The sequence below is a fragment of the Polypterus senegalus genome, chromosome 9, assembly GCF_016835505.1.
Source record: "Polypterus senegalus isolate Bchr_013 chromosome 9, ASM1683550v1, whole genome shotgun sequence".
Taxonomy (NCBI): domain Eukaryota; kingdom Metazoa; phylum Chordata; class Cladistia; order Polypteriformes; family Polypteridae; genus Polypterus; species Polypterus senegalus.
Window position 1 is genome coordinate 125,969,803 of NC_053162.1, and position 109,581 is coordinate 126,079,383.

At 38.4% G+C, this 109,581-nt stretch overlaps 3 protein-coding genes across 5 annotated transcripts; 1 reads left to right on the plus strand and 2 right to left on the minus strand.

Annotated features, from left to right (window-relative positions):
- Positions 1-26,168: 26,168 nt before the first annotated feature.
- Positions 26,169-39,763, minus strand: LOC120535741 (gig2-like protein DreN). Of its 2 annotated transcripts, none has more exons than XM_039763772.1 (2): positions 39,541-39,763; positions 26,169-27,114 (listed from the first exon to the last, which is right to left on the minus strand). In XM_039763772.1, the coding sequence occupies exon 2, from the start codon at positions 27,106-27,108 to the stop codon at positions 26,455-26,457; it is 654 nt and encodes a 217-aa protein (XP_039619706.1). In that variant the 5' UTR covers positions 27,109-27,114; positions 39,541-39,763; the 3' UTR covers positions 26,169-26,454. The 2 variants fall into 2 exon arrangements, with proteins under 2 accessions (XP_039619706.1, XP_039619705.1); XM_039763771.1 differs by having other exon boundaries at positions 39,532-39,763.
- A 2,808-nt stretch (positions 39,764-42,571) lies between these two features.
- LOC120535740 (calcium-dependent serine proteinase-like) lies at positions 42,572-54,405 on the minus strand. The gene is made up of 7 exons (XM_039763770.1): positions 54,097-54,405; positions 53,227-53,440; positions 49,052-49,220; positions 45,757-45,879; positions 45,227-45,358; positions 43,576-43,650; positions 42,572-43,486 (listed from the first exon to the last, which is right to left on the minus strand). The coding sequence occupies exons 1-7, from the start codon at positions 54,213-54,215 to the stop codon at positions 42,720-42,722; spliced, it is 1,599 nt and encodes a 532-aa protein (XP_039619704.1). The 5' UTR covers positions 54,216-54,405; the 3' UTR covers positions 42,572-42,719.
- A 124-nt stretch (positions 54,406-54,529) lies between these two features.
- On the plus strand, positions 54,530-90,904 carry LOC120535737 (complement C1s subcomponent-like). 2 transcript variants are annotated; one of them, XM_039763764.1, is made up of 12 exons: positions 54,530-54,609; positions 54,809-55,022; positions 62,094-62,271; positions 65,555-65,671; positions 65,777-65,958; positions 68,693-68,843; positions 68,928-69,050; positions 69,760-69,878; positions 78,567-78,645; positions 80,852-80,989; positions 83,893-83,967; positions 90,069-90,904. In XM_039763764.1, exons 1-12 carry the CDS (start codon positions 54,602-54,604, stop codon positions 90,806-90,808), a joined length of 2,124 nt encoding a protein of 707 aa, XP_039619698.1. In that variant the 5' UTR covers positions 54,530-54,601; the 3' UTR covers positions 90,809-90,904. The 2 variants fall into 2 exon arrangements, with proteins under 2 accessions (XP_039619698.1, XP_039619699.1); XM_039763765.1 differs by lacking the exons at positions 68,693-68,843; positions 68,928-69,050; positions 69,760-69,878.
- The last annotated feature ends 18,677 nt before the right edge of the window (positions 90,905-109,581 follow it).

Here is a 109,581-nt window from a genome sequence, read left to right on the forward strand (position 1 = left end):
TCCAACCTCAACGTTCAATGCATCTGTCACTCCTAACACAGACCTCATCACTGTCACACTTCCCTTGTACACATCCTGTACAACTCTTATATACTTCTCTGCCACTTCCAGCTTCCTCATGCAATACCACAAATCCTCTCACACCCTGTCATATGCTTTCACCAAGTCTACAAAGACGCACTGCAACTCCTTCTGGCCTTCTCTATACTTCTCCATCAACACCCTCAGGGCAAACATTGCATCTGTGGGCCTTCTCTAAACTTCTCCATCAACATCCTCAGAGCAAAAATTGCATCTGTGGTGCTCTTTCCTGACATTAAACCATACTGCTGCTCACTAATCATTGCTTACCATCTTAACCTAGCTTCCACTACTTTTTTCCATAACTTCAAGCTGTGGCTCATCAATTTTATCCCCTGTAGTTCTTAAAAATCTGTACCAGTACACCAAGATACCAAATAAACAACCTGGTTAAAAACTCCACTGCCATCTCTCCTAAACACCTCCACATTTCCACAGGTATGTCATCTGGACTAACAGCCTTTCCATTCTTAATCTTTTTCTCAGCTGTCCTTACTACGTCCTTCCTAATCTGTTGCACTTCCTGATTCACTATCGCCATATCACCCAACCTTCTCTCTCTCTTTCTCTTCATTCATCAGTCTCTCAAAGTTCTCTTTCCATCTGCTCAACACACCCTTCTCTCTTGAGAGCACGTTTTATTATCCTTTATCACCCTAAACTGCTGCACATTGTTCCTTTTCTCCCTCATTAGTGTCCAACCTCTCATACAACTCATCATGCCAATATTCAACCTCTCATACAACTCATCATGCCAACATTCAAAGTTCCTACCCTCAATTCCACTCTCTTTATGTTCCTCCTCTCCTCCTGCCTCTGGACACGTCTCCCCCCTCTTATTTCTCCTTATTCTGCCAACAGTAGCCCAATTCTGTCAGCATCCTGTTGGTTAACAGTAGTGGTGGCGGCCATTGCTTACCTAGGCCTCAATCGGTCCAGTATGGAAATCTGTATTGTTGTTGTCCACATGTTGATGCCCTTCCTGACGTAACTCTCCCCAATTATCTGGGCTTGGGACCAGCACAAAGAAACACACTGATTTGTACATCCCCTGTGGCTGGGTTAGGGCCACTGCTATTTTTTATTTATATAAATGACTTAGATTTACAGTATAAGCAAAAAGCTGGTTAAGTTTGCAGATGTTACTTTGCTAGGTGGATCAGCACATAATTTGGAATCCATTAAATCATTACAGAATAAATTGAAAAGCATACAGGCTTGGGCACATATAATTTAATGTCAGTAAATGTAAAGTATTACACATAGGAAGTAAAAATGTTAGGGTTGAATACACAATGGGAGGTCTGAAAATCGAGAATACGCCTAATGAGAAAGATTTAGAGTCATAGTGTACTTTACACTATCAACTTTCTGACAGTGTTCAGAAGCCATTAAGAAGGCAAACAGAATATTAGGTTATATAGCACCAATGTGTGGAGTACAAGTAAGTCCAGGGAGGTTGCACTGAAACTTTATAATGCACTGGTGAGGCCTCATCTGGGGTACCATGTGTAGTTTTGGTCTCCAGGGTACAAAAAGGACATAGCAGTGCTAGAAAAGGTTCAGAGAAAAGTGACTAGGCCGATTCCAGGGCTAAAGGTGTTGAATTATGTAGAAAGATTAAAAGAGCTGAGCATTTTCAGTTTAAGCAAAAGAAGATTAGGAGGTGACATGCTTGAAGTGTTTAAAATTATGAAGGGATCAAGATCAAGACTGTTATTTTAAAATGAGTTCATTAAGAACACGGGGCACAGTTGGAAACTTATTAAGAGTAAATTTCACACAAACATTAGGAAGTTTTTCTTTACACAGAGAACCATAGACACTTGGAATAATCTACCAAGTAGTGTGGTAGACAGTAAGACTTTAGGAACTTTCAAAATTAGACTTGATGTTTTCTAGAAGAATAAAGTGGATAGGACTGGCAAGCTTACTCATTACTTTGTCTGTTATACCATGCTAAAGAAAATCTAGTCCGCTCTTTCTTACAATACTATCACAGTTAAATGAAGTTTAATGTTATCAATCAATGCATACTCTCATTAGTGCTCACACCACAATATCTTGTAGGGGTTTTAACTATGGACTTACACTTCGCCATTCCAAAACCTTGATCCTTTCTTTTATTCTTTCACATAGATTTGTTTGTGTATTTAGAATCATTATCCTTTTGCACGGTCCAATTTCAGGCAAGCATTAGCTGTCAGACAAATGGTCTTAAGATTTTTCTCAACAATTCACTGGTATAAAGAAGAATTCAGGTGGGCAGAGTGATTGCTAGACTAATAAGCCCTGTTGCTGTAAAACAGTCCAACCCAGCCACATGGGATGCAAAAACCAGTGTGTTTCTTTGTGCTGGTCCCATGAGGAGGGTTACGTCAGGAAGGGCATCTGGTGTAAAATTTTGCCAAATCAATATGCGGACAACAAAACAAATTTCCATACCGGATCAGTCAAGCCCTAGGTTAACAACGACCGCCACCAGTACTGTTAGCCAACAGGGTGCTGGCGGAAATTGGGCTACCGTTGGCTGAAGAAGGAGAAGAAGAGGGGGGAGACGTGTCCGGAGGCAGAAGGAGAGGAGGAAAGTAAAGACAGTGGAACTGAGGGTAGGAACTTTGAATGTTCGCAGTATGACTGGTAAGGAGAGAGTTAGCAGATACGATGGAGAGAAGGAAGGATGATATATTGTGCGTGCAAGAGACTAAATGGAAGGGAGTAAGGCCAGGTGGATCAGGAGTGGATTCAAATTGTTCTATCATGGTGTGGATGGGAGGAGAAATGAGTAAAGGTTATTCTGAAGGAACAGTATGTCAAGAGTGTTTTGGAGGTGAAAAGAGTGTCAGACAGAGTAATGATTATGAAGCTGGAAATTGGAGGTGTGATGATGAATGTTGTTTAGTGCATATGCACCTCAAGTTGGATGAGAAAGAAGATCTTTGGAGTGAGTTGGATGAAGTGATGAACAGTGTACCCAAGGGACATAAAGTGGTGATTGGAGTGGATTTCGATGGGCATGTGGGTAAAGGGAACAGTGGAGACAAGGAGGTGATGGGTAGGTATGGTGTCAAGGAGAGGAATGAAGAAGGTCAGAGGACAGTGGATTTTGCCAAAAGGATGGAAATGGCTGTGGTGAATACGTATTTTAAGAAGAGGGAGGAACATAGGGTTACGTACAAGAATGGAGGAAGATGCACACAGGTAGATTACATCCTTTGCAGAAGAGTTTAATCTGAAGGAGACTGAAGACTGCAAAGTGGTGGAAGGGGAAAGTGTGGTTAAGCAGCATAGGATGGTGGTCTGTAGGATGACGTTGGAGATCAAGAAGAGGAAGAAGTGAGGGCAGAGCCAAGGATCAAATGGTGGAAGTTGAAAAGAAGACTGCAAGGTTGAGTTTAGGGAGGAGGTGAGACAGGCACTGGGTGGCAGTGAAGAGTTACCAGACAGCTGGGAAACTACAGCAGATGTAGTAAGGGTGACAGCAAGAAGGGTGCTTGGCATGACATCTGGAAAGAGGAAGGAGGAAAAAGAAACCTGGTGGTGGAATGAGGAAATACAGGAGAGTATACAGAGGAAGAGGATGGCAAAGAAGAATTGGGATAGACAGAGAGATGCAGAAAGTAGACAAGAGTACAAGAAGATAAGGCAAGGTGAAGAGAGGTGGCGAAGGCTAAAGAAAAGGCATATGATGAGTTGTATGACAGGTTGGACACTAAGGAGGGAGAAAAGGACCTGTACCGATTGGCTAGAGAGAGGGACCGAGCTTGGAAAGATATGCAGCAGGTTAGGGTGATAAAGGATAAAGATGGAAACATACTCATAAGCAAGGAGAGTGTGTTGAGCAGATGGAAAGAGTACTTTGAGAGGCTGATGAATGAAGAGAATGAGAGAGAGAAGAGGTTGGATGATGTGGAGATAGTGAATCAGGAAGTGCAACGGATTAGCAAGGAGGAAGTAAGGACAGCTATGAAGAGGATGAAAAATGGAAAGGCCGTTGGTCCAGATGACATACCTGTGGAAGCATGGAGGTGTTTAGGAGAGATGGCAGTGGAGTTTTCAACCAGATTGTTTAATGGAATCTTCGAAAGTGAGTGTATGCCTGAGGAGTGGAGAAGAAGTGTACTGGTGCTGATATTTAAGAATAAGGGGGATGTGTAGGACAGCAGAAACTACAGGGGAATAAAACTGATAAGCCACAGCATGGAGTTATGGGAAAGAGTAGTGGAAGCTAGGTTAAGAAGTGAGGTGATGATTAGTGAGCAGCAGTACGGTTTCATGCCAGGAAAGAGCACCACAGATGCAATTTTTGCTCTAAGGATGTTGACAGAGAAGTTTAGAAAAGGCCAGTGCATCTTTGTGGACCTGGAGAAAGCATATAACAGGGTGCCTCGAGAGGAGCTGTGGTATTGTACAGTGTATAAGGAAGTCTAGAGTGGCAGAGAAGTAGTAACCCCCAGTGCTTCCAGCACCAATACCCCAAAGTCCAGGCCTCACAGTCCGATTGCCTTTCTCCTGGCCGCCTCCAGTCCTCTCTCCAGCTCCGTCCTTCTTCCACCCGACTTCCGCTACTGAATGAAGGGAGGCGGCCCCTTATATAGGAACCCGGATGGGCTCCAGCTGCTTCCCGGCATTCCTCCGCAGACACGCCCCAGTGTGGCGGAAGTGCCGGCTGCGCACCCGGAAGCCCTCCGGGTGTCCCCTGTCTTCTTCCCCCCAGCACTTCCGCCACACCAGGAAGTGCTGGGCTCCAGGTTTCTTCAGGCATTGGGGCGCCGCCTGGCGGTGGCCACGGGCCCCTACAGGGTTGGGCTTCCAAGCCCTCTACAGTACAGAGTAATGGGGATTGTGGAAGAGAGGTGAAAAAGAGAGTGCATGTAGGGAGGAATGGGTGGAGAAGAGTGTCAGGAGTATTTTGTGACAGACGGGTATCAGTAAGAGTGAAAGGGAAGGTCTACAGGACGGTAGTGAGACCAGCTATGTTATATGGGTTGGAGACGGTGGCACTGACCAGAAAGCAGGAGACAGAGCTGGAGGTGGCAGAGTTAAACATGCTAAGATTTGCATTGGGCGTGACAAGGATGAACAGGATTCGAAATTAGTACATTAGAGGGTCAGCTCAAGTTGGACGGTTGGAAGACAAAGTCAGAGAAGCGGGATTGCAATAGTTTGGACATGTGCAGAGCAGAGATGCTGGGTATATTGGGAGAATGATGCTGATAGGGCTGCCAGGGAAGAGGAAAAGAGGAAGGCCTAAGCGAAGGTTTATGGATGTGGTGAGAGAGGATATGTAGGTGATGGATGTAACAGAACAAGATGCAGAGGACAGAAAGATATGGAAGAAGATGATCCCCCTAACGAAGAAGAAGAAGAGCTGTAAAGCAATGCCAAACCATCACTCCTCCACCTTTGTGTAGGGCTATTATAAGAGTCTTGTGCTGGTATGCCAAGTTTGTTATTACATCCATGTGGCATTGTGTTTGACAGACAAGCAAATCTAATATAAAATGTTTATCAAAAGGACAATGTGCCAGACATCTTATGAGTTCATTCAGATGTAGTTTTGCAAATCTAAGTCAATGTTCTGTGTTATGTTTAGAAATAGATACATTTTCTCTGGACTAATTTTCTTTGAAAGCAATACGTGTTGTTTCTTTTTAAGATTACAGTCATAAACTGTGGCATTTACCATGTTGATAGATCTCTGCATTTTTCTTTTGGATTCTTTGATTTCTCAGGACACTGTTCAGGATGAGCTTTGGGTGAATTTGCTAAAATGTCCATTCTTTCAGAAGATTGGCTGTTCTTTTGAATGCTTTCCATTTGTAATTTTTACTTCAGATTGGTTGGAAATTGTCTTTTACTTAAACCTTTTCAGACTTAGAAACAGTAAAATTTGAGTCTGAGACATCAATGAAGATGTCTTTTCTCCTTATCTTGGTGCTACTTCAAACCCTACTGTAGCAGGCCAAACTTTCAATGGTTATGCTTTTACAGAATTCTGTTACTGCACTTAATTGGCATCATATTGCTTTACTTCCATTCTTAACTGATACCCAGTAGGCATGTACTTTTTCTTTCACACGAGTTCTGTATGATCGTTATTCAATAATATACATACCAAATGCATTCTGTGTATGTTGTGTGTCATCCGAGGTTAGGCTTATAGGACATTAACAAAGTGTTATATCTGAAAAAGTGTGCCTTTCAATGGCGAGCTTCTAATCCAGAACTGGTCAATACATACAGTAGGGCTGATTTAACTGGTTTGTGAACTTGAACCCCGGACAGACATGGACACCAATTGTCCCAAAATACACACGTTTATTGTCTTTTCCAATTCCTACACACAACACAGTGTATTAATCACCACAATACACAGTTCTTTTCGTCGTCTTCTTCTCTTTCATTCTGCCTCCTCCACTCCTCTCCTGCAAGCTCCATCCTCTTCCACCTGACTCCAGCTTTCGAAAGGAGTAAGGTGGCCTTCTTTATGCTGCACCTGGAAGTGCTCCAGGTGTCTCCCGGGTGTGGCGGAAGTGCTACATATGAACTCAGTTCCTCCTCTGGCAGTACCACGGGCATGGCGGAAGTGCTTCATGCCCAGACTCTGGAGATGTCCAGGCGCCCCTTGGCCACGATGTAAACCAAGGGGGCTGCCCTCTTGTGTCCCGGGGGAGGTACTGCTGGTCATATGCCCCTTCCCCCGGTCTTCTTTTCAAAAGGGCGTCCCAGCCAGGCAAGATCCCCAGCCATCCATCACATGGTTCAATATTCTGCTCCCCACAACGTTTAACCTATCTCCACCAAAATGTGTACAGATATCCTATTTTTCATTACAAACATTTTGTTGGCTCTGCCTTCCTTGCCAGCACTTGGTACCCATGCTAGTACATGTGAAAACATTCTTTTTCCATTAATACAAAATATTTTTGCTTCTTTTTAGTGGATACCATATAATGTTCTGTAATGTCTTTATATTCAGTAGCTTCAGTAAACCTTTTGATATATATCAAGTATCTCTACTTTTCAGTTTGTCACTCTACCTATAACTAACCTATAACTTCATTTTCAAGTTCATGTCACTTTCCCTTTCCTTGCTTTTGCTCAGTTTTTGTATCTGTTTCTTCATAATTGTGTTTCATTACTAACATAGTTTATTACTGCTATATTTCATTCCTTGCTGTTCTTGCATTTTTTTCACTCTCCACTGCATCTCTTTAACGCCTAATGTTGTATCACCCTGATTGTACAATTTTAAGTCAAAACTCTGAGTTAAACTCTAAAGTTCTGCCTAAGACTGAGGAGATTAGAAGGCTTAACGCATGGCTCAAATCATAGTGCAGAGTAGAAGGGTATAGGCTTATGGGGCATTGGGATTCCTTTTGGAACAGATGGAACCTGTTCTGACCAGATGGGTCACATCTGAACCAGAGGGGCACCGATGTATTGGGGAAGTGTATGAGAAGGTTAATCAAGGATTGTTTAAACTAGGGAATGGGGGGCAGGGAGTTTAGGACAGGCTAGGTTTAGAACTATATGTGGAGGATAAAACAACGGTGTAGAAATTAAAATGAGTAATAATGTACATTCTGACCCAACATTTAAATGTGGAAGGAGTAACACATTAAAAATAGCTTGCCTTAATGCTTGAAGTATCAAAATAAGGCAAGTGAGTTGGAGCTGTATGTAGCAGAGCATAATTATGATATTATAGCAATAACAGAAACTTGGTTGAATAACAAAGATAGAAATGAGTGTAACAGAGAGGGTCACACATTTTGAGGAAGGATAGACAGAACAGAAAAGGAGGTGTAGCTGCTGATTATGTCAAAGAGAATTTAAATGAAAGCCCTCTTCAGTTGGACAACGAGCACCACCTTAGTGAGGACATATGGCTTCGACCAGAAAGCATTAGGGAAAGAGGCCTTTAGGAGTGTGTTATAGACCACCCATTGCAGCCAGTAATTTCAACACACATCTTTTTAGTAATATTAAAAAGGCAAGTTTACAGGGGGGATATTATAGTCATGGAAAGTCAAGTGAACAACAAAATGTACACTGAAATATAAGAATTGGTTTAGGAAAAATACTGAGATTGTCAGTAAATAAAGAATGTACCAGAAGAAAGATTGATTTAATATACAAAATGTACTGAAGGATGACTAAGAAATCAGCAGATGTCCAATAAACTAGAATGGACAGTTGTTATATGCACAGAAATTTCAAGGGTGGCTCATCTCAAAAGATATAAGAAGAACCAGAATATAATATAATATACTTTTATTTTATAAAAATCATTTGGGTGTAAACCAATGAACCAATCAGAGTAAAATGTATGCATTGATTGACACTATATGTAAATTTAACAGTTTATAAAATGAACCTCTATCCTTTGTTTCTCTGACCATTCTGACCATACTGTAACGGACTGCATCTGAAGAATGCTCCCTCCAAGGTATTTTGCTGAGGAGTAATTAAAAGATACAATGAACAGCTTTTCTCCTGCCTGATTACTGAATTGTCCTGTTAGAAGATGTTTCTTTCTTTAATAAGATGTTAAATTTCAACCACACTTGTTCCTACTGACCTTCATTCCTCTCCTCTCTACAGCATATCTCCACCTCTCCAGAGTCTCCTCAACCTGCTCCCTACTCTTGTTACAGATCACAATGTCATCAGCAAACATACAGTATAGTCCACAGGGACTCCTGTCCAATCTCCTCTGCAAACTTGTCCATTACCATTGCAAATAAGAAAGGACTGAAAGCCAATCCCTGATGTAATCCAACCTCAACGTTCAATGCATCTGTCACTCCTAACACAGACCTCATCACTGTCACACTTCCCTTGTACACATCCTTTACAACTCTTACATACTTCTCTGCCACTTCCAGCTTCCTCATGCAATACCACAAATCCTCTCACACCCTGTCATATGCTTTCACCAAGTCTACAAAGACGCACTGCAACTCCTTCTGGCCTTCTCTATACTTCTCCATCAACACCCTCAGGGCAAACATTGCATCTGTGGGCCTTCTCTAAACTTCTCCATCAACATCCTCAGAGCAAAATTGCATCTGTGGTGCTCTTTCCTGACATTAAACCATACTGCTGCTCACTAATCATTGCTTACCATCTTAACCTAGCTTCCACTACTTTTTTCCATAACTTCAAGCTGTGGCTCATCAATTTTATCCCCCTGTAGTTCTTAAAAATCTGTACCAGTACACCAAGATACCAAATAAACAACCTGGTTAAAAACTCCACTGCCATCTCTCCTAAACACCTCCACATTTCCACAGGTATGTCATCTGGACTAACAGCCTTTCCATTCTTAATCTTTTTCTCAGCTGTCCTTACTACGTCCTTCCTAATCTGTTGCACTTCCTGATTCACTATCGCCATATCACCCAACCTTCTCTCTCTCTTTCTCTTCATTCATCAGTCTCTCAAAGTTCTCTTTCCATCTGCTCAACACACCCTTCTCTCTTGAGAGCACGTTTTATTATCCTTTATCACCCTAAACTGCTGCACATTGTTCATTTTCTCCCTCATTAGTGTCCAACCTCTCATACAACTCATCATGCCAATATTCAACCTCTCATACAACTCATCATGCCAACATTCAAAGTTCCTACCCTCAATTCCACTCTCTTTATGTTCCTCCTCTCCTCCTGCCTCTGGACACGTCTCCCCCCTCTTATTTCTCCTTATTCTGCCAACAGTAGCCCAATTCTGTCAGCATCCTGTTGGTTAACAGTAGTGGTGGCGGCCATTGCTTACCTAGGCCTCAATCGGTCCAGTATGGAAATCTGTATTGTTGTTGTCCACATGTTGATGCCCTTCCTGACGTAACTCTCCCCAATTATCCGGGCTTGGGACCAGCACAAAGAAACACACTGATTTGTACATCCCCTGTGGCTGGGTTAGGGCCACTGCTATTTTTTATTTATATAAATGACTTAGATTTACAGTATAAGCAAAAAGCTGGTTAAGTTTGCAGATGTTACTTTGCTAGGTGGATCAGCACATAATTTGGAATCCATTAAATCATTACAGAATAAATTGAAAAGCATACAGGCTTGGGCACATATAATTTAATGTCAGTAAATGTAAAGTATTACACATAGGAAGTAAAAATGTTAGGGTTGAATACACAATGGGAGGTCTGAAAATCGAGAATACGCCTAATGAGAAAGATTTAGAGTCATAGTGTACTTTACACTATCAACTTTCTGACAGTGTTCAGAAGCCATTAAGAAGACAAACAGAATATTAGGTTATATAGCACCAATGTGTGGAGTACAAGTAAGTCCAGGGAGGTTGCACTGAAACTTTATAATGCACTGGTGAGGCCTCATCTGGGGTACCATGTGTAGTTTTGGTCTCCAGGGTACAAAAAGGACATAGCAGTGCTAGAAAAGGTTCAGAGAAAAGTGACTAGGCCGATTCCAGGGCTAAAGGTGTTGAATTATGTAGAAAGATTAAAAGAGCTGAGCATTTTCAGTTTAAGCAAAAGAAGATTAGGAGGTGACATGCTTGAAGTGTTTAAAATTATGAAGGATCAAGATCAAGACTGTTATTTTAAAATGAGTTCATTAAGAACACGGGGCACAGTTGGAAACTTATTAAGAGTAAATTTCACACAAACATTAGGAAGTTTTTCTTTACACAGAGAACCATAGACACTTGGAATAATCTACCAAGTAGTGTGGTAGACAGTAAGACTTTAGGAACTTTCAAAATTAGACTTGATGTTTTCTAGAAGAATAAAGTGGATAGGACTGGCAAGCTTTGTTGGGCTGAATGGCCTGTTCTCTTCTAGATTGTTCTAATGTTCTAAAGTAAGAAGACACCACTTATCTTCTCAGGTGTCATAGCAATAAGCCAGAAAACAACATAAGTTTCTCCAGTAATCACGGCTTTTAAAATACCAGTGTTTCTGAGGATGTGCTGCCTCCTTATACCCGTTTATTGGTTAATCTTGAAACAGTGAAGACTTCATTTTCCTCTGCTGTTAATAGATTCCAGAGTATCTTGCTGCCTTCAGTATCTTAAGATTTTGTTAAGTATACCAAAAAAAAACAGTAGCTTATAGAACTAACCATAAGAAGTAGTAACTGAATTTACTGGTATTTTTCATTACTTTGTCTGTTATACCATGCTAAAGAAAATCTAGTCCGCTCTTTCTTACAATACTATCACAGTTAAATGAAGTTTAATGTTATCAATCAATGCATACTCTCATTAGTGCTCACACCACAATATCTTGTAGGGGTTTTAACTATGGACTTACACTTCGCCATTCCAAAACCTTGATCCTTTCTTTTATTCTTTCACATAGATTTGTTTGTGTATTTAGAATCATTATCCTTTTGCACGGTCCAATTTCAGGCAAGCATTAGCTGTCAGACAAATGGTCTTAAGATTTTTCTCAACAATTCACTGGTATAAAGAAGAATTCAGGTGGGCAGAGTGATTGCTAGACTAATAAGCCCTGTTGCTGTAAAACAGTCCAACCCAGCCACATGGGATGCAAAAACCAGTGTGTTTCTTTGTGCTGGTCCCATGAGGAGGGTTACGTCAGGAAGGGCATCTGGTGTAAAATTTTGCCAAATCAATATGCGGACAACAAAACAAATTTCCATACCGGATCAGTCAAGCCCTAGGTTAACAACGACCGCCACCAGTACTGTTAGCCAACAGGGTGCTGGCGGAAATTGGGCTACCGTTGGCTGAAGAAGGAGAAGAAGAGGGGGGAGACGTGTCCGGAGGCAGAAGGAGAGGAGGAAAGTAAAGACAGTGGAACTGAGGGTAGGAACTTTGAATGTTGGCAGTATGACTGGTAAGGGGAGAGAGTTAGCAGATATGATGGAGAGAAGGAAGGTTGATATATTGTGCGTGCAAGAGACTAAATGGAGGGGAAGTAAGGCCAGGTGGATCAGAAGTGGATTCAAATTGTTCTATCATGGTGTGGATGGGAGAAGAAATAGAGTAAAGGTTATTCTGAAAGAACAGTATGTCAAGAGTGTTTTGGAGGTGAAAAGAGTGTCAGACAGAGTAATGATTATGAAGCTGGAAATGGAGATGTGATGATGAATGTTGTTTAGTGCATATGCACCTCAAGTTGGATGAGAAAGAAGATCTTTGGAGTGAGTTGGATGAAGTGATGAACAGTGTACCCAAGGGACATAAAGTGGTGATTGGAGTGGATTTCGATGGGCATGTGGGTAAAGGGAACAGTGGAGACAAGGAGGTGATGGGTAGGTATGGTGTCAAGGAGAGGAATGAAGAAGGTCAGAGGATAGTGGATTTTGCCAAAAGGATGGACATGGCTGTGGTGAATACGTATTTTAAGAAGAGGGAGGAACATAGGGTTACGTACAAGAGTGGAGGAAGATGCACACAGGTAGATTACATCCTATGCAGAAGAGTTAATCTGAAGGAGATTGAAGACTGCAAAGTGGTGGCAGGGGAAAGTGTAGTTAAGCAGCATAGGATGGTGGTCTGTAGGATGACGTTGGAGATCAAGAAGAGGAAGAAGTGAGGGCAGAGCCAAGGATCAAATGGTGGAAGTTGAAAAAGGAAGACTGCAAGGTTGAGTTTAGGGAGGAGGTGAGACAGGCACTGGGTGGCAGTGAAGAGTTACCAGACAGCTGGGAAACTACAGCAGATGTAGTAAGGGTGACAGCAAGAAGGGTGCTTGGCATGACATCTGGAAAGAGGAAGGAGGAAAAGAAACCTGGTGGGGGAATGAGGAAATACAGGAGAGTATACAGAGGAAGAGGATGGCAAAGAAGAATTGGGATAGACAGAGAGATGCAGAAAGTAGACAAGAGTACAAGAAAATAAGGCGCAAGGTTGAAGAGACAGGTGGCGAAGGCTAAAGAAAAGGCATATGATGAGTTGTATGAGAGGTTGGACACTAAGGAGGGAGAAAAGGACCTGTACCGATTGGCTAGAGAGAGGGACCGAGCTGGGAAAGATGTGCAGCAGGTTAGGGTGATAAAGGATAAAGATGGAAACATACTCACAAGCAAGGAGAGTGTGTTGAGCAGATGGAAAGAGTACTTTGAGAGGCTGATGAATGAAGAGAATGAGAGAGAGAAGAGGTTGGATGATGTGGAGATAGTGAATCAGGAAGTGCAACGGATTAGCAAGGAGGAAGTAAGGATAGCTATGGAGAGGATGAAAATGGAAAGGCCCTTGGTCCAGATGACATACCTGTGGAAGCATGGAGGTGTTTAGGAGAGATGGCAGTGGAGTTTTCAACCAGATTGTTTAATGGAATCTTCGAAAGTGAGAGGATGCCTGAGGAGTGGAGAAGAAGTGTACTGATGCTGATATTTAAGAATAAGGGGGATGTGCAGGACTGCAGTAACTACAGGGGAATAAAATTGATGAGCCACAGCATGGAGTTATGGGAAAGAGTAGTGGAAGCTAGGTTAAGAAGTGAGGTGATGATTAGTGAGCAGCAGTATGGTTTCATGCCAGGAAAGAGCACCACAGATGCAATTTTTGCTCTAAGGATGTTGACAGAGAAGTTTAGAAAAGGCCAGTGCATCTTTGTGGACCTGGAGAAAGCATATAACAGGGTGCCTCGAGAGGAGCTGTGGTATTGTACAGTGTATGAGGAAGTCTAGAGTGGCAGAGAAGTAGTAACCCCCAGTGCTTCCAGCACCAATACCCCAAAGTCCAGGCCTCACAGTCCGATTGCCTTTCTCCTGGCCGCCTCCAGTCCTCTCTCCAGCTCCGTCCTTCTTCCACCCGACTTCCGCTACTGAATGAAGGGAGGCGCCCCTTATATAGGAACCGGATGGGCTCCAGCTGCTTCCCGGCATTCCTCCGCAGACACGCCCCAGTGTGGCGGAAGTGCCGGCTGCGCACCCGGAAGCCCTCCGGGTGTCCCCTGTCTTCTTCCCCCCAGCACTTCCGCCACACCAGGAAGTGCTGGGCTCCAGGTTTCTTCAGGCATTGGGGCGCCGCCTGGCGGTGGCCACGGGCCCCTACAGGGTTGGGCTTCCAAGCCCTCTACAGTACAGAGTAATGGGGATTGTGGAAGAGAGGTGAAAAAGAGAGTGCATGTAGGGAGGAATGGGTGGAGAAGAGTGTCAGGAGTATTTTGTGACAGACGGGTATCAGTAAGAGTGAAAGGGAAGGTCTACAGGACGGTAGTGAGACCAGCTATGTTATATGGGTTGGAGACGGTGGCACTGACCAGAAAGCAGGAGACAGAGCTGGAGGTGGCAGAGTTAAACATGCTAAGATTTGCATTGGGCGTGACAAGGATGAACAGGATTCGAAATTAGTACATTAGAGGGTCAGCTCAAGTTGGACGGTTGGAAGACAAAGTCAGAGAAGCGGGATTGCAATAGTTTGGACATGTGCAGAGCAGAGATGCTGGGTATATTGGGAGAATGATGCTGATAGGGCTGCCAGGGAAGAGGAAAAGAGGAAGGCCTAAGCGAAGGTTTATGGATGTGGTGAGAGAGGATATGTAGGTGATGGATGTAACAGAACAAGATGCAGAGGACAGAAAGATATGGAAGAAGATGATCCCCCTAACGAAGAAGAAGAAGAGCTGTAAAGCAATGCCAAACCATCACTCCTCCACCTTTGTGTAGGGCTATTATAAGAGTCTTGTGCTGGTATGCCAAGTTTGTTATTACATCCATGTGGCATTGTGTTTGACAGACAAGCAAATCTAATATAAAAATGTTTATCAAAAGGACAATGTGCCAGACATCTTATGAGTTCATTCAGATGTAGTTTTGCAAATCTAAGTCAATGTTCTGTGTTATGTTTAGAAATAGATACATTTTCTCTGGACTAATTTTCTTTGAAAGCAATACGTGTTGTTTCTTTTAAGATTACAGTCATAAACTGTGGCATTTACCATGTTGATAGATCTCTGCATTTTTCTTTTGGATTCTTTGATTTCTCAGGACACTGTTCAGGATGAGCTTTGGGTGAATTTGCTAAAATGTCCATTCTTTCAGAAGATTGGCTGTTCTTTTGAATGCTTTCCATTTGTAATTTTTTACTTCAGATTGGTTGGAAATTGTCTTTTACTTAAACCTTTTCAGACTTAGAAACAGTAAAATTTGAGTCTGAGACATCAATGAAGATGTCTTTTCTCCTTATCTTGGTGCTACTTCAAACCCTACTGTAGCAGGCCAAACTTTCAATGGTTATGCTTTTACAGAATTCTGTTACTGCACTTAATTGGCATCATATTGCTTTACTTCCATTCTTAACTGATACCCAGTAGGCATGTACTTTTTCTTTCACACGAGTTCTGTATGATCGTTATTCAATAATATACATACCAAATGCATTCTGTGTATGTTGTGTGTCATCCGAGGTTAGGCTTATAGGACATTAACAAAGTGTTATATCTGAAAAAGTGTGCCTTTCAATGGCCGAGCTTCTAATCCAGAACTGGTCAATACATACAGTAGGGCTGATTTAACTGGTTTGTGAACTTGAACCCCGGACAGACATGGACACCAATTGTCCCAAAATACACACGTTTATTGTCTTTTCCAATTCCTACACACAACACAGTGTATTAATCACCACAATACACAGTTCTTGTCGTCTTCTTCTCTTTCATTCTGCCTCCTCCACTCCTCTCCTGCAAGCTCCATCCTCTTCCACCTGACTCCAGCTTTCGAAAGGAGTAAGGTGGCCTTCTTTATGCTGCACCTGGAAGTGCTCCAGGTGTCTCCCGGGTGAGGCGGAAGTGCTACATATGAACTCAGTTCCTCCTCTGGCAGTACCACCGGGCATGGCGGAAGTGCTTCATGCCCAGACTCTGGAGATGTCCAGGCGCCCCTTGGCCACGATGTAAACCAAGGGGGCTGCCCTCTTGTGTCCCGGGGGAGGTACTGCTGGTCATATGCCCCTTCCCCCGGTCTTCTTTTCAAAAGGGCGTCCCAGCCAGGCAAGATCCCCAGCCATCCATCACATGGTTCAATATTCTGCTCCCCACAACGTTTAACCTATCTCCACCAAAATGTGTACAGATATCCTATTTTTCATTACAAACATTTTTGTTGGCTCTGCCTTCCTTGCCAGCACTTGGTACCCATGCTAGTACATGTGAAAACATTCTTTTTCCATTAATACAAAATATTTTTGCTTCTTTTTAGTGGATACCATATAATGTTCTGTAATGTCTTTATATTCAGTAGCTTCAGTAAACCTTTTGATATATATCAAGTATCTCTACTTTTCAGTTTGTCACTCTACCTATAACTAACCTATAACTTCATTTTCAAGTTCATGTCACTTTCCCTTTCCTTGCTTTTGCTCAGTTTTTGTATCTGTTTCTTCATAATTGTGTTTCATTACTAACATAGTTTATTACTGCTATATTTCATTCCTTGCTGTTCTTGCATTTTTTTCACTCTCCACTGCATCTCTTTAACGCCTAATGTTGTATCACCCTGATTGTACAATTTTAAGTCAAAAACTCTGAGTTAAACTCTAAAGTTCTGCCTAAGACTGAGGAGATTAGAAGGCTTAACGCATGGCTCAAATCATAGTGCAGAGTAGAAGGGTATAGGCTTATGGGGCATTGGGATTCCTTTTGGAACAGATGGAACCTGTTCTGACCAGATGGGTCACATCTGAACCAGAGGGGCACCGATGTATTGGGGAAGTGTATGAGAAGGTTAATCAAGGATTGTTTAAACTAGGGAATGGGGGGCAGGGAGTTTAGGACAGGCTAGGTTTAGAACTATATGTGGAGGATAAAACAACGGTGTAGAAATTAAAATGAGTAATAATGTACATTCTGACCCAACATTTAAATGTGGAAGGAGTAACACATTAAAAATAGCTTGCCTTAATGCTTGAAGTATCAAAAATAAGGCAAGTGAGTTGGAGCTGTATGTAGCAGAGCATAATTATGATATTATAGCAATAACAGAAACTTGGTTGAATAACAAAGATAGAAATGAGTGTAACAGAGAGGGTCACACATTTTGAGGAAGGATAGACAGAACAGAAAAGGAGGTGTAGCTGCTGATTATGTCAAAGAGAATTTAAATGAAAGCCCTCTTCAGTTGGACAACGAGCACCACCTTAGTGAGGACATATGGCTTCGACCAGAAAGCATTAGGGAAAGAGGCCTTTTAGGAGTGTGTTATAGACCACCCATTGCAGCCAGTAATTTCAACACACATCTTTTTAGTAATATTAAAAAGGCAAGTTTACAGGGGGGATATTATAGTCATGGAAAGTCAAGTGAACAACAAAATGTACACTGAAATATAAGAATTGGTTTAGGAAAAATACTGAGATTGTCAGTAAATAAAGAATGTACCAGAAGAAAGATTGATTTAATATACAAAATGTACTGAAGGATGACTAAGAAATCAGCAGATGTCCAATAAACTAGAATGGACAGTTGTTATATGCACAGAAATTTCAAGGGTGGCTCATCTCAAAAGATATAAGAAGAACCAGAATATAATATAATATACTTTTATTTTATAAAAATCATTTGGGTGTAAACCAATGAACCAATCAGAGTAAAATGTATGCATTGATTGACACTATATGTAAATTTAACAGTTTATAAAATGAACCTCTATCCTTTGTTTCTCTGACCATTCTGACCATACTGTAACGGACTGCATCTGAAGAATGCTCCCTCCAAGGTATTTTGCTGAGGAGTAATTAAAAGATACAATGAACAGCTTTTCTCCTGCCTGATTACTGAATTGTCCTGTTAGAAGATGTTTCTTTCTTTAATAAGATGTTAAATTTCAACCACACTTGTTCCTACTGACCTTCATTCCTCTCCTCTCTACAGCATATCTCCACCTCTCCAGAGTCTCCTCAACCTGCTCCCTACTCTTGTTACAGATCACAATGTCATCAGCAAACATACAGTATAGTCCACAGGGACTCCTGTCCAATCTCCTCTGCAAACTTGTCCATTACCATTGCAAATAAGAAAGGACTGAAAGCCAATCCCTGATGTAATCCAACCTCAACGTTCAATGCATCTGTCACTCCTAACACAGACCTCATCACTGTCACACTTCCCTTGTACACATCCTGTACAACTCTTATATACTTCTCTGCCACTTCCAGCTTCCTCATGCAATACCACAAATCCTCTCACACCCTGTCATATGCTTTCACCAAGTCTACAAAGACGCACTGCAACTCCTTCTGGCCTTCTCTATACTTCTCCATCAACACCCTCAGGGCAAACATTGCATCTGTGGGCCTTCTCTAAACTTCTCCATCAACATCCTCAGAGCAAAAATTGCATCTGTGGTGCTCTTTCCTGACATTAAACCATACTGCTGCTCACTAATCATTGCTTACCATCTTAACCTAGCTTCCACTACTTTTTTCCATAACTTCAAGCTGTGGCTCATCAATTTTATCCCCCTGTAGTTCTTAAAAATCTGTACCAGTACACCAAGATACCAAATAAACAACCTGGTTAAAAACTCCACTGCCATCTCTCCTAAACACCTCCACATTTCCACAGGTATGTCATCTGGACTAACAGCCTTTCCATTCTTAATCTTTTTCTCAGCTGTCCTTACTACGTCCTTCCTAATCTGTTGCACTTCCTGATTCACTATCGCCATATCACCCAACCTTCTCTCTCTCTTTCTCTTCATTCATCAGTCTCTCAAAGTTCTCTTTCCATCTGCTCAACACACCCTTCTCTCTTGAGAGCACGTTTTATTATCCTTTATCACCCTAAACTGCTGCACATTGTTCCTTTTCTCCCTCATTAGTGTCCAACCTCTCATACAACTCATCATGCCAATATTCAACCTCTCATACAACTCATCATGCCAACATTCAAAGTTCCTACCCTCAATTCCACTCTCTTTATGTTCCTCCTCTCCTCCTGCCTCTGGACACGTCTCCCCCCTCTTATTTCTCCTTATTCTGCCAACAGTAGCCCAATTCTGTCAGCATCCTGTTGGTTAACAGTAGTGGTGGCGGCCATTGCTTACCTAGGCCTCAATCGGTCCAGTATGGAAATCTGTATTGTTGTTGTCCACATGTTGATGCCCTTCCTGACGTAACTCTCCCCAATTATCCGGGCTTGGGACCAGCACAAAGAAACACACTGATTTGTACATCCCCTGTGGCTGGGTTAGGGCCACTGCTATTTTTTATTTATATAAATGACTTAGATTTACAGTATAAGCAAAAAGCTGGTTAAGTTTGCAGATGTTACTTTGCTAGGTGGATCAGCACATAATTTGGAATCCATTAAATCATTACAGAATAAATTGAAAAGCATACAGGCTTGGGCACATATAATTTAATGTCAGTAAATGTAAAGTATTACACATAGGAAGTAAAAATGTTAGGGTTGAATACACAATGGGAGGTCTGAAAATCGAGAATACGCCTAATGAGAAAGATTTAGAGTCATAGTGTACTTTACACTATCAACTTTCTGACAGTGTTCAGAAGCCATTAAGAAGGCAAACAGAATATTAGGTTATATAGCACCAATGTGTGGAGTACAAGTAAGTCCAGGGAGGTTGCACTGAAACTTTATAATGCACTGGTGAGGCCTCATCTGGGGTACCATGTGTAGTTTTGGTCTCCAGGGTACAAAAAGGACATAGCAGTGCTAGAAAAGGTTCAGAGAAAAGTGACTAGGCCGATTCCAGGGCTAAAGGTGTTGAATTATGTAGAAAGATTAAAAGAGCTGAGCATTTTCAGTTTAAGCAAAAGAAGATTAGGAGGTGACATGCTTGAAGTGTTTAAAATTATGAAGGGATCAAGATCAAGACTGTTATTTTAAAATGAGTTCATTAAGAACACGGGGCACAGTTGGAAACTTATTAAGAGTAAATTTCACACAAACATTAGGAAGTTTTTCTTTACACAGAGAACCATAGACACTTGGAATAATCTACCAAGTAGTGTGGTAGACAGTAAGACTTTAGGAACTTTCAAAATTAGACTTGATGTTTTCTAGAAGAATAAAGTGGATAGGACTGGCAAGCTTTGTTGGGCTGAATGGCCTGTTCTCTTCTAGATTGTTCTAATGTTCTAAAGTAAGAAGACACCACTTATCTTCTCAGGTGTCATAGCAATAAGCCAGAAAACAACATAAGTTTCTCCAGTAATCACGGCTTTTAAAATACCAGTGTTTCTGAGGATGTGCTGCCTCCTTATACCCGTTTATTGGTTAATCTTGAAACAGTGAAGACTTCATTTTCCTCTGCTGTTAATAGATTCCAGAGTATCTTGCTGCCTTCAGTATCTTAAGATTTTGTTAAGTATACCAAAAAAAAACAGTAGCTTATAGAACTAACCATAAGAAGTAGTAACTGAATTTACTGGTATTTTTCATTACTTTGTCTGTTATACCATGCTAAAGAAAATCTAGTCCGCTCTTTCTTACAATACTATCACAGTTAAATGAAGTTTAATGTTATCAATCAATGCATACTCTCATTAGTGCTCACACCACAATATCTTGTAGGGGTTTTAACTATGGACTTACACTTCGCCATTCCAAAACCTTGATCCTTTCTTTTATTCTTTCACATAGATTTGTTTGTGTATTTAGAATCATTATCCTTTTGCACGGTCCAATTTCAGGCAAGCATTAGCTGTCAGACAAATGGTCTTAAGATTTTTCTCAACAATTCACTGGTATAAAGAAGAATTCAGGTGGGCAGAGTGATTGCTAGACTAATAAGCCCTGTTGCTGTAAAACAGTCCAACCCAGCCACATGGGATGCAAAAACCAGTGTGTTTCTTTGTGCTGGTCCCATGAGGAGGGTTACGTCAGGAAGGGCATCTGGTGTAAAATTTTGCCAAATCAATATGCGGACAACAAAACAAATTTTCATACCGGATCAGTCAAGCCCTAGGTTAACAACGACCGCCACCAGTACTGTTAGCCAACAGGGTGCTGGCGGAAATTGGGCTACCGTTGGCTGAAGAAGGAGAAGAAGAGGGGGGAGACGTGTCCGGAGGCAGAAGGAGAGGAGGAAAGTAAAGACAGTGGAACTGAGGGTAGGAACTTTGAATGTTGGCAGTATGACTGGTAAATGGAGAGAGTTAGCAGGTATGATGGAGAGAAGGAAGGCTGATATATTGTGCGTGCAAGAGACTAAATGGAGGGGAAGTAAGGCCAGGTGGATCAGAAGTGGATTCAAATTGTTCTATCATGGTGTGGATGGGAGAAGAAATAGAGTAAAGGTTATTCTGAAAGAACAGTATGTCAAGGGTGTTTTGGAGGTGAAAAGAGTGTCAGACAGAGTAATGATTATGAAGCTGTAAACTGGAGGTGTGATGATGAATGTTGTTTAGTGCATATGCACCTCAAGTTGGATGAGAAAGAAGATCTTTGGAGTGAGTTGGATGAAGTGATGAACAGTGTACCCAAGGGACATAAAGTGGTGATTGGAGTGGATTTCGATGGGCATGTGGGTAAAGGGAACAGTGGAGACAAGGAGGTGATGGGTAGGTATGGTGTCAAGGAGAGGAATGAAGAAGGTCAGAGGACAGTGGATTTTGCCAAAAGGATGGAAATGGCTGTGGTGAATACGTATTTTAAGAAGAGGGAGGAACATAGGGTTACGTACAAGAATGGAGGAAGATGCACACAGGTAGATTACATCCTTTGCAGAAGAGTTTAATCTGAAGGAGACTGAAGACTGCAAAGTGGTGGAAGGGGAAAGTGTGGTTAAGCAGCATAGGATGGTGGTCTGTAGGATGACGTTGGAGATCAAGAAGAGGAAGAAAGTGAGGGCAGAGCCAAGGATCAAATGGTGGAAGTTGAAAAAGAAAGACTGCAAGGTTGAGTTTAGGGAGGAGGTGAGACAGGCACTGGGTGGCAGTGAAGAGTTTCCAGACAGCTGGGAAACTACAGCAGCAGATGTAGTAAGGGTGACAGCAAGAAGGGTGCTTGTCATGACATCTGGAAAGAGGAAAGAGGAAAAAGAAACCTGGTGGGGGAATGAGGAAATACAGGAGAGTATACAGAGGAAGAGGATGGCAAAGAAGAATTGGGATAGACAGAGAGATGCAGAAAGTAGACAAGAGTACAAGAAAATAAGGCGCAAGGTTGAAGAGACAGGTGGCGAAGGCTAAAGAAAAGGCATATGATGAGTTGTATGACAGGTTGGACACTAAGGAGGGAGAAAAGGACCTGTACCGATTGGCTAGAGAGAGGGACCGAGCTTGGAAAGATATGCAGCAGGTTAGGGTGATAAAGGATAAAGATGGAAACATACTCATAAGCAAGGAGAGTGTGTTGAGCAGATGGAAAGAGTACTTTTGAGAGGCTGATGAATGAAGAGAATGAGAGAGAGAAGAGGTTGGATGATGTGGAGATAGCGAATCGGGAAGTGCAACGGATTAGCAAGGAGGAAGTAAGGACAGCTATGAAGAGGATGAAAATGGAAAGGCCGTTGGTCCAGATGACATACCTGTGGAAGCATGGAGGTGTTTAGGAGAGATGGCAGTGGAGTTTTCAACCAGATTGTTTAATGGAATCTTCGAAAGTGAGTGTATGCCTGAGGAGTGGAGAAGAAGTGTACTGGTGCTGATATTTAAGAATAAGGGGGATGTGTAGGACAGCAGAAACTACAGGGGAATAAAACTGATAAGCCACAGCATGGAGTTATGGGAAAGAGTAGTGGAAGCTAGGTTAAGAAGTGAGGTGATGATTAGTGAGCAGCAGTATGGTTTCATGCCAGGAAAGAGCACCACAGATGCAATTTTTGCTCAAAGGATGTTGACAGAGAAGTTTAGAAAAGGCCAGTGCATCTTTGTGGACCTGGAGAAAGCATATAACAGGGTGCCTCGAGAGGAGCTGTGGTATTGTACAGTGTATGAGGAAGTCTAGAGTGGCAGAGAAGTAGTAACCCCCAGTGCTTCCAGCACCAATACCCCAAAGTCCAGGCCTCACAGTCCGATTGCCTTTCTCCTGGCCGCCTCCAGTCCTCTCTCCAGCTCCGTCCTTCTTCCACCCGACTTCCGCTACTGAATGAAGGGAGGCGGCCCTTATATAGGAACCGGATGGGCTCCAGCTGCTTCCGGCATTCCTCCGCAGACACGCCCCAGTGTGGCGGAAGTGCCGGCTGCGCACCCGGAAGCCCTCCGGGTGTCCCCTGTCTTCTTCCCCCCAGCACTTCCGCCACACCAGGAAGTGCTGGGCTCCAGGTTTCTTCAGGCATTGGGGCGCCGCCTGGCGGTGGCCACGGGCCCCTACAGGGTTGGGCTTCCAAGCCCTCTACAGTACAGAGTAATGGGGATTGTGGAAGAGAGGTGAAAAGAGAGTGCATGTAGGGAGGAATGGGTGGAGAAGAGTGTCAGGAGTATTTTGTGACAGACGGGTATCAGTAAGAGTGAAAGGGAAGGTCTACAGGACGGTAGTGAGACCAGCTATGTTATATGGGTTGGAGACGGTGGCACTGACCAGAAAGCAGGAGACAGAGCTGGAGGTGGCAGAGTTAAACATGCTAAGATTTGCATTGGGCGTGACAAGGATGAACAGGATTCGAAATTAGTACATTAGAGGGTCAGCTCAAGTTGGACGGTTGGAAGACAAAGTCAGAGAAGCGGGATTGCAATAGTTTGGACATGTGCAGAGCAGAGATGCTGGGTATATTGGGAGAATGATGCTGATAGGGCTGCCAGGGAAGAGGAAAAGAGGAAGGCCTAAGCGAAGGTTTATGGATGTGGTGAGAGAGGATATGTAGGTGATGGATGTAACAGAACAAGATGCAGAGGACAGAAAGATATGGAAGAAGATGATCCCCCTAACGAAGAAGAAGAAGAGCTGTAAAGCAATGCCAAACCATCACTCCTCCACCTTTGTGTAGGGCTATTATAAGAGTCTTGTGCTGGTATGCCAAGTTTGTTATTACATCCATGTGGCATTGTGTTTGACAGACAAGCAAATCTAATATAAAAATGTTTATCAAAAGGACAATGTGCCAGACATCTTATGAGTTCATTCAGATGTAGTTTTGCAAATCTAAGTCAATGTTCTGTGTTATGTTTAGAAATAGATACATTTTCTCTGGACTAATTTTCTTTGAAAGCAATACGTGTTGTTTCTTTTAAGATTACAGTCATAAACTGTGGCATTTACCATGTTGATAGATCTCTGCATTTTCTTTTGGATTCTTTGATTTCTCAGGACACTGTTCAGGATGAGCTTTGGGTGAATTTGCTAAAATGTCCATTCTTTCAGAAGATTGGCTGTTCTTTTGAATGCTTTCCATTTGTAATTTTTACTTCAGATTGGTTGGAAATTGTCTTTTACTTAAACCTTTTCAGACTTAGAAACAGTAAAATTTGAGTCTGAGACATCAATGAAGATGTCTTTTCTCCTTATCTTGGTGCTACTTCAAACCCTACTGTAGCAGGCCAAACTTTCAATGGTTATGCTTTTACAGAATTCTGTTACTGCACTTAATTGGCATCATATTGCTTTACTTCCATTCTTAACTGATACCCAGTAGGCATGTACTTTTTCTTTCACACGAGTTCTGTATGATCGTTATTCAATAATATACATACCAAATGCATTCTGTGTATGTTGTGTGTCATCCGAGGTTAGGCTTATAGGACATTAACAAAGTGTTATATCTGAAAAAGTGTGCCTTTCAATGGCCGAGCTTCTAATCCAGAACTGGTCAGTACATACAGTAGGGCTGATTTAACTGGTTTGTGAACTTGAACCCCGGACAGACATGGACACCAATTGTCCCAAAATACACACGTTTATTGTCTTTTCCAATTCCTACACACAACACAGTGTATTAATCACCACAATACACAGTTCTTTTCGTCGTCTTCTTCTCTTTCATTCTGCCTCCTCCACTCCTCTCCTGCAAGCTCCATCCTCTTCCACCTGACTCCAGCTTTCGAAAGGAGTAAGGTGGCCTTCTTTATGCTGCACCTGGAAGTGCTCCAGGTGTCTCCCGGGTGTGGCGGAAGTGCTACATATGAACTCAGTTCCTCCTCTGGCAGTACCACCGGGCATGGCGGAAGTGCTTCATGCCCAGACTCTGGAGATGTCCAGGCGCCCCTTGGCCACGATGTAAACCAAGGGGGCTGCCCTCTTGTGTCCCGGGGGAGGTACTGCTGGTCATATGCCCCTTCCCCCGGTCTTCTTTTCAAAAGGGCGTCCCAGCCAGGCAAGATCCCCAGCCATCCATCACATGGTTCAATATTCTGCTCCCCACAACGTTTAACCTATCTCCACCAAAATGTGTACAGATATCCTATTTTTCATTACAAACATTTTTGTTGGCTCTGCCTTCCTTGCCAGCACTTGGTACCCATGCTAGTACATGTGAAAACATTCTTTTTCCATTAATACAAAATATTTTTGCTTCTTTTTAGTGGATACCATATAATGTTCTGTAATGTCTTTATATTCAGTAGCTTCAGTAAACCTTTTGATATATATCAAGTATCTCTACTTTTCAGTTTGTCACTCTACCTATAACTAACCTATAACTTCATTTTCAAGTTCATGTCACTTTCCCTTTCCTTGCTTTTGCTCAGTTTTTGTATCTGTTTCTTCATAATTGTGTTTCATTACTAACATAGTTTATTACTGCTATATTTCATTCCTTGCTGTTCTTGCATTTTTTTCACTCTCCACTGCATCTCTTTAACGCCTAATGTTGTATCACCCTGATGCCCTGGCCGGCATCTGTGCAATAAAGAAACTGTACCATCCTGATCTCTGCTACAATCTTTGAGTCAGTAATTGCTTAATCTCCTTGTTTGATGCTTCTCAGTAAATGTGCTTCTTCCAGTCTTCAGTCCTTATTACCACACACTGCTATTTGTCATTGATTGTTTTTCACTCTGTTTTCTGTGCCATGTCTCTGCACTTTCAACATACGATCACTGGTACTGTATATATAAATTATCATACGCCGCTATTTTCATATGTTGTTTCCACTCTGTTACTGTCATGTTCTGTTTCTACAATGTCAATGCAATATCATGTCTTCTGCACCACTCATTCTCTGTGTCATGCATTTATGGGACATACAGTATATAGATTATTCATGCCATTATTCAAAATGCAACATTCAGTCTGACATCATACCACATCATCATTTATTGTTATTTACTCATATTCGTCTTACTGCCCATAGGCATTAACTGTCTTTTGTAAAGTATACATGCCAGATTACATGATGTTGGAATAAGACAATTTAACAAACACATGAAAAAGAAAAACAAATTGAGAAATCATCAAGGTTCTCCATTTTTCACTTTACATACAGTAAGTGGCTGCATGAATGAAAACTGAGGTATTTTGACTGCTCATAATTTAATAATTTCTAAAGAAAACTCAGTATACTTAGGTCCCAGTAATCTCTAATTCTCATTTGGTTTGATTTCAGATTTCTCCTTGCACTTATGTTTAACCAAGAAAGGGCATATTGTTTTCTTGCAGCCCCAGCACTGTATGGTTTCATGGTCACACACAGGCCACCCACATGCGATACATTTATTTTGACTGCTACTCCCTTTATCCAGTTTGGCCTTAGGCTGTGCCCTGATCAGTTCTTTAAGTTTCTTCCCAAATGATGTATCAGTGCAATGTGCAATGCCCACTACAACTAGTCTATCTGGGTCCCATACACAGTCTTCCTCTAATCCTGTAACAGTAGGGGGCATCCAGGCAGTATCATAGCCTTGCTGGTGCCAGGTAGTAGCCATATTAAAGTTGTGCTGATCAATCTTCTTGACTTTTCCAACTCTTACTCTTAGCTGAAACACCACTCTGTCATTGCTGCTACATGCTAGAGGATAATTCATTGCCTTCATGATATTCCGGCTACAGTATACTCCAGCTCCCAGACTACCTCCAGAGGATGGATGAAAGCCTGATGTAATGATGGCTTCAGCATTGTTTTTATGTGTACCATGGAACATAGTGTATCTATGCCCCTTCCTAGGATGCTGTCCAGGCTTTAGGAGTCTTCGTCCCTCAGTATGAGTTTCCCAACCAAAGAAGTGAATAGACATGATTGCCTTGGAAATAAATAAATAAACAAATAAATAAATAAATAACACATTTAATTCATAAACTAAAGCAGCAGATCATGCTCAGTCTACATTAACTGCCAAACAGAAAGCAGATCTTCATCCATTTATTCAATCATTTTATGTTATTTAAGGGTCTAAAGGAGCCACATGCTGTCCTGGTAGCATAAGATATACAGCTGAAACTATGCCTTGCCAGGTCAGCAGTCCACTGTAGAACACACTCATTAATGAACCAACATCAGTGTATTGAGGGTCAATTTAGACGTACCTTTCAGAATGTGAAGAAAACCTATGCATTGTGAAGGTGAAAGTGGAAAAGATAGAACATTTTGAACTGTAGATATGTGATGATGTTATAAAAACAGGACTTAGACAATAGCTCTGATGTGTAAGGTATCAAACTTGCAAACTCTTCCCTTCAAATCAGGAACAGCACAGTTAATATTGTGCCCACCTGAACACAATGTAAAATTGTACCCAAGGCTAACTGTATTCTACAATTTACAGAATAGTGAGATCAATGTGTATGTGTGTTTTTTATTTTCTTTTTTTGGGGATATATCACGGTCATCCCAGTCTCTCTCATTTCTGTCTGTTACAAATAGATCCTTTTTTTTGAGTGGATTTTTCACCAGTTACTTTTCCTTACATGTTTCTAAGAAATGCATGTTAGTTTAAGTGGCATTTCTCATTTGACCCCATTTGTTAAAAGATGGACAGGAACCCCTTTCAGGAATGGCTCATGCCTTGTGCCCTATGCTATTGCGAGAAGCAGATCATAGAATGTATCATAGTTAACTGTCAAATAATGCAAAGAGTACGCTACACGTGTTTCGCCCTATTTTGGGCTCATCAGGCGTACACACTCCACTGCACACCCCTCATTGGGGATCGAACCTTGGACGTCAGACAAAAGCACTGCGATTGTGACATTGTGAGAAAAAAAATCTTCTTCCAGTTCCAAATTCAGCCCATACCCTCCTCAAACATTTTTTTTAAATCTCTTCTTTAGTCAATATAAATTGGAAGGCTAACTAGATCACAGCCAGAGTTCTGCAGTAGCTCGCGCATTTGATCGTGCATGTGGGATGACCAGTGTGTTTGAAGAAAAGTATCTTAGACTGGCCGCCCAGTATGTCAATCAAGTGGCAAATGCCATAGGGAGGATATATGATAGACTAACGTTTAAAAAAATTTTTTTGAATACAACGTGATCTACCTGCACTTCCTTTGCAATCTACCGGTCGATCACGATCGACGCATCGGGCACCCCTGTCTTAGACTAATAGACTGTCATTTTTCTTCCTTTAATAATTCTTATATTTATATACAAAGCATTATAAGACATTATTTAATTTCCAAGTGTTTTCCTTTTAAATTCCTCACAACCTTTATAGTAAAATTACTCTCTTTACAGCAAAAGTCAATACAATGAGAGAATACCTGAAGAAAAAAAAAGCAGTACACATTGTTTGCACTGCTAAAAGCTTGCAAACTATATAGCATTTTTCAGACAGTATGGTGGAAGCTGATATGATGGCAGGCACCATTCCTCTCTCAGAGACCCTGGTAAAGTGGTCTGCCTTCATAAAAGAAAAGCTCTCAGGGATTAAACATAGTGAACTATCTATAATTTACTAGTGAGAAGAAAGTATTTAATGTTAATATATTTAATGATGTTGGTGCTCAATTATTGCTTCTCATGGAACTATAGAATCAAATGTAATAAATTCATTATTTTCTTACTACCTTACATAAAAGTTTGAATTTCCTTTGTAAAGAAATCACAATCTTGTCCAGGAAACTGAATTATACTATAATGAAAATAAGGAGTGAAGAGAAACAGATGGTAACAGTGAATTTTACAGTTACTGCAGGAAACTGAACTTGTGTCTATCCAAATTGCTTAGAAAAATGAACAAAGATGTAAGATATGAAGACATTCACTTAATCTGAATAATGTGACGTGAGGAGTATTATTTTGGTATTTGAATTTCATGTTACATAAGTTTAGAGTTCACATTACATGATTACTTAGTTTACGATTAGAATTTAGAAAGACAGGCAAGGTATGGAGATCCATTTTCCAACTAAGGTTAAGGGATTGGGACTGTGCCTTCAAGAAGAGGCATTTGGATGAAGCTTTGACCAGTAGTAAAAAAAAAAAGCAAAAAATGAAGGAAAATTAACACATTTTAGAAGAGCTGATGGTTTCCCTGAGGGGAATAAAATGTCTGAAATTTAATCAAGATCCTTCAATATGTCTGTGCTTGTGATACTGAGTTGCCTGTTCTGTTATTAATCGATAACATACTGTGTTATTGTACAGCCATTATTTTACTACTAGTTACTACTAGTATTTATTAAATATTTGTTCTGTTTTACTTTAACTTCTAGTGAGCTATGGAAATAAAAATGTCACTGAAGGAGTTTTGTAAATCTTCTAATGCAGATATGTTCTTCTTCATGAGACACATATCAGTGAGGCTGATATTTAACTTTGGAAAATTTAGTAGAGGAGAAATGTCTTTTAGTTCATGACTTCAGTCTTTCTGCTTTAGTTGCAAATTTGTTCATTTTTCAGGGTCATATTATCTTATATTGGTTACATAAACATGGGTTCTGGGTTTTGCATTAATATAAGATATGTATAAAAATGGTGTAATTATTTTAATTAATGCGTATAATTACAAATATTGTGGGACGAATGTTGAAATGTTTGCAGAATTTAAACAAGATTTCTCAATGCAACAGTTGTGAGGAAAGGACACTCCAGAAAACTTTTTAGGTTGCTTTCATAACAGACTTTTCATGTTGTAAACCTAAAAGTTAAATTGTGACTTTTTAAGCCAGTTTAGATGTGAATGATGTACAGTACTGTATGAAATGAGAAAGAAAGATGCATCCTTTAAAAATAAATTATACATGGTTTCTTGTGTCCTCCCAGTGTAATGTAAACTAGAATAATTGTTAATATCTAAGTTAGGGTTATTATTGTTAACAAAATTTGAAACTAATATGACTTAAGTAACATTTCAATAAACAAAATAAAAAGAAAACTAAACACCAAGTTAAAAAACAAAAACTAGACTGAAATTAAAACAGCCCCCTAAATAAAACTGAAACAAATCTGTAGCTTATACCTTTGTTTTTATTTCCTCAGCTTTTGGTTCTACAGCGAGGACCACCTTGCTTTTCTAGGTAAGTCAAATTAGATTTCTGAGTTTCTTGTAAAAATAAGTCAATACTCTTCCCAATACTTATTTTCTGTGTTATGTAATTCTTATTTTAAACTTAATGGCCTCTGAACAGCTTAGCTTAACGAATACTGCATAACTGGACTAGTGGACCAGGACTTGAGTTTCAGCAAAGGGAATAGCAGCAATTAATTAAAAAAATCCTGCATGGTTTAATTTAATAAAGCAGTAAAATCATGCTGCTCTTTGAGGGTAGAAAAAGATTTTGTTGTTGCTACTTTTATCCCACTATGCAATTGATTCAGAAATAAAAATACATGATTTGTGTGTGCTTTGTGAGGATGATGATGTGAACAAATGGCTGTGACTGCCAATCATTTTAACTGGAGGGAATTTCAAGTGATATTTTGATTAAATTTGCATTCATCCTTTAAATATTATGGACCTCTTCAGATGACCTTCTAATAATCCATCCATTTTTCAATTACCATATATAGTTGGCTAGCGGAAACAGGTGCATATTTTTGGCTACACAGAGCACAAGGAACTAAAGCTCTGTATCTTGGCTAGACTACATTTTATTTCCAGACTAAATTGTTTCAGATAGCATTTGAAAGCCTACATATTGGCCAGATATACTGTATGTGTGGTGCAGTTTATTATGAAGTATGAGACACATGTAATTGACATGTAACAAGCTAATTGACATGCACAATCATGAAGACATGGATGTTTAGTGAGGCTGATAAAAAACAGACACTATTGCTAAAAAAGAAGCAGAAAACACAATATTTATGTCATTAGATGCATTTTGAAGCCAAATGTATATTAGTACAACTAAAATGTGATGAAAATAATGAAGTTATGTGTATCAGATGTATAATTCCACATTTTTAACTTTTTAGAAAGTAACACTTTTAGTATCTGTACCCATTTGAGAAACCTGGGTAATATTTTTGATTATGAATTATTGCTCCAAGATCAGGTAAAAGCTGTTTGCAATGTTGCTTAATACATTCTTCAACTAGAACATTCATACTGACAAACATTGGCACTGGGATAAAGTTATCAAATTATGTGATGAATAGACTGTAGTAATTTTAAAATTTTAGGAACATCACACGGATTCAATCCTTTCTAGTCTATCCTGCTGCTGAGGCACTTATTCGTGCTTTCAGCATCTGGACCACTGTAATGTTCTTTATGCAACTTTTAAAACTTTCAGAAGATGACTCTATTGATAGATGGATATGCATATCTATGATTACATGTAGGCACAGCATGCATTTTTTAATCTTTATCAAAAACCACTTTTAAGATGAAATGAAAACTAAACAGAAATGATTTTCTAACAATATAAACTAAATCACTAAAAAAGTATAAAAGAAATGGTTGAAAGACAAAGACACCTAGCTGTAATTAAACCTAAAATAAAATTACAGGTTAAAAAAAGCACAGAAATATAAACCAATTAAAAATTGAACTAAAACATCCTATAGTGTAAATACAAGTATTGTACTACAGATTATTCTATTTTATTTCACTGATTTGATCTCCACAAATAAATTACTGGCAGAAATTTTATTGAAAACTAGCAAAATACCTGCGCTTCGCAGCGGAGAAGTAGTGTGTTAAATAAGTAATGAAAAAGAAAAGGAAACATTTTAATAATAACGTAACATGATTGACAATGTAATTGTGTTGTCATTGTCATGAGTGTTGCTGGCATATATATATATACAAAACAGATTCCAAAAAAGTTGGGACACTAAACATTGTGAATAAAAACTGAATGCAATGATGTGGAGATGGCAAATGTCAATATTTTATTTGTAATAGAATGTAGATGACAGATCAAATGTTTAATCCGAGTAAATGTATCATTTTTAAGGAAAAATATGTTGATTCAAAATTTCACGGTGTCAACAAATCCCAAAAAAGTTGGGACAAGTAGCAATAAGAGGCTGGAAAAAGTAAATTTGAGCATAATGAAGAGCTGGAAGACCAATTAACACTAATTAGGTCAATTGGCAACATAATTGGGTATAAAAAGAGCTTCTCAGAGTGGCTGTGTCTCTCAGAAGCCAAGATGGGTAGAGGATCACCAATTCCCACAATGTTGTGCAGAAAGATAGTGGAGCAATATCAGAAAGGTGTTACCCAGCGAAAAATTGCAAAGACTTTGCATCTATCATCATCAACTGTGCATAACATCATCCGTAGATTCAAAGAATCTGGAACAATCTCTGTGCGTAAGGGTCAAGGCCGTAAAACCATACTGGATGCCCGTGATCTCCGGGCCCTTAAACGACACTGCACCACAACCAGGAATGCTACTGTAAAGGAAATCACAGAATGAGCTCAGGAATACTTCCAGAAACCATTGTCAGTGAACACAATCCACCGTGCCATCCGCCGTTGCCAGCTGAAACTCTACAGTGCAAAGAAGAAGCCATTTCTAAGCAAGACCCACAAGTTAAGGCGTTTTCACTGGCCCAGGGATCATTTAAAATGGAGTGTGGCAAAATGGAAGACTGTTCTGTGGTCAGACGAGTCACGATTCGAAGTTCTTTTTGGAAATCTGGGACGCCATGTCATCCGGACCAAAGAGGACAAGGACAACCCAAGTTGTTATCAACGCTCAGTTCAGAAGCCTGCATCTCTGATGGTATGGGGTTGCATGAGTGTGTGTGGCATGGGCAGCTTGCATGTCTGGAAAGGCACCATTAATGCAGAAAAATATATTCAGGTTCTAGAACAACATATGCTCCCATCCAGACGTCATCTCTTTCAGGGAAGACCCTGCATTTTTCAACAAGATAATGCCAGACCACATTCTGCATCAATCTGAAATGGCCAGTCTGCAGTCCAGATCTTTCACCTATAGAGAACATTTGGCGCATCATAAAGAGGAACGTGCGACAAAGAAGGCCCAAGACGATTGAACACTTAGAGGACTGTATTAGACAAGAATGGGAGAGCAATCCTATTTCTAAACTTGAGAAACTGGTCTCCTCGGTCCACAGACGTCTGTTGAGTGTTGTAAGAAGGAGGGGAGATGCCACACAGTGGTGAAAATGGCCTTGTCCCAACTTTTTTGGGATTTGTTGACACCATGAAATTCTGAATCAACATATTTTTCCCTTAAAATGATACATTTTCTTAGTTTAAACTTTTGTTCCGTGATTTATGTTCTATTCTGAATAAAATATTAGAAGTTGGCACCTCCACATCATTGCATTCAGTTTTTATTCATGATTTGCATAGTGTTCCAACTTTTTTGGAATCCGGTTTGTGTATATATATATATACACACACACATAAACATATATATACACATATATATATATACATATATACATATATACATATACATATCTACATATATACTGTATATACACATATATATATACAAATCTACATATATATATCTACATATATACTGTATATACCCGCGCTTCACAGCGGAGAAGTAGTGTGTTAAAGAAGTTATGAAAAAGAAAAAGGAACATTTTAAAAATAACGTAACATGATTGTCAATATACAGTAATTGTTTTGTGAGTGTTATGAGTGTTGCTGTCATCAAGGATTTGATTATCATTATTTCTTTCAATCAGGTTCGTATTTGTAGGATGTGTTGTGTTCAAGTGACATTCCGTGTTTGTCAATCGTTGTAAAGATAACAGGTTTCATTCAACGATTCGTTTCTTACTGCATCAATAAACAGCTTGTCTTCCTCTTTATCTGAGACGTGACACACTGCATGCACAGGTTTTTTTTACACTGTCTTCCTTTAGCGGGACATTGACTTTTTCCACGTGTGCTTTGTTTCCGCAGTAGCTGCACTTATGAATATGCTTGTATGTATCACACACTTCATATCTTTTGGCTGCCTTCTCAAATGTGTAATTCGGTTTTTGTTCAGCACTCTTTGGAACAGTTGCTTTTTGTCTGTGCACAGCGTCATTTCATGTGAGCCGCTCGGTGTACATGCATCGAAGGTTCCCAGCTGTGCTGGTGCCATCTCGTGCAATGTCCACGGCTGTATTTAATGTTAGCTAAGACCCGGCACTTAAAAGTTTCTCTAGCAGTTTCACTGAGTTTGTGCCAAACACCACCCTGACCATCTCATCTTCCTCTGTATAAGCACAGTCCTTCACCCGTGAATATTTAGCGGCAGTGTTTCTATTGGATTGCCGCTGACGGACGGCCTTATATGGGCAGGCACTAAATTATGTGGGAGGCATAACTCCACCTCCCACGGGCATCGAGCAGAAGTCTATTATAGTATATGGACGAAAAAATAGGTTCCAGTTATGACCATTACGTGTAGAATTTCGAAATGAAACCTGCCCAACTTTTGTAAGTAAGCTGTAAGGAATGAGCCTGCCAGATTTCAGCCTTCTACCTACACGGGAAGTTGGAGAATTAGTGATGAGTGAGTGAGAGTGAGTGAGTGAGTGAGTGAGTGAGTGAGTGAGTCAGTCAGTCAGTCAGTCAGTCAGTCAGTGAGGGCTTTGCCTTTTATTAGTATAGATTTAACCTGCAATTGCTTCAGGTGGAAAGAATTGTCTCACAAATACAAGTACTGACTGCATAAATTCTGCTTAAAAATTCCAGATGAGGATATAGTGGCTGGCTGGGAATGTTTTAAAATAGGATAAGGAGGGCTATTGTGAAAACTACACTCTTAAAAATAAAGGTGCCAGAGTGGTTCTTCAGAGTGATGCCATAGGGGAACCAATTTTGGTTCCCAAACAACCCATCAACATGAAGGTTTAAGAAGGAATATTATTTATTTAGATCTGTAACAGGTTTCACACAGTAAATAACCATGAAGAGATAGTAACATATTTGTGAAATACCAATGGGTTGTGATTTTGAAAGGACTGTTGCTGCATGCTTACATTAAGAGAGGGAAAGTCCAGGTTTTCTTATTCTGTAAGTGTCCTGCTAAGTAGCCAACCATACATTAAAGATTTTCCACATTTTCAGACATCTCTCAGAGCACAAAGAACCAATTTCATATGCAAAGAACCCATCCCAGAATAAAATGGTACTTTGTCAAGCAATAGTTGTACGAGAAGCCACACAACCCATTAAAGAACCATAAAGTGTCATTAAAGAACCAAGATTTTTAAGTGTGTGGGGCTGTACTATTTAAACATTTTGGTTGTAGCGACACATACACTATCTACCCTTGCTTGTTCATCACAGTAATATTTTTCATAGAATTAAAATGGTTGGTGTGAAATTTTAATTGCGCACCTTATACATAATACCAATCTAAACAATAAGGTTAAAGTTTCTAAAGCTCTAAATATTCTGACATCCCCATCACTGGCATTTGGTCTGCATCTTAATATTGGTAAGTGTGAATTCTCCCAATTAAAGGAAAGTACTACAGCTTGTGAAAAGGTAATGTAACTTTAAGGAAAATGATCAGAGCTTGTGTTTATAAAAATGTTAATGAAAGAATTCAGTATAACTCCTCCAGCTTATGTAATAGTTATTGCAGGGAGGCTACTTGTACCACTGTATCATCAATTGTCTAACATAATTTGGCTCTTTTTAAGGTTTATATGGAGGTTTAAGGTTTCCTTTTAAGGTTTATATGGTGAAATAAGTATAATAAGATTGATTAATAAAAAACAGTTTTTTTGGGGCTTGAAAGCCATTCACTGTATTTCCCTAAAAATGGATGCCCTAAACGTCTTCATGCCTAAAACCTCTGGAAGTGATTGAGCTTAGTCTCAGAAAACTGAAAAAAAGCTTTACAGTGCTGGTAAACAGTATCTGCACCCTTTCTGATATCCTTTATTTGTGTATATCTGTCATAATGAAGTCTTCAGAAATAGAATATCAAATAAAGGACACCAGACTAAACATATAACACAATTTCTAAATTTCTACTTAATATATTTAATTAATAAATTACCTGTACTGCTATAGTGAAAGGTAATACCCCTCTTAGTTACTCACTCAAACAGATGACCAGGGTTAATTGAGATTTAGAGTAAGTGCTTAATTATTTTAGTTTAGTTATTTTAGTTTTACGTAATTAATTTACACCAGTTTGCAGAGATTTGTTTTCACTTTGATATTAAACAGCCTTTTTCAGTTGATCAGTGCCAATAAAGCCAAATTAAACTCATTGTGATACACTGTTATATAAAAGTAAAATGTAATAATAGTGCTGTATTATCTGTCAAATGGGTCTGACTCAGTTCAGCATACAAATAAAATATAAAGTTGACACAAAAGTAGAAGATATAACTTGTCAATTTATTTACATCCTTTTGTATTTTTTGTGAACATAATTATTTTAAAATAATAATTCATTCATTTAACTCATTACATTTATATAGCATTTTTCTCACTACTCAAAGCGCTACCACACAGGTAGGACCCAGACCCATGATATCTTTACTGCAAGGCAGTAGTGTTACTGTTGCGCCACCAATGTCAAGCCTATATAATAGAAACTGATACAGACAGCAATCCAAAAAGTATTCTGCCTAGTTTTTCATCTGAAAAGGCAGGTGCACGCTTCAAAGCAAAAGCCTTTTATTATATAAAGATAGTATGCCATATCACAAGATCCAAGTGGGACTGAAGATTTGAAATGGTATATATGTGAGCAGGATTGTCATATCATTCCAGTTCCTTTTGAAAGATTAAATTAGAGGCGAGTTCTTGCTTTCATTGTCCTTATTTTAATTTGGTTTTTTTTTCATTTTTTGCAAACTGACCATATTAACAAAAATTGTGTATAATAACTTTGCAATAGAATAAATTGTCCAGAAATAACCCAACCTTCAATTATCATTAAAAATGGTAACTCTAATTACCTGGTCATGATTTCACAAAATGAATTTAAGTTTTGAATTAGTAATTTCAAATTTCGCAAGCTTTTCACAAATGCATCACTCCCTAAAACTATTTTCAAAGGGATTAGAATATTTTCCTGCTGGTCAGCATTATTCCATGGTAACTTCAACTGAATTACAAAGTCAAATACAAATTCAGAAACAAACTGCTGCCTGTGATCCAGCCCCTATACCTTGATAAGGATGTGTAGAATTATAGCAAACATCATATTGTATCTATCTCTCTATTATGAAAAAAAATCCTGGAAAGGAAAAGCAAGGCGACGAGAAGAGATCTTCTCGGAAGTTCTCGGAAGAAACTTAAAAGACCTGCAAGGCACAAACAATATCAAATACGAGCACAGCCAGCAAAACACTCAGTCGTGTAAAGGCACATAGCACACACAGATCCTGTGCTCTCAGCACATATAAAGCGTATAAGGACAATACGTTCTAGATAAAACGTCAATGACTAAGAAAAAAAGAAAGAGCAGTGCAGAGAAAAGAGACCCAAAAGCACTGGAGAGAAAAAAGGGCAGATATGAGATTATGAAAGCAGTGGAATTCGAAAGGCTCAAACGAACGATGGCACAATACACATGCAGAGAAAAGTAAAGAATATGAAAGCAGTAAAATTCAAAAGTATTGTAGCGTCCCAGCCAGGTTGAAGCCTTTTTTGTTTTAAGTGACTGTTAGGTCCGATTGAGGGAGGGCGGAGTACAACACGGAAGAGTGATAGCGGGGTATTGATTGATGTGGTAAGGGGGGGGCGAGACATGGGGAATGAGGGGTTGGAGAGGGTGCTAGAAAGTTGTGTTTGGGGTTACGAAGCCGGTGATTGTTCAAGTAAAACTATTGTGACACTTTATTACGTCAGTCACTACAGTATCAAAAAAAAGATAGTAAAGATTGCATTAGAGCAAACAAAATGAAATTAATCATCAGGACCAGGTGTAATTGAAAAAATAACAGGACAAAGCGAGGTTAGAAATAAAAGGTAAAGATCAGAAAACAAAGTCTTTTCACCTTTACATCATTCAATACACAAAACGTAGATTTACATAATAATGGACCATACGCTATGAGAATCTGTGGTCCCGCAACAGTTAAAGCAATGACAAGCTTAATTTCAAAGAACACACAATTCGGTCAGGTGTATATTTATGATCACGGAGAAGCGATGCAAATTTTAACAGAATTTAACATTTTAACAAGAAAGGTAATGTATATATTCCGCAAATAACATTAGACACCAAAGGAGAGCTTGAAATGCTATTCGTATTAAAATGTTTACAGTTTCCAATGAGAATAGCTTTTGCTATGACAATTAACAAATCACAGGGACAAACATTAGAAAAAGTCGGATTATTTATTAGATAAACAGAAACAATATTCACTCATGGGCAGTTACATGTTGCGTTGTCACAATGTGTCTCCAAAAACTGAATCAAAATTCAATGCGATCTTGAAGAAAAGGTAATTCCAAATATTGTTTTTAATGAAGCTTTAAAGTAAAAGTACAAATAATGAAACTGAAACAATTCCAAAGAAACAAAAAGCTTTTAAATTGTATATCCGATTAACCAAACACAGGGGTTGGTGAGCAAAGTGAGCAGGCGACAGAGCCCCCTAGTCTTATAAAAAATACTTTCATTTCGCAATTGGGTACCTTTACTTTGAAGTTCTCACGTATCATTTGAGAGAATGCAGACATCGGGTGTCTTTTACGTGTACTTATAATTGTCTATTGATGACAAAGCAAAATTGGAGATGTGAAAATCGCATTGAACATTAACATTGAAAATCAAATAATGTTTTAGCTTCTACACCGTTGACTTGACATTGGTATATGTTATTTCTTATTTAAAAAAAACAGTTATGCTCCCTAAAATACCAAAGCTGTGAATACACTCACATATCATCTTGTACGTTCGTGTCAATTTTATGCGTCTACTGTACCTACTAAGGTTATGTCGTTTTGAAAACCATTTTAATTTCTACAAAGAAAATGACATTTAAAAATGGACACTTGTGAGCATAGTATTTCAAGTAGTGAGTTAGGTTTGTATGTTTCGATGACTTTATCGTTTAATTTTGGAAAGACTGAGCTTCAAACTGCAAATATCAATCTAATGATGTGGGAAACATCCGCAGAAAATATAAATCACACACTGGTGAGGAAGATATCGACATGTAAAGCCTGCGCTGTTAAGTCACCAGACGACTTCACCCAGTTCGCATGGTAAAACGAAACTTATCAACGTATGCTTTACCACTTAGTAAAGCGTTAACAATTATATATATAAAAAAAAACAAGCACACGATATACTACTTACTCAACTTACAAATGTCACTGTAGTAGAAATGTTTTTTTTTGTTTTTTTTTTTTTAAAAAAGGTAAAAACTGGCCAGCTGTGTCAGCAGTCCCGATATTCGGTTTCCACGGCAAGAGTCGCCCCAAACTCGAGATTTTACTTTCGTTTACTATTACACACTTCCCGTTTTTCTTACGTTTTCGCATGACGCTGGCCAGCACGCAGAGCTTGACATGTCAGCCGATTCCGCGACACTACACATCAATGGAAATTCCAAATTTGTTAAAAAAAAAATACTACTAATAAATTGTACATCTTTTTGTATATTTAAAATATGGAACAACAACCAGTGCGATGTGTTCTTTTAAAAATACTATATATTTCATAGTTTTATGTTAATTATAACATAACATATTAAAAAATATTATTTTATAAAGTAGAATATTTTAGTTTCCAGATGTGTGCATTGTAGTGTACATATTTATGTATTTTGTGTAATTGATAGTAAAAGGTGAATTTTGTGAATTTGCATTCGCTTCTGGATTACAAAACCCATTTCCTGCCTTTCTCCGGACTGTGGTCAGGTTGATGCAGGGGAGCTTCTTCTTCAGCGTGTCCTGTGGTGCGAAGCTCCAGCGTCGTGCCTCGGAGTAAAACCCTGTTTCTGAATTCCCTTCTTCAATAGTTTACAGCAGGGAGAGACACACAAGGCTTGAATGCATAACTTTTAATATTAACTTACAAGACGCTTCTTTCAGTTCAATAGACAAAATAACAAGCAAACAAAACAAACTAAGGACTGACTAATATACTGTACATATAAATTGAATTATCCATGCCTCAAATACTGGTAACCCCGCCCACACCCTCCACATTCAGAAAGATCTGGATGTTAGGCTGCTGTTTTACACTCTTATTCCAACAATTGTACAAGATTACTTTGTGTTTGTGTGAACAATACACTCAGCACACAGTAACTGTACTGGTTGGCCACTTAAACTAAAATATCCTGTATTTAGTGCAGTTAATAAAGTGAAAGGGAAGGTCTACAAGATAGTAGTGAGACCAGCTATGTTATATGGGTTGGAGATGGTGGCACTAAAGAAAAGACAGGAGACAGAGCTGGAGGTGGAAGAGTTAAAGATGTTAAGGTTTGCATTGGGTATGACGAGGATGGACAGGATTAGAAATGAGTACATTAGAGGGTCAGCTCAGGCTCAGTGGTTTGGAGACAAAGGCAGAGAGGCAAGATTGTGTTGATTTGGACATGTGCAGAGGAGAGATAGAGGAAGGCGTAAGATTAGGTTTATGGATGTGATGAAAGAGGACATGTAGGTGGTTGGTGTGACACAGCAAGATGCAGAGGACAGGAAGATATGGAAACGGATGATTCGCTATGGTGACCCCTAATGGGAGCAGCTGAAAGATGTCGACTTATTCTATCCATTCATTTTTTAATCTGCTTATCTAATTAAGCACTTTGAGCAAGTGAAAGGTGCTATATAAATAAAGTGTATTATTATTATTATTATTATTATTATTATTATTAATAGTAGTAAAAGTAGTATTGTTGTTGTTGTTGTTAATTCAAGGTCCCAGGGAGACAGCATTGAGCATAAGACAGGGACCAACACTGAACAAGACTTCAGTGAATTTTGAGACACTGAAATGGATGCTTAAATAAGTTTAATTTAGACTGTCCAAATAACCAAATGTGCATTGAACACATTCAAGAACATTCAAACTCCACACAGATATTTCCAAGCCAGGACTATAGAGCTCTAACGTACTAGCACTAACCACTGCACCATCATATTTATCATTCCATCTATCCATCCATCCATCCATCTTCCTAACCCACTTTTATTATTCCTTTTAACACAAATAATAATTGCAGTATTTTTAGAAAATTAATTAAAGTATTGTGGAGGGCACTCTCTAAATTAGAAGCCCCCACCTAACTGAATGTCTTGCCTAATTTGGTTTGTAATTTCTGTATGCAAAAATATTTTTCCTCTTTACATATCTAGTATTTTTTTAAACCCTTCTTAATTTTGTGTATTCTATCACATTGAGTTGTACAGATCAAACAGAATAGAGTTTGGTCCTCAGATGAATCTTTCAGTCTATCAGTCAGTCCATGGTAGCCCCATCTCACCAGTAATCACAAGCTCTAAGTAATGACTAAAGTAGCAGAATTGAGATTCCCACCCTTGATTACTAGACTTACTCCATTCTATATTGCTAGAGTTCAGGGTGACCTCAAATAGGAGACATGAGGATAGGATGCCCTGGTCTGATATGCTAACTCTCACCAGGATATGCAGAATGATGAAAGTAGAGTGAAATTGAGTGATTAGACAGAGGTGGCCCCCTCTTTAAATATTTATGAAGTCACAGCAGAGCCTCTGTTGTGTATGCAGAAGCAACTACAAATAACACCGAATTACAATGACACAATCTAATGTGTTTGTATATTAGAAACTGGCTGTTTGTGTTTTTGACTGGCACATTGAAGAGTCAATACAAATCATTAATTTATTTGTTTTTCTGCACATATGTTCCATTACCTTCTTGTCTGGAACATGTGTCTTTTCCCACAACAGTACTCGCAAGGCAAGATCCAGTCCTGCATGGAACACCATTTCATTATACATTCATGTACATCCCTCTATACCTTGACTGTGTCTATATTTTGAGATTATGGTAAACTTAACCTGTTTAGAAAAATGGATACAGTTAATGTATTCATCCACTCTTTTTGCAAACCCATTTAGTTCCATGAAGGATTGTAGGGAGCCAAAGATTATCCTGCATAATTGTACAGTGGATGATACACCAGTCTGTTACAGGGTACACTTATGCGCACATCCTTACTCACTTTTATGTAATAACTGAGCATACATTATCATACCATGCATATCATTTGGATGTGTGAAGCAAATAATGTTAAGTGTGCTAAACTAATTCATACTAAATTCACCTAGAATAAGCAATACAATGTAAATATAGACTGAATAAAAAATGGATTTTGAAATATTTAACAACTTTAACTACAACATATAATTAGTTTCTCATTTATTATTATGCTTGGTTTCATTTCTGGTTAAGCACACACTTGTGTTAATGATAACTTAAATCCACTGATACCCAGAGTAGTCTAGTGCTTGCTTAATTTTTTACTGTTGTTGCTGTTGTTTACTTCAGCCCTAATTCTCAGACATAGTTTTAGTGATCCATTCTAAATAGTTCACCACTTTTGTGTAGACACTATATGTGCCACATTTGAAACCCCAAGATACAATGCCTTCAACAAAAAAACGATCTTGGTCATTCAGAATTGCAAATGCTCCTCCTCCATCTCCATGGCAATTGTCTAAACCATATGCTCCAGCACAAAACATATTTGGTGTAAACACAAAGTTTTCTTTCTTCACCCACTTTTGTCGAATTGGTACATTTTTACACATGTCCATATTAACAACTGGTACCTCAGCATATCTCAGATCATTTGATAATTTTCGTTTTTCAGTAAGTCCCCACCCTGAAATATATCCCAGTTTCCCATTTTCCAGCTCAGTGTCAGATGCATCCTGCAGAAGACATATAGGGGATAGAAACTGTCCAACTTTGACCTTCTCTGTTAGCTTAAGCAAAGCAATATCATTGTTATAGTTATATTGCATCTCACCCTTCTCAGCATAGGTGTAATTAGGGTGAATAAATTTGTCTGCAATTTGTAGTTTAATCGCATTGGCCAAACCTTCTTCTGAAATATCAACTATACCAGCAAATAATTCAAAATGATCTTCTCGTAGCATATTTGCAGCTGTCATTATCCATTGATCTGAAATAAGAATGCCTCCTCCTCGCGGACTGTGAAAGTATACTTGCCATGGGAAGTTGCCTCTAGCTGCTAGTCTCCCTCCAAATATCCTCTGGAATTGTAACGGTGGGTTTATAGGCCTCCCACACACTAAATGAAGAGAGTTTTTATTAATTGAAATGTATTGACTCTGAAATGTATTTCTTTGCAATCTATCAGAATTTAATATTGTCAAATACCTGCGATGCATGATGAGACCTCATTGCTTCCTTCTTCATTTCTCCATATACCATCTGCCTCACAGGTAAAAATGCCTGAAGAAGATTTAAAGGGCAAAAGGCAAAATTAGAGAGGGTATAGAAAGGTCACGTGAATAATCTTCAGATTATTTTCTAAAAAAGAAATTTTCTTTTTTTTTTATAACTTACACAAAATTAATTTTTTAGAGTGAATTAAAAAACAATGGTACCCCAAAAACATACAGTATAGCTAAGGTTAACTGGCAACACTAAAGTGGCTTCATATCAATGTGATTGAGTGTGCATGTGTGAATTGACTGTTTTTTTTTTTTTGTCCATGCCTTGTTCTTGCTTTGTGCCCAATGGAGCTGTAATAGGATCTGGCCTCCTATGACCCTGAATTGAATTATTGTTTAAGTAGTGTTTTGTTAGATATTAAAATATGCTATGTTGCTTCTCTCATAAAAGTTTTCTTTGTTTTGATAATTGGTAGGCTTTTACATATTTGTGCACGGCACTTACTTTCTCTGTTCCCTGTTTCCTGATTGTTAACCCTGACATCAGTGTAGCGAAACTAGAGATTGGTAATACATAATATATTTTTGTTATATACTGTATACTATCAGTACCTATGCAGTGTGTTAAGTTGTACAGTTCATACTTTGATCATATACCTATTTATACATTTTCAGAATTTTCTTATTCAAATTTATGGTGATGGGGAGACAATGTCTGTCCTGAAAGTAGTTAGAATGAGATGCGTACCAGTCCTGGATATGCCACCATACCAGGCCATATACAGTAGGCATATGCTCAAACGTATTTACATTGTGCCAATTTAGCACTACTTCTATATCTTTTGGTAGAAGTTTCCTCAAGATAAGAGGGGGCAATGCTACCCACCATTCCACTGTGCCTGAGAATGTAATGATCAACAAAAAAATAAAAAGCAATTATTAGATTTCTCATAATAAATTAAATTAGACACCCTTTATGCAAAATAGATGATTAAAAAAATACTGTATGTTCTTGAAGTGTTCCAATTAGTAATCTGTTTATATTTTTTAATTTGTGCAGAAGTGCATTGAACTTAAGTGAAGAATTAAATACACTGTCAAAAGTAACTGAAAAGACGGAGAGAAGCAAGCTTGTAACTGAAGTACCTTCCATACATATCCTGCATCTCATTCTTACAATTCCTAAAAAAGTACTTAGAAGAAAATGAAGCCTTTGTACCAGTAACTGTCCAGTAACAAGCAGTGGCCATTTTAAGCTTGCAATGTTGTAATGAGAAAAGAGGACACTTCCAGCATCTGCTGTGGAAAATACCAAAAATCCAGTAGGCGATGTCTTGTTTAGTCTATTGAAATTAATGTATAGCTCAGTGTGTAGTAATGCACTACCAGCACTAATAAGCATACAGACATAAAGGAGGAAGAGTATTTACACAGTCTTAATAATAAATACTGCCCAGCCCCTCTAAAAGCCTAAACTGTGGAAGAGAAATATGAATATCTAAAGATATCTGGCCTGCTGTCACTGTGCCTTACATAACTAAAAGTTTGATTAAGTTCTAGGCAGAAATAAAATCTATGAAAACAAAGGTAATGCTTATGCAAAGGGAGATTATATTGAATCACATGATCTTTACCTTGTTTATAGGGTTCATAATAAGGCTCAGCACAGAAGAGCTGCACCCGCATGCCAAAAGTTGTTGATTTGTTTTGAGATAGGTAAACTACTTCAGCGCTGCTAATTTCTGGAAACGGTCCACAATCTACAACTGAGATAATAAAGTGATACTGTCAGTAACTATGCAATATGCTAAAAGATAGCATGTTTCATGTTTCAACATCAAAATAAGGTTTCCTGACAGATAAAATGTTTAACAGAACACAAAGTTCTAAATGAGTGTGAACCCTTTCATTCTTGTAGTAACATTGTATTAAAAACTTTTAACAAGATAAGAATGCACAGTTGACAGATAAACCTCATTGAATAAAAATGTTTCAGACATAGATCCTTACAAAAAATAGACTACTCTAAGCATGTGAAAGAAATGAAGAGCTTAGATTTGCTACTGCCAGTGGTAAAGTAAAGAGAGACATTATCAGTATCAGATATCATTCAAACAAGAATTTGGGACTCCAGCATTAGAGATCAGAATTTATGATGACATACCCTTGCACGTCCTCTTGTCAGCATTCAGTTCATACCCATAGCTGCAGAAGCAGTAATAGCCCCCAATATAATTCATACAGTGCATTTCACAAAGGCTGCTGTCCTGAGCACACTCGTCTGCATCTGTAACAATAATAGTCAAGCTGTAGTATTATCCATACAACTTTAGACAAAATGTCTAATTTGCTATATAAAAAAGTTTCAAATCATACTGTTTGCTACAGATGTACAGTATATTTACTATTTCCTCACTTTAAGTTCCCAATAAAAGAAGACTTATTATGTCCAAATCTTATTGGAGAATTTCATCCCAGAGGGTTATTAACAGAAGAAATGAGTACACGGGCAATCCTAGCACCAAGAAACGATGATGTTTAAATGAATTAACAGGAAAATTGTCAATCACTTACACGGCAAATTGGTGAAATGCATATCAATAGACTATGCTGAAACAGTTGGTGGTGATGGTTTGGAAGATGAAAACATCAACTTACAATATTCCATAGAATATCTACAACCATTAACACTGTCTGGTTTTCCACCGGCCAAATTACTGTTGAAAGAAGAATGTATCATAATGTTATTGCATAATTTATGTCTGAGTGATGGGCTATGCAATAGGGCAAGATTAGCTGTATTCAAAATTGGTCGAACAATTCAGACATGTAAAATTTTAACAGGCAATAGGAAAGGTAATGTAGTACATCTTCCGTGGAAAACATTAGATACCAAAGGAGATCTTGATATGCCATTTGTATTACAGTGTTTACAGTTTCCCGTTAGAATAGCTTTTGCTATGACAATTAACAAATCACAGGGACAAACATTAAAAAAAGTTGGTTTATTTATTAGAGAGAAAGAAACGGGCAGTTATATGTTGCGTTGTCATGATGTAAGTCTAAACACAGACTCAAAATTCAATTCAATATTAACAAAAGTTTATTCAAAAAATTGTTTTTACTGAAGTTTTGCAGTAAAAGTCTGAGTTTAAAAAGTATTTGCATGTTAATTTCAATCTCAAACAGAACGAAAATGTATAATGCAGCGAATACCTCTAACGCAACATGAAACATAATTTTCTTTCAATTTATTATTTTTTACTATTTTTTACTATGGTTAATTACTCGCTATAATGTAAAATAGTTAGTTCTATTAAGCATATGTAACAATTCCCAAGAAAAATAACAATCTGTTTAAATTGTACATCCCCATACGTGAGTGGCAGACCCGGGGGTTGGCGAGTGAAGTGAGCAGGGGGCAGAGCCCTCTAGTCTAACATAAAATATCAGAGGAAGCCAGAGCTTATCATTGCAGCAAGTCCATGACTTATGGTGAATGACATGTTAGTCCACTGTAGGGCACATTCATGCATAAATCCAAGGTCATTAACATACGTCAAATGTAGATTTGCCAGTGTGTCTCATATGCACATAGTTTAGACGTAAAAGGAAACCGGAGTATCTGGAGGGAATACACATACAATAACAACTTTCTGGATTAAATTTATGGGTTGTGGGCTCCAGGGTGCTTCCATGGAGACTGATTACAATAGAAAAAATCTATGAGCCCTGCATAAGACCGACTGTCTCTCAGATTGTGGAAATGAAAGAATCTCCCTGGTAAGAAGATTATAGGAACCTGCATCCTCGCTGATGAAGTGAAGTTTAGGCACTAGAACATTGTTCCCTGTAGTGACACCCAAATCTCATTTCCTTATTGAAGAAGCAGTGGGCATGAACCTCTGAGATTAGAACAGAAGGCAGAATAGTAGTTTTTTAGAGGAAATGAGTAAGCAAAGTGTGACGGCTTACTCTTGAGGAAGAAAGGAAGAGAGAAATCTTTAACTTTAGGTGGGTATATATACTGTTTGAGTCATCACATTTGTCAGATTGAGTGAGAGATCTAGTTACTTATCTAGGCAGGCCTAAGAATAGCAGGAACATGTTGTTTCTCCTTCTATGAACATTCAAATACTATTATTAAGTAATAAAAGTATTTCACACTTCAGCCCAGCTAATCAAAAAACAGATCAGATGGGGTGTTAAAATACTGTGGTACCCTTGCTTGTTACATGTAACTTCAGTTCTAAATAAACTATCAACAACAAAGCACTCATACACCATCATGTTTCTTCCTCCATACTTCACAGTGGAAATCACACAGGCAGACATCATCCATTTATTTTTGTGCATTTCATGAAGACAGTGTTTGGAAACAAAAAATGAAATTTTTCATTAATATAATGTTCACTACCTGTTTTTCCTGGACCAAAAAATCATTTATTTGTCTCCTTGAGTTCTGATTTCTTTGCAACTCTGTTTTTTTGTTTTACAATAAAAACCTTATTCATACAGTTTCCTCTGAACAGTTAATGTAGATTGATGTCTGCTGCTTGAACTCTTTAAAGCTTTTGCTGTTCTTGGGCTCTAATTAGAAATATAGTTAATTGCCGACTAATGCATCTGGTCACTTTAATTAACTAATCATGTGCAGTAGAGGGAGTTCAATTTACTATTGTAGTCCACATGAAAGCTGGTTTCATTATAGAGAATGATGGTTTTTGTGACTGCACTTGTAAAAAAATGTAAAGTTCTTTGATTTCCGGACAGACCGATCTTCATCCCTAAAAGTAATAATGTACTGTTGTTTCTCTTTGCAAAGATAAGCTGTTCTTGCCATATTGTGGACTGCTTCAACCAGAAAACAATGGTCTTCTAACAATAAGAGCTATTTAATGCCCATGCTGCAAAGTCACAACACCGTTAACTAGCTCAAACACAGGAAGAGAATTTCATAAAGTAACTTTTAAAGATGCACACATAGTAATTAGGATGATATAATGGTTGTGTTTTTAAAAATTCCAGCTCTAAGTTTCAGTAAAGTTCTAAATGAAAAGTAATTGTTTAAGGATAGAGCATTTAAAATATTTTTAAGTTTAAAATGTCTGGTTTTAAGAAGACATTCTCACATAGCCATCATGGTCAGTATTGATTCAGGTATTAGTCTTTGTCATATTTCAAGATTTTAAGCATAAGCTTTTAGACCAAAATATCTTTAAGATTATGAAAAAAACTCAATCAAGTGAATCAAACCTTTTGTCTGGTACTCATGTTTATACAGTATATGGTGCTGTGTTAGATTTTCCATCCACACATTTATTTTCAGCCAGAGCTTATCTACTCAACCGCAAGCTCAAGGCAGGAAGAAACTGTAGTTGGCACAGTACTTCATTACATGGTATACACAAACATAGACACAGATAATGACAATGTACATGTAAATAATATATTTTCACCTATTGCTTCATAAAGAGCATAAAACCCCTGATGGTCTGCAGTCCACTCAGTAACTGATGTAAATATCACATTCATCGTTGCTGCCACAAACTCTCTCTGTCTTGGGATATGGTTCCATGTAGTTGCATTGCCACAGAGCTTCTGCATAAGTCTCTCACCATCCAACAGCTGGTAAATATGTGAACATAAAAACATTAAAGTTTTGATGAGCAGAGGTCATTCAGTCCAACCTAATCTGTCAATCCCTTGTGTTTTGAATATCAGAAAGGAGCTACTGTATTTAAATAATATATGCTATTATTTATGAATATTCACTAGTAAGTGTAGATCCCCAAAATTTTGCTATCTAGAAAACAGCATGATGTCTGTTACTCTCTATGTGAAGAAATGACATTTAACATCAGTGCAGATTTCACCAAATTCCATCTGTGACTTTATGTTCTTGTTGAAAAATTCATTTTACTCTTAACAGCTAGCGTGCATCTACTAATTCCCTGAATAATTTTAAACACTTTTGTCATGTTACCTAATTACTTTTGTTTGCTTAAATTGAAACCATTTAACTCCTCATAGTTCATACTCAGTAGTCCTAAAACTTCCTCTAGTGCTATAGTATCTTTTTTGCAATACTTACACCAAGAGGCCTCACAACTGCATTATTTACCATAAGAATGCATTCATTTGCTTATTGTTAACACAGCTCGCTATAAAATCCTACACCATGTTAGACCTCTTACAAGCTTCTGTATAACATCTGCTAGGGACAATGATAAATTCACTACACCTACTACAGTAAGTCTTTTTCATAAGATGTGCATCTACTATCCTTTACTTTGTATAAGCTACACTTTTCAATTATTAGCATTAAATTTCAGCTGCCACACATCGGCCCAAGTTTAAGCTTTGTCAAAAATCATGTATAATCATGTTGCTGACTCTAAGTTATCAAGGGTACTTTTCCTACTTTAGACTCATTTGTAGATGTAATATTAATTTATATATACATCTGGAGTATTTACATAAATTTAAGAGAGCAGCTGCCCCAGAGCTGATCTTCTTGTGAAGCCACCTTTAACATCACCTTATCTGAGGTATCAAAATGACCTGTTACTTTCTATTTCTATTTAAACCAATTTTGCACACATCTGCTCACTGTGTCCTATAGTTCACATTTCCTTACCTGAGTATATAAAAAAACTATTCTTTTTTTGTAATCAAGATAAATATTGTCATGATCTCATGCTTTTGTTAATTTGTCATAAACTTTTTTAGTATTAGCAAAATACTCATCTTAACCCATATTGACTGTTGATTATTGCATATATTCTAAATGTGTGTTGCTCATTTTAATTTATAATACTTGGTTCCATTTTATTATATACATTACTGACATTTACTCATGGGAATTCTGTTTTTAAAGTCCATGCATTATACATTTAAAATTAATAAATAATAATTATATTTACAAAAAAACTAATTATGCTACTACTACTTATACAAAATACCAATAACAATTGTTTCAATTAATTTACCTGTGAAATACATTAAGATAGATGAACTAGGATAATCCCAATCACCGTTTATGAACTGTATAATTGTATAGACAATGGGTGTTTTTTGCTAGAATATGTTGTGAGAATGTAACATAAAATATTTTTATTACTTCTTTCCAAGGTCTTCCAACATTTTCTTGAAACCTTTAAAGAAGAGCACTGATCACTATAAAAAATAAATGCACCTGGAATTTTTACTGAATAAAATATTGGTGCCTGAATGCATTATGAATGAGAGAATACACCTACAGCTACAGGGTCCCAGAGAAGGTTAAAAAAGCTTGCAGTTACTGAATTGGAGACAGGAGCAGAAAACAATAAACACACCTTCAACATATATACCGTAATTAATTGTTTAATTTCTGTTTCGTTCAATCAATCCATTTTCTGAAGTAGCTTATTCTCTTATTATATTAGAGTTTTGGAGGGAGCTAGACCTATTGGTAAGGACAAGCCCTGGATGAAATGTATTTTTTCACTTACACACCTATAATAATACAAAGTAGTCAGTTTCTTTTGTCTTTCAGTTGGTAAGTGGTTTTATTTTAATACATTCAATATAATATATTGATGTTATTTATAGAGATTTGTTCTGGCTCTCCACTACTGTGAAGTGAAAAGATACAATCAATTAATGGATGAATGAATATTTAGGCACAAAAATAAAACATTTTTGTGCATCATCTGTGATGTAGTAGGTGGTCCACTGGCCTTCAAACCATCAAGGCTGCAGATTTAGCCCTGTTGTAACAAGTCACTTAACCTGCCTGTGCTTCAGTTGTATCAGACACTGTACATGTAAATGCTGCATTTGTATTAAAGTGTCATGGGATCGGATTTCACTGTCAAAAAAGAGCCATTTAAAATATGGGCTGTTCATACATCTAAATATATGCATATGTATGTGTTTTTTTTATTTATTTAGTTTTGTTTTTCTTTCTGTGCTTTGTTGTTTTGTATATGTTTTGCTGTCAATTGCTCAATATATGTAAATGTACAAAACACTATTGTTTTGGTAATTAATGTTTAGTATGTAAAGAATTATTAACAATCTTCAGAGGAGTGGGAGGTAAATAACAAGCTGCCTCAGTAGCTTACTATATTTATAGGGCTAAAAAAATGAAAATGGTATTAAAAAAAAGTTTAATCAACTTAATCCAACCCTAGTGTTAGTGGTAGGTTAGATGTGCCACCAAGAACACTTTAGCATTAGGACCTTTGCTTTGCTCATTAATAATAATAATAATAATAATAATAATAATAATAATAATAATAATAATAATTTCCATTGATATAGTGCTTTTCTCACTTCTTCTTTTGGCTGCTCCCATTAGGGGTTGCCACAGCAGATCATCTTCTTCCATATCTTTCTGTCCTCTGCATCTTGTTCTGTTACACCCATCACCTGCATGTCCTCTCTCATCAAATCCATAAACCTTCATTTAGGCCTTCCTCTTTTCCTCTTCCCTGGCAGCTCTATCCTTAGCACCCTTCTCCCAATATATTCAGCATCTCTTCTCTGCACATGTCCAAACCAACACAATCTCACCTCTCTGACTTTGTCTCCCAACCGTCCAACTTGAGCTGACCCTCTAATGTACTCATTTCTAATCCTATCCATCCTCGTCACAACCAATACAAATCTTAACATCTTTAACTCTGCTACCTCCAGCCCTGTCTCCTGCTTTCTGGTCAGTGCCTCCGTCTCCAACTCATGTAACATAGCTGGTCTCACTACCGTCCTGTAGACCTTCTCACTAGTCTCCAATATTCATGTCACTTTCTCATTTAGCTGTTAAAGATAGGTAAAAGAAGCTTTTTTCTTTTGCTTTTTTTCTTTGATTTGGGATTTCATTTCAGATTAGTTTGCTCTAGTTTAATTTTTTCGAACAGTTTAGCTCCCTATATGTTTTCAAAGTAATTGTTACTCCATTTCATGGGCAAAAGTTCTTACTGCTGTGTAGTATCTGCTACTCATTCACCATAGTGCCAATATGTTCCTTTAAGAGTTTGCCGCCTCTGCTTAATATTTGAATTGCTAAAATTAATTTGACTTTTTAATTTTTTGTTGTAAAGTATATGCTCCTCAAAAACATTGTTACATTTATGTTATTATGGTTACCAGATCTTATCTGTTCAAATAAATTTTAATTATCGCAGAATATTAGGTCTAGACAGGCATCTTCTTTTACTGGTGTTTTCATATGTTGGTTTAAAGTACTCATTAATTATATAGATAAATTCAGTGATTTATACTTTTCCTAGTTGGTATTTGCTTAATTAAAGTGTCTCATTACCATTACATTCTCAACTAAACATACTTTTTAGTATTTATTAAGCTGCTTTCTGTTATTTGTGTTACATTAACTCTTAACACATTGTGAATGCCATGCCTCCATCCTTGCAGCTTTCTGTTTGAAGCCAAATATTTTCACTAAGATGTGGCTTATCTCTAATTTAAAATAGATATATATATATTAAAATTTTGCCAAATGGAAATAGCCACCTCTCCACCTTTCTGAACATGCGTGTCTTTTCAACATAATGTGTATTAATTTACTATATATTATACTCATTACCATTTCTATAAATTATAGAGATCATATAAAATGGCCTCTTACTGCAACATTGTCCCCTTGGCAGTTCTGTGAAAATGCAAGATCAAAGACTTGAAACTGTAGCCGCATCAAGAATCCTGGAGGCACGGTAAGATTCCATTTGATGACTTTCCCTGGTGGGTACACATCTGGGAAAAGTGGGCTAGAAATATCACCAGCAATGAAAGCAAGGGCTAGGGGAACAGGACAGGAAAGACAGATCAGCTGCACCAAAATCCTAAAGAAAGAAAGAAAGAAAGAAAGAAAGAAAGAAAGAAAGAAAGAAAGAAAGAAAGAAAGAAAGAAAGATAATGTTTAAAGGCAAACAATTTAAAAATAAATTAATTATAATTATAAATGGTTTTGGTTTTGCTCTTTCTGTAGAAAGGCCACATCTGATATTTTGAAACTGATAGTTTACAAAACAGATTTGAGTAGTGTTCATTTTTTAAACAAAAAAGTACATTTTTGTTTTTTACATTTGAAGATTCATTAAAAATGGGGAAAAAATAAAAGCATATAAACAATGATGGAAACATTATATAACACTTTACTGTGGTGAGAAGTTAAGCAAAATGACACCTTTTATTGGCTAACTAGAAAGATTACAATATGCAAGCTTTCGAGGCAACTCAGGCCTCTTCTTCAGGCAAGATGTAATCATCATAATCAAGATGATAGCATCTTGCCCGAAGAAGGGCCTGAGTTGCCTCAAAGGCTAGCATATTGTAGTTATTCTAGTTAGCCAATAAAAGGTATCATTTTGCTTAACTTCTCACCACATCCATAATGGCTAACACGGTACAACACCCTAGTACTACAATACTTTACTCCAAATTTAAATAGTATTTAATTAACAATGTCTAATATAAACTAAAAGAAAAAAATTCTTACCTCATTACAGGGTATGCCAAAAGCAACATTAGTGAAGTGCCATGTAGGGCATTAGATTTCAGGCGAGAGAGCAAGAATGACAGTGGAGGATAGAGTAAGGGGAAATGAAGACTTGGCATGTGGCTCAAAAGGTCTGTTTTAAAATCATTTTAATCCTAGCAAATATTACTAGTGATTTCCTTCAATGTCAATAATAGATTCAAAAGTACAGAACCATTTGGCTCTTGAGTTCTTCTCAGTTTTGATGAGTTTTTTAAGAATGCAGTGACTAAAAGTTAGCAAAGTCACATGAACTGCAGACACATTTGAGAGCAGTTACTGGAATTGTTGGACTTTGTTTATTTATTTGATTATTTTTGCTGTCTGGTCTAATGCAAACAAAACTATTGTTTACTGAAATGGTGAAATATTAACTTGAGCAGATTTCCAATATCTATGTTCTATCTATCTTTGCTTTCTTTCTAATTTGTTTCATTTGCACACTAATTGTAGTATTTTAAAAGACATGAAGAGGTAATACAGAACAGTCTCTCTCTCTCTTTCTCTCTCTCCCTCTCTCTCTCTCTTTCTTATTATTCCTTAATTGTTGTTAGTCTGTTTTAAATTCTGAAGCTTTGTTTCAGCCTTTCCTTCCATTTCTCATGTTTATTATCTACCTGAAGGTAGTTAATTTCTGTGTATAACAACATATGTTCCCACTCCACTAATACAGATTTTTCAAGTTAACGGTGGTCTTCTGGTGCTGGTACCATGAGGTTTATACTCTTATGCTTTTTGGAGTGGTTTCTTACCCAGGACCCTTGTGGAATCTTAATAATGAATGGAATTTAGCAATGAGGAAAATCAGTATACCACAAGGGTACACCATCTCACTCCACTTCCAGAATGTGAAGCTGAAAGGACCATGTGCCAATGAAAGTATCCAGGTATGTGACATCTTTATCCATTTAAAACACTGAATATGCTTCATATTTACAAGTATTTATATGAGGGAGTCCTTAGCAGAGTTGGTAGGGTGGCAATCCTGTAGATCCAGTGTCCTGGGTTACAATCCTTCACCTGGTTGTTGCCTGCCTGGAGCTTAAACATTCTGTGTCTGTATAGGTTTACCTAAAATTATTACAGTGCTCCTCCTACTCCCCAAAAAATGTGTTTAATGGTTGCAAATTGGCCCTGGTTGAGTGTCTGATTGTTTGTGTATGAGTGGGCTTTGACATGTACTAGCATGATATCTATATGTATTTCTTGTCTTATGCCTAATACTGCTGGGCCAGGCATTGGCCTCCCATAACTCTATACTGAATATGCCAATGTTATATAATATATTTATGTTTTAATGTGTATTTTTAATTAGATTGGCTGTTCATTTTGCAACATCTTTGGAGATTCAATCCAAGCACTCTTTGCTAGTTTTTTATACCTGCCAATTTGTTAATAGTATTATCCTTTATTTCCTGGGTGACTACTTCCTGTTCTAATTCTGCTGGTTTGCTTTATGACTTACTGTACATTTGCTATCATGACTTTTATTAATCACTAATTTGCTGTTATTAATTTTTAGTTTAGATTATAAGAACTTTATTCTTGTTTTCTAATTCTCTTTTTCAATATAAAAAATGTAAAAACAGAAAGCAATTATACCCATTTCCTCTTTATCTTTTTTTAATCAGATAACTGTGTAAAACTGTACATATTTTCACTGAAAATAAATAAGATAATTTTGCATAGTATGTTCTGTCATATGTGTCTCTGTGGAATTGGCATTGTCTCTCTGTGTCCATTTGAGTTTTCTTCGGGTAGTTCCATTTCCATATTTTAAGAATTTGCAGGTTAGGTTAAGTAACTCTTCCTATGGATATGAGTGGAGGAATGAATGTGTTCTTGTACAGTGAATGGTTCTTTTCATACCATATTTGTATCCTGAAAATTATTACTTGTCATTCTAGCAACACATTTTCAGATTGCAAGGACATGGAATGAAATTGGAGCTTAATGAGATTCATAGATAGATAGATAGATAGATAGATAGATAGATAGATAGATAGATAGATAGATAGATAGATAGATAAATAGATAGATAGAATTGTATTAATCCCCAGGGGGAAATTTGGCTTTTTAGAGAACCTATTTTAAATAAATAAATAAATAGACACTTTAGTTTGAACAAAGAAGAAAACTAAAAAGGAAGAAAACTTCTGACTTGGTTGTCACAGTCATAGTGAGGCATTATAAGGCTTATTGCTGTTGGTATAAAAAAGCCCCATTAGCATTTCTTGACACACTTCTGCCAAGTAATTTGTTGCCTGAAAGTACTCAGTGTTAGTAGTGTGTGAGAGAAGATGTACAGCATTGCTCATGAGGGCAATCAGTTTTGTTTAAATTCTCTTCTTTGCTGATACCTCCAGGGGGCTACAGAGTATGTCCTATAACTAAGCTTGCTCTTTCAATTAGCTTGATAAATCAGTGGTCCTCATTTGAAATGATGTTACCAGCCTAGCAAACCACAGCAGAAAATAAAAAAATTGCACTGGCCTTCACTGAATTATAGAAAATGTGCAGGATGTCACTTCTCACATCAAAGGAACACAGTCTCATAAGGAAAAGGAGCCCTTTCTTACTGTATATAGTTCCTGTGTGTTCCAAAACCAGTCCAACCTGTCTTTAATGTGTATCCCTAAATACTTGTAGGTGTGGACCTCCTCTACATCCACTCCTAATGACTGAATAGTGACCAAACATAGAGGCTATTAGGTGTGGCAAAAGTCAATGACCAGTTCCTTGGTTTGCTGATGTAAAGCTGCAGACAATTCTCTTTGCACTAAGAAACAAAATTCTCTGGCTGGCTCCTATACTCTGACTCATCCCATTTATCAATACATTTGATATGTGCAGAATCATCTGCGAATTTCTCCAAGTGACATGACCTGGTGTTACAGTATATTTATAGTCAGAGGTGTAAAGAATGAAAGGAAAAGGAGACAGGACTGTTTCTTGTAGTGCTTCGGTGTTGCTCACATACATACAGTATTAGAAACACAGTCCTTGAGTCTCACATACTACAGTCTGACCAACCCCATTATCCAGGACACCATTGACTCCTCTACCTGCATATCTCTGAGCTTACCCCTTAACAGGGATGGCTAGATGGTATTGAAGGCACTGGAAAAATCTAAAAATATAATGTGCTGCCAGCTTTTTCCAGGTGAGAATAAGTCTTGTAGGGCAGATAAATAATTGTATCCTCCACTCCAATCTTTGTCTGATAGGTACACTGCAGTGGGTTCTGGTGGTCTACCACAAGAGGACTCATATAGTCCAGGACCAGTCCCTCAAAGATCTTCAAGATGTAAGATGTAAGGGCCTCTGGTCTGTAGTCATTTGGTGAACAGTGTGCATTAAAAATGAAATTTAGGTAGTATTTTTAAATTGCAAATTGCAGACTTGAATGAACCCAACCTGATGAAGGAAAGATGAAACAAAATTACAAAAGGAACATTTTCTGGTGCATAATTGAAGGACAACAAAAAATCATTAGATCAGCTGCTTTCTCCTTTGATTAAGACAGATAATGCAATGAACCTAGGATAACAGCTAAAGCAAATATATTACTCACGCAATATTAATAAAGTAGGCGGATCTAGATCTTTCTGCAACCAAGACAAGACTAATTATAAAAGATTGTAATTACCGGTATGCATTTTTATAATGATAAAGAAATGTTGAGGAGTACTTTTGTTTCCAATTAGTGAATTCATGGTGCCAGTATACTACAGTGTAAAGACCATCTGAAAATGGGGTAACAAGAATCAGTGAATAAAAATTTGTGATGTAATGTGTGAAACACGCATTTACTGTATTTATGTAATGCATTTAACAGTCATTTTCTAAATTTATGCCTTTTTTAAGATACTATTTGTGATGAGCAAATGATTGAGATTCAATTCTCATACCATTTTGTACTGACACAAAAATTTGCTTTGTAGTTTATTTTGCAATTGTAAAAAGCAAAACTTGAATTTTTGTGAGTTTCAAGGGTTTTTTGGGGTGGGAAACAAGGAATATTGCTTCATTGTTCACACTTCCTGTGTTCTTTTCTAATGAAGGTAATCACCGGGGCCTCATGTATAAATGGTGCGTACGCACAGAAATGTTGCGTAAGAACTTTTCCACGTTCAAATCGCGATGTATAAAACCTACACTTGGCGTAAAGCCACGCACTTTTCCACGGTACCTCATGCCTTGTCGTACGCAAGTTCTCCGCTCGGTTTTGCAAACTGGCGGCACCCAGCGTCAAAGCAATGGTACTGTTCTTGTGTGATTACTCATTATTTTCATGACGCGGCTTTATAAATACACAGAAACTAACCGCATATTGTTTATTAGTGTAATGCATCTGATTGTAATTAACTCGTAACAATATAATGGTTCAGGGAACAGCCATAGTATTCCAAATACCATAACTGCTTTAGCGTTGTTACTCTCACTTCTTCTTCTTCTTCTTCTTCTTCTTCTTCTTCTTCTTCTTTCAGCTCCTCCCGTTAGGAGTTGCCACAGCGGATCATCTTTTTCCATATTACTCTCACTGCACGACTCGGAGTATTTATATCACTGTATCTGAGTGTGAATCACAGCAGCAGCTGATCGGAAAGAGAATTATCGGTATACGGCATTAAGGACACGCTACTTCAGCCACTGCAAAACGTTTTAAAGCCTTTCCTGTACGGACCTCGCGGTTCAGAAACAGTTTAATCCCAAGAACTTTAAATGCACTCAATCAATTGCTCCTTGTAGAACTGTGTGTACTTATAAGTACAATCACCCCACTGTAAACTTGCACTACAGTTATAATATCTCACAACCTGGGCCACTTTATAAAGCGCATATTTACATATGATGACGATATCATTTTTAAGGTGAAATGCAGCAAAATATGTTTGTTAAATTATACACATAAAACTTTAACTTCATTTAAATAATCTATATTCTTCACTGGGAGTGTCGTGAAGGATAGAATAATTAAACATGTACTACGAAGATATTTCAATGTTCTTTAAACGTTTTGAAGAATCGGCGCTAAGATTACAGATGGCTTAACGTCTATTACAGAGCTGATTGTGTGGCGATCGGTTACTTGGGGAAAGAAAAGCAAGGATTCTTGGGGCGGCCACGCCAATATATATTGAATATAAAACAGAAAGAGAAAATAACAACACAGCTAAAAACGCAGCGACAAATTTCGACAAAAGATAATGCTTGTCATGAGCACGAGGCTCATGAAACACGTTTAATAATGTGCTTTAGCTCCTATCATCATGAAAATGACATCACGTATACATCTCAGTATTTTAGTTATTCAGAGAGCTGTAATATCACAAATGTAATGGACTCTGTGTCCAGTTGGAGGAAGAGAGCCAGTTTAAGAAGCAAGTAGTGATTCACACACATAGATCACATACGAGTAGAAGATCAAATACAAAACAAAGCATTTAACGTGCTACTTTAATTACGATGTAATTTTGAGAAACTGGTTAATTAAACGATTTTAAGATGAAGTTTATAATGTTCTACTAAATGACAAAATAAACTACGTGATTAAAGTGGAAAATTCGAGATTAAAGTTGACATTTCGTGCGTTTTCCCCACCGTGTGCCTTTTTCTCTGTACCCTAATAAACTTTCATATGACACTCAGACATTGGGCTTACAACTCTTCTTTTCACGGCAACTTTGATATGTGACTTCTTTTTATTTCCGGCACTGTGCGATTTTGTGAATGTGAGCTTTCAAGTTTCTCCAACACGCTATGTCACTCGATCAACTTCATTTTGTTGATTATACCACGGTTTATTTGAACAAATAGTATGTTTTTCCTTTGCCTCCACTTGGTATTCGCTGAAATTCTTATATTTTCCCCGTGCTTTTCCCATTGTCTTTTCACAGAAGGCTGCGCTTAAGGGCGATTTATATTTATTTGCATATTCAAATAGGCGTAATTCTGGGAGGATTTGGGGCGTTACAAAATGCGCGTGCACGTGCGTTAGTTTTCACGCTGATCGGGATTTATGTAACGAAAGAACGTGGAAGTTGGAGTACGCACAGATTCCTGCATCTGGATTTTTCTGTGCGTAAGCACATTTCGGCTTTTGTGCTTACGCCATGTTATAGTGCGAGTTCTACGCACGGCGTTATACATGAGGCCCCGGGTCACCAGTAAACTCATTTTATTTATTCCTCTTATTAACATTACTATGTTGGAGCACAGTGTGTTTTTAAAAAATGTGACATGCTGCATATTTGTAACAAGAAGACACACCAAAATGCATTGTCATGCACATTACTATGTTTTCTACACATGAGAAATAACGACACAAAAAGTCGCCTGCTCCCTGCCAGGCTGACCATTACCGTTCAACTGTCCCTTCCAATTTCTTGGTTCCTGCAAATATGTTTGATGATATGCGCGCTCCATGCGTAGTTGAGCTTTGAGGTTTTTCTCTGTCTACAGTGGATCTCTTGGACTGTGATTGCAAAGTTTGTACAAGTAGAACAAGCACAGCACTCAACTGGCAGCTCAACAAAAGGCCCACATGTGACAGGAAATGAGCTCTGTGATTGTTTTTAATTTTTATTAACAATCCTTATTTATTTATAAATAGTTAATGACAGATAGACAGATGCAGAATTAATGCATGAAGAACACCATGCTTCACTGTAAATTCAGTTCTGCATGAGATGTTGCATGAAATGAAACATCTGCATGGGTTACTACTTGGAGTACCAAGTTAGAGTCCTTGTAAGAAAGGTATTTTTATTTTGTACTGTATATCTCATATACCATAAGAATTATGCCCATGCCCTGCCTCACACAGTGGGATGGCTGGAAAAAATTAGCTTCACTATTTGTTTAGTGCTTTTTAAATGAAAAAGCATTTTATTCATAAACATGGTCATGTGGAAGGTAGCAGTACTGCAATAGTACCAACGACTTTATGTAAATAATCTTAGCCATTACTTTTATCACATTAGAACATCCATCCATCCATTATCCAACCCGCAATATCCTAACTACAGAGTGACGGTGGTCTGCTGGAGCCAATCCCAGCCAACACAGTGCGCAAGGCAGGAAACAAACCCTGGGCAGGGCACCAGCCCACCGCAGGGCACACACACAGACACACCAAGCACACATTAGGGACAATTTAGAATCGCTAATGCACCTAACCTGCATGTCTTTGGACTGTGGGAGGAAACCGGAGCACCCAGAGGAAACTCACACAGGGAGGACCCGGAAAGCAAACCCAGGTCTCCTAACTGCGAGGCAGCAGCGCTACCCACTGTGCCACTGTGCCACCCCCACATTAGAACAATAATAAGCAAATTAGATATCACAAACCAATCAGCAGGCTTTCTTATGGCATAGGAATGATGATTGACATGTTTATTAGAATAATTTGTATTTAAAAGTGTCCTTAAAAAAACAATTTAAAGAATGTAAACAAAGTGATCTTTAAGAAGGTTTCTTGTGAAGTCTTATCTGTAAATACAGAATTCTTGTTGTAATGACCAGAAGACATGAAACAGAAAACAACACATGCCTCTCAACTACAAGTAAAAGGTTAAGTTACACTTCTGAGTATACTGAATAAGATAAATGTCCTTTTACAATGGTCATTATTGGTAAAACAACATATTTTAGTACACTTCAAAACTTTACGCAGACAGAATATATGATTTGAATGAGGAGATACACATAATGAGCGGCAGGTTGGTGCAGTGGTAGCGCTTCTGCCTCGCAGTAAGGAGACCCAGGTTTGCTTCCGTGTGTGTGCGGGTGTGTGCCCTGTGGTGGGCTGGCGCCCTGCCCAGAGTTTGTTCCTGCCTTGCGCCCTGTGTTGGCTGGGATTGGCTCCAGCAGATCCCCGTGACCCTGTAGTTAGGATATAGCGGGATGGATGGACCTATAAATGCTAGACTAATAGTATTCATTTTTTATTGCAGATATTTCCAGGAAATACAGATGAGTCGTTGTTTGTCTGCAGCACAAATATGTCAAGCTCCAGCAATCAGAAAGGTTTTTCTATAACACTTAATACCAACATGACCAACCTGGAACTGAGGTCACCCAGGCTCTCAAAAGGGAATGATGTCAGCTTTCTGGCTCATTATTTTGGCAAAGGTAAATTGGGTGCTGCACACAAAAAGCAAGAATATTATACTTGTTAAATATACTATATGTTTCTTGTAGATTTTTTGTTGCAATGTAATAGCTTTAAGAATATATGTTTTATATTGCTTTTCTGATGTCTTTTTGGCAATTAATGATGAGATAAATTAATTTAGAATAAATTGCAGATACAGTATTATACAAGGTATCTATAGGAAAGGAAATATTATAGAAACTTAAGATTGCAATATGTATCTTGTATTTATATGTAATATCTCCTTCATTCTGTTACAAAAAGAAATTAATCTAATTCATTCCTAATTATCTTTAAACAAATTTCCATAATAGTTATTAAACAGAAAACAATTCTAGTAAATCGGAAATTGTGCTGTACTAAGGTGGATAGTTCAATTCAGTGTTGCATATTGTATAAATATGTATTACAGGTGAAGCATTATCTACAAAAACCACTGATCAATTGAGGGAGAATATTGGCTATTGTTTATTTTGCATTGAATTGTATTCTTAATTTTGGAAAACAATTACAGTAGTTTCACTGTTAATTTGTTCTTCACGAATATACTGTCATGAATTTTCATTTAGTAAAGGAGTTAACTTTAAAAAGAAGTAAACATACTGGCTGGAAAATGGGAGCACACAGTAGAAAAATGCAATAGGCAGACCCATTTATATGGCATTCTATACACAGCATCCACTAAAGCAGCAGAAAATAAAAGCAGTATTATATATTTGAAATGTGGAAAAGAGAAAAACTAAAACAATGTAAAATGCAGTATGTATGAAGGCTTATAAAGAGCAGCTAAAAAATAAGAAGCAAAATTTCAGACAAAGGATACTGTAGCTGAATGCTTGTAGATTTGTGCTCTGTGTCTGACAGCTGAAGAGAGATTTTAGAAAGACTGTTAAAGACCATTTTACTTGACATTTTTTCCAGTTTTGAAAAAGAAAACCAGTGCTTCATTTTAAGGATAGTTGTCTTTAACATAAAAATGACCAGGAGCCTCATGTATAACGCCGTGCGTATAACTCGCACTATAATATGGCGTAAGCACAAAAGCCGGAATGTGCTTACGCACAGAAAAATTCAGATGCAGGAATCTGTGCGTACTCCAACTTCCACGTTCTTCCGCTACATGAATCCCGATCAGCGTGAAAAGTAACGCTTGTGCACGTGCTTTATGTAACGCCCCAGCTCCTCCCAGAATTACGCCTCTTTGAATATGCAAATGAATATAAATCGCCCTTAAGCTCAGCCTTCTGTGAAAAGACAATGGGAAAAGCACGGGGGAAAATATAAGAATTTCAGCGAATACCAAGTGGAGGCAAAGGAAAAACATACTATTTGTTTAATTAAACCATGGTAAAATCAACAAAAGGAAGTTGATCGAGTGACATAGCGTGTTGGAGAAACTTGAAAGCTCACGTTCACAAAATCGCACAGTGCCGGAAATAAAAAAGAAGTCACATATCAAAGTCGCTGTGAAAAGGCGAGTTGTAGCCCACTGTCTGAGTGTCATATGAAAGCTTATTATGGTACAGAGAAAAAAAAAGGCACACAGCAGGGAAAAAGCACGAAATGTCAACTTCAATCTCGAAATTTCCACTTTAATCATGTAGTTTATTTTATCATTAAAGTAGAACATCATAAACTTCATCTTAAAATCATTTAATTAACCAGTTTCTCAAATCACATCTTAATTAAAGTAGCATGTTAAATGCTTTGTTTTGTATGTGATCTTCTATGTGCTCTATGTGTGTAAATCACTACTTGCTTCTTAAACCGGCTCTCTTTCTCAAACTGGAAACAGAATCCATTACATTCGTGATATTACAGCTCTCTGAATAACTAAAATACTGAACTGTATACATGATATCATTTTCATGATGATAGGAGTTAAAGCACGTTTTTAAACATGGGTTTCACGGCGCAGTGATTGTGTGCAACCTTCGACGAAATAATTTATTGCAGCAGTACTCAGGGACGGCTCTAGGCTTGTGGTGGCCCTGGGCAAAGGAAGAATCAGTGGCTCCTTCGCCCGCCAATGTCAGTAAGATAGCTTATGCACGGTGGATGGCCATGTCCGTTGCGGACACTGCATAGCCGCCTCGTGCTCATGACACAAGCATTTAACTTTTGCCGAAATTTGTCGCTGCATTTTTTGCTGTATTGTTATTTTCTCTTTCTGTTTTATATTCAATATATATTGGTGTAGCCACCCCTGCAGTCCTTGCTTTTCTTTGTCCAAGTAACCGATCGCCACACAATCAGCTATGTAATAGAAGTTAAGCCATCTGTAAGCTTAGAGTGCCGATTCTTCAGAACGTTTAAGGAACATGGAAATATCTTCGTAGTACATGTTTAATTATTCTATCATTCACGGCAGTCCCAGTGAAGAATATAGATTATTTAAATGAAGTTAAAGTTTTATTTGTATAATATAATAAACATATTTTGCTGCATTTCATCGTAAAAATGATATCATCATCATATGTAAATACGCGCTTTATAAAGTGGCTCAAGTTGTGCAATATTATAACTGTAGTGCAAGTTTACATTGGGGTGATTGTACTTATAAGTAGACTACAAACAGTTCTACAAGGAGCAATTGATTAAGTGCGTTTAAAGTTCTTGGGATGAAACTGTTTCTGAACCGCGAGGTCCGTACAGGAAAGGCTTTGAAACGTTTTGCTGCGGCTGAGACAGCGTGTGCTTGAAGCTGTATACCCATAATTCTCTTTCCGATCAGCTGCTGCTGTGATTCACACTCAGATACAGTGATATGAATACTCCGAGTGGTGCAGTGAGAGTAATATGGAAAAAGATGATCCGCTGTGGTATCTCCTAATGGGAGGAGCTGAAAGAAGAAGAAGGTGCAGTGAGAGTAACAATGCTAAAGCAGTTATGGTATTTGGAATACTATGGCTATTCCCTGGACCATTATATTGTTACAAGTTAATTACAATCAGATGCATTACACTAATAAACAATATACGGTTAGTTTCAGTGTATTTATAAAGCCTCTTCAGGAAAATAAGGTGTAATCACACAGGAACAGTAGCACTGCTTTGACGCTGGGTGCCGCCAGTCTGCAAAACCGAGTGGAGAACTTGCGTACGACAAGTTATGAGGTACCGTGGAAAAGTGCGTGGCTTTCCGCCAAGTGTAGGTTTTATACATCGCGATTTGAACGTGGAAAAGTTCTTACGCAGCATTTCTGTGCGTACGCACCGTTTATACATGAGGCCCCAGATCTGTTCTTTTCAATTTCTACAGATATTGATGAATGCCAGACCAATCCATGCTCTTATTTTTGCACAAACACTATTGGAGGATTTACTTGCCACTGTCCACTTGGATACCGTATTAAAAATGACAAGGTTTCATGTGAAGGTATGTTATTATTAGACCACTGAAGGCTATTGTTTTCAAATAAGTGTACTTTTAATCATGTTCTTTATTTTCTAACTTTTCATTTCTTTCTCTTTTAATCTGAAGTCATAGATCATTCCAAATCCATATTACATGGGCAGCTGTTTTCTCCTGACTTCCCCAGACCATATCCAGGTGGTTCAAAGTATGCAGTGAACATTACTGTTCTACATGGCTTCTACATAACAATATCCGTCACACATATGGACATAGATGAGTCTGAAAACTGCACCCAGGATGTTTTGCAGGTAGTCATTCATGGCAACAACAGGAGCAATGATAGGTTTTATTTAATGTAGTACTGACACTTACTTTGAGAAAATCAAATATAATCACCATTATATGTTTTTGATAAAGACAAAAATTGTGAACTGATAAGATTTCAGAGCCAGATAGATTGGTGAGTTGACATTAGTGGTACATGATTTGAAGAGCAGGAAGATGAAATAAGATATAATTCAGGTAAGATGTAATAAAAGAATTGAAAAGTATTTTAACTTTAAATCCCCTAGCACTAGAAAACTTATATTTCACTTCAGGCCAACTGACATTTTCTAAGTGATACAGTTTAGGTTTTTGAATTATACTGAAGATTCCAGTGGGTGCACTAAAAAATCCGGCTGATATATTAACATAAAGGAAGACTATGAACTTGTTACATTTGCTTAGCCTTGTTCATTTTTTAACCTGTAGTTGAATTATTAAAACAAAATAAAATCCCTGTATTAATCTTCCCTAATGTATAAGGCCTCCAAGTAACCACCACAACAGAGCCGCACAAAAAATTTAGCTGAAGTGAAAAAAATAATAATAACAACATTTTGATTTGATATACTTTATTAATCCCCAAGGGGAAATTGTGTTTTGGACCTTTTGGAGTTAGAGCACAGAGTCAGCCACTGTACATTGCCCAAGCTTAAGGGCCTTGTTCAAGGGCTCAACAGAGTAAGATCCTTTCTGGCAGAAACAGGATTTAAACTGGCAACTTTCCAAATACCGGTGCAGATCCTCAGCCGCAGAGCCACCACTCTGCCCCAAAACAAAGTGTTCCGGGAAGCAAACCCTGGGCTCTTTAATGCTAGACAGCAGCTCTAGCTTTGCCTTACACTATGTTCTCGATCATAATGCGTAACAGCTCTACTGGTTAGAATTCAAAGCCATATTCCTGTACTGGTGATGCAGTAGCATTAAACAATGTGCCACATTGGTATCCTGTATAAATGTTAGACAAACTTAACAGTTTAAAGAGATTTGTATTTTTCTGTAATTCTGTTTTTAATATTAATTAATTAAATAAATTTAATTAAAATTAAAATACACAAGGCTTAAAGATGCATTTTAATTAGCCTACTCATATCTATTTATAGAGTTCTGCTAATTCCAGACACTGAGAAATAAACTATTTTGTTGTCCAGCATTGGTTCAGTCCCAGGAGTCAGCAATTTATTTCTGCCTTTCACAAAACATATACTAAAATCAATTATATAGTTTTAACATTACCTCACTGTATTCTAGATTACAGTAATTTACAAGTATTCTTAATTGGAAAATGCTCTCTTTTCACAGCTCTCCGTGTCCTCCTTTCATTTAAACAGCCTTATAGTGGACAAGTGTAGGCTAATTTCTTACTAGGATAGCATGAGCTAAATTTATCTGTTCAGGCTTATCTTCTGGTCTGCACACTTTTGTTAAAACAATTTTTAGCTACTAAATGCAATTTTGCTTGAGAAAGAAATGAATCAACAGCTATGTTTTCTGAGCTTAAATGATGGTTGGTATGCAGCAGCAGCAGCAGAAAAGGCTCCTCATGCTTATTTTGTTTTTTCTTTTTTCATAAATGTCCTTGAAAGTTATAATAGCCTCTTTGTACCAAAATTAAAGAGATTGATTACTTTTTGCTATTTACCATAAAATAAGCATACCATTTTACTTTTTTCTGTTTCTTTTTTCTATTTTCCTCTACTTAAACATCCATCCATTCACTATCCAACCCGCTATATCCTAACTACAGGGTCACGGGGGTCTGCTGGAGCTAATCCCAGCCAACACAGGGCGCAAGGCAGGAAACAAACCCCGGGCAGGGCACCAGCCCACCGCAGTCTACTTAAACAAGATGAAATAAAAGAAAATCACGGTAGACATCTCAAAATTTGAAGTCTTACAGAGTCAGTAGTTTTGCTGGGAAGGAATGTAACGTGTTTATATGGAGTAAGTCACAGAGGCAGGTATTATGGAAAGAGGAAACAAACAACTTTACTGTGTGAGGATCTTTCAGGATTGGTGAGGTAGCCAGTGTAAAGAAGTGAGCTGATGAGTAACATGGTTACAGTATTTGGTTTAAGGTCATGAATTTGGCATAAACATTTTAATCCTGTAGTAACCTGTTCATGCAGCATGATCATTAAAAAGCGAACCATAGTAGTCCAAGAAACAGCTGGTAAAGGTGTAGGAAAATGATACAATTTTAATTGTTTGTTGTTGTGGCTGAAATAAGGTAGTGCTTGGTCATTCTTAGTGTCAGTTTCCTGAAGTGGCAGAATAAAGTGGAAATCAGTTAGCAAGGCAGTTGTTCAAAATATCATAACCTTAGTGATCAACTTAAAGTAATTTTGACCCCTTTCAGGATTGGCCTGCTAATCTGTTCAAGGCTAAAACATGCATTTTTTTTTAATCATTTGACTAATCTCTATTGTAGTTAGTAAGAGGAGTGGGCAAAACAGTTCTTTAAGTTAATCCGTTATTTCTTGTTTTAAGTACATCTAGAATTAGATATGGTTTAGATTTATTTTTGTATAGTTAGATCATTTATCGTTGCTCAATGACTCAGCTTATGCAATATATATCACTATTGAAGTGGGCCATCACATGAGATATACAGTACTGCATACGTAAAGAGAAACAGTCATCAATACCTTAATAAAGTGCGTGATCAAGATTATGGGAATGAAAAAATGATAATCATGTTCCTTTTGCACTAATCAGGTCTTACAGGAAGGCAAACTCATTTCAGCACTTTGTGGAACCAAAAAAACAGACATCCAGATCAAGTCAAATTCTGCTGAACTCAATTTTATATCTAGGGGAACAAATAAAAGAAGGCACACAGGGTTCCTTGCACACTATAAGGCTGAAGGTGAGCCACTAGGATCAGCCTAATAGTGGCAACAAATGTTTTCTAACCACTGAAATGGTTATTAATTAAGTTTGATGTCTGCAGATATTAATGAATGTGAGCAGTTGGAGTCACCCTGCTTTCATATATGTGTCAATGAAATTGGAGGTTTCCGATGCATATGTCCACCTGGGCAACTTTTGCTAGATGATGGAAGTACATGTCAAGGTAAGTATGCATTTGAATATTTGAAAAATGAATATATCATTTCTTTTTGCTTACATTGCTGTAAAGCTAAACTGTAGACTTCTTAATGTTTTCCAGATTTGCTTCCATTTTGTACATTATGACCACTTTAGAGATGTGACCTGTTAATAAATTACCAAAGGCTAATAAAGTCTTGATTTTAATTAAACATAAAATGATTAATTTTGAATCTGCCATTCAGACTCATAGAAAGACATTATGTTCTAAGAATATTTAATTTTAGTTGTTTGTTGTGGGTAGTACTGCCACCTCGCAGTTAGGAGACCCTGGTTCACTTCCCGGGCCCTCCCTGCGTGGAGCTGGCATGTTCTCCCCATGTCTGCATGGGTTTCCTCCGGGTGCTCCGGTTTCCACCCACAGTCCAAAGACATGCAGTTTAGGTGCATTGGCGATCCTAAACTGTCCCTAGTGTGTGCTTGGTGTGTGTGTGTGTGTGTGTGTGCCCTGCCTGGGGTTTGTTTCCTGCCTTGCGCCCTGTGTTGGCTGGGACTTGCTCCAGCAGACCCCCGTGACCGGGTAGTTAGGATGTAGCGGGTTGGGTAATAGATGAATGGATAACTTGAGGGTATTCTGATTAGAAATGCTACCACTGGTTAACTGTGCCTCACAGATTATATAATGAGTGCTGCTTGATGTTTTGTTGTTTCATTTTAAATTTTTTTCAATAAAGCTCAAGTGCCCTGTCCTACTCATGTTGTGCCACACAGTTTGAGTGAACCATCAACAAAAGAATATAAGACGGGGTTACAGATCCTTGTACGTTGTGAAGAGGGGTTTGAAGCTCGACTTGTAAGTTTTGTTGAAATATTCCATTAATTTCTCACTTCTTGTATTTAGAACATCACCATTAGTACAATAGTGTGCAATAAAGAAATGAATCAATATTATAGTTAGACAGGACACATAAAATCTCCGTGGTCAAAAGGACTAGTGCGTATGTTCAAGGATGGATGAAATACAATATGAAATACTTGGGTAGAACTGCCTACTTAGAAAAGAAGTTTTGTAAAAGATAACTGATCGAATTCTAAACAGATATTAGAGAAACAGTTTGTCCCAGAAGTTTTACAAATCGAGGGTAAGACTCTGCACTAACAAGTTTACATTGATTTTTCAAAATAGCAAACACACGCTATTCCAGATAGCAATGCCTTTTTGATAACTGTTTTATGAGCCTGAATTGTTCCATGTTTTTTGTTTTCAATTTGCTTGGTTTATGATAAAAGAATCTTTTGAAACTCACAAATCATAAACTTTTAATTATTATATTATAATGAAGTGGGGCTCTTTGTGCAATATTACCTTAAAACAAGACAATGAAAAAACTACACTAAAGTATCAATAAACCATAAAAATAAAAATAAATAGTCAGAAAATGACTCAGACTACATTCCCGGACACTAATAATCAGTGTCATTACAACAGGGTGACACGTAAGGCAAACTGTTTATAAAAAAAGGCCTGACAGGCAACATCACTAAACTAAATATAAGATTAAGTGGAATATTATGCACTGCAATCGTGTGAGAATCAAAATGGCACATTTCAAAGCTACATGTCAGTGCATGATTTTCGCATGTCGTATTGTGTATTTATTGATTACATCATTTTGTAAAGATTTCTTTATTTCTGAAATGTTACTACTGCTGTGGGCTGGCGCCCTACCCAGGGTTTGTTTCCTGCCTTGCGCCCTGTGTTGGCTGGGATTGGCTTCAGCAGACCCCCGTGACCCTGTAGTTAGGATATAGCGGGTTGGATAATGGATGGATGGATGGAAATGTTACTAAGGGGTCAAACACGTAAATTCTTTCTTTAATTTGCCTAAAAAAGGCATGACAGAGTTTCAAAGTGCCAAGATTGAGAAAAATACAGGATGAGGGAAACAGCCAAGCTTCATTTCACATTTAATTTTGCAATGGCAGAACTGAACAAAAATATCTTTTGAGTGAGTCAAACAGAATCAGCGATCAGTTCACACATGTACTTTGTATATTGTTTTTAATGCCTATTTTTGGTTTTATTGTTTTGAAGCTCTTTTTTTCCATAAATAAAGTATTTTGTTTTTATTGTATTTTTGTTACATTTTATGAGGATACAATGTATTGTGGGAGTATTGTGTTGTGAAGTCTGTATTTAGATTTAGTGTATTGTCACATGCCTATCAAGGATATATGGGAGTGGGGTATACAAAAAAAATGCACAAAAAAAGAAACAAGTAGGCACCACACAAACACACAAATGCAGCCTGATGAAAGCTTTACATTTTCAGCAGATTAAATAAGATAAGTAAATAATGTGGAAATTAGAAGGATCGTTATACTGTAGTTACCCTAAAGCTTCTCCCTTGACTCTACAATACAATACAATTTATTTTTGTATAGCCCAAAATCACACAAGGAGTGCCGCAATGGGCTTTAACAGGCCCTGCCTCTTGACAGCTCCCCAGCCTTGACTCTCTAAGAAGACAAGGAATAACTCCCAAAAAAACCCCAGTGGGGAAAAAATGGAAGAAACCTCAGGAAAGGCAGTTTAAAGAGAGACCCCTTTCCAGGTAGGTTGGGCATGTCAAAAAGAAGGGGGGTCAATACAATACAATACACAGAACAGAACAAATCCTCAATACAGTATAAAAATAAAAATTTTAGAAGTACGTAGCAGAATTTAACAATGGATGACATCACATAACATGATTTGGATTTGTTTATAATCCTGGAGACCTCATCCATCAAGCTGCCTCCCCCATTTGGCCATTCCACAGCTGAAACAGTCCTGGGCCAGCCAATCCGATGAAAGGACCTCTCTTTCCCATGATTCCAGCGATCCTCCATCAGGGATGACTTTACCATAAGCAGGCACAACAACTTGGCAGGTGGGCCATTGCACCAAGTGCCACATTTGAGTACCAAGAAGAGAAACAGAATAGGTGAGGGTTAGTATCAAATTATAACTATCATGTTAATAATGCTTTAGTGCCAATGACCAACAACATAGATGCAGTATGTACAGTAGATCAGCAGCTCTAGTCAGAATATGCTAAACTGAAGTAGTGAGTCTTTAGCCGGGATTTAAAAGCTGAGACTGAAGGGGCATCTCTTATTGTAGCAGGCAGACCATTCCACAGTTTAGGGGCTCTGTAACTAAAAGCTCAACCTTATTTTATTAATCCTTGGAATCCTAAGCAGACCGGTTTGTAAGTCATAATAAGTTCAGACAAGTAAGCCGGACCTTGGCCTTTTAATGCTTTATATGTTAAAAGGAGGGTTTTGAAATCTGCCCTAAACTTAACCGGGAGCCAGTGTAAGGATTTAAGAACTGGAGTTATGTGTTCGTACTTTCTTGTTCTTGTGATAATTCTTGCAGCAGCATTTTGGATTAACTAGAGGTTGTATAAAGAACAGTTTGAACATCCAGTGAACACCGCATTGCAGTAGTCAATCCTACTAGAAATAAATGCATGAATTCATTTCTCAGAGTCCTGTTTATTTAGAAAGCTCCTTAATTTCCTAACATGTTTAAGATGGAAGAAACATGATTTGGACAACTTTGTAATATGTGCTTTAAATGACATGCTAGAGTCAAAGAGAACTCCGAGATTTTGGGCTGATTCAGTAAAATGAATGGTGATTCCAACTGAGAAATGATGACAGAATATTGTTGTGATCAACTTCATTCCCTCCAACAATTAACATCTCCGTATTTAAAGACATCCATCCAGTCCTTTAATTCATTAACACAACTAATTAAAGACATCGGAGAAACTTCATTTGATCTAAATGAAAGGTATAACTGGGTGTCATCTGCATACGAGTGAAAATTAACATTATGTTTTCTAATGAGAGATCCCAGTGGAAGCATATAAAGTGAAAACAGTAAAGGTCCCAGTACTGAGCCCTCGGGACACCATACTGAACTTCTGTGTATAATGATGGAGTACTGTCAGCACATTTCTGTACATACTGGAATCAATTTAATAAATAAACCAAGCGAGCACGGTTCCTGTAAGCCCAATATCATTTTCTAGCCTGTGTAGTAAAATAGAATGGTCAATGGTGTCAAATGCTGCACTTAAGTCTAACAACATAATTACAGTGTAGTTTCCTTCATCAGAGGATATCAGAATGTCGTTTACAACCCGCGTTAGTGCCGTTTCTGTACTATGACCAGTGAGGAAACCAGACTGGAATTTCTCAAATAAATTGTAATGCGTAAGCTGTGACTGAAGCTGATTGGCGACTACTTTTTCTAGTATTTTAGAGAGAAATCACATTATAATGTGATGTTAGCTGATCTAAATTGTTTTCCAGGCTTACATTTGATGTTAACTGATCGAAATAGTTTTCCACAATTACACTCGACTTACTCAAAGTATCCACAAATTTGGAAGCAGAATTACAATCTCGAAGTCGCACTGTCTTTGTTTTAATCTGTGAGTGCGTTGGCAAGGGCAGAACTAAATCAAATGTAATTAAGTAGTGATCGGAAATAAATTCATTTAATATTTAAATTTTGAATTTCAACTTTTTAAGTTATTAGCAAAATACCCGTGGTTCGCAGTGGAGAAGAAGTGTGTTAAAGAAGTTATGAAAAAGAAAGGAAATATTTTAAAAGTAACATAACATTTGCTTTCTATTCGTTTGCATAAGCACAGTCCTTCACCAGCAATTATTTAATGTTAGCTCAGACCAGGCACTTAAAAGTTTCTCTCGCACTTTCACTGAGTTTGTGCCAAACACTATTCTATCTCTGACCATCTCATCTTCGTTTGCATAGGCACAGTCCTTCACCAGCAATGTTAACTCAGTTACAAAGTGATCAAAAGTCTCGTTTATACCCTTTCAGTAAACCTGTATCTCGCGAGTATCGTATTTGTCTTAGGCATGACAAACGCCAGCGGCAGCGTGTCTATGAACTTAATTTAAAGTTAAGCTTTACACCTTGCTTTCCTATTTGTTTGCATAAGCACAGTCTTTCACCAGCAAGTTTAACTCCGTTACAGCAATTTTAAATCCGTTACAAAGTGATCCACAGTCTCGTTTATACCCCACGTTTTCTCATTAAATTTGTATCTCGCAAATATCGTATTTGCCGTAGGCATGACAAATGCCAGCGGCAGCGTGTCTATAAACTTAATTTAAACTTACGGTTTACACCGTGCTTTGTTTCCGCAGTAGCTGCACTTATGAATATGCTTGTATGCGTCACTCGCTTCATATTCTTTTGCTGCCTTCTCAATTGTGTAATTTTTTTTTTTTCAGAGCTCTTTGGAGCTCTTCCTTGTTCTCTGCGTACTGCGTTCACAGTCAGTTCACGTGAGCAGCTTAGAGTACATGAGTCGAAGGTTCTCAGCTGTGCTTGTGCTATCTCGTGCGATGTCCACGGCTTTATTTAATGTTAGCTAAGACCCGGCACTTAAAAGTTTCTCTCGCACTTTTGCTGAGTTTGTGCCAAACACCACCCTGACCATCTCATCTTAGTTTGCATAAGCACAGTCCTTCACCCGCAAATATTTAGCAGCAGAGAGTTTCTATTGGATTGCCGCTGACGGACGGCCTTATATGGGCAGGCACTCAATTACGTGGGAGGCATGACAATAAGGGATGCAACTCCACCTCACACAGCGACCGAGCTGCAGGCTATGGCTGTATATATGTACATAAGTAGGTTCCAGTTATGACCGTTACGCATAGAATTTCGAAATGAAACCTGCCTAACTTTTATAAGTAAGCTGTAAGGAATGAGCCTGCCTAATTTCAGCCTTCTACCTACACGGAAAGTTGGAGAATTAGTGATGAGTCAATCAGTGAGTGAGTGAGTCAGTCAGTCAGTCAGTGAGGGCTTTGCCTATGAGTTGGACCTTTGACAATCTGACAAAATCCTACTGAATTTAACAAATAAGTAAAACATTTGTTAAAGGTGTCAGTTTCCACATCAATGTGTATATTAAAACCCCCCATCAGTACTATGTGTTCATAATTAATAGCCAAATCAGACAGAAGGTTGCTAAATTCAGTTATGAACAATTAATATGGCCCTGGTGGTCTGTAGACTAGCACTATAATTGTGTTTAAATCTGTTTTAACATTTAAAATGAATGCCTCAAAGGATGTAAAGTTGCCTAGATTTTTAGAAGTGATTTGCATTTTGTTACAATGAATTATTCCAAGGCCTCCTCCTCGACCAGAATCTCTAGACTTATGAAGGAACGAGTATCCATCTGGTGACGCCTCAGCTAGGGGAACAGTGTCACATTTACTAAGCCAGGTTACAGTGAGAAGACAAAGATCAGATTTTGTACTTAATATATCATTTACCAAAACAGCTTTAGTGCCAAGAGAGCGAATGTTCAATAAGCAGCATTTAAAACTGCATGTTCTTTCTGAACTGGTGATATATTTTTGTTTTAATTTGAAATAAATTTCTATTACAGATGCCCCTGGTGGAGGGTCTGGTTTTATCCCTTGGTCTAATTATACACCTTATTTTTTGGTTATCAATTAATTTAAGGTTTGTATCAAGACTAAATTTACTGGATGCCCCACAACAGGGATTTTGGGTAACAGCTTCAGGATAGTAACAGGTGGGATAAACAACAGCCTGTGATTTAAGATCACATGACTGACCTGGATGGTGCTCTAATCAGTCAACCAGGCAGTTTTGCTGCCATATTTTGGGATAATACATAAGATCCCCTCCAGTTAGGATGAAGACCATCTCTTTGAAAAATCCAGGCCTTTCCCAAAAATCATCCCAATTGTTCACAAACGCTATGCTTTTATTTGCACACCAGGTTTCTAGCCAGCAGTGAAGGGAATGCAATCTGCTATAAATCACATCCCTCTATATAATCTTGGTAAGGGACCAGATACAATTAAATTCGACATTTTCTTTTAGCTTTGGTGCATAGAGAGATGAAGTTCCGCTTTAATACCTCAGATTGCTGTAAATAAATATCATTAGTGCCGACATGCAGCAATAAGGTAGATACTTCATTGTCAGCGACACGGTCCAATGCGGCCTCTATGCCAGAAATCTTGGCCCCTGCAAGGCATTTAACATTAACTGCTGGTTTAACATAGTTTGGAATTCTAACATTCCGCACTATGGAATTGCCAATTATGAGCACTTTCTTATTCTCAGTTTCCACAGGTGCATGCTGAGAATCTGTTCTGGGTCCAAATTGGTGACCTGGGTGCTTTGGCTTCTTAGACTCCCGTCTTACTGTTACCCACTCGCCCTGTGTTGAATTGGTGCTGCTGACTTCGGCCATGCACTGACTGCAGTGGGACCTGGAGAGACTGAATCCAAATCAGAAGTAGCCGAGTTGTCTAAACAAACTGTGTCGATCCAATTTTCGGTTTGCCTAATTGCTATCAGGTTCCTAACACTGTCCTCCAATTCGCGTATTTTCCTGACCAACTCTGAATTAACTAAACACTTTTGGCAGGTGAAGCTGTCTACACTGTCAGCCGGAAAACCTGAGCTGTAAATGCTGCAGGACACAAAGCATATTAACGTGTCCTCAACGGGCAGAGAGCAGGTAGAACTTACGTTTAGTGTTGATGCCATCTTCGCCGTTTTTGTAGGTGCTTCGGCGCTTTCCGTGTTCAGCTGAATCACTAGGAGACTGTCGGCTTTAAATTTCTCACTGCCGGTTATTTCTCCTGGTCAGCTGTCGGCTTTACTGCAGTTGAACTTACCAGGTGTTTGTGAAGGGCTATGTGCCTGTGGGAGACGCCACCGCTCTGTGCTGTGCTTCTGCTCGCTACTCCGCTCTGTGCTGTGCTTCCGCTCGCTGCTCTACCTTTCCATATTTTGTGCTTTTCCTGCCAGCTATGCCCGATTGCTGTTTATTGATTATAGCTTAGCTTTTAATTCTGTAATACATGTTAAGCTGGGCACACAGTAAATGGCCTTTCCGTGGCAGCGCATGATAAGCAAATAAAAGATATAATTGCTGGGGAGAGTGCTGATTAGGTAGTCGCGGCAAAATCCGTTGCTGGGGAGATGCCACACATAAAATAATCAGCTACACGCCAGCACAGATTAAAATACTTGCTGGGGTACTGCACAGTACTTGCTGGGGAGACGACACAGTCACAATTATCAACTGCACGCAACGCATTACATCAGTTGCTGGAGACACTCTGCTGATTGCCCACTGTTGTGACAGAAAATTAAAGTCATAGGCCTATTACGGACATCAAAGCCAGTATTACTGTCAGAGAAAATTACAGGCATTTTACGGAACTACAAACCAGTATTACTAGGAGAGAAATTTAAAGGCACACAATACACTGACGCATATTACAGCCACATACAAGCCAGTATTACTGTATGAGAAAATATTATGGACATATCTACTAACAACATGCCACCCAAAATAAAAAAGCACACGTCAAGTAGGACAAAAGACACAGACAATCAAATCCTATATAAGCAAAATCTCCTGGAAGAACGGTCAGCTCAACAAGTAAACATCAACAAAAGAAAGGCTGAAAGACAAAGAAAAATACGAGCAAATAGATCGATTGAAGAAAAAGAAAATGAGCGTCAGAAAAACGCTAAAAGAGAAAGACTCAGAAGAGCAAACCTTACAAAAAGTTGGCATTTACTTGCCAGAACCAGTATTCAGCCATGGTCAGTTATATGTTGTATTATCAAGAGTTAGAAGTTTTCCAGATGTTGTTGTCAAGGTTGTAGATGGTCCTGAACAAGGCAACCTCTTGCCAAACTCAGAAAGAATATTTACAAGAAATGTTGTCTGTAATGAAATTTTATAGAAAAATTTCATGAGGTAAAAAAATAGAAATTTTTTCCTAAATATCTTCTTCAGATATTGTGTATTACAGATTATTACAAAGTTTTACACTAAGGTAATATTAATTATACTTACTGTATTGTCATATACGTTTCTATTTTACTTTTATTATTATTTTACTTTAGGCTTCTTGCAAAAATATTTTTGACAAAAAAAAATTAAGACAAAAAACAGAATGAGGTCAACGTCCCTTGCCATTTAATATAGACTGGTCCTACTAATGTTTATGCACTACTGTTCTAGTGCCCGTTATTGTAACGGGCTTAATGTCTAGTTTTTAATAATTGAATAAGGGCACCATTTATGTGTGTTCTGTTTGACATTTTTCTCTTTCTGAACATAACGACAGGAAAAGTTTTCCCTTTTAGAAGATTGCATGTATAATGACTTGGGTTTTGTTAAGAGTAGAAAATAGGATGTTTTGAGTTTCAACAGCATTGGTGATTATTATATATGCCATTAATATCATGTCATTATTTTTAAGCCAGTTCACGAATATATTAATATGTAAAACAATATGAATTGCATTGACATTTCAGAAGATCTCTACACAATCTTGGAATAATAGCAGGGCTATGGTTGGAGCTGATTTTTTGATTATTTGGATTATTCACATAAATTTACTACTACCATACTCAATTCATCACTTCCTCCTGCAGAATACCTTTACAGTCTCTGAATTCTGGGCAGTATGTGAAACACCAGGAAAGTGGAGACATGGTGGATTTCATTGCTCATGTAAGACATTTATTTATTAAGTCATATTTTATTTGTGAAGGAACTTCTTGCCTTTTGGAGGCATGTGAGTGTCTTGTGGTTTCTTCTAAGTCCTTGAGAAGTATACCTATTGGAGAGTGCTAATACCACTCCTGGGAGAATCATCTATTGGGTTGCTTCATCATTGAGTCAGCACCTCTTGATACTGTGTACTTCTTCTGTTCTGAGAGCCATCTTATTGATTAAAAAATAACCACTTGCTGGATTTACTGTTACATTCAATTATCTCCACTCACTATAAACTGCTCAAGGCAGTCAATGTCTTTATTAAAAACTGATACTCAGACTTTCTTGGTTATATGCGTTTAACTCAGAGCTCCCACAGCACCACTCCAATGGTCTGTAATTAGTATTATCTAATATTAGCATTATTATTGTTACCTAGACACTAATTTCAAAGACTGTATAAAAGTATAGGGTTAGTTTTTACTGTATACCGTTTCATACTATTTATTAAATGTTTGCAAAATACATTTGTGCAATTGTAATTGGCTACATAATACTGGCTAATAATTTTATATAATAATTAGTTTTCAATTATCCCATGATCAATTTTTCAAATGAAAGAATAATATAAAATGCATAATATTTATATGGTAGATATGCTATATATGACTGGTTCTCAAACTATAGTATGAATACCTCTGGTAGGTTATGGTGAGTTAGTAAGGGGTATGTGAGGGAACACAAAAAAATTTTGTGAGCAGCAAGTGGAGCAGACATGGAGAGACAGTGAGAGAAGTAAGATGACGAAGTTGCAATTACATCTTAAGAAACATAAAAATACAGCTTATTTTCAGAACAAAAAGCTTTCATTACTAACACTTTGATCAGTTTATAGAACTGCCTGATTCATACTTGTGATCAACCAGCTGTCAGCTGCATTGGTTTTAATATATAGTACTGTGCATTTGAATGAGGAAGCCAGCATAAGTGTTATGCACAAAGGTAGCCTTAATGTTGGGACAAATCTAAAAAATGAAGATCTTGGAAAGTTTTGGAAAATGAAAGCATCAGGAGTATGTGACATTTGAGTTAATTGATTTGTCCCATAAATATTTTTCTTCTGTGTTATTAACCAAAGTGATTTTCTAACAAACCAAATTTGAAAAGTGTGCAGTTATAAAAGCACCTTTAAGGAGTCTATGTAAAGAAAAATAGCCTGAATTATTTTACCATTCATGAAATTACTTGGCAATAACATTCATTTTTTATAGTATTCACTTTAAGCTGGGTTTATTTTTCAGTTAATAGATGGACACTGTAGGTTAATAAATATAATGTGTGCACATGCTAAAATAAAACAGTTTGCCTACAATGATCACACCATTGTTTATAAATCCTACACTGGCCACACATGAACTTCACACTCTGAATTGTGTATTTTTATAAGTGTAGGAATTTTACTCCAAATTAAACCATACTATTGTTCACACATTAAAAAATATTTTATTACATAAATTACATCTACATAAGAAAAATTTAAAGACTCATACATGCAAAAACTATCTATCATACCTTGTTAAACCTCCCAAATACAATATCTTTGGAAGGTTGTATAAAGAAATATCATGTTTAAATAAGAAAGCACAAAAATAAATAGAAGTACTTCAAAACATTTCAGTTCATGGGGGTAGGATGTCACAATAAAGGTTGAAAACCCCTCCTGCATATTATCAGTAATGTACAATAGAATATGGTGAATGTAAACTTTAAACAAAGCTGTTATGAACAGATAATCAATATGAAGATGTGAACAGTAGATGGAGCCAAAGTGCATAATGCAACTAGGACTGATGGAGGAGTTCATTTATAAATGTTTCTTAATAAACCAAAAGTTTTGGGAGTTTATTACCTGTCTCACACTAAATCTCTTCCTTGCTCTTCAAGAACAAACAAAGAAAAGTACAAGTAATTTCTAATTTATATATCTGGTTAATTTTAATTGCAAAAAATAATGTACTATTCATTAATACTCGTATACAGTATGTTGTGTTAAGCTAAGCACCAGTTCATCTTTTTTTTCTTTCACTGCAGGCATATTTGTTATGTAACTAAAAGTGTTTTACTTCAGATAATAAACTACTTTGATTTTATTTACTACAATGAACCATTACTGGCAAAAAAATTAATTGCATGTCTCTTTTTTTTTCTTTTGGTGCTAAAGTGGTTTCCTGTGGTGTTCCAACTTTGCCAAGTAATGGTTACTTCATTTTTATCACCGATCAGAATGTCACCACTTTCCAATCCATTATTCAGTACAACTGTACCCAGCCATTTTACAGCCTGAACTCTACTAGCTATGGTAATTTATATATTTTTCTCATTGTCCTGTTTTTCTGGCGTGCATTTATTTAAGCTTTGAACTCCAGTCTAGATTCCATTAAGTTACATATGTTTTATTGAATGGCCAGCTCTGACAAAAAGTGTAAACAGTTGGCCTGCAAAAATCAAAATAGTATAAGAAATCAATATAAATGTGGGGCTAGAGAGCATGACCCCATTAGATAAAGGAAGAGGCAATTAATTATGAGAAGTGCTCAAAGAGACTGGCATACGGCATTACCTGTATTTTGTTTTACTTTCCCAGTTTAACATAGTCATCCAGGAAGGGTGTTTTGCCATCCATATTCATAGTCTGTGCCAGAAAGAAAATGCCTATGTGGGGACTTGCTAGTTATGCAAATGAAAGCTTGTGGGCAGTGTGGATTTGGTTCGTGGGGACCCAATGAAAGCAATATCCAGAAGACTGGCATTAAGGGTAAAAAGGGGATGGCATCTTGACCAGGCAGAATAAAAAGTAGAAGGAATAAAACTGTCTTTTTGGAGTAGAAAAATGAGAGAAGAGCTGTATAGAAAAGAGTTAGCCTAAGATTTTGACCAGTGCATCATTGAGCACATCAACAGCATATTGAGATGTGGTGCCATCTGCATAATATTTTTAAGAAGTACCAGGATGTTACATAAGCAAGAAACATACAGTGCCCTCCATAATGTTGTTTCCTTGATTTACCCCTCTGGTCCACGGTTTAAAATTACAAATTAAACAATTCAGACATGATTAAAAATGCTTTAAATATATGGTCCTGCCAAAATACAAAAAAAAATTATTATTCCAAACTAGGATTTAAACTCATGCTCAAACTACCATCTGGAATGTTTACTTCTTCTTCATTGTCTAAATCATGTTGTATAAATTACTGTATGAAGTCAACCAACTCAAAAAATGCCAGACAGTATAACAAAAATGATGTCTTTAATAAAACCATAATGCATGATTGTTTATTATTATTATTAATCATAATAATACATGGTATCTTTTACATTTTTGGATTTGTTTGATGTTATTTATCCATTTTTCAAACTAAGTACTTCATTTCAACACTTAGCTCACATTTTGTCTGTTTTTTCACCAATCATGCAAAAATGGCTGATCCAATTTAAAAAAATGCATTTAGTTTGCCATTGGTCCACCTTAAAATAAAGGCATTTTAGAAACGTCAACAATAGCTCATTATTCAAAAATGGCTGAGTAGATCTTACAGAAATTTTTCATATATAATAAAATTAAACCAACCTAAATTCCAGGCAACATGGAGTTTCAAATATTTAATTGGGAAGGGTAGTTTTAATGGGGTTAGTGCATGTATCATTCTAAAATGGCCGAGTTGAAATTTATGAAATAATTTGCATATTACTGTCAAGGCAAGTTAAAATCTACACTTTGAGGACTTTCAGAAGTTCCACTGAGAAATGGAGTTGTAATGCCAGGACTTGGGGACGGCCAAACCAAAACCATGCTATCAGCAGCTGGTTTGGGTGCAGTGATGGGAGGACCAACATAAAAATTGTGCATTACTGCAAAATAGATGATTGATGTTCATGAAATGTTGCTTGTATATTACAGTTAACCCAACTTAACATGTACAATTTATGGAGTTTCAAACATTTCATCATGAATAGCTGTAAAAAGAGGTACAAAGACAAAAACTGGTACTTCCCGGCTTACATCCTGTATCAGCGACTCAGTTATTCAACAAGCCATCCAGTGTATTAATGGGGAATTAAAGAAACTCATATTGCTGTTATAGAACAAAGGATTTCTTGCAGCCTCACATTATGTGATAAATTGTTTGCCTTAAGTATCTTATTTCTTTTTACAGTCAATTTGAATGACTAGCAGTTCTCTAGCTTTCATTTGTTATCTTTCTTGTGATAAAGGCGCTATATTGGCGCTGACCCGACACAAACTGACACCAGAGGCACGGGCTAAATAGACAAAAAGTCTTTATTTTCTTCTGAACAGCCCTACACAGTCCCCAAACACAATTCACCCAATACTTCCTCCCAGGGCAGCAGTGTCGTCGTCATCATTGTCGTTGTCGTCATCGTACTCGTACTCCACCCGACTCTGGCGCCTTGAGTAGTGGCTGCAGGCTCCCTTTATACTCCACCTGGAAGTCCTTCAGGTGGTAATTAACCTCAATTAGACTGCACTTCCAGGTGTGGCTGCATTGCTGCCCATACTAGCTCAGGAAGCCTTGCAGCTCCCCCTGGCAGTGGCCACAGAACCCAACCAGAATGAGCTCCAGTGTTCCATGCTATGGGCCCTGATGCAACCCAGGGGGGCTGCCACCAAGTGTTCAGTGGGACATAGAGTACATCCCATGGCTGCTCCCCCGGATCCAGTGTTGAACAGGGGACCCGGCCAGGAATGGGTCCTGGCCGTCCGCCACAGTCTATATAAGCTTAGAAATGTCTTTGGTACATTTTTTTAAAAGAAATCCATGACATTGTGAAACAACAGTAAACCAAAAAATACAGAGAATGCCACCCATAAGGAATTACTGCCATTATGTTGAAGTAGTTACTCAAATAAAAAAAAAAAACATGAGTGTGGTATTTCCTTCATCAGGGTACAGTAGAAAAACATTCACAAAAGCCAAACTGAATTTTCTTATAAAGTCAAGGGATGAAATAAAAATAGGGAAAAAGTAAAAAGTGAAAGACTTCAAAATCATAACAAACAAGTGTGTTACTTAAAAAAATACGGTAAATGTTAAGTTTATTAAAAAGAAACACCAGTACTTTTGGTAAATATTTTAATGATTACTGGAAGGCTAAAACCTAAAGAAAGTTTACATAGAGCTCTTTTTTTAGATGACCTATAAATGTTCCGTTTACTAATGCTTCTCTACATAATTTCAGTTAATTTCTCTTGTGGAGCTGATGGTATTTGGAGAAACAATAAAGGTGAAATGAAGATACCAGAATGTAATGCAGGTAATCCTAACACTTTTGATTATAATATTATGAACAGAATCATCTTAGACTTTTAAAGTAAACATGTATTTTGATATTAGTTTTTTTATTCATATAGTTTTGACAATTCAAGTGATTTAAGTGAAGAGTAACAACACACTTTGGTGCTTCATTTATATAATGTGCTAAGTTATCCAAAACATAATGTGCATTCCCACTATGACATTTACTAACTCAGCACGTCATGCTAAATTTGAGGTGGAGAGAATTACTACATTTTCTGAAGCTTGGCATGTCTCATAGCTTTGTAGACATGTCAGTTTCAATGAACACATTAACCTGGGTTTCTTCTCATTTCTTGTGTTCAACTGAGTTTTTTCCCCAACATAATGTTAATATTTTTTTGTCATGCACTCGTATGTGGACTTGAACTTACTGTTGATGTTTTGCATCCTTTTTGCCTTTGTTCAAAAGTTTGTTGTAGGCTAATTTTTAATGACTCTGTAGGTGGATTTTAATTTTTATGGACTTCTTATCAATTATCTTTCTAGCACAAAATATATATCCTGCTCCAAGACAATGTGCTTACGTTAGCTGCTTTATATATTGTATTAAAAAGACACCTATACAGGGCTTTGTCATTTTTTTACTACCCAGGTTGATCTCTAAAGCTGTTTCAGCCAGAGAAAGTTTATATACATAATTTTGACACTTGCAGGCCCAAAAAGTTCTGAAAAAAAGTTACAGTACAGTATGATCATGAAAGCCAGGAGGGGACTTAAGGGGTATGGTTTTTGAGCTTGAATCTTTAGTCAGGCCTCAGCTAGCTGTATTGAAGGAACCACAGAAAAAGTAGTATGCAGTGTCAAGGCTTGAGACTTGAATAGGCACTACACAAAAACAGCATGTCAAATCTGAAGAACAAAAAGAGTATGATCTTTCAAGCATCTATTATGAAAGAAAAATATTTTTTGAGCCTTATTTATTTTACACAGGTAAAGTCAAAAGAAGATATGAGCAGTGTACAATTTTGAGTTAAGACCATGTTTTATACAAACTGAGGAAACTGCAATTTTTTAGGGGCTGTCTTCAATTTACTGTTTGAAAATGTAACTTGTCCTGCTCTAGCAATATTTCAGATTATTTACAGCAGTTTTCTTATGAAAGCATTGGTATAGTTTGGACATATGACCTATATCTTTGGCTGCAATCAGAAGTAAAGTTTCTACACTTGATAGTAAGGAATAGTTAAGGAAGTTGGCCTGGTTTCTCATAACATCCTGTCTAGCTTGCTTGTGTACAATAAATGTATTGCTTGTAAATCAATTTAGTGAAATAAAAATGGCCTTTCTGAAGCTGGCTCAGTGATATGCTCTTATAGTAAGTGTTTAATCCCTGTAATCAAGCTTCTGAGAGCACCGAAAGGAAGACTTAAGTATTTCAGTGCTAGTTGCTTGCTCTGCAGCTTTGAAAACGAGGCAAACTTGAAGTAGCACAGCTAAAAGCTGGAAGAGAGCAGGTGGAAGTTGTGGTTGCATTGCTGAATCTAGAGCAAATCTGAAAATGACTGAGAAGTATGAAATCATGTGGAATTATATGAACAGTTATTGTATTTTGAAGATGCTGATTTATTAAAATGAAGTTAATGAGAATAGTTCAAGTCTTTGTTCAACAGATGAGAGTTCTGCTAAGCCAGAGTTACCAGCTATCCCAGGTTCTCAGGCCTTACAAATTGGTTAAAGCTGTAAGCATGTGGGTCCATGTGGGTTTGCTTTGGTTTCCTCCCACGGTCTAAAGACATACAAGTTAAGCGAATTGGCAATGCTAAATCATTCCACGATGTATATGTATGTGTGCGTGTGTATATAGGGGTTTGTATGTTTGTGTGGGCATTTACCCTGCAATGGGCTGGCATCCTGTCTAGGGGATGTTCCTGCTTGAATCTGTTGTTTGTTGGGATAGGCTAGAGTTGCCTCCTACCCAGTATAAGCAAGTTTAGAGGATGGATGGATCAATTAATACTAAACTGTGTCCTGCCCAAAGCAATTCCCTCTTACATGTAACCTATTTTTAAAACATATAGAAAATGTAAATGCGGATTAGTTCATTGTTTCAGATTTACAAATCTCTATCTCACACTGAACATACCTCTGTGAAAAAAATAGAAAACAAAAAAGTTATGTCTTTCTATTTGATGATGCAAATAAATAACTGAAAATGCTCCAACTTTGAAATCTTTTGCATCTGAAAGTTACCCTATGCATACATCTTCTAACTTGTTAAAATGAAAGTGTCATAATTAAAATACATAGACAATAAAAAAAAGTCAGTTTTCTGTCATTTAAAAATTATTGTGTACTTTTTTGTATTTCTGAAGCTTTAAATGTTTTAACATAAGTGAGACTTACATGATATTGTAAATCCATATTATAAACAATTTACCATATTTGACAAATGGATGTAATGTAAATATGCAGCAGTACAGCTGAGACTCTAAAAAAATATTTTTTATGGTTTGTCTGGCCCCCCAGAGCCTAAATGTCAAACTTTACCCATGGTAAGTAGGTTGCCAATCATATCAATGCTGAGGTGTATCCAAACAGGAAAAGTTGTGGAGCAAGGTGCTGTTATTAAATAAGGGAGAATGCATATACCATTTGGCATGGAGACCTACAGTAAGTTTTTCAGTTTAATTCCAAACTTGGAAAGTAAAATTCATAACTAGCCTTGTTTCATTTGTACTCAGGCTATCCAATATGTATCTTGAAGAAGAAATCTTCCTTAATCTCCTTCTGTTCCTGCCTTTGAAAGTATCAGAACCTTAGCTCTCAAATAGACAAGAATATGAAGTTTGTTTTAATCCCAATATCTCTTTACCAGCTGTGTCATTAGTTGACAGCATTTCTTGCTGTTGATGCTGCTGTACATCCAACCTGGTGCTGGAGAAAAGGCACGTTACATATATAATATAAAGCAAAGCTGGCAACATGATAGTCTTCTGCACAACATAGGGAAATAAAATAAGGGCCTAACAAGTTAAGACTCACCAGAAATGTTGCCCTAACTACTAAGACACCAACCAAAACATGACATGTATGTTTAATATTTGTGTGAAATGCCTAAGTCAGGATCCAGATAAGGGCACCAGCTTTATAGGAAGGTCACATTAGAAACTTCAGAGTCAACAACAGAATTTCTCTAATAAATGTTTGGGTTTGTGCTGCTCATCTAAGAGAGAAGAAAGAATGGAGTTCGCCATATAGACATAAGTGAACCCTAGCTTGGTGTCATTTCAGCAAGTATATGGCTGCTTCTTAACCCAAAACAATGGTTTTGTGCCGAGTTGGAAGAAAAGGCAATCACTTAAAACTTTATCTTTATGAGAGTTCCAAAATAATGTACCATATAGTTGGAAGGAAAGCTGGTCACAAGCACTCCATTAGCAGAAGAATGGTAAGAGTCAGAGAATGGCAGCAGAAAATACAAATGAAAGATAAAGTGAGCCTTTGAAGCAGAGTATTGAGATGTGGCGGATCAGATAAATCAGGTCAGGTTTTAACCCATTTCAAGAAGACCCAGAGTGGCCCTAGAGGTTTTGTTTCTCTCATAAATCACTTATTTCAAACAAAACCAAAACAAATCAAATTGTATTTGCCACATACAATTATGCACTCAGTTCAAACTGTAGTGAAAAGCTTTTGTTACAGAAGCTCAAGGAAACATAAATATTATAATAAACTACAACCCCTGAACACGCATGAGAACTTCTGGTTTGGACAATAAGAGAGGTGTTGCTCTCAGTAAGAGGCTTATATGTGGCAGTAACATGTGGCCAGATCTGTTCAGTTCTACCACAGTCAATGGCATCACTAGGGGGTGTGGGTATGGGGGGTATGGGACAACATGGGTGCTGTATCAGGTGACATCATTAAAAATTTAAAATAACTGTTTATAAAATTTTAGTGTGCTTGGTGCTTCAAGCTTATATCAGCAAGGCCATCTATGCCATCAACCCCCAGTAGATGAAACAATCGAGTGTTGAAATCACCAATCACCTCCCTGCTGCACTGAGTGATACCAATCCCTGTGCTCCCACTGACCACATGTATACATTTAAATTCATTAGCATTTTGAGAAAAACAGGTCCAGCTTGTGTTCACCAGGAACATGATAATAGAAGTTTGTTTCTTCTGATGTTTCCCTGGTTGAAGTCACTAGCATTCTAGGGTCAGATGACTGTTGGCAGCAGAGTGAATTATTTCTGTTGCTGAGTTCTTAAGCACTGAAAAAGGATGATGTAACCTATCTCTCTAGACAGTAACATCAACAAATCCAGTCAGTATTTGAATGTCACATTTATAAATTTTACTTTTAATTATAATTCTTATTCACATAAATTTTCAGTCCCTCTCCTGCTTCTTTCACTTTTTCTGATTGTTTTAGATAAATCCCATCCAGAATTAAAACAATTTGACTTATGTAAAATAGATCAAACATTCCTCATCATATAGAGGAAGACAGAGGCCAAATCTTCAACATTAATAATTAAAAATATTAGTCAGTCAGTCAGTCATTTTCCAACCCACTATATCCTAACACTGGGTTACAGGGATCTGCTGGAGCCAATCCCAGCCAGCACAGGGCGCAAAGCAGGAACAAATCCCGGGCAGGGCACCAGCCTACCACAGGGCACACACACACACAAACACACCAAGCACACACTAGGGAGAATTTAGGATTGCCAATGCACCTAACCTGCATGTCTTTGGACTGTGGGAGGAAACTGGAGCACCCGGAGGAAACCCATGCAGACATGGGGAGAACATGCAAACTCCTAAAAATATAGGAAAAAAAATAGTAACTTCAAAAATTATAAAAAATTAGTAGTAGCTAATTTAGAGTAGCTAATCTTTCACAATATTGTACATATAATATATTGTGATAAATAGCAGACTTGAGTCACAGTTCCACATTTAATCCCAGGAATGTGAGGAAAAAAGTAATCAATTAAACCACTGTTGATGGTGCTAAAACAAGAAAAGAATTAAGTGCTCCTGAGTAGGTCCTTCTCAGTCATGGTTATTCATTGAAATGATGCTCTCTTTCCGGTCCTGGTTGGTTTTTGAAGCATTGACATCACTTGTGCTTCATTCGGAGTTGCCCTGAAATGTGGGTGCAAACAGGAGATTGAGTTACCAAGAGGACACCCTCCCTGCTTGGGGTGGCATGGCTTACCTGTACAGAGCTTTGAGGATGCCTCTTAATCACATTTGCCTGACAGTACTTAGAGGTTAGCTCTCAGGCCCTGGTTGAAATCCATGATGAGGTGTCTTCTGTTTGCGAGTTCTGTAAGCATATGCATTGATTTCCTCAATGGACTATGGTTTCCAAACACAGATGTAGGACATGATACGCAACTATAAACTGAATCAGGATGAATTTATGTGGAGTGTAAGCGTGAGAATGAGTATGCTCTGTGTGGGCTAGTTTCTGCCTGTTGCCGATTAGGTACATTCCATGTTTGATGATCGTACAAAAGTACACTATTCATCCAACTACAATTACAGAGTAATGTTTTAAAACTCATTTCATTAAAGAGTTTCTACTTAAATTAGTTGCATCTACTGAAATCCAATAATGAATGTACAGTATCTGAAATCAGAGTATTTTATTTAATGTTACTTAATAGTACCATATTACCATATGTACTCTTCTGAAATCCAAACATTTACTTTGAGTTTGTAGAATTTTTTTTGGTTTGTTTTTCCTTTTTTTTTTTTTTTTTTCCTTTTTATCATTATTCTGTAAAACTTGGGTAAGCACATAATTTACTCCAACTTCTTTACACTCTATAGTAGTTAAAGTTTCAAGAAAACTTATGCAATGAGTTTTGTGTTTAATTTTCATGCTGTGCATGTCATGCTTCGCTTAGTAAGATAGATTCACTTTTCTCATTTTGTCCTCATAAAATATAACTGTCTCACCTTTAAAGTTATTATTTTGAAAATCTGTTAGATTCATCCAGATATCAATCAAGCACACAAGCACTTTCCTTCATCCATTTATCAGGATATCTGTAAGAAATTATAATAATATTGGTTTATATCTTTCTGTCTTTTCAGTGTGTGGAAAACCCTCAAACCCTCTTGAATTGTTTCAACGTGTGTTTGGAGGCAAGGAAGCAAAAGAGGGAAACTTCCCCTGGCAGGTGTTATTTCTGAACCCCTTAGGGGGTGGTGCACTCATCTCAGACCAGTGGGTGGTCACTGCTGCGCATGTGGTTGAAGCTGACATTAATGAAATTTATGCTGGTGTAATAAATATTCATGAATATTCAAACGCTTCGAAGCTACATGTGGCAAAGAAACTTATTCACCCTAACTATACAAATACAAATTTTGACAATGACATAGCATTGGTAAGACTCAAGGAAAAGGTAACATTTGGACCCCTAATATCCCCAATATGCCTTCCCAAAAGGAGTGAAACAGATTTGTTGGAAACTGGGACAGTGGGGTTCATTTCAGGTTGGGGTCTTAGAGAGTTAAATCAATTACCTAATAGCCTTCTATATGCAATGATCTCAGTGCAGGAAATGAATAAATGCAGAAATGTAGAACTCAAAAGAGTAATGAAGAAACTTGTGTTATCAGACAATATGTTTTGTGCTGGGTTGAATGGAGCTGACAGTTGCAGTGGTGACAGTGGTGGAGCCTTCGCAGTCCAGGATGAAAAGAATGTATTTCATATTGAAGGTATTGTGTCATGGGGAATTAAATGTGGGGCTTATGGTGTGTATACGAAAGTAGGGAACTATCTGGATTGGATAGAAGAAACCATCTCTACCGAAAACATTAGATAATATTGGAAATAGTCTGATTGCTGGGCTTCTTAGATGTTTCTATTTAATGGAATTTCATTTTATGATTAAAAATAAAAACATCTTATTCACACTGTACTTCAATGTATAAACCACAATCCTGTCTTTATTTACATATAACATACAGAAACTGAAGAGATTCAGCTCTCTAACCAACATTACATTTTACATTCCTTGATAAAGTATTGGCAGAACTAAAAAGATACACAGTCAGTTCTGAGTTATTGCATTTTTATTTAAATTCATATTGGATGCGGTATTTGTTCTTAACATATAGAGATGACCAACAGCAGAAATGTACAGATTATTGCATCTACCATAATTTATACTGAGAGCAAAAGTTAACTGACTTTGGATATTTTTACAATGAACATTCTGCAAAAATAAAATAAATGTTTATAGACACTGGTAATAATTGAATAATGAGTATCCAAATTAAAAACAAGCAGACCTCCAATAGGGAAACAATTGTTTTTTATTTGTCCATGTAGCTCAGTTTCAAAGCACAGGCACAAGGCTGATTCCCCCAGGCTAGTCAAACATTACTGCTTGTGTATTGTGGCAAGCGGAAGATTATCGGGAGGTACCTGGAGCACATCCGTGTGATTATAAAAGCTATTCAGTAGTTTGAGTCAGGATTGGAGAAGGACAGAGCTCGGGAGGAGAGGAAAGGAGGCGGCCTGAAGAGAGGCATCATTTTGGATTGGCCTGGACTTTGGGGGAGTTTTGGGGTTGTGTGCTGCACTGTACATACTAGTTGTAAATAAAGCGTGTGTTGGGTGATTTATAACGATGTCTGCCTGTCTGTGTCCGGGCTGCTTACCAGAATGGCATCCCAGATGGGACTCCCTGCCTGTTTCAAGGAGGGGACTCTTCAAATTAAAATATTTTGTTGACGGCCTAGTGCAGCAGGTGCGCCCACACACGTGCCGCAGGAGCAGCACGCACACAACCCCGTGAGGGAGACTTGCCCCACGGACCGCCACCATTCCGCAGAAGGGCCGGAAGACAATGGCCGTTGCAGGAGTGCATCGGGCTCCTACGAGCGTGCCGTCGCTGGAGGCGCCTGGGATGGCATTGCGTCTAGTGAGGCCACGCCGAGGATATATCCTCAGACAGACAGGACCCGGGAGGTAAGTGCCCCCGCTCACCGGCAGCCGGCCCTGGATGGCCGCGCATGTTTTGTATGTTGTAGGCAGGGACTGCCCGGATCCGTGTCAGTGGCAGATACGTGCCGGTCTGTGGGGCTTCGCCAGCGCGGCGGCAGCAGGAGAAGCTGCGAAGGAGGAGTCGCTGCAGCTCGAGAAACTGAGGCAGCTGCGAGGCTGTCTGGAGGTACGCCGCCGCACCGGGAGGAGGGAAGACAAGATGGCCGCGGACCAGAAGGCCCTCCGCGAGACAGGCAAGGGTTTGGACAGTGTGTCTTGTGTGCCCGCTGATGATTGGATGTAGGCGGGACCAAGGAATGTCCATCCCGAGCTGGGGAAGGACCCGAATGGGCTGAGAGAGAGGCCCTACAGGAAGCAGCCAGCGAGTGTGACTGACAGACAGGTAAGTCCACCATCGGCTGATGTTCTGTGCTTGTCAGTGGCTCTGCGCAAGCTGGAGGAGTGCCTTCAGCCCACAGAGTCGCTTTCACAGGTGATATGTGCCCTCCGTGAGGAATTGAAGAAGCTGGAGAGGAACACAGACGCTGGATCCTTCGGCTGGAGTGGTATGGCGGGGCTGGTGAGTAGAACCGGCCCCGTACAGGATAAGGGAGGCTCCACCGAAAAGAACCGTGACATAAGTGATCGGCTTCAAGTAGGGGGGGCTCCGATGGTGGACACGACGGTTGGAGCGGATCACATGGTAAGGGGGGAGCTAGCGAGAGGGCAGGCAGGACGCCGGCTGATGTGTGCTGTGGGTCCTAGCGCCCTACGCCCCAAGCCCGCGACGCTGTCACGCAGCTCCACAGGGACACAAGGTCTATACCTTTCTCATAGGGAGACCCAAACCGTCATGGCGTCGCAGAGAAAGAGGAGGAATCGAAGGAAGGTGGTTCCTCTAATAAGGGCGGACGTGAGGCTGGGAACTCACGGGGTGCCGGTCAGAGGGGGGAGCGTCCACCCCTTGTTCTGATTTATGTTTTGCAGGACAGGGCCCTGGAGTGGAGCGTGTCAGCTTCCCGTCGTGGGAGACCTGTCCTCGCAGGATGGGCCGCTGGTCCCTAAGGATCTCAGCTTGCGGTGGGGCACTGTGGCAAGCGGCTGGGGGTGGCACACAGCCGGGATGCCCAGAAGGACCGGAGGAGGGATTACACCTCCTCCTGACCACGAGGGGGCAACTGCCCTGGTGGCTTTGGGGACCACATGAATGGAGCTTGGAAGCTCAACCCCAGGGGGTGCACCAATGCCTGGAGAGACCTGGTCCTCAGCACTTCTGCCACACCCAGAAGTGCTGTGGGGAAGACCTCCAGGGACACCTGGAGTGCTTCCGGGTGCACAGCCGGCACCTCCGCCACACTGGGGAGTGCCGGCGGAAGATTATCAGGTGGTACCTGGAGCACATCAGGGTGATTATAAAAGGGGCCACCTCCCTCCGTTCAGTGGTTGTAGATGACAGCCTGGACAGTTCCAGGGGGGTCCCCCAATTTACCTCTATAGTAATAATTAACATACACATAAAGGTGTTACTAATCAGAGATGAAAATGTCAAATACATATAGAGTACATGTATAATATCATGTATTAAAATAGGCAATAAAAACTCTGTATATCATATAAAGGTGCATATATCTATATATAAAAATCACTGCATGTAATCTTAGATATAAAAACAAATGACACTGAGGTGTAAGAATTATTGGGTGACACCTCAGTGGATCCCCATTTAATTAAAGACTATGTGGCAATGCAAGTTAGCTCCACTCTCCCAAACCCATAATAGGAGCCTCTTGAACCTGTGACGGTAGATACTCATGAGGACACACACTTGACAACTGCAATGGATGGGTGTTGAGTGATGAGTGAAAGAGTTTTTAATCTGTAAGTACTTTTAAGAACAATTAAAAGAAAAACAAAACAGTGCATCTTCCCATATTAAATAAATAAATAATCCAATAAATAATTCCTGTATCTCAGGTGAAGTTTAAAAACAATGAAAGAAATAGTTCAATAAATAAGTAAAAATAGGTTGAACAAAGTCAGGATCTACATTTTTGTAAACATCCACAGATGCAAGGCACCACTTCCTCTGCTGCAGCAACCATCCTTCTGTCTATCGTCATCTTGCATCTTTCACTCTGCTTTACCTCCATCCGCTCCTTTCATCTCTCCTTTACCCCAGCACATCTCTCTTTCTTGATTTGTTGACTCACCTTTCCATGTCTCACAACCAGCAGATAGGTGAGCAACCATGGTCCCTTTCAAATACGGCTTAGCCATGACTGCCTCCATTGGTATGTCTGGCATGACTCTCCAAGCGGTCTTCTCCTGTCTTCTTTTAATGGATGCATGACTGGCTTCAAAATAAAATCAAACTTGTCATTCCTGGATGATCGTAGGCACTTCTAATATCCATAAAAAAACAACTTTCACGTCTCACAACACCTATCTTTTAAGATATATAACATCTCTCTGCTTCTGTAAATGTCTTCACAGTTAAAAACCAGGACTTAATACAGAGGAGACCCATTGGTCAGCAGTAGGAAATGGTTAATTTAGCTCTGGGTTTAATCCTTTTCTAATATCCATAAAAAAAACTGAATCATGCATTCCACATTTCACAACACCAATCTCTAAATACAGGGGTGTGTAAAAGTAGGTTTACAGGTGTGAGTTCACTGAAATAATCATAACATGCATGTATTTTTCCATACAAACAATTATAAACCAATTTACATCTGCCTCACATCCGTTGCAAACTACGTGACCCTCTGCTCGCATCTGTTACATGACCTCTGCTACTCCATTGGGCCCCATATCCCTCCTGCCTCTTTTAAGTTACATGACCCCCTGCCTTTTTGACTAAGCCCCATCACCACCTTTAAATCAGAGTTCAGGGTCTTCATAGACCTGTTCCAGAGGAAATGGACATCGGGTAATGTACCCATCCTATGACCCTGACCAGTCTCTAATTTTTTGGATGACCTCTTGTCTTTTTGACTATTAAGCCCCAACACCACCTTTAAATCAGAGTTCAGGGTCTTCACAGCCCCAGGCCAGAGGCAAAAAGGACATTTGGTCATGTACCCCACCAGACCAGTCATGTATGCAAAGTCCCCGGGCCGTCTTCTGGGCATGTAGGTGGTTTTGGAAAAGGGGAAAGGGGCGAATGCTTGGCTCGAGGGCTGACCTTCAATAGATTGCAGTGAGGGAGCTGCTCTGCTAAGTACACCCCAGAATCAGGTAATCTACGAATTATTTAGCACCGGGTTCCTCATGAACGTGCAGTGCAGAAGAGGAAGAGGGAGTGGCTGCTCCCTGGCCACATCTTGAAAGGCCCTTGGCTAGAGGCTTGAGGGGAGTGGTGAACTCAATGGAAAATCTGGTGAAGGTGGGTTCTCTTGTGTAGCGAGATTGGGCTGCTTCCAAAGAATACTGGACTAAAGTAAAAGGAAGTCCATTCCACAAAACCATGTAAAAAACAGAACAACCAAACAGAAGTTGGGGTCCCCGTTGTCCGAGTACAAACCTCTCTTCTAGTGGCCTCTGCCCGGGTGAGGGAATTGCAAGTTGATGCAGGATACTGGAAGCCACTTAACTCTAGTGAAGAAGAGCTTGTGGAAAGGGATGGCTATACCAGGTGAAAAACTTGTGACGGCAACCACAGTCAGATTAATATTTGCAAATGGAACCAAGCATTTGGAGGTGGAAAGGGTCCCGTTAACCTTCCAAATAGATACAACCCCCTGGAAGATAGAAACTGTATTCTGGAGGACAAGCACCTGATCCTTCCATTGCTCCTCGGACTGGATTTTACTATCTCCATCAAGATATCTATACATCTGTATTTAAGAAACTACTCTGTAGATGGGAGTGAAATGAAACCTTCCTTGTTGAAGGCTCAAGAAGATCTTCAACTTTTACGCTGCTGAGGTGATGATTTCCAAGACCAACTCTCTAGCCAGCATTCTGGAACAACAAGAGTAGGTGAAGCCTCTATTATGCAGATGGCCAGAGGTTTGGACAGAAAAGCTGACCAGTACTATCTCTCATATCAAAAGGACAAAAGGTGAGGTCTCAGTTCGCCATCGGGCATGCAGGGACAAGATGTTGCAGGATAGCATCAAAAAGCCTTAAACTTCACCATGGGCCTCTCCAGTAGGCTTAATCAAAAAATGGGACGGGTCATATTGATTCTGTGTGGACTACAGGGGATTAAATGCGAAAACCCATCATGATGCTTATCCTACGCCCCTAGTCCATTAAATCTTGGAGAGTCTCCATGGGGCAAACATTTTTAGCACCCTGTACCTCCGCAGTGAATGTTGACAGGTGCAAATGAATGGATACAACAAGCCAAAGACAGCAATAATTTCCCCTGAGGGGTTATTCCAATTCAGAGCCATGCCATTCGGGGTGAAGAACGCTGGGGCTAGTTCGCAGTGTCTGATGGAGCAAGTCCTCAAGGGATTAATTGGCAAAATCTGCTATGTTTACATTGACAACATTGTTGTGTTCTCTCCAGCACTACAACAACATCTACAACATTTAGAAGTGATCTTCCAGAGGCTGCAACAGGAGCATCTGAAACTGAATGTGGGGAAGTGTTGTTTCCTTCAACCCCAGATTAAGTTCTTGGACCATGTGGTGTCGGAAAAAGGGGTTGAAATAGACACTGAGAAGGTAAAAGTGATACAGTGCTATCCTATCCCCACAGATCTCAAAAGTCTGCAAAAAAAGGTTTCTTGGCCTAGTAGGATTGTACCACAAATATATACATTGATTGGCTGACACCGCCTCTCCCTTGCATCACCTGAAGAAGAAGTATGTTCCGTGGGAGTTGACAACTCAGTGTCAGGATGCGGTTGAACAACTAAAGGTGGCTCTCCAATCTCCACCCATCCTGACACAACCTGATGTATGGCTCATTTTTCAAGTTCACACAGACACCGGCAACATTGGGCTTGGAGCAGTTCTGACCCAGACGACCAAGGGGGATCAGAGGTTAATTGCTTATGCCTCAAGGGCTCTGCAAGGGGCAGAGCTAAATTTCTCCGCCTCAGAAAAAAAGAATGCTTGGGGGTGGTGTGGGCTATGGAAAAATGGTGGCACTTCCTAGAAGAGGTGAAATTTGAGGTCTTCACTGATCATAATATGCTGACCTGGGCCTTTAATTAGCCAAAGACATCATTCTGACTGACCAGACATCAGCGAACTAAGTGACTGCTTAGGGCCCCTGAGGCCACCAGAGGGCCCCCAAGAGCACTTGAAATGGCCCAAACGAGAACTTTTTTAAAAAAAAATATTAATATTATTGGAATGACAAGGTTCTAACTTGCAAAGCATGAAAAAAGTAGTAGTAAATTTCAAGGAACAACGTTTATTCATAAATTGTTACAAAACACAAACTGGTGTTGTAACAGTGCCTGCATGTATTAGATGCTTTCTACAGTTTGATTGGTCTGGTTGTCTGATACAACAGACCTTTCTGTTGTCTATATGTCACCAGCCTGAAGAAAATTACTATTTATTTTACCATTCTCATGACAGTATCTTTCCAAATCCAAATAACAACTACGTCCTTCATTTTCTTCTTTGAGCTGGAAAAATACTTCAATGCGTCATGTCATCTTTTATGGCAACTCTGCCAAGTTATTTTCAACAAACTGTCAGTCTCGCCAGAAACTTAAATCAGCAGTCTAACTACAGCACAAGTAGGCTACTTCTTGGATCTCCCGCTTTGCCAGGATTACAGGGCACCCATTATGCTATTAAAATGAGGAAACAGTTTGGATGGCACAGATGAACGCAATTCCCTTATTTCTGAATAATTGCAATTTACCCGGAATAAACAGGAAAATTGCTGCATTTTAAATTTAAAATATATATAATTCTGCATGGTGTCAGACATAAAATGTGATGTATAAATCTTGTTGTATTCTGGCATGGATCCATGTTGTGCGTACAAGATTTATCCAAAACCTCATTAATTATACTACATGTTATGGTCCCACAGTGAAGGAGTGTGGACACATGACAAAGAAGTGGGAAAAATGACAGATAGTACTTTATAATCTTAAGGAAACATATTCATATTTTGTGATATATCATGTCTACAGTAATCACACAAAAACACAATGTTATGTTAAGCTGGTGTGAGCTGATGTCATGAATCGTGTGCATGAACATGCATTGTAAAAGACATTTCAGCATATTGGATACGATCAGTCTGACTAACATTAGGTTACAGTCTTCTCTGCGTTGAAAAGCTACAAAAAAGTTATGCCACAGAAAAGGACATATCCTTCTGGAGTAGAGAAAAGAAAGAAGAAGAAAATAGAATATGAGAAAAAACAGCAACATAAAGGTAAGTTACCTGACAAATTTTAGCATTTCACCATAATCACTTGCTAAATAGCCTTATTCATTTCAATCAACATATGTTCAGCTAACGTTAACTAGTTGGGTAATGAGGGGAAAGAATTCATGACAAAGATATAAACGCATGTGTGTCGTCATAAAATAAATGTATGCCACAGACCCATTTTCTAAAAACAAAAATGTAAGTTTATATATAGGTTATTTTACAAAAGATGAGCCACAGCATGAAGTTATGGGAAAGAGTAGTGGAAGCTAGGTTAAAAAGTGAGGTGATGTTTAGTGAGCAGCAGTATGGTTTCATGCCAAGAAAGAGCACCACAGATGTGATGTTTGTTCTGAGGATGTTGATGGAGAAGTTTAGAGAAGGCAAGAAGGAGTTGCATTGCGTCTTTGTGGACCTGGAGAAAGCATTTGGCAGGGTGCTTCGAGAGGAGCTGTCGTATTGTATGAGGAAATTGGGAGTAGCAGAGAAGTAAGTAAGAGTTGTACAGGATATGTACAAGGGAAGTGTGACCATGGTGAGGTCTGCAGTAGGAGTGATGGATGCATTCAAGGTTGAGGTGGGATTACATCCGTTATCAGCTCTGAGCCCTTTCTTATTTGCAATGGTGATGGACCGGTTGACGGATGAGATTAGACAGGAGTCCCCGTGGACTATGTTTGCTGATGTGTGATCTGTAGCGATGTAGAGAGCAGGTTGAGGAGACCTTGGAGAGGTGGAGATATGCTCTAGAAAGGAGAGGAATGAAGGTCTGTAGGAACAAGACAGAATACATGTGTGTAAATGAGAGGGAGGTCAGTGGAATGGTGAGGATGCAGGGAGTAGAGCTGGTGAAGGTGAATGAGTTTAAATACTTGACTTAAACAGTACAGAGTAATGGGGATTGTGGAAGAGAGGTGAAAAAGAGTGTGTAGGGTGGAATGGGTGGAGAAGAGTGTCAGGAGTAATTTGTGACAGGACGGTAGTGAGACCAGCTATGTTATACGGGTTGGAGACAGTGGCACTGACCAGAAAGCAGGAGACAGAGCTGGAGGTAGCAGAGTTAAAGATGCTAATATTTGCACTGGGTGTGACGAGGATGGATAGGATTAGAAATGAGTACATTAGAGGGTCAGCTCAAGTTGGACAGTTCGGAAACAAAGTCAGAGAGGCGAGATTGCTTTGGCTTGGACATGTGCAGAGGAGAGATGCTGGGTATATTGGGAGAAGGATGCTAAGGCAGAGCTGCCAGGCAAGAGGAAAAGAGGAAGGTCCAAGCGAAGGTTTATGGATGTGGTGACAGAGGACATGCAGGTGATGGGTGTAACTGAACAAGATGCAGAGGACAGAAAGATATGGAAGAAAATGATCCGCTGTGGCAACCCCTAATGGGAGCAGCTGAAAGAAGAAGAAGAAGATTTCTTCTTCCTCTTCTTATTCTTGTTATTATTTTGTATCCTTACTTATGATTTTTCTTTTAGGCAATGATGGCTCATAATTTAAGCAACGACCAACAAAAGTGGATATTTAAACAATACTGGAAGACAGAGAATGGCGAAAAGGTTTGATAAAAATGGGCTGAACAATGTGATACACCTCCACCAAGTAGACAAACAATTTACAGAATACGCAGTAAATTCAATAAAACTGGGTCCGTCTATAATGCTCCAAAAAGTGGTCAACCAATAAGTGTCAACAACCAGAAAAATGACTTGCTAGTGATTCTGGCATTACATCTTGCCTGAAGAAAAGCCTGAGTTGCCTCAGAAGCTTACATATTGTAATCTTTTTAGTTAGCCAATAAAAGGTGTCATTTTACTTGACTTTTTACTACAGAATGCCCCAGAAAATCAAAACAAAGAGCTTCGTTTGAGTTGGGCATGTCCCGTAGATCTTTGAGTCATTTAATGTGACATTTATGTTTGAAAATGTATCGGCCAAGATTGATTCATGGGTTATTAGGGGATGATCTACAATTTACAATTCTGTAAAGTGGTCATGAATGAAGAAAGACAAGGCAATGGCATCATTGATAAAATTACATGGTCCGACGAAGCTCAATTTAAACTTTCAGGTGCTGTAAATCGCCACAACTGTGTCTACTATTGCACAGAAAATCCCCATTTAATGATAGAAGAACAGTTGAATCAGCCGGGGTTTACAGATTGGGTGGGACCCGTAAAGAGGTATCGTGACTTGTTTTTTTCCAAACAAATCTTAAACATGACCTGTATCTTAACATGCTCAGGGACACTGTTTTACTACAATTACAGAGACAGCATGATAATGAAAACTTCTACTTTCAACAAGACTGAGCTCCTCCACACTATGCCATGAAAGTGCATAAGTTTCTTGATGAACAATTACTAACACGTGGATAGGTCGATGAGGGCCAGTGGAATTGCCAGCACGATTACCAGATCTCACTCCAATGGACTTCTTCTTTTGGGGTTTTGTCAAACATAACGTCTTTTCACGACAACCAGGTACTGTTGTTGAAATGATTGGCTACATAAGAAAAGCATGTCAAGAACATGCAGGTTAAGTGCACTGGCGATCCGAAATTGTCCCTAGTGTGTGCTTGGTGTGTAGGTGTGTGTGTGTACCCGGCGGTGGGCTGGCACCCTGCCCGGGTTTGTTTCCTGCCTTGAGCCCTGTGTTGGCTGGGATTGGCTCCAGCAGACCCCTGTGACCCTGTAGTTAGGATATAACAGGTTGGATAATGGAAGGATGAATGTCAAGAAATTGATGACAATAAAGAACTCTGCGCCAAATGTGCTTGAGCAAGTAGCAAGTACACTGCAAGAATGTGTAAATAATAAAGGCCAACAATTTGAGCACTTACAACATTGTACCTAAGGGCACCGTGCCATTGTGACGTTCTTTTGACTTAACAAGGTTAATAAATATGTTGTGTTAATAAAGCTATTGGAAAAATCATAACCTGCATGTCTTTTTCCATACAAACAACTGTAAACTTTTGACTCTACCCAGGGAGGAAACGCTGGCGCACGTTGCTGCTCCTCCCTGCTAACAACACTTTTCACAAAACTCACCTTATTTCTACCTTTCTTACACTTGTTTTATTTCCTTTATTGTACATATAGTGCGTGGATGCAGCTGACTCAAATTGTATGGATTTGGTTAATATTTACAGATTTTATGGACCCTACTTTGACTGTCCTACCGGCTCCGCTGTGCTGTGCTGCTTCTCCACTGCTATCAGATAAGTATTACTCACTATCATGCTAAAATACTCTCATGACAAACTCCTTCTTTTTAAACAGTTTGTCCAGAGCAAATGGTCTGACTGGAACATCCTAAAAGACGTCAGGATTCTGCAGTGCCTGAAATATGCACATCGCGGGTCAGGTCACTGTCACCGCCGGGCTGTGAATGAAAAGACCACTGGTGGCATTTGCTCAGGAATACTCCATCCTTCTCATAGCCTTGGAAATAGAAGTGTCAGTGTGCCGAATTTACATTATGTGAAAATAAACTCCGATCACGACTCTGTGCAAAAAGAAGCCTCATTAACTAATATTGCATTGTTTAATTCGAGATCTCTTAATGGCAAAGCATTGATGCTGTCAGAATTCATCACTGACACCAAACTCGATATACTGTGTTTAACGGAGACTTGGCAAAAACTGAACAAATTCATGTCTCTCACGGAGGTGACAACACCACCTGGATTCACTTTCCACACAGAGCCTCGCAGCTCAAGACAAGGCGGTGGTCTTGCAGTAATTGTCACAGTAGATTTAAACATCAAATGAATCCCAATTGACTGTCCATTGTCTTCTGAATGCCTGGCTCTTAAACTAATAACGGAATCAGGTTCCGTCTCGCTCATTGTTCATTATCATCCTCCAAAATACAATGCATCCTTCTTATCTGATCTGATTGAACTTTTAACCCACCTAAGCTCTTACTCTCACAGAATTATCCTTCTCTGTGATTTCAACATCCATATTGACATTACTACTAAACTGAGAAATGAATTCCTATCCTTATTGGACTGTTTTGACTTGACACAACATGTTGATTTTCCCACCCACTCTGGTGGTCATATACTGGATCTGATCTGCACTTTTGGACTATCTGTTGCCAACATTTACAGCACTAATTTGGGACTCTCTGACCATAAAGCAGTATTTTTCACTGTCTCATTGCCTCTCTCTCCTCTTACCTGTATATGACAAATTTCTTATAGAAACCTTAAAATATCTGTCCTTCTATCCTTTCTGGATCAATTTCTGATCTTTTACTGTCTGCACCTATTCCGTCTACACTAGATAGTCTTGTTGACCACTATAACACATTCAGCATTAGATGAAACAGCTCATTTAAAACATAAGGAGGTTTCCTTTAAACGTTCAGCTCCTTGGTATAATTCAGAATTGCGATCTATGAAAGCAGCTGGCCGACACCTTGAGAGAATGTCACATAAGACTGGACTCACCGTGCACATCCAGGCTTTCTCTGACCACCAAAGAGCTTACAGAGAAACACTAACTGCTGCCAAGAACACCCATTAATGCAGAATAATAGAAAGTGGCCAAGATAACTCAAGGGTTTTGTTTTCTGTAGTTAATAAACTACTCGAACCCTCATCTGGCCCAACTACCTCTTCTACTGAAGTCTGTGAGGAATTCCTCCACTTTTTCCGCAACAAAATTAAAGATCTAAATAATTCAACTAACATAATTAGGATATAGCGGGTCGGATAATGGATGGATGGATGGATGGATAAATACATCATCTGTTTATATCTCTTCCTGTTTTCCCACTCCATCCAGCTCCTTCTCTAAGTTCTCTGCACTTGTTAATAACCTGCTTTGTAGGATGAGGCCAACTACTTGTGTACTGGACCCCATCCCCAGCACACTACTTAAATCCTGCTTTCATGCCATAGTCCTGACTGTTACAACAATAATAAACTCATCCCTTGACACTGGCTCTGTGCCGCTCATTTTTAAAATCGCTTCTGTAACCCCAATGTTAAAAAAGTCTGGTCTTGATGCTGATAATCTTAACAATTTCTGGTCTATTTCCAACTTACCTTTTCTGTCAAAAGTTCTTGAGCGTGTTGTAGCCTCCCACTATATAAAGCACATATAAAATCCTACTAATAACCTACAAAGCCTTAAATGATCTTGCGCCAAACTACATCAGTGACCTTCTCCGTCACTATGTGTGTGTCCGCCCACTAAGGTCCTCTGATTCTGGCAATCTTGTTGTGCCCCACACTAATCTACACTCCATGGGTGACAGGGCCTTCAGCTGTATAGCGCCCAGACTCTGGAATGACCTACCGAAATTAATCAGTTTAGCTGACTCCATGAATTCTATTAAAAAACAACTCAAAACTCATCTGTTCAGGAAGGCTTTTAGCTCTACTTGACTTTATTACCCTTTCTCAGATTACCTCTATGCCAAGATGCTCATGTAACCCATGTGTGTTCTAGACTATCAATTATGTTGTATGTTAGGTTTTTTCTCTGAATTTACAGTCTTAATCTTCTTTATTTATTTATCTGGTTTGTACAATGCTTTATACTGTATACCTTATCTATCTTAAACCACCAGTATTTTAACCAATGGTATGTTTGGATGGTAACAGAGCTGCATAGCAGCTAATTGGAAAGCTCTACAGAGGGTTCTGTCAAGAGCGCAGAGGATTTTCAGGATACAGCTTCCAGCCCTGGAGGACATTTATAGCACATGCTGCGTAAGTAAAGCCATCAACATCTGCATGGATTACACTCAGCCTCATCCTGCAGAAATATTCCGTCTACCTTTAAATTGTTTAAGCTAATCTTCACCAAGAAACCAGAAATTAGCATATTCTCCTTCTTTTAGAACATAGTGCAGTCTCCTCTGTGGTTCCTGGGGAGGTATACAGTAAGACAAGGAAATAATTCACTAAAGAATGGATATATTTAATTTGTTCTTCAATGTTGTTTTGACTCTCATTCTTCTGCTCTTACCATGCGTTTGCGTATGTAGTTATGAAGTGAGCTAAACACTATTTCAACAAACACTCAAGACAGTGGCTGTGTTTAGATAATTAATGAAAGTGGTGTGAAACTGTAAAACAACAAGCAGTACCTATTAGAATTTGTGAACTTAACATACATTATTATTTAAAAACTGCCTTTAAATTTAATATAAACTACTTTGTTATTAATTCCTTATGAAATGGTATAAATTAAATCAGATTACGAAACAGATTCATTAGCACAGAGACATCCTGCTGGTTCATACTCAAATGCATAAGAATAGGCCTGAAAAATCATAACTGGAAAAGGAAAAAAAAACTCAAACATAGCATATACTAATAAAAGAAACAAAATACATACAGATTATGCCTTTACAAAGGCAAATAAACAGTGGATGGAAGTGGATGTCTGCCACCTGCTTCACCATGTGCCACTTGCTTCAAAATGGAGTTTTGATACCAATATAAAATAATACTTAATGTAGCCATTAGAGGTCCCATAAGAACACATTTTAATGGAGGAAAGAACAATCATAAGCAGACAGCTGAAGGAGCCCAAATCACAGTACAGTTGTCTTATAATGTTTCAGTGGGGTATTTTTCAGGTAGGAGGGCATGTTTATAATCCATAGATAAGTAGGGCTTGAAATAATTGTTTTTAACATTTAGCAGTGTCTTTTTTCAATAAAATAGTCAAGTAAGAACACACTTTTGGATGACCATTACTACTTGGCGCTGGAGCCTATCCCAGCTCACAGAGGGCACAAGGCAAGAACAAATCCTGGGCAGTATTGCCACTCCACCTAACATGCATGTCTTTGAACAGTGGGAGAAAAGTGGAGCACCCAGAAGAAACCCACATCAATACATGGAGAACATTCAAACTCAACACAATGGGAAGACCCAGTGTTACCGGTGTGCATCCATGCTGCCCCTAAAGTACAATGAAAAAAAAAATTTGCAAAAATACAGTAAAAAGTACAGCAGCAATGGGTGCCAACCAAAAACTTTAAAAATGACAATCATTTTCTGTATTTAAAGATATATATATATATATAAAATACATCTTAAATCACAGAAATTTCTGTTACATCATTAAGTGGTAAAAGACTTCATATTTTTCACATACTAAAAGGTTTTAAATTTTTGAAATCAGTATTGAAGCCCTAAAAGAATTCAGGTCTTTCATAAAATTAGCAGTCCATTAATATACTGTAAATTGATAGTATATCATTGTAAAAATATTTAAAATACTGTACATTTATATCTAGAGAGCACATTCCTAATTCTATTGTACATATTAATTTGGATTGAAAGAGGTTTTAAACATTTTCACACTTTTACCAAAAATTGCAAAAATATTCTAGAATGCTGCTTACTTTTTCTCTGCATCCATCTTCCAAGTCCACCTACTTGTATACGGAGCAGGGTTGATGGGCTGTTTAACCTATCACTGTAAGCATAGGGAAAAACGCAGAGCACCCAGAGGAAACCCACGCAGACATGCAGACTCTATGCAGGGGACACCCAGGACAAAAACCCTCATCTCGGCATTAAAAGGCAGCAGCACTACCCCTGTATCACCATAAAATATAGTTTATGTATTTTGCAATAGTATTAATGGCTTTGCAGTCTCTTCCATAGTATTACAATCTCAAGGCATCCCTGTTGATACAATCTTGACTTATCCTTAACGATGCACTCACATTCTGTCCTCAGCAGCACAATCTCATTTCATCCTCTATAAAAGGCTGAAAAAACATTGGCTTTTACTAATGTGATTTAGTATCATCCTAGCTGTCTATACTGAACCATCAGAAAGCATTGTTTGTAAATAGTTTGACAGCATTTTTATTGCTAATGTCTGTACCTTGTTATAAAATGTTTGTATGTATTTTTGTGTTAAAGTAGCACATTAAATGGAATACTTTGTTAGGTGGTTGGGCGTAGTGCAAGTAGTTAAAGATACAGATATGTGATTGGTTCCTCTTTATTTGAAAAATTTTAATACATGTTAATTAATCTATAGTTATTGTTCTTCTTTTGTAATATTACTCCTGTCTCATTTGATTTTATGTATATTTTCATAGTTTCACAATATTGGTGATATTAATATGGAACAAAACATTCAAGTAAACTTTCTTCATTTTGTTTCAGCGCTTGACTCTTCTTTGTCACCTTATTTGGCTGACTCTTGATCTTTGCAAACTTTATAGTGATTTTGTCTAATTTCTCATGTGAAGTATAATTTTTATCTTTTTTGTTAAAACAGATAAACAAACAAATTTTAATGTACTGTACATTAGTTTTTATTACTTTTTCCAAACCAAATTCTGAACATGAGTTGGTCTCAACATTACGGGAGATGGACGTCTGAAGCGGAGCTCCTTCAGCAGCAACTTTATTTTTTTCTTATTATCCCGTGGTATCCTGTACTTAACCAACCCGAGGAGTTTCTACTAAAGTATATAAACATGAGCAACAAGAAAGGGGGTCAGAAAGAAGCGGAAAAGAAATCTAAAGCTACACCCAAGTCTAGACAGGCATTAAGTCCAAGTGCAAGGTATGGCCTTTCAGAGACTGACCTGGAACAGACAGGCGAAATCACAGACTCCCCAGGACCCTGCTTCACTGCATCGTCGCCTGTCAAGAGCAAAAATGGGAGCGAATGTGCAAGTGATGCAGGTCACGATAGCTCGCTGATTCCAGAAGATCACTTGAAACAGGAAATGGCCTTGCAGTCCGCAGTTTCAATTACTCCTAGCGAACCAGAAGCATCAGCTCTAACGGGGATTGCCACTTCACCCACAGAGCACGAAAGCCGAAACGATCTGTCCGAACTGAAGGTAATGATCACAACAATGGCCTCGGCCATAAATGAGCTCAAGAAAGACATTCAGAAAAATATAAAAAAAGAAAGCAAGAAGACAAATGAGAAGTTGTGGCTGGAGATGCAGGAGCTGCGGCAGGATAATAAAGGCTTGGAAAAACGTATATATAATTGCTTTGATGCAGCCTTTATAGGTATGCTGGAAAAAATTGAGGAACACTTCCAGGAAAATGCGTCCAAACTGAGAGCACCTGCCGATCAGCTGGAAGACGTTAAGCAGACATTCACAACTCGAATTGAAGCAGCTGAACATTTGGCAATTACCACTTATGGAAAAGCTACAGCTGTGAATTCTGAATGCAAAAAACTCAAGAGTCAGACTTGCTACTCTGGAAGATGGATGCAGAAAAAATAATATTAGAATCGAAGGTCTATCTGAGAATCGTGAAAGTCCAAACCAGGTGAAATTCATAGCTGAAATATCATCAAAAATAATTGTAGTGGACATTAAATCAGATACCGAGATAGCAGCAGCTTATCGCATACATGGATCAAATACCTCTAAACCTAGGACTCTAATTGTTCGCTTCGAGAGATTACAGTTTAAGCATAATGTAATGTCACTTCTCAGACAGAAACAAGAGATTATATTTGAAAATAACCACATTCATATTTTCCCTGATTTCCCACCCTTAACAGCTGCTAAACGTGCCACTTTTTACAACATTAAACAGCGGTTACGGAAAGCTGATATCAGATACAGCCTCTTGTATCCTGCCAAACTGAAAGTGGATATTCTATACAAATATTATGTCTTCACCACATATGGAGGAAGCAGAAAAGGAATTAAGAAAGCTGATCCCAACACGTTTTTGAAATACGATCGTGAGTTGCATCCTGTCACGGCATGGTAATGTTGCAATGATACATCTTTTTCTCTTCTCGGCCACTTTATGTTTATGTTTTAATTACAATTATACGCATATGTGTGGAAGAAATAAAATTAGTCTTTTTTTTTTTTTTACTATCTTAATATTTCAAGACTGTTGAAGGATATATTTTATGCTTATAGTATTTAGACTTTATCGGCAATAGAGGACTGGGACCTTGTGATGTGTGGTCCAGCCTCACATGGGGAGGCAAAATGGGGGTATAAGGGGAGAGAAAGAGAGCAAGCTATATCTAATCTATCCTTTTAATCCTTATAATTATAATTACCAACATAACAATAGGCTGCATGGAAATAACTCATGGGAAAATTGGAAAGTAAGTTTAAAGCTGTCTCGCTTCCAGTTAAGACTATAAAATGACATCAAAAATTCAAAATCAATGTCTCCATGATGGGACAGTTAACTTTTTGAGCTGGAATGTTAAAGGCCTGAATCACGAATTAAAGAGAAAGAAAGTATTTTCTTACCTAACAGGTCTAAACGCTAAAACAGTATCTTTACAGGAGACCCACTTACTAAGCAAGGATAATATCCGGCTTCAAAAAGACTGGACTGGCCAAATGTTCCATCCCAGCTTTCCAAAGAAAACTAGAGGTGTGGGAATTCTCATACATAGAACAGTATCATGTGTGGTATCAGATGTAGTATCTGATCCTGAAGGGAGATATGTGATTGTCATGGACAATTTATTTAACTATAAGTGATTTTGATAAATGTTCATGCACCCAATGTCAATGATAGGAAATTCATGCAAAATGTATTTGCATCCATTCCCAATGTGAACACTCATAAGATTATAATGGCTGGGAACTTTAATTGTGTTTTAAATCCATTCTCCTATCACAGGGGTGATGACATCTAACACTGCAAAGACAATTATACAGTTTTTAACTGACCACAACTTATCAGAACCCTAGAGGTTTCTAAACCCAAACTCAAGAACATATTCCATCTACTCACCAGTGCATAATTGCTACTCAAGAATTGATTATTTCTTTATAGATAATAATTTCTTGCCTATGATTAAATCTTGCAAGTACGATGTTATTGTTATTTCTGACCATGTCCCTCTGATCTGTAAGCTAAAATCATTATGCCCCACATACTCATCTTGCAGATGGCGTCTTAACCCACTTCTATTAGCAGATGAGAACTGTACAGAATTTATATTAAAACAAATCAGTTTCTTTCTAGAAACAAATACATCCTCAGAGGTCTCTGCAGGAATACTCTGGGAAACTCTGAAGGCCTTCTTAAGAGGACAGGTTATTTCATATCTTTCCCACAGAAATAAATTAGAAACCAAGAAGGTATCAGAGCTAACCAGCAAAATTACTAGAATAGATCGAGAACATGCCAGGTATCCAAGTGAAGCTCTTCATAGGAAAAGGCAGGCTCTGCATTAAGAGCTCAACTTCTTAATAACTAAAAAAACTGAACAACTCATTTTTAAATCAAGACATCA

Excerpts from the sequence above, each read along its gene's own strand:
- LOC120535740 (XM_039763770.1), bottom strand. The coding sequence starts at position 54,215 with ATGCCAAGTCTTCATTTCCCCTTACTCTATCCTCCACTGTCATTCTTG. Across the intron at positions 49,221-53,226 it reads GCCAAGGGGACAATGTTGCA|CTGTTGGATGGTGAGAGACT; the intron begins GTAAGAGGCCAT and ends CATATTTACCAG. Across the intron at positions 45,880-49,051 it reads TGCTCTTTATGAAGCAATAG|ATGCAGACGAGTGTGCTCAG; the intron begins GTGAAAATATAT and ends TTATTGTTACAG.
- LOC120535741 (XM_039763772.1), bottom strand. The coding sequence starts at position 27,108 with ATGTCTATTCACTTCTTTGGTTGGGAAACTCATACTGAGGGACGAAGA.
- LOC120535737 (XM_039763764.1), top strand. Across the intron at positions 65,959-68,692 it reads GCACCCAGGATGTTTTGCAG|GTCTTACAGGAAGGCAAACT; the intron begins GTAGTCATTCAT and ends TGCACTAATCAG. Across the intron at positions 83,968-90,068 it reads GATACCAGAATGTAATGCAG|TGTGTGGAAAACCCTCAAAC; the intron begins GTAATCCTAACA and ends CTGTCTTTTCAG.